General features: G+C 46.7%; 4 protein-coding genes across 5 annotated transcripts in view; all 4 read right to left on the minus strand.

Annotated features, from left to right (window-relative positions):
* Positions 1-20,279: 20,279 nt before the first annotated feature.
* LOC142587043 (uncharacterized) lies at positions 20,280-41,986 on the minus strand. Of its 2 annotated transcripts, none has more exons than XM_075697926.1 (6): positions 41,943-41,986; positions 41,258-41,327; positions 35,577-35,709; positions 31,839-31,984; positions 30,506-30,635; positions 20,280-21,472 (listed from the first exon to the last, which is right to left on the minus strand). In XM_075697926.1, exons 1-6 carry the CDS (start codon positions 41,976-41,978, stop codon positions 21,208-21,210), a joined length of 780 nt encoding a protein of 259 aa, XP_075554041.1. In that variant the 5' UTR covers positions 41,979-41,986; the 3' UTR covers positions 20,280-21,207. The 2 variants fall into 2 exon arrangements, with proteins under 2 accessions (XP_075554041.1, XP_075554042.1); XM_075697927.1 differs by lacking the exon at positions 41,943-41,986 and adding an exon at positions 41,656-41,847.
* Positions 41,987-49,286: 7,300 nt separating this feature from the next.
* LOC142587794 (uncharacterized) lies at positions 49,287-76,348 on the minus strand. The gene is made up of 5 exons (XM_075699063.1): positions 76,210-76,348; positions 69,773-69,902; positions 64,630-64,775; positions 52,730-52,862; positions 49,287-51,272 (listed from the first exon to the last, which is right to left on the minus strand). The coding sequence occupies exons 1-5, from the start codon at positions 76,268-76,270 to the stop codon at positions 51,008-51,010; spliced, it is 735 nt and encodes a 244-aa protein (XP_075555178.1). The 5' UTR covers positions 76,271-76,348; the 3' UTR covers positions 49,287-51,007.
* Positions 76,349-95,807: 19,459 nt separating this feature from the next.
* On the minus strand, positions 95,808-131,109 carry LOC142587795 (uncharacterized). The gene is made up of 5 exons (XM_075699064.1): positions 130,948-131,109; positions 117,926-118,058; positions 109,746-109,891; positions 101,274-101,406; positions 95,808-96,253 (listed from the first exon to the last, which is right to left on the minus strand). Exons 1-5 carry the CDS (start codon positions 130,997-130,999, stop codon positions 95,992-95,994), a joined length of 726 nt encoding a protein of 241 aa, XP_075555179.1. The 5' UTR covers positions 131,000-131,109; the 3' UTR covers positions 95,808-95,991.
* A 4,830-nt stretch (positions 131,110-135,939) lies between these two features.
* LOC142587044 (uncharacterized) overlaps positions 135,940-144,179 on the minus strand; it is a 16,351-nt gene continuing 8,111 nt past the window's right edge. The window contains exons 3-5 of the mRNA XM_075697928.1: positions 142,482-142,627; positions 141,122-141,254; positions 135,940-137,617 (exon numbers count right to left, since the gene is read on the minus strand). Of these exons, the coding sequence (XP_075554043.1) occupies positions 137,359-137,617; positions 141,122-141,254; positions 142,482-142,627 (538 nt within the window). The 3' untranslated portion in view covers positions 135,940-137,358. The remainder of the gene's footprint in view (positions 137,618-141,121; positions 141,255-142,481; positions 142,628-144,179) is intronic.

Consider the following 144,179-nt stretch of genomic DNA (forward strand, 5'->3'; position numbering starts at 1 on the left):
GGTTGGACTCTTGGCAAGCAGCATTTGAAACGCATCGTCCTCAATTCCCTTCAGAATATGGCTGATTTTCTCACCCATCGTCATGGTTAGCTTAACACGGCTGCATAGATTCAATACACCCTCAAAAAAACTTGGAAAAGTCTCGCCTGGCTGCCATGCTCGCTGACGTAGGCGCTGTTCGGCGCGTACCTTGCGGACAGCGGAGCTGCCAAACACTTCTGTTAAATGTACCAACTCGAGAAGTCAGATTCGTGATTCTTGAACCACAGGTTCGCAACGTCGGCAAGGTAAAATATGACGTTAAGTTTCGCCTGGTCGCCCCACTCATTGTGAGTGCTTACTCGTTCATAGGATGACAGCCAGTCTTCGTTGTCATGTTCACTTGTCCCGCTGGAAATGTGGCCGGGTCGCGCTGACGGAGAACGCCGGCGCAAGTGACAGGGACATCCATGGTGGCAGTCGCTGCGTTGGTCGCGTCAGTCATGCTGTTTGTGGGCAACGTACGAGTGCGGAGCTCCAGGGGGACTTGACGGATTCCGGCAACCTCCACCAAATGTAACGAGGTTTCGTTGCAAAAGAGATAATCAGTCCACAGCAGCAGCAGCAGCAGCAGCAGCGAAAAGCACGAGCTCTATCGCGATCGCAGCACGGGTCGTCGTCGTCTTCGAGCTATTACCGAAAATACGAGGCGCGTCTGCTTCATTACAGTATATTCAAATTACAATCTAACGCTGTCAGGTATGTAGGTCGCGTGTAAGTTGCACTTTACGAATTTTCTGAGGCATTTTACACCGAGAAATTCACTTAGCTCGGTGACGCCTATGCGTCATGCTTAGGGTCTGCGTGTATGCGCGGTTCGGGATAATTTTTCTCATACGGACATCACCGTCTACGCCGGTGCCGTCGCCGAATTTTCTGCGACACCGCCCCTTAATCCTATCGCGTTAAAAAAAATCGTTTGCGACAGACGCCATCTTTCTACTCCTGGAGCTGGGTAACCCGAAGAGGCGGACATTATTTTCACGCAAAGTCGAAATGCGTGATGACTACTTTATTACAACATCCCTAATTTGTGCGTAACTAAATAATATGGGGCAGGCGTTGCATTTTTCCGATGTGTAGCCCGTGAGTTTGCAAGGCTTATTTGCTTGGAACGAATTCTCAGGACATAGTATCGAAATATTCGTTCCTAATATCGGCAAGGAAATACATTCCAGTTCCAGTTATTGCTGTGCTTCGATGGATAGAAAAGGCCTATTGTTAACAGAGCAGGCGGAACAACAGTGAATTTTTATCACAATTTTGCCGGCGCCTAATTCAAAACTGGCGCTAGTTCCAATGTTCTCTAGAAGTGGATCTGCCTTGACAACTGACTGGCTTTATTTCAGAAATTACAATATGTTCCCTGAAGTTATTGTTTAAGAAATTGATTAGGAAAACTTTCTTTTTATTTGTAGATTACGCTTTCTGCTTTCTTGCGCAATTAATGCTCACCTCTTCGAGTAAACCGGCGCAATTAGAATATTTGTGCTGCAGCAGGAATCCTAGCGAAGTCCATTGAAAGAAAATTGCGTCACTTCTAGAACACACAGCTCGTAGATTGTCGCCATATTTCTAGCAGAACGCTTTGCCTTCTTTGACTTACGAGTGGCCTTGCAGTCACTGAAATCACCAATCACAGAGGAGCAGCTCGACAGCGATATCAGACGCCTCCGTGCTCAAGCCTGCGAGTTTCGTCAAGGTGTCGCGTTGCGGTATTTACATTTCCATGGTATTATATATAGTAAGATGATAAGTGTGATAAAGTCGTCTTCGTCCGGTGACCTGCGCTTATCTTTGTTCGCAGTACGCAGTGTTTGAGGTAGGGCTCGGGCTTGGGAACACAGCAGACCTCTGCCGACCGTAAGAATTGTCAAAGCCCGATGAAACATGGGAATTGAATAACAACCAATCGGACCGAGTTGAGCTTCTTCCAATAGGTCTGAATAAAAATAGCGAGGGTTTTCTTTTCGACAAGGTCCCTTGTATTAGTGTAAATGCATGACTTGGAAACGAACTGAACCAGTTGTAATGGGATTTAGCTGGGCGCACAGCGTTGGAAAGCAAACTAACGGCATTGTGCGCAGGTCGAACGTTCCAAAGCTATAACTAGCGCTGTTAGCACTTGCTTCTAAATTTATTGCGAGCAAATAAACTCACAACTCACGCATTGAATGAGAGAACAGCATCTTCTGCATGCACCACTAAACTAAGGCATACTATGAAAACTCTATGTCGCCTCGTAGCATAACATATGTCACGATCAACTTGAGACATTCCGAGGTAGTTGCCATTCCTGCTACCGTACCTGCACATGAAAGTACTTTTGCGAGAATATTCCTGCGGCTTACAGAATTATTAAGACTGATGCTGAGGTAGAAAACTACAAACGAACAAAACCATATGAAACTGAAGCGCACATCACTATAATTTATTAAAGCGCCTGCCTAAATAAAGTGTACACTGTGAATTGAAACGCCAGAAAGATATTTAAAATAAATAAAAAACAACACAATAGTCTACTAGCTGGGGAGAAAGAAGGCATCCTGAGTGAAGTGTTTGGAACAAACCAGCACAGTGTTAGTCACCTTTTGCCTATGCGGAAGTTTTCTTATTTAAGTCGCTCTCCCATACTCGCCATCTGCTTCTTTCGGGAATAGATTAAATCGTACATCGCTGTCTTTTCAACGCGCTGACCCGCGGAATGATACATAACAACAGGCTTTCGACATTCTTCCTTTTTTAATTTTCGGGCTCTTGCGTGGCGGCATCACAACGATTTGCAAACTACGAGGCATTCAGCGCATGCCGCGATAAGAGACCCCCTTTCGCTTCAACTCTGAACCTGGATCGGCTGTTTGTCGGCGCGGCCGCTAGGCGGTGAGCTCTTGTCGGAAATATCTTTAGTGTGTGCGCGTGCGCGCGCGTGGTTGTTCGTGTGTGTGTTTGAACATGTAATCTGTGAGATGGACTATTGCTCTAGGCCGCCAATCCGTATCGTCATCGCTGAGAACCCTACTTCTCTAGTTTTCTCTTTATTCCGGCGCAGGGTAGTAGCAGGTTCATCATCATCATCAGCCTAGTTACGCCCACTGCAGGGCAAAGGCCTCTCCCATACTTCTCCAACTACCCCGGTCATGTACTAATTGTGGCCATGTTGTCCCTGCAAACGTCTTAATGTCATCCGCCCACCTAACTTTCTGCCGCCCCCTGCTACGCATCCCTTCCCTTGGAATCCAGTCCGTAACCCTTAGTGACCATCGGTTATCTTCCCTCCTCATTACATGTCCGGCCCATGCCCATTTCTTTTTCTTGATTTCAACTAAGATGTCGTTTACCCGCGTTTGTTGCCTCACCCAATCTGCTCTTTTCTTATCCCTTAATGTCACACCCATCATTCTTCTTTCCATAGTTCGTTGCGTCGTCCTCAATTTCAGCAGAACCCTTTTCGTAAGTCTCCAGGTTTCTGCCCCATATGTGAGTACTGGTAACACACAGCTGTTATACACTTTCCTTTTGAGGGATAGTGGCATCCTGCTGTTCATGATTTGAGAATGCCTGCCAAACGCACCCCAGCCCATTCTTATTCTTCTGGTTATTTCAGTCTCATGATCCGGATCCGTGGTCACTACCTGCCCTAAGTAGATGTAGTCCCTTACCCCTTCCAGTGCTTCGCTACCTATCGTAAACTGCTGTTCTCTTCCGAGCCTGTTAAACATTACTTTAGTTTTCTGCAGATTAATTTTCAGACCCACCCTTCTGCTTTGCCTCTCCAGGTCAGTGAGCATGCATTGCAATTGGTCTCCTGAGTTACTAAGCAAGGCAATATCATCAGCGAATCGCAAGTTGCTAAGGTATTCTCCATCAACTTTTATCCCCAATTCTTCCCACTCCAGGCCTCTGAATACCTCCTGTAAACATGCTGTGAATAGCATTGGAGATATCGTATCTCCCTGTCTGACGCCTTTCTTTATAGGGATTTTGTTGCTTTCTTTGCGGAGGACTACGGTGGCTGTGGAGCCGCTATAGATATCTTCCAGTATCTTTACATATGGCTCATCTACACCCTGATTCCGTAATGCCTCCATGACTGCTGAGGTTTCGACTGAATCAAACGCTTTCTCGTAATCAATGAAAGCTATATATAACGGTTGGTTATATTCTGCACATTTCTCTATCACTTGATTGATAGTGTGAATATGGTCTATTGTTGAGTAGCCTTTACGGAATCCTGCCTGGTCCTTTGGTTGACAGAAGTCTAAGGTGTTCCTGATTCTATTTGCGATTACCTTAGTAAATACTTTGTAGGCAACGGACAGTAAGCTGATCGGTCTATAATTTTTCAAGTCTTTGGCGTCCCCTTTCTTATGGATTAGGATTATGTTAGCGTTCTTCCAAGATTCCGGTACGCTCGAGGTTATGAGGCATTGCGTATACAGGGTGGCCAGTTTCTCTAGAACAATCTGACCACCATCCTTCAACAAATCTGCTGTTACCTGATCCTCCCCAGCTGCCTTCCCCCTTTGCATAGCTCCTAAGGCTTTCTTTACTTCTTCTGGCGTTACCTGTGGGATTTCGAATTCCTCTAGGCTATTCTCTCTTCCACTATCGTCGTGGGTGCCACTGGTGCTGTATAAATCTCTATAGAACTCCTCAGCCACTTGAACTATCTCATCCATATTAGTAACGATATTGCCGGCTTTGTCTCTTAACGCACACATCTGATTCTTGCCTATTCCTAGTTTCTTCTTCACTGTTTTTAGGCTTCCTCCGTTCCTGAGAGCCTGTTCAATTCTATCCATATTATAGTTCCTGATGTCCGCTGTCTTACGCTTGTTGATTAACTTACAAAGTTCTGCCAGTTCTATTCTAGCTGTAGGGTTAGAGGCTTTCATACATTGGCGTTTCTTGATCAGATCTTTCGTCTCCTGCGATAGCTTACTGGTTTCCTGTCTAACGGAGTTACCACCGACTTCTATTGCGCACTCCTTAATGGTTCCCATGAGATAGTCGTTCATTGCTTCAACACTAAGGTCCTCTTCCTGAGCTAAAGCCGAATACCTGTTCTGTAGCTTGATCCGGAATTCCTCTAGTTTCCCTCTTACCGCTAACTCATTGATTGGCTTCTTGTGTACCAGTTTCTTCCGTTCCCTCCTCAAGTCTAGGCTAATTCGAGTTCTTACCATCCTATGGTCACTGCAGCGTACCTTGCCGAGTACGTCTACATCTTGTATGATGCCAGGGTTCGCGCAGAGTATGAAGTCGATTTCATTTCTAGTCTCACCATTCGGGCTCCTCCACGTCCACTTTCGACTAACCCGCTTGCGGAAAAAGGTGTTCATTATCCGCATATTATTCTGTTCTGCAAACTCTACTAATAATTCTCCTCTGCTATTCCTAGAGCCTATGCCATATTCCCCCACTGACTTGTCTCCAGCCTGCTTCTTGCCTACCCTGGCATTGAAGTCGCCCATCAGTATAGTGTATTTTGTTTTGACTTTACCCATCGCCGATTCCATGTCTTCATAAAAGCTTTCGACTTCCTGATCATCATGACTGCATGTAGGGGCATAGACTTGTACCACCTTCAATTTGTACCTCTTATTAAGTTTCACAACAAGACCTGCCACCCTCTCGTTAATGCTATAGAATTCCTGTATGTTACCAGCTATTTCCTTATTAATCAGGAATCCGACTCCTAGTTCTCGTCTCTCCGCTAAGCCCCGGTAACACAGTACATGCCCGCTTTTTAGCACTGTATATGCTTCTTTTGTCCTCCTAACCTCACTGAGCCCTATTATATCCCATTTACTACCCTCTAATTCCTCCAATAACACTGCTAGACTCGCCTCACTAGATAGCGTTCTAACGTTAAACGTTGCCAGGTTCAGATTCCAATGGCGGCCTGTCCGGAGCCAGGTATTCTTAGCACCCTCTGCAGCGTTACAGATCTGACCGCCGCCGTGGTCAGTTGCTTCGCGGCTGCTGGGGACTGAGGGCCGGGGTTTGATTGTTGTATTCATATAGGAGGTTGTGGCCAAGTACTGCACCAGGGTGGCCAATCCTGCTCTGGTGAGAGAGAGCGTTACCGGTTCTGGTCACCGGGATCAGGCCGCACTCCAGGCCTGTTTGTGCAATTTTCTCAACACACGGTTTTTTTTTTGTATTTCCCGGTGGAGAATTGCGCGGCACCGGGATTCGAATCACGGTCCTCTTGCACTGGAGACGGATACTCTACCGTCCCCGCAGGAGTTAAATTAAAAATTGAATTATGGTGTTTTGCGTGACAAAACCACTTTCTGATTATGCACGCCGTAGTGGAGGACTCCGAAAATTTCGACCACCTGGGGTTCTTTAACGTGCACCTAATTCTAAGTACACGGGTGTTTTCGCATTTCGCCCCCATCGAAATGCGGCCGCCGTGGCCGGGGTCCGATCCCGCGACCTCGTGCTCAGCAGTCTAACACCATGACCACTGAGCAACCACGGCGGGTCCCGCAGGAGTTGTACGCCTCATTTAACCTACAGTGGTGCCCTATTTGATCAGTCAAGGTGGACCAATCTGAGCTCGGTTATACCGCATGGATGGCACTCGGCTAGAGAACCTGGTATTTATGACCTGCACATGTGTGGCCACACATAATTGATGATATATAATTTTTTTTTTAGGAGGGCTTCCGTACAGTGAAAAAAGGAAGGAAAATACATTAAAAGAAAAAAAAAGGGAAAAAAAAAGGAACATAACATGTGATTTGAACTCGTGATCCTTCAATGTTGCCCGGAAAGGTAGCTCAGTCGGTTGGTTCGTCAAGCCAAAGGTTACTTTCAAGCGCCAAAGCTCCTGCTCCGAGCCTCATACTTATGTGGAAAGGGACTGATGTTGTGGTTGGAAGGCATAATTTCTTGGAAAAATGGCCGCTAGAGGAGCAGCGTGAACTCGAGCGGCTTTATAGACTAGGAAAACTGCCTTAAAATATTTAGACTTGGGGGGAAGCTTCGTTAACAAACTATAACACGGCAATCAGCACTCGTATACGACGAGAGAAATTATTGAGACGTGGGAAATTCCCTTGAAATAAATCTGGTTTGCGAGACAAATGCTTGTATGTATTGAATCTCTTAAAAGATGAGGGGGGAAATATGCGCTCACCGAGAGGGCATCTTCAGCACGAGACCACCGCGAGGCACCTTACTGAGATGTAGAGAGCTTCGCGGCCGGAACGAAATCTCCCCTCTCCGCCGGCCCAGGGTGGAAAACGCGCTTTCCGATCGCTCAAGGTTGCGCGGATATTGTATAGCTCTAGCGTCTAGGAAAAAGCTTAAACAGGTGCGGGGGCGGCACGCATAGCGTGGGAAGCTAGCCGCCGGAATAGCTATCTCAAGTACTGCTGCTGGCGAGGGCGAAATACCTTCGTGTAAGTATAATAACCCTAATAGGACTTCTTTCAAAGAAAAAAAGTAGCAGGTTAGAGAACCCAAATTAAGGCCGAGCTCGCCGCCATATTATAAACATACCTCTATCTGTATTCATGTGGTCAAGGAGTAAATCAATCAATCAATCAATCAATCAATCAATCAATCAATCAATCAATCAATCAATCAATCAATCAATCAATCAATCAGGTAGGCACTCAGTCCCAACCAATAAGAGGATTTTGGTGGTTAACAATACAAACTTACGAGAGAAATAGGTGGCCAGAGAAAAAAGCTGCACCTACGCAGCATGCCTAAGCTTTAGCCACCCCCAAGTAGCGATAACACAATGGCTTGTTTTACAGTTGAGGTTCTGAATGCCTTAGTAGTTACAGAAGGGTACAATCTATATGGCAACATACAATTCTACATAGAATATAGTCAAAATACAAACAGATGACTCAGCATGGCTGTCGACGGTAATGCGCTTGGTTTCTCGAATTGATACAGGCACCGTCGAAACGAGTTATGTACGAGCCGTGTACAGGAACGGGACTCCTCTTTCACGCTTTTCTAAGAACACTCGGCGACATCTAGCGGGGCCAGCGCGAAGCCTGCGTGTGGCCTCCGAAATTCAAGGCGTGCCGGTGCGTGCCAACGCTCAGGAAACTGTCATGCGGCAGCCGGGCGCCACTCTCGCGCTTCTTTCTGGACACGCTGCGTCATCTATTTGCGCTGCCGAGAAGTCCGATCGTGGCCTTCGAGATGAGGAGCATGACACGCGGGTGTCAGATTCGGAACGCTGTGAATTGTTCCCTCGTTCGCCGCACAGCCAGTGGCACGTACTTAGTGACTTCAGTTAGTGAGAGGTTAATTGAAGAGCGTTACGTACCCAGTGCATTCATGGCGTAGCTCGCTAAAGCGCTGACGTGAAAGACGTTCATTGGGAAGGGATCCAACTAAGTGGATTTGTGGCGAAGCCTGCTAATGCGTCGGGTCCTTGAGAAGCCCTTGTGGCATGGGCTTGATTCCGCCCAGTATCGGATCAATTTAAAATATATCTTTCTTCTCATTGTGGAGCGGCGCATTTCCACTGACATTTCACTCTCTCTCTATCTAGCTATCCAAGTTGGCGTCAAAACCTTCATTGAAGAGCGGCATACACCTGCTGGCACATACTCAGAGATTGGCGTCGGCATCAAAGAGTTTCATTGAAGAGCGGTGCATACCCAGTCCCGCATCTACAGTAACCCGTGTAGGCGTTGAAGAGCTTCGTTGAAAGGCAGCACATACGTACGCATTGTCACAATACTTAGCGACCGAAGTTGTTTGGATGATTGGTTTCTAACAATGCTCGCCTAGCATAGCGGCCCAATGCGCTACACACTCGACCATGGAATAACCAGTGACCCAAGTAGTTGAGGAAAACGGTTAGATACATAGACAGATACATAGGCTGTTAGTCCCTTAAAGTGAGTGAAGTACCTTAAGAATTCGAACGGCATTAATAACCTTTTGTATAATGCCACAATTTCAGTGTTTTTCCTGTTGAACTTAGACATTGCGGTTGCCAGTGTGTGTGTGCTAGTCTGTTAATGCGGCTAAGATTCTTTGCGAACTTCACCCGCAGTGGTGGCACAGTGTCTTTGAGCGCTGCTAAGCTCGAGGGCTCGGTTTCAAGTCCAGGCCGCGGCGACTGCATTTAGGTTGGGGCGAATTGCAAAAACGCTTGTGTAACGTACACTGGGTGCACGTTAAAGAGCCCCAGGTGGTCAAAATTAAACAAGAGTCCTCCACTACGGCGTGCTTCAGAATCACATTGGCGTTTTCGGCACGTAAAACCCGACAATATAATTTCAATTTCTTTGGGAACTTCACCCACTTTGCGGTATCTCGGTACCTAATCCATTTCATGCGAACTTGAGTTATTGTGTATGTGGCACTCCGCATGTGCCGCTCTTCAGCGAAGAGAAAAAAAGGACCCTTAAAATTTCCTCCGGCTCTGGGCGGAATCGAACTTGCGTAGCACGAGTCCCTCAAGCTAGATGGCGCTGCATGTCTGGAGAGAAGCGTGAGAGAGGATCCCGGTTACAAGACGCGCCTCATTTGTGACGTCTCTCTGCGGTGGGAATACGTCATTCACATACGTCATAGTCGTTCTGAGATGAGTATTGACGGGATTTTCCCCCTAATGACTGCGCGCAAAAAAAAAAGAAGAGAGCAGTATGGCAGTTGGCACCCGTAAGAAAAAAAGTAATTAGTTTTAACGCGACAGCGTTAAGGAGCTCGTGTCGCAGAAAAGCCGGTGTCGTCGGCGTCGGTGTCGGCGGCGTTGGCCATGAGCGATAAATCCCAGAAGGCACTTCATAAATAAAAAAAAACATCTTGCAAGGTGGGCTGGCGGGAATCGAACCAGGGTCTCCGGAGTGTGAGACGGAACCACTAAGCCACGAATTATTTTTTTTATTACCGGCTTGGCAAAAGAAAATACAATGTGAATATTACATGGCCATAAAAAACAACTAGTCAATGCCGGATCAGTGGGGTGTGATAAGAACGATGTAGGCTAGTCACTTTGTCCAAAGCACTTAGCCAATCAGGAGGATCACTCTGTGCACAGAAAAATTCGCGTATATATAACACACTTTCAATGAAGTATTCATGTGCTGGGGCCTGAACAATGCGCTCATGTCTAATAACCCTACGCGTTCGCCGTACACTCTGCATGCACAGAAGCGTTAACAGATCGACAGGCACTCCCTCTGGTTCCGCGCATGGCAGGAAGCATATCCCGAAAGCACTTAAGGGCAATTCCTTTTGGAAGCTACGTTTTAGAATATCCCACAAAAACATTGCGTCATGGCTGTCCAAAAAGATATGCTCAATCGTCTCCGGTTTTTTGCAAATAAAGCAATTCACAGACCAAGGTACAAAAATGCCTTTACTTTGCAGCCACGGTTTCACTAGGAGAGTGCCTGTATGTAGTTGAAAAAAGAAAGATTTTACAGAAGCTCTTACCGGCATTCGTTTAACTCTCTTAAGAACATCTCGTTCTGAACCTAAAACAAGTACTCTACGATACAACGGTACAGGCAAGAATACATTAACAAGATCTTTATACAACTTCTTACTGGTAACAGCGGCCAGATATTCGCTAGAAAATCTTGCTTTTAGTATTCGGAAAGACGCGACCACTTCACGCAAAAAAGCACTTAAAGGCATTGGCCCCGTATACATGGACGATACTACATAATCAGGCAATGAATCGCGCAGTCTAGCTTGAATCATTGTTCTCAGAAAAGCATCCTTTTGATCGCGCAAGAAAGACACCTGCTTACAATCTGTTTGAGGAACAAATGTGATCACCCCAGCCCACCATTCAACACTCTATGGAACAGATTACTACGACTTGTACGTTCCCATGTTGAGGCCCAAATAAACATCGCAAATACTCCATGCAGCTTTTGCACAGACATCCTCGTCAGACATAACGCTTGCATCACATAAAAGATTTTAGCGACTAAAAACAAATTACACACAGTGGCTCTTGCAAACATTGAAAATTTATGCCCTCCCCATTTGCCGGTCTGGGTTTTCATTCGCACTACTTCATTGTCCCAATATTCTTTGCTATCTCGATAATGTTTGCGGGGGACACCTAGGTAGGTGCCTGGAGTTACCGCCCATTGCATGCTACAAAAAGTCTCAGGCTTGTATTGCCAATTCACATGCCAAAAACCAAGACACTTGTTACAGTTAATAGCACTTCTACTAGCAGTACAAAATTTTACAGCCTCTTGTACAACTGCTTTAACACTGTCATGGTCCGTACAAAACACTGCTACATCATCAGCATATGCTAAAACTCGAACTTCAGTTTTATGAAAAGCGTAACCCCGGATGTTTGGGCTCTTCAGCAGCCGCAAACAAAAGGGCTCGAGGTAGAGAGCGAAAAGCAGGGGTGTTTAAAGGGCAGCCTTGTCTCACAGACGACTGCACAGGAATACCATCACTTAACTGCCTATTAATTATCAGCTTCGCTATACAACCATTGTACATCATTTTAACACCTTCTGTAATAGCGGTTCCAACATTGATATGGGTTTTGTCTCGCTTTGAACGAACGAACTCGTGGCTGAGTTCTCGATCCTAGACTCAGCCACGAGTTCGTACAACGCGGGACAAAATCACCTCTAGTGAATGCAGTGTTGCCTTAGAAACGTGCCGTAGAAAGTTATACTGCGGTGTATATCGGTAATTATGACCATGTAACTTACAGAAGTCGCAGTTTCACGAGTAGCGAAGTACGTTTCCGCTACATTTCTTCTGCGCTCTGCGCACACGCAGGGCCATCTTGCGACAAACACAGAAGACCCCCTCCTCGCAATGTACGGCGCTGCCCCGACACCTGGCGCGCCACTCGCCTCATGATCGCGTCCGCCTTCATGGCGCGTCGCGGCCCGGCTCTCCGTGCCGATCGTGACGTTTGGCTGGCGTAGATCGTTTGAGTATAGGCGGTGCCAACGGGGTGCGATAACTCCATCGCGTTTCACTCTCAAAGGCGAAGCTTAAGCGTCCTCCAATTTTTTTAAGACTTGCTAAATCTGAAAATAGTTCCACTCTAGCTAATATATCGTTCCACACTTCTTGCCCGGTCCTTGGTGTAGCATTCCAGGCCATGAGCCAAGCTGACACCTTCGGCTTACCGTTAAAGCCAGGATGTCTGTCGCTTTACCTTCTTATTGACCTGACGTTTTGCTTATGTAAGGTCTGTATGCTCTCGACAAACAAATAACGTTAAACGGTAGGTTTAGGTAACGGGCTCCTACCTAAATGCATAGAAACGGAGAAATAATTTTGCTCGGCATCTGCAACACCCAATTTGATAAGGTTTGTTGCATTTAGAGGAAAAGGTTAAAATCTACTAAATGTAGGGAGGAAACAATTTAAGGCCTCTAAATGAATGAAAATAGCAAATTAATAAAATACGATAAATGAAGGTATAAACTTTAACTCAACAAAGAATAAGCTATCACAAATTTGTAAACTGTACCTAAAACATCTAAAGCGGACAAAATTGACCTATTTTACACCGTTCTTTTACTACACCACCAATTTCTGAGAAGGACTTCTGCAAAACTCTTGTGGACATTGTAACAATTTGATGTAAGCCGCGAACTCATACATCACGTTTGTATCCTTGAGATATTTTAACGGGTGTAGTTTGCAGGACTGCGATATATATATTTTTCCTATAGCAGTTATACGTACACTGAAGATTAGCTTTAGCCGCCACCGCCGCCATTGCCGTGAGCTTCCTCATATATTTAGGCATATACATGGAATATGTTCATGCATGCCTTATATACAATGTAGACACTGTACTATTCAAATGCATGGACGTTACTGAACTAATTGAATTTCTCAAAGTGATATGCGTCTGCAAATTCGTAAAGTACGATTTACACACTGCCTACTGACATGATAGCATCGGCCTGTAATTTGAATATACGAGAAAACAGAATTCCGTTACGCGGAAACTAAAACACAAACCTTCTTTGCAGCTGCCCTTTGATGTTTGGCGCGGCTGCGCACTATACCTCTGGGAACGACCCACGCAAGAGGCCGCGTTTCTCCACGAAAACTCGCCTTCATGCATACCATTCGCCGCCAGCGTTTCCCGGTAAGTACGGTTACACAAAAACTAATTATGGGGTTTTACGTACCAAGACAACGATATGGTTATGAGGCACGCCGTAGTGGGGGACTCCGGATTAATTTTGTGCACCTGGGGTTCATTAACGTAGACCTAAATTTATGCACACGGACGTTTTGGCATTTCACTCCCATCTAAACGCGACAGCCGTTGCCGGGATTCGATCCCGCGACCTCGTGCTTAGCGACGCAACACCAAAGCCACTAAGCAACCACGGCGGGCGGCGGTTACGTAAGATGAAGTTGCCTAGAAACGTGAGGAGCAGTCAGGGATCTTTGAATGCTATCGCGTTCCACTCTTAAAGGCGAAGCTTAAGCGTCCTCCAGTTTTCGTGTATGTGGCGGGAGCGATATGGACGTGGACTTGCTGAAGCCAGTGGTTCTTCGCATCGTACCTAATTCTCTAATACAAAAAAAAACATCAGTCCGGGCTGGTTCTGCGGGTCCGCTTCGCCCAAATAAAATTCCATTCATCTGGCATCAAACTAGGAGTGACTTATATCCAGACAACCACTCAAGGACGCGACATGATTGCCAGACCGACTTCATTCGCTCGATGTTCCGGCAACGAGAGCGTCTACCATCTTCACAATCGAACAGTACGTATGGCGATATTTGTTCCGCATTGAGAAGTTGCTGCCACTCGAAAATAAAAAGAATACTCAAGAAACGAGAAATATAATTATTCGTTGGTGAACTAGAACGCGGAGTGTGTTCCTAAAAGCGTTGCTAGTTTTAAATTGTAGTGCGGAGCGTATGGGTCACCGGCGTGGCAAAGAAAGCGTAAGTCACGGTGTTTCCGTGTGGAGGTACCAATCAAAACCAGGTAAAAACTATCCAGGAGCAGAACCCTGCGTATTGAGCAACTGTATTCATATAGCGTAAGTCTTTCTTTATCTAAACCACGGTGTTAAAACTGTCCTGCAAGATTGAGGCTGCGGTAAAGGATAAACTTGAACATCAACTCACCAGAGCCCCCGTAAAACATAGAGGCGTCCATCTTGTATATTCTTTTCCCTCAGTAGCGCTTCGACGCTTCATGTCAGATGGCGCTCATTACATTTATATGTGTCTCGAATATTAGTCGCACTAGTGTGAAGCGTGTGACTTCTTCGCTTTTTCATGTCTCCACATAGAGTCGAGAGTCCCTAGCGACTCTATGTGGAGACATCGTGACTGAAATGTCTAAAACGGGAACTGAAACCGAAGTTGAGATGGTTAATAATGACCGCATAGCTTTAGACAAACAAGAACTGCGGTTTCTCTTGGAGAACAGCAAAATCTGCATCTCACAAGCGCTGAAACACGCATAAGTGAAGCTCCAGCACCGCTTCTGGAAACCGCGGAAACCCCCTGCTCAGAAGCTCACTCCGCAAGCGGACCTCATCGCTTACGTATCTAAAGAAAAGGCTGTGTCTTCTGTGTCCGATCCTCTCATGAGGTGAACTATTTAAAGCGGTGCAATAACATGCACCTACTCAAGGTACGAAGAAAAGCAATGAGATTCCGGTTCCTATTTTTGCACACAAATAAATAAAGAAACAATACGTGAAGCCTCACTATTTTTGTCACTCTTAACAAGCAAATATACCCAACGCCATCACGATACTGCCTTAGCACCTTATATTGCGCGAACTGATACACATTATGGCAATATATAATGGTGCAGCTTCGCTTAAAGCTTTACATGAAGAGACAAACTATTCTAATAGAATGCAGGTGCAAGTCTGCGTTTCGTACTATGACCGTGAGCGTGCTTCTCCGGCGACCTCAGCAGCGCGACCCCACAGTCACTAAGCTACAGCGGCGGGTAAGGCTGAACTTGTTACTCAACGAAGTTCAGTGTTTGACGGAAGCCCGTCTGGTCGGGATGAAACATGGTTAAAAGGTAAACAAAAACCCGGGGCACCAAACCAGAAACTACGGCAATCACTCGTCAATGGTAAGGACAAATTACCAAAAGAGAAATTCCCACGTGTCGTGTACGTTGTCCCATGCGCGGATTGCGACTACGCGTACATTGGTGAAACTGGTGACTTTGAAAGGCGTCTTAAACAGCACACTTATGACGTCAAAAAAGAAAATGTGAAATCCAGTGCTTTGGCTGAGCGTGCCACTTCAAGCGGCCACGCAATCGACTGGGGGAAGGCACGTGTCCTTGCCAGGGAAAAAGGGCTATCTCGACGCCTTTATCTTGAGTCGCTCATGATTCAGACTACGCCACACACTCTGAACAGGAGCGATGGCAATCTGCCGTCAGTGTATGCGCGCTGCCTGCGTCACGTGTTCAAGGCTATTTAAGCGGGTTGCTCGAGCACCTTTATTTTACCTGTGAACAAGGCTCCCGTGTGGGAGCCGAGACGTCTTCTTTTCTTTTAAATCTTTATTTGGTCGGCGAAGTGCCCCGGGTTTTTGTTTACCTTTTAACCTTGTTACTCAACGTGCAAGCTGACGCTGCGTCCCACTTTCGCATAACTCCTGCATCGGCGTGTATACCGGTTATAAAAAAAGAAATGGCGCTGTGACACTACTTCAAGAAAGAGGAGACTTGACACTCGTGTGCCCCCTATCGTTATCTACTCAATTTGCAGCACATTTACTTTGAGCGCTGCCGCTGAACCATGCTGCTTCAGCGTTCACCGCAGGTTATCACGGTGAAGGTAAGTACTCAAAACTGGCCCGCAGCTCGGTCCACGCCTTCAAGTGCCTGCGGTCGGTACCTTCACGGGCCGCTTGTCCCCTCCTTTCATAGTTTATCCACGATGCGTAGTAAGAAGCAATTTACAGAGTGCCAAGACACGGACTCAGCAACGCCCGAGTCAATGATTGCGCTTAAGCAGCACCAGTGCAATGTACCCATTCACTTGGTCTAGAAACAACACTAACACAATCGAACGAATGTTTACGTAATGCTGAAGGCTGTTCTTCGTTTGAACGCCGCTATTCTGAGTAACTGTCGTCGCTTAAGTTCCCCTGAGAGCGAGCACAAAATTCTCCAGTCGGTCATATGCTTGAGTCAAGAACAACTCCTTCGAAGATGCCCATTTCAACAACAGTGCATGCAGGAAGAATTGTGACGGCAGTGGATCTTTGTGCGACCACTTCTGAGTGAATCGAGGCATACGGCTTGTGTATGAGGAACGAAGGCGCTCGGAGGCGAGCGTCGGGGGTACTTGTACCGCACTGACTTAAATCTCGGAAGCCGAGGAGTTGGTTGATACACATCTGTCTACACTCTCCGCTTGATCCGTGACACATCTGTCCATTTCCCTATGCTTTTGATGTTTATTTCAGTCACAAAATTGGTTTCATACTTTTCGTGCTGCATTAAATACGACCTTGGAAAGCCATGTTGTGCTCTACGAAATTAATATTACAATGCACCTCTTGCCTCTTTATTTGTTCCTTTCTCATAGGCAATGCACTGCAGTGATGGAGCATCACAGCTGTGCATTTATTGGTGTGCACGAGAGTGTCGAGCGGTATTCGGCAGTGAAGCACTTATGTTTGCCTAATCGGAATTCATCCCGAACCGAAACTTGTTTCGCCATTTCGAGCGGAACGATTGAACAGTTACGAACCGGTTCGGCCAGCGTCTCAGAATGCTTCGAATCATCATCATCATCATCATCATCATCATCATCATCATCATCATCAACAACAACAACAACAACAACAACGCCAACGACAACAACGACAATGACAACGACGACGACGACAACCATAACGACAACGCTCCGTGGTTTTTCCGGTATCCTGTTCGACACGGTTCGAAGCAAAACAAACAATTTGTTCCGAATGGGCATGCCTGGTGATTCTGATCGTTTCGCAGGAAATGGCCTTTTAGAGCGATGGCTGTTATGGGCTCCCTCCACTGGTAGTTTTGATGAGCGCCTGCATTGTCGCTGGAATCCCAAAATTGTGTACGAGAAAATAGCAAAGAACAAAAATGATCATTGTGCCGTGAGGATTGAAACTTACAACCAACGGAGTGGCAGGCCAGAGTTCTACCTCTGAACAACTTTATCTATCATATATGGAACTTATTGGAACGAGTCTGACATCGCATGATTACGCGTGCAAAATGCAGTTCATCCTACTTGTACGCACTGACCCAAAAAAGCACAATTTGTATAAGAAGCAAGAGATAAAAGAAAATGGGAATATTCGCCCCTTAAAGAGGGCCAAAGAGGCAACGAGACAATCGAGGGTACCAGTCGGGTTCAAAGACTGTGCGGTCATTACGTCCTTTAAGTGATCGATGATTCCCCTAAACTGCATGGATGAAGAAACGGTTGGCTCAGCTTTGCGTCCCAAAATCAGTGTCTTCCATAAAATGTGCAGTCCAATCAGGAAAAAAAAACAACATATCACAGGGCGCGTCATGAATCCTCGTCTGGCGCAACGAAATATCAATGTTACAGCAGTGGAGAGCACTAATTCTGGAGCGCACGATGGCGCCAGCACGCGCACGCGCCATGATTAGCAAGCACCCACTCAACGTATGCGTACTGGATAGAGCTGGCGTACGCGCCTTCTTCGTGTTCTGGCACATCGTCCTTACGAATTGAGGAGGCAGCCCAATGTTAACCTTTCTTTTCTGTATGTAATGAGCATGATTTGGTTTGTTTAGGTGCTTGTCGATGTGGGGCGCAACTCAATACGGCGTATCAGCCATGAATCGGGCCGCTCTGGGTAAAAACGGACGAAAACTTTAAGGGCATTTTGTAAATTAAGAATGAGATAATAAATGAATCATATCTGTTAATATAAATATTAGGGAATATTATAGAATAGGTGATATTAATATTTTTGTTTTCACGGCGAGGAGGAAAACTGATACAATTAACACGGTAGTATTATTGCTTCGCTTACAAAATTAACTATACTATCACATAATTTCTATTGTATCCTATAGTGACGGTGCCCCAAGGGATAATATAACAGGGAACGTAATATGCAGTCCAAGTAGACGAAGGCGACGTTCCAGAAATCGTCTCTTTTGCATGGTGAACCTACGACATTGTATAAAGAAATGTTCCAAAGCTTCCAGCTCATTGCATTATTAACATTGAAGGTAAGGAGTCAAACCAGGCCTGGAGGAATAACAATTTAGCATTGGTATTCGGCGACGCATTATCGCAAGCGAGGCATTCAGATTTTCAAGTTACACAATCTGCTGAGCCAAGAGAATCTAAGAAGCTGAAAATTAGTGTTTTTATGCGGATGATCTGGCATATTCTTCATAAAAATTACCCTGCCTTTAAGAGATGCCAACGCTAGTGCGCCTGCTGAGATGTTTAAGGCTTGTCTTATGTGCCCTTGTACCCACGCTACACAGACGAGGCGTTAACGTTGGCGGATAGATGATTAAAAGTCTCATGGAACAGTAGCTGAATAGGTCACTGACAGAGTCTAATAAACAGACACGCAGTCGGTCATGATTCCAGTTGAAGAAATAGAAGTGGGAAGTTTTCGTGAAGGTAGAGCGATAGCCAGTAACGCTAAAGGGAAAATGAGACATCCACCCAATTGTAGCAATTGCTACAAAGGAAACTAATACGGCTCCCTCTGAAGAAAAGCCTCGCAGTTGAAGAAAAATTGATCCTTGTCCGGGACGAATTGTAGCAATTCCCACTATTGGGGGGCTGGATGTCTCATTTTCCTTTTATTTACTTCCCTGCACCTCGCGGGTTTTCGCAGAACTATTACGTCAAGCCATTAGATAGCTTTAGCACTGCGTACGTAGGGTACGCAACGGCGTTGCGTACGTAAGATCGCTGCGTTCTGCAAAGTGCGCATGTGCGGAACGCACCACGAACGGTACGGGATGCGTACGCGGCCGCTGCGTACGCACGCATTAAATTCTTGCGTGCGTACGTGGGGAGCCGTGCACGCTGCTCTCGTGGTTCTCGTTTGTTCGGGAGAGCGCGAGACAAAGGAGTTTCGCAAAATGGCGGCGTCGAAGGCGACCAGCGGAAGGCTGCACGTTTTAATGGCTATACGATTTGGCTTCGCTGCGTGAAGTGAACGCGCGGAAGCCATTCCTGGATTCTGCACGGTGGGAATGCACAACAAAGGATACTAACTTTGTTTTTGAAAAGTGTTCAGCGTGCGCTGTTTACGCGAAGGGCTCAAGCTCCTGTTGGCGCAGTTCGTCGCAAATGACCGGGGCAGCCTCAGAAAGATAGTACTCAGTTTTTATTCTCGTTATGATTCGTATATTGCATCCGTATAAATGTAGAGTCTTTTAAAGGCCTAAATACAGTTCCACGTAGCGTGAACGCGTGCAAAAGTTACATCACGTTGGCGAGACCAACATCGTCTATAGTTCGACCGATGGTTCGACGCAATGGCGGACGCGGCGGCCAACGCGCTCCGACGCGCCCGGCGTCTACTAACGCGTTTACGTGCGTAGGCATTTCCCAGTACTAAAAGCTCTGACGTGACACGCGCTACTACGCTCCGCAAAGCGCTTGCGTGCTGCGTACGTATCGTCACAGCGCAGTACTGAAACTGTCCATTAACTCTGCCTAAAATATTGGTGTAATGTCGCGCAGTCAAAGGGGGGGGGGGGGGAAAGCAACTTTATTAGGGATGAAAAAAATGCTTACTCCTGCCATCTCTCATTGACAAAAGCATGTGCGGTTTTTAGTGTACTACAGGGAAGCTGTTTATGAGTAGGCGTCCGTGGATTTTCTTCTGCGCCAACAAAACCAATCATCATCAGCAATGCCTCGTACCCTCTAAGCAACCAAAGAATGCAATGGCTCATCCATTAAGTACAGGATGGCGAAGAGTTTGGAGTGGGGACGGTGTTTCGGCTACCTTCAACTCTTCGCCCCCTCGTTCTTTTATGTTACTTTTAAATACAGTTTTGCTTCTCTCCTCTCTCTCCCTGTCATCGTTGTTTTCCCCTTTCCCCTTCCCCCGGTGTAGGGTAGACAACCGGACGTTATGCAGGTTAACCTCCCTGCCTTCTGCTTTTCTCTTTCCTTCCTTTAAATACAGGGTGGCGAAGAGTTTACAGTGAACACGGAAATGCATATGCAAATTACAACACATAGTACAACATATGTATCACTCGCACAAATAACTGAAGATGCTGCACAGAATTTTAATGATTTAATGACTGATTTGCAAGCAGTACAGTAGGTATCATTTATGGATACTGAATATTTTGCTAGCAAACAATAGAACAAAAGAGAGAACGTAGCTGTTTTTTACTCCAACTGGCTCTTTTTTTATATGTATTTTGTGTTGTTTGAACACTGCATGCCAAACTTTGATACGTACTAGTTGCATAAGTTATAAAAGTTGCATGAAGTAGGCTGAAGAGCTCTATTTTTTCTACCAATCTTGCAAGACCTTGAAGCAAAAAATGTGATCCAATACACTCAACTTTTAAAAAAAATGTTAGCCACATCCGCGCGTGTATTGCAATACATTTGCCCAGAGTGCAAGCGTGAAAAATGTTATATGGGAAATATGAATTGTTCATAGAATACTGATTACTGAAAATGCTGGTGAATGATTCCCACCGAATGCGTAATGTCCGTTCTTCAACCAATAAATTCTAACTTAAGTGCTTGAAGTAGCGCTTCATGCTTCAAAAAACACCACGAACAGCTGAGATATAAAATGACATGAGCTGCCGCGCAGAACAGATTACAGCTCCAGCTTTTCTTTTTTCCTTCTCAGTGACAAAAGGTCGGGTAAGGCATCGACGGGGGCGTTTCTACAGTCCAACTGTTTACACCGTTCAGCGCCGGTTGAAACCGAAAGTGCTACTGCTACCATCTCTTGTTTCACGAATAGGGTTCCAGCCAAAAACAGTGACATGGGCATCCGGGAAGAAGACACATGACACACGGCTTCTGGTGGTAATGCCCAGTCTGTTGATTTTTCCTACGATGTGCATCCAACCAGCAGAGACTAACACTTTTCATCTACGTACTCCCAGTCAAACAAGCAATAACAAGGCAAGAATGGACTGATGGGTAGAATACGTATGGTATGAATCACACACGGCTACGCTTCTTAGTTCTTTTTTTTCTTGTTTCTGAACGAGTTGGATATCTCGATGGCCAGCTCGATGAGGTTGGTCTTCTTCGGTCCAGTGCTGGGCGGCAGTTTGGGCAGCGTGTGGCAGTCGGCTGAACCCCGGGTGTAGGGTCCGCACACGAGACTCAGCACTTGCCCGAAGATGCGTTCCATCACGTTTGCCACGTACTCCTTGGCCGGAGAGTTAGGATCGCAGTCGTCTAGGGCCCGCTCTACGCATTCCAAAGAGTTATGGTATGCGCTGAAAAAGAAAGGAAGAAACTTGAGTGAAACTCTGCTGTGTCCCAACAAAGATAGAAAAATAGTGCAGAAGTCGTCTCGCAATGACTGTGCCACGAATCTATGCGGTTCTTGTTTGAATTGCGCTGAAGTAGACAATTAAAAAACAACATAAAAGTCGAGGCTGTGTGTGGGAACGCACAGCAAACGGGAAATATATCCCCACAAAGACAATTAAGTACAAGACGAACGAAATGAACTAGGCGCTTATGAGAAGCTTGAAAGATCACTATAACTAGCATTAAGAAGTGTCGCAGGGTCATGGCATACACGGTGGAGACATAATGAAATGTCGCCAGCGAGGTTGGGCGCTGGAGCTCTGAGCAGGCAGCTGCCGGGAACAGCGGTGTGTCGCGTCGGGCTGGATGAAGTCAGGCCACGGCCGGATGCCCTTCCGGCTTTCGCCAACCGTAGGCTATCGGAAGGAGCATACATGAGGTGTGTTTGCCCGGGTGGGAGCCTGCAGCGACCTTTGGCCACGAACTCGGCACGCCTCTACTCCCGTGCCCTGGACACCGTCTTGCAGGAGACACTTCCCCCCACCACACGCGACGGCATATTCCCCTATCGGAGAATATGCCGTCGCGTGGCGACAGCTTCAAATTAAATAATTTCCCTGCCTCTTTTATCGTCACCTCTTCCACCCCACGCAATATGCCTCATTCTGTCTCTACTGTGGAGCAAAGACCACCGTATATCATTGCACCTGAGAGTGCTCACACCCTCCGGGTTACTCCCCTATTCCTTCACCTTCCTGCTGGGAGACTGCTGACCAGCTTAGACCCGCAAGAGCAGCGATGGCTGATCCGGCGGGCACGCAGAGTGGCGTGAGCAAATGGGACCCTGAACTAAGGGCCCCATTCTATCTATCCTATCCATTCTATCTATCCATCCTATCTCATTACAAATGTTTTCTCTCTATGTCTCGCCACGCCTGCCACGCTCACCGTCTTCCTCCAAACTCGGACTCTGTTCCACCGAAGAGGCTGCTCATTGACTTAGCTTCTCCTAAAGCCTATTAATGTTCATGTTGTCACGGTTCACACGCAGCAGGAACTGGGAAAACAGGGCGAGACCCTTTACACTGGCAAACTGAAAGCGTGTAGACAGGCACCTCGGGACGATGCACTCTCTCGAGGGAGGCAAATGCCGCATACAATATGTGGCACGTAGAGAAAAACGAAGATCTCGCGCATTGCAGAAGAGAAGACGAGGTCCCTGCGCGATCGTTTTCCAGTTTGCCTGCAATTAAAGTGTCCTCCCCTGTTTTCCCAGTTCCAGCTGCTTGTGAGTCGTGACAATATTATCGTGGAGCGGGGTATTTTGCTGAGGCGGTTGAGGACATCGTATGCTTCTTTATGCAGATGGCCGTTCGCGTAGGTTCGACATGTTGATTGACAACCTGTGGGAATATGCACTTCCTCATCCTGTCTCGATGCCGAGGCGGTGAGGGCAATGGCGGCCCCTTCTGTTGCGATGACGTGCGTACAAACGAAGGCGCTTGCTAGTTCCTCGTGTCGGTGACGCTGGTTACCATGCCCTCCCCATTCAGGTATTTGGTCGCATGTGTCCAGCGAGCAGTGGAGAGAGTTCCGCATCCTCTTTCTATTGCTTTGGCTCGCACTTTTACTCCTGCCCAACTCATATAACGGGTGCATGTTGCGCCTGGTAGGGGCCACCGTTATTGACGGAAAGCTTTAGAAGTTCATGGGTCGAAAAGTCTGATGTTCGGCACAATGCATCAATATTTTTAGGGAGTCGAGCCCTCGATCTTTGGTGGTAGTCGAACCGACGACCTGTGGTTTTATTTAAGGCGAATATAATTAAGACCAATGACCTCGGATGGATGTTGAACCCTCGAGCTTTGGTGGGGTTGGAACCGACGGCTCTTGGTGTTAGGGCGAATCAGGCCGTCGATTTCTTTATCAGAAAGCTTGAAGCCGAGGCGAAGAAGAAGGGGTAGCGAGACCTGTGATATTAATTAGGACAAAATTGTTTAAGGCACAGCTAATTAAGATAAAGTTAATTAAGGCACTAGAACCCTCGACCTTTGGTGGGAGTCGAACCCACTTGAAGATATGGGCGAACCTCGGTCATATATCTCCCAGTTGGATTACAATGGACAACATGAAGGTTCAGAGTCGAACCCACTATCTTTGGCGTTAATTAAGGCGAAGTTAATCAAGATACAGTTAACTGAGGTAGCGTAAATTAAGGTACTCGAACCCACGGCCTTTGATGGGAGAAAACAAGTACTAGGAAGTAAGAACGCATTCGAATGAGAATGTAATGCAATGTAATGTAATGTATGTCTCCCGAGCGCGCAGGCTTTCGCAGGCGGAGATGGTGGTCGTTTTCTCAAATTTGAACTCGTCCTTAGCGCAATTTTCATGAGTGTTTTGTCTCGTTGTCGTCGTTTTGCTAGATTTGAGCTTCGGTTCCACACTGCGCACACTCTTCACTTGCGTGAGGTTGTGATCAAACAGCAGTCTATCAGGCACCTTGCATCTGTGGCCGCACTCACGGTCGAGGAATTCTCTTGAGCTGTCCATCGGTACCTTCCCTGGGAGGAATCTCTTTGCGTCGACCTTTCTGCTCGTCCTCCTACTCTCGAAGTTGGGGTTTTGCTTGCCTCTGCTGGCGCTTGACATGGGTTGCCTTGTCTTGAGAATGGTGAATGGCTTGCCTCCACCGGCGCTTGGCTTGCACTTCCCGTTCTCGATCCTCGGCGGTAGCGCCTTCCCTCCCCTGGCGTTTTGGTTGCGGATCTCGCGCTCGAAGCTGGGGATTTGCACGACGTCGGCGCTGCCGCTCGCGCCGAGCAGAATCCATGGGGCGAAAGGGCGCGCGTTGGCGAAACACCTGCTCCTATACCCCTCTCCTCCTCCCTCCTATGGCATATCCCCCATAGCGGCTTTATGCCATTAGATCGCCCGTGAGTGATAAAATCTTGCGCTATCTCCACACAAGTCAGGATCTGCGAGACAGCCTACTTTTGGAGCTCCAACTTCTACAGGCCCGGGCATCTGCGAGAACCTGCGGCAGATCACGATTTCGCACTACGGCATCACTGTGGCTGCGCCTCGCTCACACCCTACGCTGCCGGTGCTTCGTGGTACATCTCACCCGGATTGCGTGAACCCTACACTACCAACGATGACATCATCTGCGTAGTTTGTCTGGGCTTTACCATTGAACCTTAATTTCAATCATGCTTCGCACTAGGAGGGGGGGGGCTGTAACGGCGTGACTATCGACTCCAAAACAGGCAAAGAAGAAGATGAGCTCACGAGCAGGTAGCGTGACAAAGGAGCACGCTAGCGCGCGCGACCTGAGTGGTAGCGGTAGCTGCCGCTCACGGGATCTCGTGGCACCGTGACTGACCCGCCTAAATGATGATGACAAAATGTATTTATTAAAGGATAGCGCGAAGGCCTATAATGGGGAATAGGAAGAGGAGGGGGGAGGCGTATTCAGAGCCGTCCTAGGAGCTGCGCGTCCTTGGCGAAAGCCAAGAGCGAGTCCAGAATGGCCCTGTCAGAATCCATCGATCCAGTTGCCGGTCTAATCCACTCCTCGTAGGACGACACTCGCACCGCCCTCAGGTGGTGGTCCCGCTGTTGAGCGTGTCGCTGGCACTCCCAAAACAGATGGGCTGCGGATGGCCGCGTAGCCATGTCGCAGTCAGGGCACCTGTGTGGCGTATGGAGCGCTTCTTGGTCCGCGGAGGCTGTGGGATGGCCGGGTTCCTGCAATGGAAGGGAGTTGGGAGACGGAGATGGAGGGCGTCTTTCCCGGCGTGGCCGGTACTGTCGCCACCGTTCCAGCACATCCGGTGTGAGGACGAAGCCGGAACGGAGCCTATGCAACAGCACCTGCCCCGACCTGGGAAGACCCGCTGGAAGTGGGTCTGGGTCTGAGGGCACACTCGCACGGAGTTCCCTCTTGCGTCGGTTGGCTGCTGCTCTCAGAGCTCTGTCAGGGTCATACGGGGCTCCATTTTTCGTGTTGCCTGTGCTGGTTGTGAGGGCTTCTGAAGGATCCCGGGAGACGACGCGGTTGGAAAGAAGGGCGCGCGCCGCCTCGTGGGCTCTCTCATTTCCCTCGATGCCCTGGTGACCAGGGATCCAATGAAGTGTTGCAGTGACCCCGTGGGCTTCCGCGCGCTTGAAGGCCTGCTTGACGAGGAGTACTTCCGACGGTGATGTGTGGCGCGACTTGCAGGCATGCAGCGCATACTGAGAGTCGGTGTATATATCGATGTGTTTGCTTGCGTGGTGCTTGAAACTCTATCTAATGCCCAGACTATTGCGCGGAGTTCAAGTTCCGTTGGGTCGTCAGCATCAGCAGTTGTAAATGTAGAATGTGTCTCACAAGAACCCACTACGTGGTAGGCGACTGCTCCCTCGTTGGTGCGTGGGTCGAAAGCTGCGTCAGTGTACACTTGTTCATGGCTTGGCGGTGCGTCTGCCAATGTCTGCACATGACGCGCAGCGAATGCTGCCCGGCGGTGCGCATGTTGGGTACCTATGTTTCGGGGCGTTGGTGTAGTGTCGACGACAGCAATGTCATCCCACGGTGAGATGTCGGATGGCAGTTGTGGCAATGTTGATATATCCTTTCCCATGTAGGCCAGTAGAGTCCTGCCTTGTCTGGTGTGCTTCAGGCGTTCCTCGTGTCCTGCCTTCGATGCTTCGATGGTTGCACGGAGGGTAGGCAACTTCGCATAGCGATGTAGCTCCTCGACACGTGTGTGTTTCGGGAGCCCTGTGATAACACGGAGAGCTGATCTGTGGAGTACCTCTAGCTGTGTCCAGTGCCGAGCAAGCAGGTCATAACAGCGCGCTCCGTATATCGCTCGGGATGTCAGCAAAGCACTAACAAGCTTTCGGCATACGTCGGTACCAGCAGCGCCCATGCGGAAACAGATTCGTTGTATGAGGTGCAGAGTGTTGTGCCATGTCCGACGAAGGTCTGCGAGCCACGCATCCGCTGTGCCTGTGCGGTCAATAGGTATCCCGAGAACGCGCACTGATTTTTCTGCTCGCTGCAGCGTTTTGCCTGCGAGAGTGAGCGTGAGCGCTGCTTCGTCCTGCGTTGAACCTCGGATCACCACATAGGCTGTCTTCTCTGGAGATGGCCGCATGCCAGTTTGTGGCAGGTAGTCGTCAATAACGTCAAGTGCCGCCTGCAGGGTCTCCTGCTGCTCATCAATTGGTCGTGATGCGGTCCATAACGTGATGTCATCTGCGTAAATTGTGAAGCCCAGTTCGGAAATAGCCTCCAGTCGCTCAGCCAGGCCTATCATAGTCAAATTAAAGAGGAGGGGTGATAGTATGGAGCCTTGTGGGACTCCCACTATGTTTGGGTAAACGTTCCCGACGTCTCCGTCGACCCGTATGGAAAAAGTGCAATCTTGAAGGAAGGAACGCACAAAGTTGAGGGGGCGGCCCGTGATTCCGTGCCTCTCAGCTGCCTCGATGATTGCCTCATGCGTCACAGTGTCAAAAGCTTTACGGAGGTCCACCGCCACCGTTATAAACAATTCTTGCTGAATTGTAGGTAAGTTTTTACACGTAACATATTGTTATCGCCTACGCTAGCCGCCTCCTCACAGCAGCGGAGAACAACTATTCGATTACAGATCGTGAATGTATGGCTCTCGTCTGGGTGGTTTCCAAATTCAGCCCGTACTTGTGTGGCACGCACTTCTCTGTAATCATGGACCACTATGCACTTTGCGGGCTTTCCTCACTCAAGGATCCTACCGGCCGGCTTGGTCGCTGGGCTCTGCGGCTGCAAGAATCTTCCTATGCATTAGTGTACAAATCGGGCCGATTGCATCAAGACGCAGACTGTTTATCACGCTATCCAGTGGATGAACCACCCGCCGACCCTGACACCGATGCCGACGCTTGCGTTTTCTCCGTTTCTCAGCTGCTACACCTTGCGGACGGGCAACGCCGTGATGCCACTTTGCGCACCATCATTGATGGCTTGGAATCTTCGTTTTCTGATTCGTACATTCACCTGTTTGTTCTCCGGGATGGTGTATCATACCGCCACAATGTACGCCCCGACGGTCCTGTTCTACTTCTCGTCATTCCTAAGCACCTCTGGTCAGCTGTTTTCCAAGAACTTCACGATTTACCAACGGCAGGTCACCTTGGCGTCTCCCGCACCTACGACCGGATTCGCCCACACTTCGTTTGGCCAGGCCCTGCCCGCTCCGTCCGGAAATATGTGAGAAAGGCCAGCGCCGAAAAACACCATCGACGCTCCCTGGCGGGTGCCTTCAACCACTCGACATTCCTTCGGAGGCGTTCTTTCGCGTTGGCTTGGACTTACTTGGCCCTTTCCCTCTATCCACGTCTGGCAACAAGTGGGTCGCTGTGACGACAGATTGCGATACGCGCTACGCCATGGCCAGAGTTCTTCCAACGAGCTGCGCCACACATGTCACCAATTTTCTTTTACGCGACGTGATTCTGCAGCATGGCGCTCCACGCCAACTGCTCACTGACCGTGGTCGGACATTTCTTTGTAAAGCCATCGCCGACATCCTGCAGTCCTACTCAACCAAGCACAAATTGACAACGTCTGATCATCCACAGACTAATGGTCTCACGGAGCCTCTGAATTGTACCATAACAGACATGCTTGCAAAGTATGTCTCGTCCGACGATACTGATTGGGACCTTGCCCTACCCTATGTCACTTTTGCATATAATTCTTTGCGTCACGACACTGCCGGTTATTCCCCGTTCTTTCTGTTGTTCGGCCGAGAACCTGCATTGCCGCTGGACGCCTCCCTTCCATCCGCCGCAGCAGAGACCAGCGAGTATGCACTTGATGCCATCACCAGGGCAGCCCAAGCCCGCGAAATTGCCCGCGCTCGCCTCCTGACCTCGCAAAGAAGCAACGGCGTTTGTACGATCGCCAACGCAGAGATGTCCTCTTTTTTCCTAGAGCTCTGGTACTCCTGTGGTCCCCGACTCGTCACGTTGGCCTGTCAGAAAAACTGTCTCGGTACACAGGCCCGTATCGAGTGCTGCGTGCCGTAACTCCAGTTACGCACGAAATCACTCCAGTGCCTCATCTGCCCAGAATTCCACTGACGTTGTGCATGTCGGAAGCCTCAAACCATATTGCTATCCTGTTATCACCGATATTTAGACTCACCGGGACGGACGGTGCATCTGCCACCGGGGATAATGATACATGCATATTGCGTGTTTCTTGTGGACGATGCACGCGGGCGCCCCGCCGAAGACGACGAACGCTCTCTGCCTCTCGAGCTGTCGGCAGAACTGGCCAGCGCTGGATTATCCTTTGTAAATATACTTTGTAAATAGTCTTCTGTCCTTAATCCTTCGTTCGCGTAACGATATTGTAACGCTTCAGTAGACCGAAAGCATCAAAGCGGGGTGAACTGTGGGCGATAATACGTATTGTTCCCTGTACGTTGTCGTCACCGGGTGCTGCAATTTTCGAAGAGTTGTTCTGCCGCTTTTAGTGAGGTTGATGCGTGTGATTTGATCATATCGGTGTGCTTCATTTTGCTCGTCTAAGGCGTTGTGGATGACCAGGGATAGAAGTTTCGTTGTGTCCGTGCCTGGAGGAAGGCCGAGGGCTTGTTTGCACGATTTCCGTAAACTTACGTTTATTTGGGCGTTTTCTGCTGATGCTAGGTTGAGGTAAAGTTTTTCTGGCGTAACCCTACTGACCGTTATGGCCCTGAGTCAAGCGTAGTAGGTCTTCTTCCTTCGTGCTATGTCTGCGACTGGGGACTCTGCTCATCATGCGAACTACACTGTAGGTACTTTGTCTTTGTACGTTTATAGTGTGGTTATTGCGACCATTATCCTGCATGTGAAATTGAAAGCCTGTGTATGGAACTACGACCACACTCTCTGACCAAAAGGACCCATATGTTACCTACCATAGTCATATGCGGATATGTCGCATTAAATGGGAACATCTGGGTTCTCACATATGAACCCACGTGATAATATAGTATTGTGGATACAGCGTACATGGGGCAAATGGGTTTTGGCAATAGAAGAAGTGTTTCCCGAAGAGGCAATGACAAGGAATGGATCTGCTACGCATTAATCAACGACGGGCCTTCGTCCGGCTTCGGCCTTTTCTAACTGAACCGCTCGATAGCAGTGATATCGTTACGGCGCAAATATGGACCATGGTGTATGAATTAGGAGCAAGGATTAACGGAGAATGTCTCAGCAACGTTCTGCTTACTGGTGACGTTGCCCTTTTGGGGAACGATGCAGACAACTCATAAGGAGAGTTTGAAGACCTTAACCGACTAAAGTCTAAGGATAGGTTTGAACATGAGTATGGTTTGAAAATCTCTCAGGTCTCTTCGCAGACGTTGAGGGGCCCTAAGAATACGATCGATGCCGAGGAGAAGTATTAAATGCTTGGGTTTTCGACTAGGGGCTAAACTTCGCGCATTGGTGCTTTGGCCATTCGTATCCAACCGAAGAAACTGCTGAAGCTGCGGCTTCCTTTCCTTAATACGTCGTCAACTTAACCGGCCTCTTCAGACTTCATTTGGAAGTGTTTTTTCTTTTTCTTATAGCTCCTCTCGTTGCGGAAACGGCTGAAATTTAGCGCTGCTTCTTTCTTGCGCCGTTGTTAACACTGTTGGCTGTTCTGAACTTCTATACGAGGTGTATTCTGTGACCCGTGCCCACAGCAGAAACTGCGGGCCGTTCTGTCGTGAGTTTTGTTTTTTCATCAGTCGACTTCTCGCGCAAGTTCGCGAAAGTGCTTTATTATCACAACACTTCTACATTAGCTCATGTTATCTCGAATTATTGTCGCATCATTAAATATTCTACGCTTTCTGAAGAATCCGGCGATAAAACGGTCGCCAACATTTCGAGGCATGCGTAACGAACAAACCATTCCCTCGTCCCTCAACTGCTCGAGCACAGGTTTGCGAATCCCAGGACAAGAGAAGCTGACCTACCAGCAGGCGTAGTGAATGGTCCTTCCAGCTGGTGCATCGATGCTCTCGCCCATGCCGTCGCGAAGCACGCCGAAGCATTTGTTCAACCCAGTTCCCGCGGCGTTCATGCACGCGATGCTGCTCTTGTACACTGCGAATGCAGAAGAGAGAGAGAGAGAGAGAGAGATCATTAGAGTGTCGATTGCCTTCCTCGGGACACGTTCAGGCGTGCGCAGCCAGTCGCAACACCCCCTCCCCCTCCCCCACACATATCCTAACCCCTCATCCCTGCTAGGCTCAAAGGTCACGTGACTCGCAGAAAAAAAAATTGCATATCCACTGCACAAACTGATGGATAACTGTGTGCGTGTTAGACCTCCCGCGTGGTCTCTCCACACTGCGAGGCGGTGCTGCCAGCGCTGCACTGACACCGGCGGCAACGAGTCTTCACTCGCCGCGGTAGCGCATGTGGCTCTGGCGTTGCGCTGTTGAGTTCGAGGGCTAGATTCAGGTGGCGGCTAAAGGCGAAAACGCGCGTGTGCTTAGGTTTTAGATGCGCACTATGCAAATCCAGTTGGTCGTGGTTTTGTCTTCTAAAACTCTAGAAGTGATCTTTAAAGTTCAGCGGGTGGTAACCAACGACAAAGAGCAACAGCTTTACGGGCATCCGCGAACCCACGTCTCTCTCAGTGAACTACAGAATCACGTTCCCGCGCATCCTACGAAAAGTATACTTGTACCCCGGTTCAATATGGTGTTCACGGCGTGCTTATTCGAATAATTTTTTTCGTTATGCTGTCGTGAGTTACCGGCAAAGCACGTGCGAATATGTGGAACAGACGACGACGTCGTTCGGCGAAACGGAGACGTGTGGCGAGAAGCAAGTGAAGCGCGAGAAAAAAAAATTGAGTCACTTTAGCATACGCTAAAGAGGGTAAAAGCGAAAGCAGGCGTGCTTCAGTTTCCTCATCTGTACCAGTGTCGCTAGCGAGCGCCGACTACTGTGAATGGTCGTAGGACTAAATCATGCTTCTGAGATTACTTTCACGAGTGCTTCATCACGAAATCGAAGAACGCCGAATGCCGACCATATATAAGCCAGCTGAAATGTGCGTACATGGTGCTATATTATCGCCAATTTGCGGTGCAAAGTAGATGAAATTGCAATATGAAGCGGGACATTGCCACTTTGGGAAACTTCAACGCCATGACCAGAAGAGAAGCCGGCTACCAGCTCCATTCCTTCGTGACTCCCCTGGAACCGCCGCTCCACCGGTAAGAAAAGCGATGCGGCGGCTTTCGCATGAAGGAGGCACTGTCTGCAGCCACTGCACGTATATACAGTCGGACTCACTGTCGTGTCGTTCGGTGCCTTCGGTGCAGGCAGCCTCGAAGTCGTCGCCCGCTGCCTCCATGGCAACCAGCGCCACCGCGCGCGGTACATTGTCCAGGCAACTCTCAGAGAAGTCGATCGTGCAGGCGATCTGCTTGGCGAACAACCTGGAACCGGGACAGAGATTGCGGCGATTTAGTGAATTATGTAACCGGACTAGCTCGCGCAAACGCGCCGGGAGAGCCCACGATACTTTTGACAACGTAAGTTATCGGTCCTGCAGCCAGAAAGGCAGCCTCGACCAAGTGCGAGAACAATCATGAGAACCATAGAAGAACCACTGGGTAAGACGCGCACACAATCACTTGCGCAGGCTGATCATTGTTTGTACAAATGCCACGGGGAAGCAATAAACTTCTCACTTCAACTTCATGCTGAGTCCGGATTCATAAAACGCTCTTACACTAGACTTGTTCTTAAGAAGAAGTTCCAGTCAATCCTGATGCAGGGCATATTATTAGCGAAGGCAACCAGCCATCACAAAAAAAAGCACTTACGAACAAAACGATTTGTAAATTTGGCCCTTAGTTCCTGCTGCGCTTGCGTGGCCATCGCAGCACCATGCGTCAGGGGACATAAAACCCGTTCTCTATTGACGCAGCGTGGTAACAGGCTCCTATTGATTTATTGCCCTTGCTGCAAATAGACATATTGGAAACTATATTTTTTAGCCTATTCTACACAATTATTCAATTGTTAATGTTGAAAAAATATGATGACATCGGGCAGTATTACAGCATTCAGGCAATTAAAGAAGAAGTGTTGAGAAACGTGCGACAACAGCCAACTGAATATGTAGCGTGCTTTTATTCATCGTTAGGAGTAGATTTTAAAATCGTCTCTGGCATGTAACGCTATTCTACTTGCGAAACTGGAGTACGCTCAAAGGTGGACATAAATTCCCAAAGATATCGGAATTCGTGATCGATTAGTTACTATAGCTTAGCTAACTCACTTATACAATAACTATTTACAGCAGAGTGCAATTTACAATGGTCTACCCTGTGAGCTTGCACGTTCGCGGGACGAAGTGTGTGCAGGACACGAATTTCAAGACAGGAGTTTCCAAAGCGTCCGTCAAGATGCACTACTGTTTCTGACACTTTTGAGCTTTAACCGCGGCTTTAATACCTTTTTTGTCGAAATACGTTTTTATTAAAAATAGTGGAAAAACCGTGAATTTTTTCCGTTGTTTAGAGATGGCTTATCTCATAACTGGCGCTAAAATTATCACAAGTTCTGAGTAAAATTTTGTTAATTAGTCGAGTGAGTATTTTTGATTAACTGTGCAAGTAATATCCGTCTCTTCGAGTCATCCGACCCATTGAGTAGATGATGCTTTTTATGCCGCAGAAGACGATTCGGTGGGAAGGACGCGAGGCCGGTTTGAGCAGCCATCTTGCATATGCAGCGTTGCCCCAGTTTACCTTTTAAATACACCTACTCTTCAGTTTTTCTGTCCAGTGGTATTTTTGCCTGTTTCAACTAAGCGTTGAATGCACAAATCACCTCCGAAATTTAGATTGCTGTTATGCCACTGTAAAGCATACACAGTGTCGACAAGGTCGCGGTTCATGCAAATTGCATCTTGCGAAGCTTCGAAATACCAAGGACTATTTCAATCAGTACGTTGAACACACTTCGATCATGGCCCGTGTTTGGAGTTGTTGGGCGTTCCTCGGGCTAGCGCACGTGCGTGTGTTTGGCTCGGGCATTTTCTTTCTCTTTCGATTATTTGTGCCACACAACAAATATTTGAGAGTAGCCGAGCAACCATCTAGCTATGCTGACGTCTCCAGCTGGAATAAAAATAGTCTTTCTCTCGCTTAATTGGTTTGCCTCATAATACATCGGAAATAACCCCAAGTTGCTTTTGGTGCTAGTTTACAGCTGCAGTTAGCAATGGTCGGATAATATGGCTGCATAATATTGTCCCGTTTGGGAAGACCGGAAAACCGGCTTGTGAATAACAGTCACGCTTTCTGCTATATTTCTTGTTGAATGGGTCCTAACAGGCACAGCAACCTTTCATGAATTCATTGCATGGAGCTATGGCACGCCGGTGTATGCAAGAACCACTGCGTGAGTTAGTTCTGTTGTCATCGATATCATTCGCGCCCATTTCTTCTTTCCGCAATAGCGGTGAATAACTTCAGAACTCAGAAGTTCAAGTTGGCCTCTTGTGTTGCAAATATATAGAAGTCCCACAGTTCAAGTTGGCCTCTTGTTGTTGCAAATATTTTGTTGACGTTACGTAATTCGCTTGGATGAATGAACACCTACAAATGCAGGAGAGTAGCGACTTGGAATGGTTGGTGACGAATTTAGGAAAACAGAAACATGAAAGCTCAAGAACCCCGTGCACAGGTATGCCGTAAGGAAGCACAGAAGCAGCACTACGAGTTTGTTTGATTTATTCAGTGGTTTTTAGGTATTTTGATCCCTGCAATAAGTCTATGTTGTTTTGAGTCAGCGCTTTGTGTGTGTCCTCTTAAATGTCCTGCGTTTTCGCACTGTTATATTTTCTTTTCGGAAACAATGCTAATTGAAGCTTCGTACGCTAAACATCTCAGCACTCGGCACTGGCAGATAGTTTTTCTCATGCGGCTTGCGGTTGTAAATGAAACGTCGCCAGTCCTAGTTGGAATGGTCCCCAATTTTGAGAACAGACATGGTCTCTGTTCCCCTTCTGTTGTACAGGCGCCAGCTTCACCAGCGTCTGTAGGTCCTTACAGGCTAGACAGCGGCCCTCTTTGTGAATGTGGAGTTCCAGGGCCCTGGCCTTGACAGACGCCTACACCTCAGGCTTTAGAAGTCCCACAGTTCGCTATTCAGTAGGGCATTGACAAATTTCGCTAGGATAATTTGCGATTTAATTCGGTTAGAAACGACGTTGTCACGGCGCCAGCCAATCGGAAGGGGGAAAAATAGACTGATAATGATGATGATAAAACAGCGCATGGGAATACACTTGACGTAGAATAGCAATAAAAACAATTCGACGCGTGGCATTGAGTTGTACACCGAATTTAATTAACCATTTCATGAAAGCTTCGCAAAGATTCCACCATGGAAGTTGGATCTGCATTATTTTCTTTTTCTCTCTCGCTATCTCCATCCTTAAAGCTACGAGTGCCAGCGAAAGGTTCCCGCTCTTAGGCGACCGTATTGTGCTGCCTCTGGCTCGGGGTGGCATTTACAAAGGCCTGCTCGTTCCACATTGGAATTGGGTTACGTCCATGTGCGACTCTTGTGGAACCACAGAAACGATTGAACATATCCTATGTATCTGTCTCCAATACGACGTCGAGCGTAAAGCTCTCAGGACAGCAGCGAACCAACTGGACTCTAGACCACGTTCGGTAATGAAGATCCTTGAATCATGGCCGTACGCGTCGATGGTACAGAAAGTCACGAAAGCGCTGTTAAAATACCTCAACCCGACAGGTCTTGGCAAGCGTGTGTAGGCTCAGTGCGAACCTTCAAACGTGCGCGAAACTGTACTCTCTCCCTCTCCTTTCTCTCTTCATCCTCGTACCCCTTCCCCCAGCGCAGAGTTGCAAACCGGACAACCTCCCTGCCTTTCCTGTCTTCTATTTCTCTCTCTCTAGCTGGGTGTCTGTTCCGTCCAATTCATTTTGGTTCTTTATTCTTTTGCACTACTTGCATCATGTCGAACGGGACGAAACCTCGACTCACTCGCAGTTTGCCTGGAACTGGTCCTCCTGGGGCTCCGGCAGGTACGTGGTGTTGCTGTACACGAGGTAGTCTTCACCGCAGGCATGCAGTTGAGATATCTTGCAGCCGGGCTTGAGCTGCGCCCGACACACGCCTGCAGTACACAGTGCGTGAAGGGAGAAAAACGGCATCCGTTACATTTTAGTTACGTGCAGCAGACATCCAACGCTATAGACACGTGGTTATTACGTCGCCTCGTACGAAAGTATGCATTCAACGAGGGGAGGGAAAGAGATAAGTAGAAGGCATGAAGGTTAACCAGAATAACGTCCGGTTGGCTACCCTACACCGGGGAATGGGAAAGGGGGAAACAAAGATAACAGGAACGTCTACAAAATAAACTTGCACATAAGCCGGTATACAAGTTGACATGTTTTTTGAAAGTAGGACTGTTATAGTTTTGTGAATAACTAATTTCCAGGAGGAGGAACTTTATTATTGCAGAAACCGTAGCGCGGTTTATTCCTGGGTGGTTCCCTCTGACAGGGCTCCACTGGCGATCGCGGCTCGCCGGGCCTGGTCGAGGGTCTCCAGTCGGCTCCCCAGGTCCAGTTTGGAGAGTCTCGCCTCCCAAGACCACGTAGTGAGTGTGTGTGTTGTGACTCGTGGCGAAATTGCGTCGCCCGGATGGTCGGTGCATTCGTGTGTTATGTGCGCCAGTGTCGCTGTGTGTTTGCTACACCAGAGACATGTCCGGGACGTATAACTGTCTGGGGAGATTGCGTGTAGACGAGACAAGTGTGGGTATGTGTTAGTTTGCAGGCGGCGCCAGTCCCTTGCCTGGAGTTTATTGGGAGCTTTGAGTGGGTGAGCGTATTGTGTTCTTCCGAGACGTTGGTCCTGTAGTATTTGTTGACTTGTCGTTAATAACTCGTGGGTCGCTCGTCGGTCTGTCGGGGGCTGAAGAACGGTGTGGTCTGCCGCTCGGCTAGTGAGACCTCGAGCTGCGCAGTCCGCCTCTTCGTTTCCCCGCAGGCCTTCGTGCCGGGGCACCAGACGATACCGTGGGTCCATTCTAGTGAGCGACCCAGGATTTGAATGGCTTGTATAGGGAGTGTTCAATTCATGTATAAACGACACGCCGCTTGTGAGTCCGTAAGGACGCGGGCGGACCTTCCCTCGCTCTCGGCGTCGCGAAGTTCGAGAGCGATCGCTGCTGCTTCTGCTGCTGAGCTGCATGTGATGCGGATGGAGGCAGAGGCTACCAGATTCCCCTTATTGACAACGGCGAGTGTGTATTTGGGCCCGCATCGTGGCGACGAGGGATACGGGCTAGCGTCCGTGTAGTATGTATCTGGGTCTCTGAAGCAGCGTTTGTGCAACATGCGGGCACGCGCTGCTCTTCTCTCTTGGTTGCGGGTGGGGTGCATGTTCTTGGGGATATGGTCTACTACAATGTTCTCTCTAATGTGGTTAGTCAAGAGTTGTGTTTCTTCTTTGCAGTACTGAGGTGTCAGCTGGTACCCTAGCCGTTGAAGATGGTGTTTTCCCTGTTGAGTCTTGTTGAGGCGCTCCCTCTGCGCCATGAGCGCGGCACTTGCTAGCTCCTCAAAGGTGGTGTATACGCCTAGTTCTAGTAATTTCTTTGTGCTTGTGCTTGACGGTAGCTGTAAGGCCGTTTTGTACGCCGTTCTTATAAGAGTGTCCATGCGCTCTATCTCGCTTTTGCGCTTGACTTGATACGAGAGTGCGTACGTGACACGGCTGATGACGAGGGCTTGTACCAGTCTTAAGGTTTCATCTCTGTGAAACCATCTTTGCTGCGCGCTACTCTGGCGACCTTTGGCCTGTCCAATGGCGGACAGGCCGCCATTGGAATCTGAACCTGGCAACGTTTAACGTTAGAACGCTATCTAGTGAGGCGAGTCTAGCAGTGTTATTGGAGGAATTAGAGGGTAGTAAATGGGATATAATAGGGCTCAGTGAGGTTAGGAGGACAAAAGAAGCATATACAGTGCTAAAAAGCGGGCATGTACTGTGTTACCGGGGCTTAGCGGAGAGACGAGAACTAGGAGTCGGATTCCTGATTAATAAGGAAATAGCTGGTAACATACAGGAATTCTATAGCATTAACGAGAGGGTGGCAGGTCTTGTTGTGAAACTTAATAAGAGGTACAAATTGAAGGTGGTACAAGTCTATGCCCCTACATGCAGTCATGATGACCAGGAAGTCGAAAGCTTTTATGAAGACGTGGAATCGGCGATGGGTAAAGTCAAAACAAAATACACTATACTGATGGGCGACTTCAATGCCAGGGTAGGCAAGAAGCAGGCTGGAGACAAGTCAGTGGGGGAATATGGCATAGGCTCTAGGAATAGCAGAGGAGAATTATTAGTAGAGTTTGCAGAACAGAATAATATGCGGATAATGAACACCTTTTTCCGCAAGCGGGTTAGTCGAAAGTGGACGTGGAGGAGCCCGAATGGTGAGACTAGAAATGAAATCGACTTCATACTCTGCGCGAACCCTGGCATCATACAAGATGTAGACGTACTCGGCAAGGTACGCTGCAGTGACCATAGGATGGTAAGAACTCGAATTAGCCTAGACTTGAGGAGGGAACGGAAGAAACTGGTACACAAGAAGCCAATCAATGAGTTAGCGGTAAGAGGGAAACTAGAGGAATTCCGGATCAAGCTACAGAACAGGTATTCGGCTTTAACTCAGGAAGAGGACCTTAGTGTTGAAGCAATGAACGACTATCTCATGGGAACCATTAAGGAGTGCGCAATAGAAGTCGGTGGTAACTCCGTTAGACAGGAAACCAGTAAGCTATCGCAGGAGACGAAAGATCTGATCAAGAAACGCCAATGTATGAAAGCCTCTAACCCTACAGCTAGAATAGAACTGGCAGAACTTTGTAAGTTAATCAACAAGCGTAAGACAGCGGACATCAGGAACTATAATATGGATAGAATTGAACAGGCTCTCAGGAACGGAGGCAGCCTAAAAACAGTGAAGAAGAAACTAGGAATAGGCAAAAATCAGATGTGTGCGTTAAGAGACAAAGCCGGCAATATCGTTACTAATATGGATGAGATAGTTCAAGTGGCTGAGGAGTTCTATAGAGATTTATACAGTACCAGTGGCACCCACGACGATAGTGGAAGAGAGAATAGCCTAGAGGAATTCGAAATCCCACAGGTAACGCCAGAAGAAGTAAAGAAAGCCTTAGGAGCTATGCAAAGGGGGAAGGCAGCTGGGGAGGATCAGGTAACAGCAGATTTGTTGAAGGATGGTGGTCAGATTGTTCTAGAGAAACTGGCCACCCTGTATACGCAATGCCTCATAACCTCGAGCGTACCGGAATCTTGGAAGAACGCTAACATAATCCTAATCCATAAGAAAGGGGACGCCAAAGACTTGAAAAATTATAGACCGATCAGCTTACTGTCCGTTGCCTACAAAGTATTTACTAAGGTAATCGCAAATAGAATCAGGAACACCTTAGACTTCTGTCAACCAAAGGACCAGGCAGGATTCCGTAAAGGCTACTCAACAATAGACCATATTCACACTATCAATCAAGTGATAGAGAAATGTGCAGAATATAACCAACCGTTATATATAGCTTTCATTGATTACGAGAAAGCGTTTGATTCAGTCGAAACCTCAGCAGTCATGGAGGCATTACGGAATCAGGGTGTAGATGAGCCATATGTAAAGATACTGGAAGATATCTATAGCGGCTCCACTGCCACCGTAGTCCTCCACAAAGAAAGCAACAAAATCCCTATAAAGAAAGGCGTCAGACAGGGAGATACGATATCTCCAATGCTATTCACAGCATGTTTACAGGAGGTATTCAGAGGCCTGGAGTGGGAAGAATTGGGGATAAAAGTTGATGGAGAATACCTTAGCAACTTGCGATTCGCTGATGATATTGCCTTGCTTAGTAACTCAGGAGACCAATTGCAATGCGTGCTCACTGACCTGGAGAGGCAAAGCAGAAGGGTGGGTCTGAAAATTAATCTGCAGAAAACTAAAGTAATGTTTAACAGGCTCGGAAGAGAACAGCAGTTTACGATAGGTAGCGAAGCACTGGAAGGGGTAAGGGACTACATCTACTTAGGGCAGGTAGTGACCACGGATCCGGATCATGAGACTGAAATAATCAGAAGAATAAGAATGGGCTGGGGTGCGTTTGGCAGGCATTCTCAAATCATGAACAGCAGGTTGCCACTATCCCTCAAAAGGAAAGTGTATAACAGCTGTGTGTTACCAGTACTCACATATGGGGCAGAAACCTGGAGACTTACGAAAAGGGTTCTGCTGAAATTGAGGACGACGCAACGAGCTATGGAAAGAAGAATGATGGGTGTGACGTTAAGGGATAAGAAAAGAGCAGATTGGGTGAGGCAACAAACGCGGGTAAACGACATCTTAGTTGAAATCAAGAAAAAGAAATGGGCATGGGCCGGCCATGTAATGAGGAGGGAAGATAACCGATGGTCACTAAGGGTTACGGACTGGATTCCAAGGGAAGGGATGCGTAGCAGGGGGCGGCAGAAAGTTAGGTGGGCAGATGACATTAAGACGTTTGCAGGGACAACATGGCCACAATTAGTACATGGCCGGGGTAGTTGGAGAAGTATGGGAGAGGCCTTTGCCCTGCAGTGGGCGTAACGAGGCTGATGATGACTCTGGCGATGAGTGATGCAATGAGTGATGAGCTGGGCACTTGCTGCTATCTTTGCAAGTGGTTTCGCGTGTAAGAAAGTTTGCTGCTTTTGAGGAGGGGGGGCACACACATAAAAATGCTCATTAAAATTTTCGTTTACACGAATTAGCGCTAAAAGAAAGCCATGCGAGTTACTCAGAGAAAAAAAAAAGCTTCGCGGTAGGAAAAAAGGAAAGAAACAATTGTTCGATTATCTAACTCAGCACCAATGCGTTTACGGGGCAGCCACTCTATCAATCGAGGTAGCCGAGAGATATAACAGATTATTCAAAGCGATTTATTCGCTTTGAAAGTGAATAGTTGAAGAGCTCGAAGCACGGGACCTTTGAATAAGCATACAATTGAATGTCGGAGTGTAACTCAGTCATTCATTTTTATACGAGTCATATTTTCTTTTCTTTCTTCTCTACTTTCTGCTTCTTCTCCCTTAAAATATTTCGTGATTCTCTCTTTCTCTTTCGGTAGGAGCAGGCTCGTACCATCGTTTCTTTTTGTCGATCGGCGAATCGGAAGGAACCACACCGAGATCCATGATCAAAAGCTACAAATTACGGACTATAGTACAGCTAGTTCTGTTTCACTTGAAAACTGAATGCGTGTTTTCCTGTTCATCTTCTGTATGGGAAGTTGCCAACATGACTCTTGTCGGCATTCAGATAGGAGCAAAGAGTAAGAATGCCAGTGTGCTCATGCTGCTGCGCATATCAAAGAACAAGATCGTCTAAGAATTAATCCAGACTACATCAACCTAGGGCTCCTCTTCAACAAAGATGCAAGTATGGCACGTATACACTGAGCCCTGTGCTTTGCTGAATCAAAATAATTTTTTTGAACTGGGAAAGGTAATTCTATATAAGCGACTTCAAATACTCGAACGCTGTGCGTCCTTTCATAAGCAAACTGTGACGGTCAATCAATAATACATCTAAAACAAAGAAAAAAAGAACTGTATGCGCTTACCCAGAAAACAAGCAGCGAAGACGTAGACTACACCACGTTCCCACATTGTCGCTTGACCACTTGCGTGCATCTGAAAACGGCGGTCGTATGTTATGGCGGCACAGAAAGCGTCGTTACCACAGTATGGTTCCAACAACGTCGACCTTGAACGCGGCGCTCTGTCAAAACCCTCTGCCAGAGGCGGAGAACTCGTTTGCTTCGTGTCTTCTGAAAGCGTAGGCAAGAAACCGTCTGCCGTCTTTAAAGAAAACACGGTGTGCGCTGCAGTACGTTACCTCACGGCGACCCCACCTGTTCGATCACATTACTTACTATCCTCCTCTCCTGTTTCGTCATTTTCTGTTTGCTAGCTCCTGCACATGCGCACACTCAAAGCTCAATCCCAGTCACGTACTCACCGATCCCGTGATTCACCTCGCCGACCGGGGCGAAATGGCGACGAACGACAGGAGCTGACAAAGAAATACGGTGGAAAGGAGAAATTTCTTGTACTCGGGTTGCGTACGCTCGCCAGACTATTGGAATAAAGCGCGCTACACTATAGATGTTCTAACGGCGTAGTCGCTGGCTGTACGCTACACCAAGTGTGGCTTAATTTTCACCTCTTGCCAGTCCCGAATAAAGCGAATGACGTGAGTGAATGTAAAAAAAAAATATAACAATGATGCGAAGAGGACCAACCAACCATTGCATTGCGCCGCGACGACGGCAGCAGCCGCATTTGGCGGAGCGCACGCAATCGTTCGTTGTTATTATTGTGAATACTACGCTCGAGTGCTCACCGGGCGGTACGGGTGCAACGCTGGGCGGAGAGGAAAAAACGAGAGAGGGTGCGACATGACGGCAAGATGACGTTTGTGACGTCACCGTGGAGATTGATGACTGGATTAAGATAAGAGCGAAAAGAAGAAGAAGAAAAAAATTTCCCGACCGGCCTTGTTTCTCCAGTACGGCGTTTCGTGTTGGACAGTGACTCGCGGCCAGCTCAGAACACGATGCTGTCGAAGCTATGAGGCAAGCGAACACTGTATACGCGTGTGTGCTCCGCCACTCGGCTTAGTTACGTGCAGCACGTTGTAAGCTGCAGTTGTGAATGAGCCATTTGGGTGAGAGCGAAGGGAGTCGTGCCAACTCTGAGTTGTTACACGCTGCCTCTGGATGGTATGCTCGATCAGTCGCTCTCGGTAAAGTCACTTTCGGATACATCGGTCACATCGGATAAGGCTGATGAGTTAATGTCACGGCTATCCACCACATTTGTTTCTACGTCGTGCGGTCATGTTCTGTAATATATCGACGCACAGGATGTCAGTTGCTCCAATGAGCCGCATCGCGCTGTACCTTAGTTCACAGAAAAGTGAAAGGGTTCATTAGAGTGACTGATTTAGAAGGCCGTTCATGATCCCTATCACAATCTTTCGCGCCATTTTGATCGGACACTTTAGATAGCGATGTCTCTTGAAGGCGGTACAAGTGTGTCGAAAGAGTCGTCGACCGGTGGCCCTGACGCATACAGCGCCGGTACGCTTCGTTAAGCTGCCGACTAGCCCGACAATAAGTCATGTTTGTGAAGCTTCCTTCGGTACTATGATGCAGGTAATTAAGCATGCAACGCACGCGCTTTGCAAGTGGAGATGAATGGTGCTGTCAGTGATCCTTTCCAGCAAAATGGAGACTCGTTCATCGTCCCGCACAGCTGCTGCGATGAGTTATAGAACGGTGACGTGCCGTATGCGTGCCTGTCCACACGACTTTTCCTTCAACTTAAACATTCCTGTAAACTCGAGTATTTCGTGCTATACCAGAGCCCGCTTAAGTGAAAAATTTTAGTACCGGGTAGATTTAACCTTAGATGAAAAAAAAAGAAAACATGCGGATCCCGCGCGCTGTGGGTATCGGTTAAGCGAAGCTCTTATTGGTGTTTGCGAAAAGCGTTGTACTTGCCAGCGGCCCTCTGAAATTACAGAGCTCACAAACAATAAACCACGGCTACGAAACGACGACGACGACTGCAGGACAACGACGCAATTACGATGATGTAAGGGCTTCAACTTTATCAAGGCAATGGAATGAAGACAATGGCACAACGACACTGCAGTCACTACAACAACATGACAACGATGGAATGAGCACGAATGGATGACGACAACTGAAGGACGACAACGGCATGAGGATGATAGCAAGACGACACTGGAATCCCCAGGACAAAATGACGGTTATGGAATGACCACGGCGGCATAACTGCTACTGTATGACGACTACTGCAAGACGACATTGAAATCAACATCCATCGTCCGCAATCGATATTGGGGATAGTGGAAAAATTACCACGGCATGACGACGATTCTATGACGACGCTGGAGTGAAGACAGCCCTATAAGAATGACGGCGTGAAGAGGACGGCGTGGCGACAATGTGATGGCGATGCTTCAGTGGTAACGACGATATGACGATGACGGCGTGACCTGGCAGCTCTATGATGGCGACAGCTTGCCGACAGCGCCATGACGGCTACTGTGTGACGACGAGGACGTGAAGACGGTGGCATGCCGGTAAATAATGACGACCTATGCAATGACGACAACGAAGTGGCAACAATGAGTATGACGACAATAAGATCGTGACACTGAAATTAGCAGGACAGAGTGACGATGATGAAACGACCACGACGGTACGATGACTATGACGATGACGCAGTGACGAGGGTGAAATGACGACGGTGGATTGGCGAAGCTGGTGTGACGATGATGGCTCGAAGAGGGTGGCGTGATGTCGGCGTTATGGCAACGCAGTGATGAGGGCAAAGTGAGAACGACGGAAGGACGACGGTGACATGACAACAAAGGAATGATCACAGTGACACGAATGAGATGACATGGGGATGGGGTTGCGTTGAGGTGGTAGCTTAGTTCGACACTTACGTGTATCACCTACCGCCCCGCGCCACCTCAATTTGCACTATATCCGGTGCTTGTTCGCATTATATCCGGTACCAGCCAATTGTGTAAGAGAACCATCAGCAAGGACCCGTAAAAAGAGAAGGGGGGGGGGAGAGGCAAAGAAAGCTTCTCTTTAAAAAATCCGGGAACACCTAAGCACTTCTTTTGAGTTGTGAATGCGAAAGCATTATTGGCCATTGACCGACGCTGAGCTGTCCTTCGAGTTGCACCCTGGTAGTAATGCACCGTAGCGGTACGTCCTGCCCGAGCTAGCAAGCAGCAGCAGCCTGTGTGCCAACGCGGACGCCACCGACGTCCTGCGCGCAAGTGACCGATGAAGCAGCAGCGGCCACCAAGACCGCCAGGCGCGCGCTGCAGCTAAGCACTAGGACGCTTAGGAGTACTTCTGACCGGGCAAGTTGGTGCGACATACTTCAAGCTTAAACAGCGCTAAAAGACGGCAATAACAGCCTGGAACCTATGCACAGCGCTGTTGGTGTGTGTACGTGTCCCTTGTTGTCGCCTTCATTTCGCGCTGTTTAAACTTGACGCAAATTGCTGCTTCGTGCGAGCAGCCCTTGGCGTCTGCATAATGAAAGGATGTGTGCGTGTCTATACGTTACGCTATTTCCATTCCCTTTTATGATGTTTGCGCTGCATAGCGCATATATATCGAAGCCGCAATGACCTTAGTTCCGTTTTGTGATGGCCGTTTCTTGGCGACAAGGTCGTTGGAAATAGCGCGAATGCTTACGCGCGATGCGTGGATGTGCGCATGACTGAGCGCTCGTTTACCCCATTGTCGTTCCTCGTTGGCGCCACGCACTGAGGCTCTCTATATGGGCAGTCAAACGCACACTCGAACGCACTCAAACTATAGGCACTCAAACGCACACCAAGCAACCGTGAACGGCAGTAGTGCACGGCGCCCGTTATTCGTCGGAATGTAGAAGGACGAACCGAACGCTGTCTTTTCTCAGATGTTGTCATTTTCAAATGTTTTTCCCCCTTTTTTTGATTATTTAATAGTTTGCGTCCGTCACTCATTGGAAATGTATAACGCTTTCGGCTGTCCATTTCCTTTGATCTCGGAAGGCTGATTATCTGTTTTTCATAAGCGGTTACTGAATTGTGACGGAGACGTCCCGAGAACCAAGTGAGAGTAGGAAAAGTAGGGACGTCGACCGTCGTCGCGCCCGGTTGGCAAAATATATTTGTCCTGTCGACCTCTTTAGCTTGAACCTTAACCAAAGTGTGACTGAAAGGATCACTATGTGTCAGCTGCAGTAGGTTGGAGAGTAGTTTCTCATTCGTATTCATCATTAGCTTAAACGTGATGCCTTTTTGAAGGGCAACTAAAGGAAAAAATAAAGTCGAACAAGATTGAAAGATTAGACGGCTGTAATGACGAATTCGGAATGAGTAGAGATATTTTTTGTAACCGAGAAAATCATGAAAATGAAAAATCGGAGTGGCGCCACCTATTCGGGGCTGTGCTGCCTCTGATATGACGCTGGTATTTGCTGATTCACAGCGAGTGGTAGAGAGGAAGGTCACGTGGCGATTCCGCCAACTAGTACTTTTTGGCGCGGGCAATTGGTATTGACGAGCTGCAGCCAGGATGGCGATTTGTTGCGCAAGAAAGACATACTTTTACACAGAAAACTACGAGAGACCTCCACACGAATAATCTAGCATTCTACTTCCGCCTAATACTTTCTTTTAGTGTCCCTCTAAATCTACTCAATGATTTAGGACTTTCAGTTGATGTGCTAGAAATCAGCCTCCTCGAAAACTCAGCGAAACCTTTTCAGCGCATGAAAGCAGTACTGCTGCAGTAAGTGCGGTTGTTGAGAAGAAAATGATTACTATTACTTTGAGAGTTTCGGAGATGTTACTGTAAGCAGTTGTAGCAGCAAGGTCAGTTTTGATGTTCGCTAGGGTGCAGTGGGCATACAACTATTGCGGCAAGACAATATGATTCTAAGAAACAATGTTCGTAGATAGCTGATACGAGTAACGGCTGGTGTTTGTTTATATATTGCGCAGTCACTAAGATTCTAGTGCAGTCCAAGATGAAGGGAAAATGAGGCCCGTTCTAGCTGGGCATTTTAGATGTGGCTGGATTTGTGCTTCACATTAGGCCATTCTTTGAAGGGGCGCGTTGGACCTGCTGACTTTTCATGAATAATGTGTCAGCATGAAGCAGTGTTTTCTACCAGCTAGATCACGAATGTGGAGCACCTTCGGTGATCTAGTTGATGGTCCCGGATGTTACCTTGCTTGCTGCGTGTGGCTCGCGAGGCCGCCGCCATCTTTTCTGGAGCCTCTGCCAAGGCGTGCTTCTGGGGCAGTCTTATGGTAGGCCGGGGTTCGGCTTTGCGGTTGAAGGCACCGCTGTTGCACAAGAGCTTTTACAGTATGCTGGGGTTTTCGTCGTGGTGGTGGCTGCAGGCCAGTTTAGCCACGCAATGAACTATGGTGTCAGCTGGATACAAGGAGGGAGACGCGTAACTGTTTTAACAGCTACCATCGATGCTTGTGGATACACTTGGCTGTTGTAAGGCCGCATATGGAATACCATTATGCTCTCAGGAGGCGTTTACCTTTCAAAGACTGCGCGGGAACCACCAAAGAAATGATCCACGTCAGTCATGTTGTTTCACGAGAACGGGCACATTGCGTTCGATATAGCCCACCTGGCGTTTAGGCAGGCCTAGTACTTAGCATAGTAGCGATGCTTTACCTCGCTGAAACCGTTTATTTAAGGCTCACATGGTAGAAGTCACCGCGATTGATAGCTGGCATGGGTTTCCGACTTGGTCTGATTGCTCTTTCAGTCGTTCGTCAAAACACTGAACAGCATTAATTTCACATTTTTACGAAGAAATCGGCATCCTTTTCAAGCACTAGATATTGCACTGAATAATCACACGATGTTACTATAACCTGCCTCTATCATTTTTAATTATTAGTGCTTGTATATTACGTATCATACTTCTTTTTTGTATTCTGCGCGTGCATTATTTTATAATTACTTATTTGTTTATATGCTCATCGCAGTCTACACGATGGCTATTTGGGTGTGTTTGTGATTTTATTTACAAACTCGTTGTGCAACTTACATTTGACTTTTATATTGTTATGTTCATAGGACTGTGTGTTGGATTTCTGACGGTATGACGTCAGAATTACATATTTATATTACCTATTTTTATATTATTTCCGCTATGAGAAAAGGAGTAGCCGTTACCATTATAAGGTGACTACGTCTCTTTCTTTTATTTTCATTTCAGTAAAAAAATGTCGATATCTCATGCTGAGCACTCTCATGCACCTGGAAGATGAAAGCCTCAAACAAAGTGCTAAATTAAAACAAGACTTATTCAAACAAGACAATATTCAAACAAGCCTAAATATTCAAAGAATAAGAGGAGTAAGTCGCTCGCAACCTATTAATGCTGAGGGTATAAGTTAGCTCATGGTATGTTCACAATATGTGAGTACCTGGCCACAATTTCGCCTCCTTTTTTTGTACCTTGACTGTTACGGAAGGTTGAGAGCATTCTAGACGGTAATTTTTTGCGCAGAAATTTCCGGAATGTCATTCTTAACTTTCAAATGAAATGATTCCGGCCGTACTGAATGTTTTTCGCGTACCTAACGCTCCATGAAGGATACAGGGCAAGACAACCTCAAGAGTGGTCAGGTCATCGGCTGGAATGCTAAAGCAGTTAACTAGAGAGAGAGAGAGAGAGAGAGAGAGAGAGAGAGATGTTTAATGCTAGGAAACAATGAGAGGTCGGCCGGAGATGTGTGTATCTATGCTGTTACTTCACTACTGGCATAAAAGCAAATTGGGAGAGTCCACGAAAGGGAGAGCAGATATTGTGACCTGTCCATACTGATGTGCGCTATGTACTAAGTACACTGGTTATCTACAATAGAACATTATGCGCATACTGAGCACCCTAATAAGATTTGGCTGATGCATACGTATAAACCTGTAAAAATATTTATAAACAATACCATACAGGTGAGCTGCCACACGATTGCCAATCATGCTTGCATCTGTCGACCTGCATTTTGTCGATTGTTCCACTACCCGACGATACAGATCAAAATTTGGGATTGGAAGAAGGGGCCGTTATTGCGGTCTCCGCCTTTATGCGGACGCACGTCACAAGCAAACGAACCAGTCAAAATATTTTGCTTTCCTCGCTTAGATCCGAAAACTAGCCGTTTTCGCCTACCAGAATTTCCAAGTTAATCAGAAGTTGATTTAGAACAACTGAACGCGTACATTTTAGAAACTAACAGCCTCTTCGATAACGCATTTAAAGAGCGCTATTCTCAGGACAAGATTCGTCACCGATATACTACTATATGCAGTGTCCATTCATTATCTGCGTATTGTTTTCTATGTTCGGTAACATTAGTGTCCTTAATGAGGACGAGAAATTCTTTCGACGCACCTAAATACAAAAAATAAAAGAACGCGCATCCACTTTCCTAGGCTCTTCGTTTTGTGCTTCCACGTTTGTGTCCTTTCTTGGTGAGTCGACGCGATGACACCTGCTACGGTTCCCCACTGCGTGGTCCAATGGCGAACGTCATCTCTTCCGCGGGGCCACACTGCACTGGCGGCAATGGCCAACGCCAAGCTTTTACACTTGGCTCGGGCTTCACTCCCACCAAACCGTAGCCTTTTTCTTTGCTCTGTGGATTTTTCTGAGCAGTCCAGGAATTATGTGGAGCCAGGGATGGACAACCTCAACCTATATATATGTAGCTAATATAACTGTAGATATCGGTAGAAGACACACATGGAGTAGCGGTTAGTTGGCTATAAATGCTTGAAGTTTCAAAAGCTTCCGTTTGTTTCCCCCGCTTTACCACGCCATTGTTTATGTTACCTGAGAATCGTTAGAGATCCTTGGAAACAGACGCACGTGTTCAACGCATTCCCTAGCTAATGAAAGATCTCGGCAGAAAAAAAGAAATCATGCAAGGTGCCTACCTAAGGCAGCACTCGACAACTGTGAGGCGCCTTAGTGGCAGCTAAGTAAAATAATTGAGGCACCTACATATAAATTGGTGGTAAGTTTATTCGGAAATATCTGTACAATCTTCCTTGTAGGAACGACAAATTTTACGCTCAATGATTTGTGTCTGGGTAATGGTGATTGATGATGAGTTGGAAGTAGCATGTAGGATGGTGCTGAAACGCTCACAATAGCACATGCCAAGACAGATGGCCCGTATTCATTTGCAGGCGAGTGAATGGCACGGCCATAAACAAGCTTCGTAATTGTGACATCCAAATAGCCTAGAAAAAAAAACGACGAAGACGAGTTGAGTGCCACAAAGTGTAGTGTCTGGACTCAGCAGCTCTGCGTGGGTCCCTTTGTCGTGACTGTTATTAATGCCTTCTATAAATAGCTTTTGCTTAGCCATGAGGTGGGATTTGCCGGGCTCCGCTGGGGAAGCAACCCTGAAGAACATCGTCTGCTTCATCATCATATTATGGGATCGCCGGCAGCATGGCTGCGCTGTTGTGTCGCCATCATGGCCAGCTGGGCCTGGCTCATGCGTCCGGGCCACGCGCTGCCAGCCTGGAACTGGAGCCTGAGTGGCGGCGACTAGGAAGCACTTAAGCTGGCCTGGGGGGCTTCGGGCAGTAAAGGTTGTCTCTGTAATGGCCCTTGTACCTTGTGTCGTCTCCGAGAGCTTCGGCTGACCACTGGTCTCTGAAGCTACGACCCGGAGCCCACGAAATATACAATTTTATATAACCACGTTGTTTTCTGCCGTCCTCGGCTGCGCTTCTCTTCAATTGGCACCCATTGTGTCCCACTTATGACCGATAATCTGCCCTGCGAATCACATGACTAGCTGCCGAACTCCATTTGGAGAACTCCTGTTCACTCTCTAATCAACCAGCAATGTCTTTCTGTCTCTTAACGTCACAGCTATCATTTCCCATTCCCTAGCCTAAAAGAGTAAACGAAAAGAAAGCAACCAGAATTCTCTTCACACGTTGAAGTAGCTTATATGTTCTCTTATACCCACCTATCGTTTCCTAACTCTCCGATACAGTTGTGTCGTTGTTGCTGTCGCCTTCAACGTTCTTAATGCCAGAAAAGGTGCCTACCTCGTCTTCATTCCAATATAAGAACACTGTGTCTTACTTTTATGGAGATGACTTGGAGGTTGGGGCGGCAATATCATGGCGTCATGGCTGCGAATTTTCAGGTGGTTTGTTTCTTAGAAGCGTAGCTCCAGCAGTGACTTTGCTGGCAGAGAGGCAGAGAGAAAATATTTGATACTATCTGGAGAGGCTAGCCTAGCACAGGCTTATCAGGCCTGAGATAGTGAGGGATAAACGAAAGGGAGTATGGTAAAAAGAAAACGCACGCAGGCGTAAAGAGACTCATTTCAGCTAGATATAAGAAAAGATAAGCACTTTTATCTATTTATGGAATATTACACATTTTTAAAGCTTTTTTTTTGTGAATGTTCTGGTACATCTTCAGTGACCTTCTAGATTCGTGTGCTGAAGTTTGTATGTGCTCGTGCTCTTTGCGACGTCATTCGCTTTGCCATGGGAGTAGTATAGCCGGTGATACCTAAAGGCGCCAATCTCTTCTTTGAAACTATATAAAGAAATAAATATAATAAGCATTGAACAGGACGGAGGGAAAGGTTTTCACGAGGTGGTGCTTTTCCGTACTCTAGATAATACTTTGCAATGCTGCTAGAAATGTCTTTCTGTGTCTCATTCTTTCTATAAGCGTTTGAAGACCGATGTCTACGGCTTCTTCCGGAGCGACGTGGCGATTTGGATGGCGAGCTCGACGAGGCTCGGCGTCCTGGGCGCGTTAGCCGCCAGAGGGGGCAGGGGTGGCTGCTCTCGGCAGCTGGCTGACCCGCGGGAGTAGGGTCCGCACACGAGCTCCAGAACCTGGCCGAACACCCTCTCCATGACGCTGGTGATGTACTCGCGAGCCGGGGAGTCGGGCTCGTCGCAGTCTGGCAGTGCCGCCTCGACGCAGTCCACCGTGCTGTGGTACGAACTGCGATGGGTCGGAGATGGACAGAGTTGTTACAGATAGTTTCAGCGTGTGCGGTATTCCGGTGCACGCAATGACTTTCTCGTAATAAGGGGGTTACCGGACCCCGGTAGCGACCTCTCGTGACGCTTCGTCAAGCGCAATTCCTCAGAAGCATGCCTTCGTGTTCCATCAACCACACAAACACAGTACTATACTTGCGGTACGGAGACCCTTGCAGTACGTAATGTGGGGCTCCCTACTGCAAATATAGTTATGTGTTTGTGTGGTTGAGCTCTGCACCCACAGGTGGCGCCACCAAACCGGCCACTCACCTTTACGCGTTGAGTAACCCGTTAAAGCGCAAACGGCAAGAGGGTTTCGGACAAGCTACAAATCTCTAGTGAAGGCAAGAAACTTGCACATTCCGTCGGAAGCGATGTCACTTTGATGACGCGTTTTAGCGGGCAAGAACAGCGACAAGTTAGAGATATTTAAGAGCGTCGTAAGCGATAGACGCTGCACTTGCCGGATGCGGTTCGTTAAATATTTGGTAGACTACACCCGCCATTTGCTTTGAATTTGGAGGGAAACACCGCGAAAATGTTGAAAGCACACAGGCCCTATAGGGACGAGTTTTTGTTATGTGCAGTGGGGCGCCACGGCGGATCACGCGGCGTACTGCAACAGAGCAGTATTCCATATCATTATGCTTTGTGCTTAATCGTGCAGTTTTGTTTAGCGGTATGACGTAGGTTTCACTTTGTGAAGCCATTTCGTGATCTGAATCAAAACGAGCAGACCAACAAAATTTTTGGGGCAGTCGCACTACGCGATGGAGAACCGAAATCATGGCTAGTCGGTACATGATTTACAGCTCAAGTTATTAAAGAAAAAGAAGCATATCACAGCATATATACCATGTGAATTTCAGGTATATGTCGCCACTGCTAAATATTTGTGATTTGAGATTACAGAAATAAGGTTACCACTATGCGCTATATGGTACGTACCGGAATACGCGCGCAGTCTACTTCATCTGAACTTGCAGGTTATTGGAATTAGAAAGAATGCCATGTAGCGAAGACTGTAATGCTTTCAGCTCCCTCATATACTCGACCCATGCTACGTGTGCGAACCTTAACGAGACGTACTAAGGCTTCTTGTGCATCTCAGGCAATAAGTTAACGCCATTTTAGTCTCTCTTAATGTCGCCTCAGTGAGACACTTTCTGTATGCTGCACGTTGTGGTGGGTCCTGTGCCTATCGCGTACCCGCGACTTGGACTGTGCATATTATTTCTTTTATCATCATACCATCTGCAGTAGCTGGCTAGGCATGCCGCCAGGCGGAGTTCCCCAAGAGTCACTAAAGATCCCGTATCTCTCTTTCTCTCTCTCTCTCTCTGCGGGCTACTCCTGATGGCATTGGAATGTCGGTAGGCACTGTCCCTGCGTCGGCGGCAAGACCGATTGACTCACCAGCAGGAGTAGTAGACGATTTCCTCGCGTGGCGCATTGGACACGGCTGTCTGCAGGCCCTCGTACAGCTTCTTCATGCAGATGTTAAGCTTGGCGCCGACGGAGTTCATGCACTTGATGCTGGCCTTGTACACTGCGCCGAGGAAGAAGCAAGTGTTAGGTGGATATTGCTTTCCTTTCTCTTTTCGTTGCCTTTGACCGCCGGTGGTTCGTTGACGCACGTTCCCCGTAGTTCTTATTAGACTTTTGCTCGCCCAAAGACAGGACGTCGATTGAAGAAGGGACACACAACATGCGCGCAAGGGTCTAATAAGAACCATATACAACCAACTCGGCCAAAACGTAACGCTTTTGTTCCCCATAGCCCCACTGCGCAGTTCTGAGACGATCAACCACACAATTAAAATTTCGTTCGTTTTTTTTGACTGATTCATTTATGTATTTATTACGGTATTGGAAATAATGGCAACAAATACGTCACCGGCTTATCAATAACGCTTAATTTTTGTGTCAGTGTAAAGATGATGTGAATAGAAAGGAAAGGTAAAGTGAAGCGAATCGTTGCGACTATTAAGCAGTTCACTACCGAGAGTCAGAAAGTCATTTTTGTGATAAAAAGAAAATGGCGCAAGAAAAAGTTCAGTATTTTACTTTCGCAACAGTGTGGCATAGAAACCTAATGAAGCAGCATAGTCTACAAAGAGAGCCACCTTGAGCACAGTGACTCACTTATTTAGATGTACTTGGAAGTGTGGGGAACTATTATGTCACCGGTATTTCTATAATCTAGATATTATTGAAAAACTAAATTTATTATATTAGGCGGGAAGAACGCATTGCGGAAATAAAGTAATTTTTTTTTGCAAACCGATGTGAACAATCAGCTGAATAAAGAAAAAAAAAGATCCTTTAGGAAAACAAAACTTGCCGTAGCAGTTTCTCCCAGTCTTGCAAAATTACGATTGCTAAACTTTTAATATGCATCGTCCTAGTCATTACCTAAAAGTTTGCCAATTGTGACAGGGCGAGACTTCAGGGACTGATAAATAGATGTACAAAACGCGACTGGATGCATACAGTATCTGGTCGACCTGAAGGCAAGATGTAAACTAGGTTATATCTGGCCCGAAACAATTCTGCACGATACACATTAAAAAAGTGCACCCTTGAGCATGTCTTTTTGTCTGTCTCTCACAACCTTACGCCCTTGGAAAAGGGTATTTGATTGCAATAACATATCCATATTAAAGTGTAATTTTCTGGAATTGCAACCCATAGGAAAGAAATGAAAAAAGGAAATGGCAACCCCAACAGGTGTTTTGCCAGAACGCACACTACGTTTTATTTTTGCAGCGATATTCTTTATTCAATCTCTACCGTATGCCGAAGGAATCCCCAACTGCTTTCCGAAAAATTTGTCAAAAGAAATCGCCGTCCGAGCACTCCGTAGCGATGGTTAGCCAGCGAATTTGAAACCTGTGTTCGCGGCGTTTATCACTAGGTTAATCCCGGCGGTTCATGCCGACGGCTCGTTAAACGACGGCTTGGTAGGCTGCCGGATCATCGGTGCGCAGTTGCTGCATGCACTCGGCTGCACGAGCCGGTTCTTGTGCCCGTGCTGCAGCATTGGCACGCCGTAGACGGGGCCGTTCCCGGCACTTCTCGCGGCATTGTTGGTCGAAAGCTGCCTGCGCCTCAGGAGTGCGGATGACATGTGGCCTACCCATTTTGAAGCCGGAGAGAAACTGCTGCGCGCACGCTAGGCAGTGTTGCCAGGTCCGACGAGGTGGCGTAGCCTAAAGCTAGAGAAATTGTAGCCCAAATGTAGCCAAGCACAAAAAATAGCAAAAAACTGTAGCCAAATATAGCCATTTATATTTGTCCTTTTATGTGCATATGCATTTTTGCATTCGACTACGGCAATCTTTTTTTGCACAAGCCGTCGTAACAAAATGTCCATGACGCCGTGACGGTCGACCCTTGACATCAACAACAGCTACATGATGCTTGCTCACAGAACACTTTTTGGTTGGCCCCAGAAGCTCTCAAGTTCCAGCGAATTGCTGCAGAAGGCGAAAAAAAAATTGACCACGCAAAAAAAACAAAAAAAAAAACAACTACCTCCACTCCACAGGGCTCGCCCGTCGTAATCTGGCCCGTTGTTAGCTGGCCCGTCGTGAGCGCACAATCCTCTGCTAGAGGCCTCGCAGGAAGTACAAATTTAACCACCAATAAGCTTTCGCTCAAGCCTATCACAGTTTTCTTATTATATGAAAGATAGTACTCAATTATTATCTTTAGTTATATGCAATAATATTAACAACTAACTCTGTTTTTAAGCTATCGTAACAGCAATATATTGTTCAGGATCCTGCGCTTAGGGTAGACTAGGGTAGTCGCACGCGCTCCCGCAGCTTATTTTCGAACCATGGTGGAAGCTAGTTTCCCTTTTCTGAGTTTGCGTCGCATTCATTGATCGTACATCACGGCACTGTTAAGTCTGGTCAGGAAGCGGTAATTTGGCTCAAATTTTTCGCAGCATCCATACGTGCAAGAGCATTTCCAATCAGGGTGTCTACCAAGTTGACATTTTCGAATCCCCTGAGTTTTCCAGGGTTTCTCTGAGCGACACAGAACTTTATTTTATGTCAAGACAGGCTGGGACACCGCGTCACCCGATGCTGTCACTCTCGAGTAAGCTTTTTGAAATATCGAGTCGAACATTTTCAAATACGAACAAAACGAGATGCATACAGAAGAAAATATTTTCCAAAATGAGCTATTTCTATCAAGTGATAGCAAGATCATTGGTATTGGGCCCGAACTTTACCAGAAGGGAGATTTTCTCAGTAGTTGGAAAGTCATCTTCAACTGTTCTCACAAACTTTTAGCCCTCGCACAATGCCTTCGTTCTGTGTTTCATTGCTTTCAAGAGTTTATTTTGGGTTAGATGAGGGTCACCTGCATCTTTGCGGCCAACGCATTGCTTCTTGAGCTCAAGCTCCTTCAAAGAAGCGGCACAGTTCCTTTCCCGGTCATTCCTCAGTGCGACGGTGATTTCTGTTCTTGTCTTCGTTCTGCCACGCGTTCGCCCCATGGACCATTTGAGACATCCTCTCGGTCAGTTTACAGTCAACGTCCGAGTTTTCGTACTACCTTGGGGCCGCGAAAACGTCCCCAAAATTAAATCAGGCTGTCCGAAAAAATGAATGCGCCTTTTGCTGCCCTTAAGGGCCGAAATCCTCACAGGCACGTCAGAAAAAGCTTTGAAAGCCTGCCAGTACACTTATTAGGCATATCGGTGCTCGTACTGTGACAGGAGACGGCGGGTGCACGCGTGTATAATTATGGAATACGTTCTGTGTTCCGTGACAACTGCCCCTTCCTACGCTTGTTAAGCTTCACCGCAATACTTTACGTACGCTTCACTGCGGAACATTACTGTGCTCAGGCAAAGCTAGTTTTCGGGAACCGGCATTATGCAACGCGTCATGCTTTCTAAGCTTCGAAGCCAATCACGAGAATTAGAGAGGCGGAGTCGGTGCCATTAGGGACAGCGGCGAATTATTTCAATGCAAAACACGGCACCGAACGGCAAGAGCCTTAATAGCGGACGTCGAAGCAGCTAAGCCTAGGGTTGCCGCAGTAGTGGCTACAGCTGCCAGCGGATCTGCGTCCGGGAGCGCTGGTTCGAGGCGGCGAGATAATCAAAACGGCGGCGTTGGCTTTGAAGTCAGGAAAATAGGACATCGAACGGTTCTTGCGTCTTAAATTACACACGTTCTTATACATTGATTCTATGCGGCACGTGGTGGTGCCGCGGAGCCGTCCGCATTATCGCGCATTTCACAAAAATTGGGCGCCCGGAAAATTGACCTTTGGCTGTACACTGGCAACTCCTCCAGCCGACCACATGGCGTCCAAGACAATTCGTTACGGTTCTTCTCTTTTACTCGAGCCAGCAGTAGGGCAACTTTCGTTTACTTTCAATATGACAGGAAATTTTCCCTGATTGAAGCACAAAGTCCCAGAGTTTTCTCCGAGTTTTTCCGCACTACTCAAAGTCCCTGAGAATTTCCGGTTTTCCCGGTTTTTCCCGGTTGTTAGACACCCTGCTAATTTCCGGTTTTCCCGGTTTTCCCGGTTTTTCCCGGTTGTTAGACACCCTGCTAATGCTAATGTTCGTCTCGCCGCTCAATTTTTGTGATCGGTCTTAGACCAGGCAGCGTTCGACCTGGCTGCAGCAGCGTTTGGCACAGGCAAGCGCAAAGGAGTGCAAAAATTTGAAGGACGCCTAAGCTTTATAGAGACTTCAAAGATCCCAGACTGTTTATGACGCTTCCCGCCAACCGCAGACTTCTTGCGCAGGCGCGGAGGCGCGCGACGGTGTCGTTGCAAGGAACCGAGAGGGCCGTGCCGCTCGGGACAGGGGCTTGTGTCTCAGTTTCCGCGCAATAGAATGATGTTTTCTGGTATATTCAAATTAAACTCCGACGCTATCATCTCTGTAGGTTGTGTTTATATCGTACATTGCAATTTTTCTGATGTATTTTACTTTGAGCTGACTGAATTAGTTCAGTAACACGCCACCATCGTTTTCCGCCATCTTCTTCGACTGTCTCCTCCGCGAGGGCGCGCCAGAAAGCGGTCGAAGGTGAGAGCTACGATGAGGACGAGTGGAGCGGAGTTGCGAGTGAGTGTGCGAAAGAAGCTGATTTGCTTTCCCGCCCGCCTTATGAACGGCGCTAATTACCTACGCCCTAGAAACAGTTGCGCCCTTTTGGGGTGTATATTTTCCTGACAAAAATAATCGTCATCGGTGTTTTGCCTTTTCTTTCTTAAAAACGCTGCGCTCGCTACTCTCCTGTCGAGAATGCTCTGGCACGTCGTTGGGGACTTCAAAGTACCGGGCTCGCAGCAATAAAGAAAGCAAATGCGGGCAAGACCGATGACGATTGTTGTTGAAGAAATATACAGCACAGAGGGTGCAACTGTTTTAAGAGTTTAGGGTGCCTCGACATCACTTCTCCGTGGCAGGCGGCACTGAAATCCAGGGACCCCACTGCCACCGAAGCGACCGAGTTAAACGGCCGATTGTATGTGCATCTAAGATCAAAACCACCGGCTCAGACAAAGGAGCAGAGAAGCAAGGTGGGGGGGCGGGGGGGGGGGGGCATTCCGCGCACGCACACATGCACAGCTACGCTGCCGGTTCAACCAGCTAAAACACAGCCTTCGAGATTTTTTTCTGCTAGGTGAGAGCCACCTCTGGAGCGTGGTTTAGCGCGCCATTTATAGCCCAAACAAAGCCAAGTCGCAGATTTTCAGTAGCCCAAATATAGCCACATAGCCAACTCGCCCAAGTCGACGCCAAAAAATTGTTTTTCTGTAGCCCACTTTGGCTATATATAGCCAAACCTGGCAACACTGGCGCTCGTCTAACGGCGTATAGCAACGATGTAATTGAAGCAGCCAATCGCGTGCCTCTCTCTGTCTCTCTCTTCGCGCATGCGCATGGGGTTGCACCGGAGGAGTTTTCGGCGTACAGGCGACTGACGGAGAGACGAATCGGCTAGCGATATGCAGCTTCGCTGTGCGAAAAAGCCACACCCCCAGATGAATTGTAACTGCTGTACTGCAGATTGCTAGCCACAACAAGGGTAACCTCATAGGCATTCCACCGACGCTACTGCACACAATAAAAAAAAACGCGGTGAAACCAATGTAACGCTGACTGTCTATGGTAATTCGTCTAGCATTAAATCGCTATATAGTGTCACAACCTAGTGCCAACTTCGAAACGAGTTAGTATTAGGCGTGCACTGCTGCGGGATTCCTCTTTCGTGCTTCCCTAAGTGCACTTCCCTAAGGGACAGGCCGCCATTGGAATATGAACCTGGCAACGTTTAACGCTAGAACGTTATCTAGTGAGGCGAGCCTAGCAGTGCTATTGGAGGAATTAGAGGGCAGTAAATGGGATATAATAGGGCTCAGTGAAGTTAGGAGGCCGAAAGAAGCATATACAGTGCTAAATAGCGGGCACGTCCTGTGCTACCGGGGCTTAGCGGATAGAAGAGAACTAGGAGTCGGATTCCTGATTAATAAGAATATAGCTGGTAACATACAGGAATTCTATAGCATTAACGAGAGGGTGGCAGGTCTTGTTGTGAAACTTAATAAGAGGTACAAAATGAAGATTGTACAGGTCTACGCCCCTACATCCAGTCATGATGACCAGGAAGTCGAAAGCTTCTATGAAGACGTGGAATCGGCGGTGGGGAGAGTGAAAACTAAATACACTATACTAATGGGCGACTTTAATGCCAAGGTAGGCAAGAAGCAGGCTGGAGACAAGGCAGTGGGGGAATATGGCATAGGCACTAGGAATAGCAGGGGAGAGTTATTAGTAGAGTTTGCGGAACAGAATAATATGAGGATAATGAATACCTTCTTCCGCAAGCGGGATAGCCGAAAGTGGACGTGGAGGAGCCCGAACGGCGAGACTAGAAATGAAATAGACTTCATACTCTGCGCTAACCCTGGCATCATACAAGATGTGGACGTGCTCGGCAAGGTGCGCTGCAGTGACCACAGGATGGTAAGAACTCGAATTAGCCTAGACCTGAGGAGGAAACGGAAGAAACTGGTACATAAGAAGCCGATCAATGAGTTAGCGGTAAGAGGGAAAATAGAGGAATTCCAGATCAAGCTACAGAACAGGTATTCAGCTTTAACTCAGGAAGAGGACCTTAGTGTTGAAGCAATGAACGACGATCTTATGGGCATCATTAAGGAGTGTGCAATAGAAGTCGGTGGTAACTCCGTTAGGCAGGATACCAGCAAACTATCGCAGGAGACGAAAGATCTGATCAAGAAACGCCAATGTATGAAAGCATCTAACCCTACAGCTAGAATAGAACTGGCAGAACTTTCGAAGTTAATCAACAAGCGTAAGACAGCTGACATAAGGAAGTATAATATGGATAGAATTGAACATGCTCTCAGGAGCGGAGGAAGCCTAAAAACAGTGAAGGAGAAACTAGGAATTGGCAAGAATCAGATGTATGTGTTAAGAGACAAAGCCGGCAATATCATTACTAATATGGAAGAGATAGTTCAAGTGGCTGAGGAGTTCTATAGAGATTTATACAGTACCAGTGGCACCCACGACGATAATGGAAGAGAAAATAGTCTAGAGGAATTCGAAATCCCGAAGGTAACGCCGGAAGAAGTAAAGAAAGCCTTAGGAGATATGCAAAGGGGGAAGGCAGCTGGGGAGGATCAGGTAACAGCAGATTTGTTGAAGGATGGTGGACAGATTGTTCTAGAGAAACTGGCCACCCTGTATACGCAATGCCTCATGACCTCGAGCGTACCGGAATCTTGGAAGAACGCTAACATAATCCTAATTTATAAGAAAGGGGACGCCAAAGACTTCAAAAATTATAGACCGATCAGCTTACTGTCCGTTGCCTACAAAGTATTTGCTAAGGTAATTGCAAATAGAATCAGGAACACCTTAGACTTTTGTCTACCAAAGGACCAGGCAGGATTCCGTAAAGGCTACTCAACAATAGACCATATTCACACTATCAATCAAGTGATAGAGAAATGTGCAGAATATAACCAACCCTTATATATAGCTTTCATTGATTACGAGAAAGCCTTTGATTCAGTAGAAACCTCAGCAGTCTTTACGGAATCAGGATGTAGATGAGCCATATGTAAAAATACTGGAAGATATCTATAGCGGCTCCACAGCCGCCGTAGTCCTCCATAAAGCAAGCAACAAAATCTCAATAAAGAAAGGCGTCAGGCAGGGCGATACGATATCTCCAATGCTATTCACAGCGTGTTTACAGGAGGTATTCAGAGACCTGGATTGGGAAGAATTGGGGATAAAAGTTAATGGAGAATACCTTAGTAACTTGCGATTCACTGATGATATTGCCTTGCTTAGTAACTCAGGGGACCAATTGCAATGCATGCTCATTGACCTGGAGAGGCAAAGCAGAAGAGTGGGTCTAAAAATTAATATGCAGAAAACTAAAGTAATGCTTAACAGTCTCGGGAGAGAACAGCAATTTACAATAGGCAGCGAGGCACTGGAAGTCGTAAGGGGGGTAGGGCAGGTAGTGACGGCGGATCCGGATCATGAGATGGAAATAATCAGAAGAATAAGAATGGGCTGGAGTGCGTTTGGCAGGCATTCCCAAATCATGAACAGCAGGTTGCCGTTATCCCTCAAGAGAAAAGTATATAATAGCTGTGTCTTACCCGTACTCACCTACGGGGCAGAAACCTGGAGGCTTACGAAAAGGGTTCTACTCAAATTGAGGACGACACAACGAGCTGTGGAAAGAAGAATGATAGGTGTAACGTTAAGGGATAAGAAAAGAGCAGATTGGGTGAGGGAACAAACGCGAGTTAATGACATCTTAGTTGAAATCAAGAAAAAGAAATGGGCATGGGCAGGACATGTAATGAGGAGGGAAGATAACCGATGGTCATTAAGGGTTACGGACTGGATCCCAAGGGAAGGGAAGCGTAGCAGGGGGCGGCAGAAAGTTAGGTGGGCGGATGAGATTAAGAAGTTTGCAGGGACGGCATGGCCACAATTAGTACATGACCGGGGTTGTTGGAGAAGTATGGGAGAGGCCTTTGCCCTGCAGTGGGCGTAACCAGGCTGATGATGATGAAGTGCACTTGGCGTCATCTAGCACCCCCGCCACGAAGCCTGCGCGGTGCCTCCAAAATGCATGCGGAGCAGAGGCGTGCGAACGCTGAGAAACGCGCCGTGCGTCAACCGTATTCTGCCATGGCCTGGTGGAGATGCAATGACGGTTGTCCCATTGTAGTCATTTCAGCTTCATGATCTTAATATCATCGTGCCGTTGTCGTTGGGATTTCTACCCACATTCAGTGGCCCAAGTCCTCTAACAGCTTGGATCACAAAGGCATGTGCTCGTGGTGATAACCGTCGTGGTCGGTGTTCATCGTTATTTCAGCTTTGTCACCTGACTCTCGTCATGCCGTCGTCGTCATACAGTTGTGATGTATGCTTTGTCACAGCACCAACATGATAACACGGTGGTCGTTCAATTGCCGTCACGTCAGCTTTGTGATCTGACTCTTGTAATGCTGTCGTAATCGTGACTTCCACTCGGACCCTGTGATCTATGTTGACTATTTGCTTAGGCCACCACGTATGCTTTCATGGTCGTGAGGCCGTCGTATTCGTTGCGTTGTCATCATTCCGTATTTGTTAACCGACTTTCGTCATGTCATTGTTACACAGTCGTCTTCATGGCGTCGTAGTCACACTGTCGTATTATCGCTGTCATCACTTCAGTAGCGTCACCCATTGTCGTCACACCGCCTTCATGGTTCCATCCTCGTCAATCTTTATTGCTCATTCTGTTGTAATCATACTGTCTTCATTAAATCGTGATTATGCCGCCCTTGTCATGGAGTCATCGTCAGACAGTTCATAATGACTTTGTGTTCGAAAGGACGAGGCATCTGTCGACGGCAGCTGACGGTTTCAGAAAGACCTAATGTGGCCACAAGGGTCATCTTGTGCCGCATTTAGTTGAGGTTAGTTGCAAGAATGCCATGCAGCTGCGCAATCACAAGAAAAAGATTCGTTCATAAACTGCCAATGACGATTGTAAATGTAGGCGAATAGCGAACCTTCTTGAACGCTATTTACAGTATTATGCAAATGATGCGCTTGAAGGTGTAATTTTGTAGCTGTGGGAGGATACGATTTGGGCCGGTTGTTTCATTGCATAATTGCCTATCGAACGGAGTCGTAACCAGCACAACTGTATCGGCAGTATAGGCGGCTATACATATAAGATGATTCCTCATATGCATGTCGTCTCCAGGGGCGGAGATCCAGCACAGAAGGTGACTGTAAGCATCCTCTCCCGCAGCCGCCACAAGGGGAGTGGGCAGCGGGAGAAAACGAGAGCTGTTGTGCTGGCTGTGAAAGTCCAACCTACAACCAGCCACCAACCACCAAGAAAACGGGTGAATGAGCGAAAGGAAGCTATTCGCATTCATAACCTATTTTATATGTCACTTACTGAGAATAATTGTTGCCTATCAATCGGGCCAGATACCTTTGATTATCTATAATCTATGCGGACTTCGAGTTAGCGAACACAGCTGTATCCGGTCTACTTTGTCTTTTTCTGGGGCTAACAATGTCGAGACGTAATGGACGTGATGTCGTATTTCTTTGGCTACGTTGCACCGATAGTAAACATAAACTTTTCTGAACATGTGATCCAGCAAAGTCTTTGCTTGGGCTAGTTGGTAAAGCATCTTCGAGGATCTATCTAGATCGTGCGATCGAGAAATTCAATAGACAGTGTTCTCCATTTATACGAAGCGCTTATCTTCTAGCTGTTTCAATTGATGATGTAATACGACGACAAGCTTTGCGCACTCGCTCATGATTCGGTAACTCTGTTATGAAAAACTGAGCGATTTATGCACGTAGCATATCCTAGGAGTATTTACTAACGTTGATCTTTGTTTCTGCAATGCGCTAGGTCACCTACGCTTACATTAACTAAATTACCATTTACTTTCCACACGTTACCAAGAACCCAACAAGTGATGCGATAGTCAGCGCAATAACTTGCTCAACTTACGCTACTAACTGCTTTGGCATCCCCCGAGGAAGCTAGAAGGCAACGACTACTTTCACTGTTTCTACTGTACTTAGCGGCCGCAGTTTCTGCGGTAACATAGCGCAGTTCAACAATCAAATAGTCTGAATATTATAGCGGTTAGCACTCTTTGGGAATTTCATCCAGTTTGCACTATGTCTGTCCGTTGGCCTATTTGTCCGCGCCCAAAATTTTTTACCCAAACTAGGGTCACTGGGTGGTTCATGGTTTATTGGTTGGAGTATCTATTGGCCCCGCGGCGCTGCTGTGCTGAAGGAACCGGGTTCTAAACCATTCGCCCGACCAAGTCGTGTTGCAGGGTGCGTGAGGCTGAATATGTGCCGTTTTGCAGTGACCCTTTTTCGTGCCAACTTTGGATACTGGGTAAGCGCCGCTGGGTATGCGCCACTCCCCAATGACATGTCCCTCAAAGTTTTCCAGGTGCTGGGCGGACTTTAAACAACATTATACATATCGAGACAATCTTGTCTAAACCTATATTGTTCAAACATAAGGCATGCGCGGACTTCACAACTGCACCGCTGGGCGGCGCTGCGTGACCAGAGGGAAGCACGAGAGCGGAGCGCGGCTGCAGGAAACGCCTCATGCATGACATGTTTCGGCCGTGGCATTACTGGTGTACTACGTTGCATCAATCCCAATTGCAATAACGTCGACAGCCATCCTGAGATAGTTTATGCCGGAAATTTTATTTCCTTGCATTTAAACTTTAATTGAAAGCGGCGTGCGGGACCGTGAACCGAACCCCCGACCTCGTGCTCAGAGGCAGCATTCTAAAGACACTGAGCCAGCGCGACGTGTAATCAACGTTGTTAATAATGTATTATGCGTAGATTCTTTTGTGGTTCTTTGAAGAAATCACCGAAAAGAAGACACATTAGAATAAACAACAGGAAAAGTATCACTGAGTAATTACATATGCCTTACACTGCCTTCAGAAAATAAACTTAGTTGCAGCTGTCCTGTCATCTAGTCATATGGGACGTCTTCTTTTGATCCATCCTTTTCGAAGTTAATGCGTTATGGTTGACCAGAGGGCCATCGAACTGCCATGAGTGTCGCTCTCGCCGGGTAGACACTCATCCGGTGTAATGTACCTCAATAATCATCTAGCGACGGCCGAGTGCTTTTTTCGTCACCCCCCACAGAATCCTCGACCTCTGCCCCAAAATGTGGTTGCAAGCTTCAATCACTCACGGTCGTTGCGTTCGTTGCCCTCAGTGCAGGCAGCCTCGAAGTCCTCTTCAGCGGCCTTCAGCGCCAGCGTGCTCACGACGCGGGCGAGGTTCTCGAGGCATCTTTCACCGAATTTCTGAGAGCACTCGATTTGCTTCAGGTACAGCCTGCGAGAATCAAAGGCACATAGGTCGCTGCATGAAACCAAGTGTTCAGTGGTGTTGGCGCTCAAGAAGTTCATGTCATAGAACTTGTCTTAAAAGCTAGAAGCGGAAGTTTCAGCTCGAAGGTACCAACTAACATACACGGCAACGGAGACATCGCTTCTCTCGGCAACCACTGCACTTATCTGACGAGGCTTACTGTACTTAATAAAAGGAAGTTTAAATCCAGTAACTTTCTTTAGGAAATTGATTTTTCAATTTATGCCATCAATGTTATTAGAAAAAAATCTGAAAACTGCACACATTAAAGAAGCTTAAGTACAAAGTTTACAACTGCCAAACTGTGGTATAATAAAAAAGTATCACAATTCTGTAAGCTTCACTTATCGAGGCATCGAAAGACAAAAATATCGACGCGTTGCACGCCTCATGCAAATATACAGCTAACTTGAAACTAAGACTTTCGCAACACCCTTGCAACCGTCATAATAATTTCACGTAAACTGTAAATTATGGGCCAAATTAGTCGGTTTGAGACACCCTAACATATGCAGTTTACCAAACAGCGATGTCCCTTTCTGGTACTTCTGTGTATATGTGAAGCTTTCTGCTTCTCTACAGTTCTTGTCTTCTCACTTCTCACTTGTCAGTACTTTCTCACTCATATGCAAAAATTTTTGCTTTACTTGGTACAGCAGTGGGCTTTTAAAAACTTTTATGCGTTTTATGTGCATTCGAATAGAAATAGAATGAAGCTGACTCCAAGCTAAAGCTTCCTTTTAACATGAAAACCAGGTCATGCTTTAAATATTCCAGTCAATCTGTTAAACATTCCAATCTGTCGTGGTGTTGGCCTTCAGCCCCTGTGTCTAATTGAATCTGTTATGCCGACACTTTGAGGTATTACAAATCGAATGGGTAGACATCGAGTGCAGTTACGTGGGCATATTGAAAGCACGGCCAAGCTTATCTTCCTCAGCAGTCACGGTTAATCAATGCAGATTGAGATTAGTTTTCGCGATCGCAAGCAACCATTGCAACCGTTGAAGTCGTTTAGATTAAGCCAAACATTGCTCTTTGGATTAAACGAGCTCAGTTAGTTTGGGTAAATTAGTTATGTAAATGATGCAACGGTTCAACTGTCACGTGAATAAATAAGCAATAATTCTTATGCGTCAAAAAAGGCGGCATATTTATTTCGCCGTCTGTCATTTGGAAGCATTTTTTGTTGTCAATAAATGACAAAGGAATGTTGCCTCCAGCAGATGGTGCCGGCTGCCCGGTTTTGTTTGAGTAACATATAAATACGTCACACAATACCACAATATTTATAAGAGGACATTATAAAATACCAGATTACAAGTGTAACTAACACTACAGATATAGGGCAGATACAGAAACTGCCATTTCTAGAAAGAAAATTCATAATGTAGGCGTCGCAAATGCTACAAATGAATTAAAAATATAGAATCACTACATATGTAGATTGGACGCAGAATAATATTACCACTAGGCATACACCGCACGTACTTCTGATCCTAGTAATTCTGCTCTACATGAATGCGCTCTAAAATATCAATCAAGCAGCCAGCGCGCGTTTTTCATGAGTCCTTCATGGTCCATGCGGCTTATATAGGCTCATTGGCCTTCGATCAGGCCTCATAAATTTAGGGAACAGTCAATTTCATTGTTCGAAGTATGTGTGGTATTCTAAAGGTATATGTTGCAGATCTTCATCTGAGCTGTCACTTTGAAAGTGATAGTTTTCAGCGAATTGTTAGTAACGGGTATCAAGAAACTCTCCATGACAATGTGACAATGTGACAGCTACCAAGCTAGGAGCAGCATTTTTTGGGGGCATCCGACGGCAAAAAGAAAGGTATTCTAGAAGGTAACTTCAGCAATTAGCGTCTAGGAATGGAGAAGACCGAACGAGTGGAAAATGACACATCGCCATCGTCTTGTCATCATCCTTAGAATAAATTTCACGCCATTGTGAATGAGTAAGATGCTGATTATGTGACACTGGTTGACAGAAAGAAGTGTTCGTAATGAATGGAGTAGACATCGGGTGAGAAATGCGCTGACAGAAGGTGACAGGTGCGAAAAATTATACTGATCGAAGGCCCGGCCACACATTCCCAACTGAAAAGCTATGCAGCTCGCACACACTATGAAAATCAAGGTGATGCCAAACATGTTCTAGGTAGCTGACTGTCAAGCAAGATTTGGATTTCGCGGAAAGTGCTTCCAGATGCTGCAAAATATTTGTGTAGGGCGAGCAAGTGTTAGTCTGACCGGAGCAGGCGTGTGATGATCTCAGCACGCTGATGACGATGTAATGACGACTAATTAATTGCATTCAGGCAATAAAACGTTAACATCTGGGCCGATCCCGAAAATAGTGAGGTGGATTAACTTGGCTCCTCCCGAAAGCGGTGTAATTCAATATAGGAACTCGAAGTGCTAGCTGCCACATAGAAATGTTGGAAATTGCTGGTATGCTTTCGCACGAGTGATGGCAGTTGGTGGTATGAGACGTAAAACACACCGCCAACCATGTCAAGGGGCTAGCTTGCACGCGGGCGGTTGTTTTCTCGTACCATGCGCGCTATTTCACGTGGATTCGCACCATGGTCAGGTAGATTTGTGCTTCACGTGGATGACAAATCATTCCCGTTCAGTGAAACATTTATACGTTGCGCACTTTCTCCTCCGAACCAATTTGCCATATTTGGTGTTCCTGTGCTTCGAACTGACGATCACTCAGGCCTCATCCTGCAATTGGAGAGCTTTCTGATTTGCTCACATGGTGGTGTGACCTGCGCGGAAAGGTATTTGTCCTGGGTTCGACGTCCAAAACAGAACAAATCTTTCATCAACTGGAAAGTTTCTTTTGTGAAATATCCATATTGACTTTTTTGTAGCAATGTGCTGCGAGAAAACTGTATAACAAGAGAATTATGTGAAAGTCTGAGACACCGAGGTCTGTACAAGGAAGTGCTTAATGAAGGAACCAAACTCGGTTATTCCCTTTTGATATTCGGCCTTTTCAGGGGGAAGTGTTGAACAAGGTATGGTTTTCGATACAAGCATATACGTCGCTAAACATCGAGGAGTTGGGCAAGTTGATAATCGTTGGAATTAAACATGCTGTGCGCAGACGGTACACCATAAAGAGAATGACGGACAAGAAAAGCGCTGAGTCGTGCATCTTCATCCTTGTGGTGATCTTCCTAAGCACATGTTCAGTTCTGTATATGCATGACGACGTCCAAAATACTGCGCCACCATTTGTTGTCTCGACTAAAAATTTGTGGGTTTGTTACGAAAGACCGAAACGAGCATCAGTTGCCTCCATATTCTTGAATTTTAATGATGCACGTCTTTTTTCTTGGAACATGTATCGTGTTAAAGTTATCGGAGCATGTGAATCAGTTGGTACGCCTCAGACACAGCTAGCAATTTCCGCACTTGAAAACATGCGCCGTGCGGCTTTTGGAATGTCCCTTAAGCTTTGGAAGGTGGGAAATTTCATGGCTAGAAGTTTGCTTCGCGACTGAGCGATCGGGACACTTTGACAGGTTGTTGTCGTAGAATTGCGCACGATGTAAACATCAGTTCTCGTGCTCCTGCCCGCCCGGTTTAGCTAACTGCTACCGTAGTAAAGTAATGACAATGAGATTGAAGAGGTCCACTTGCGCAAGAAGCCGCCCAAGAACTCTTGTAATATTGGTATAGAAATTCTGTTGGGCGTTTTTGTTGACTTCGTGGTGCGTTCAATATAGTTTCTGTTTAAATGCTATTTAACGTAATGTATCGCAAAGAAAGCGACGCAGAAGAGGCGCGAAGAAAGCCGACCGGCACGAAAGAGCAGCCACTCAATGGTCTACGATGGGTCGCTGACTTTCAAGAGCAAAAGTAGGCATGAGCGAGGGTTGGAAGGTTCAAAGGTAGGCTCCCGGTCAAATGTGCACTTTAAACACTTCGTGTCTGAAGTCTTCAATTTGTTTAAACTGGCGATTGTTTTGGCTGTTTGCTGCCTGAAAATCACGGCATTTGTCATGATGTGAAATCATATTTATCTAGCTCGAGTCTTACATTTAAGCGGTGGCAGCATACGTTAAGCTCAGATACATCGTATTCCACATGCACTGGACCTCTCTGTTCTCGCAAGGTTGTCGTGACACTAAACCCTTTTGCCGAAGTCACAGACAGAAAGGACGACTTCAATGACGCTATAGATATCGCACGTCGTTCGGCGTGTTTGCAGCACACCTATCTTGTAAAGGAAAGTCACCCTTTGAGTGTCAGCAGAACCTAGTCCTGAGGGGCTTTTATGGAAGGTGTCCAATTCCGCCACAATGTCAATTTCCTCATTTTGTCAACTCTCGTTGGCTCAGCCGATAACTGCGCCCTCTTTTACTGGCTCAAAACACCAACATGGCGGAATTCAACTGCATGGCGCAATTTTACAATGCCCATGACAGAAACACGCAACGCAAATGTCTATCCCTACATGATGTAATCAAGACTTGGGACTCTTTACAGCACGTCTTTCCATATTTATCAGTGAAAGTCTCTTTTGTCCGTTCTCTAAGTAGGTACTACCCTGCACATACTTTCTTGTATTTTCCTTCAGCGCCAGCATAGTCACGACGCGGTGAGGTTCTCGAGGCATTTTTTGCCGAATTCCTGAGAACACGGGTGCCACGTGGGACGCGTGCCCTTCGCAATATCGGTTAATCTGCGCTCATGGAGGAGGAGCCAGCAGTCAAACGTTAACAAACAACCGCCACAAGTAGACGAGAAGACCTTCAGAATTGAAATTTCGCAGGAACCGAGCAAACATTGCACAGATAGCGGTGAGCGCCGTAAAAGGGGAGTTGTAACGTTTTGAAGTCCATAATACGACACAACGTATCACACTAGTTTGACGCCAGGTGTTTTGACCCGGTTCTACATGCCGTAGCTTTGCGCGCGGTGCTCCCCTAACTCACTCGCAGTTTTCCTTGAACTCCACTCCACCCTCCGGTAGTCTTGTGTCGTTGCTGTATACCACATAGTCGGACCCGCAGTCGCGCAGTGTCTGCATCTTGCAACCACTCTTCAGTTGGGCGCTGCATTGTCCTGTCATTGAGAAAAAGAAAACAGGTCAGGTCATGCATCCTAAGCTGCAGGTAATCACCATCATCATTATTATTATCATCATGAAGGCTCAGGTGTTCATGGCTCGGTTTTCTGTTCCTACTGCCATATTCTACATTATTTGCCATACTTTTACTTCAGTCATTGCGATCTATATTTGATGTGAATTGGCTGCAGGACATAATAGATGGAACACCTGGACCGCAACTACTAACTAGTGACTTCAACGCGCATTACCCCGCTTGGGGTGGTAAGCGGTATTCAGTCCGCGGTCGACGCCTTTTTGGTATAGCTCATCGAAATAACCTGACAATTCTTAACGATGGGCAGCCAACCTTCCACACGAAAGACCGAGCCAGTGCACTCGACGTCATCTCGACGTCAGCGCACTCGGTCTGCTCGCACCTCATGCCCAAGGCGACTCCTTTCGCCGACATCGAAAGTCACGGCAGCGACCACGTACCAACCCACTTCTCTTTGGGCTGTCCGACGCGGTACATACAACGAAGGGCGGTTCATTGCACTAACTGACAGGTATACAACGCTACAATCGAGGATTCAGACCTATGTGAATTGGCGAACGAGGAGTTTGTTGGTGCGCTAAATCGCGCAAAAAAACCAGCGCTAAAAATCTGAAACCACCTCCAGTTCATCCAACGGCCGACATTGAGTATGAGAGGCTCCGTGAAATGCACCGTAGATACGAGAGACGCGTTCGTAGTGCATCGTCTGTAGATGACATTGGGAACGCTAGGCGAATCCAAAGTCATAACCAAGGTTACCCGAACAGGCTGTACAGGAGGCAATGGCGGGCCTTCTGTTCCAAACTTAATCCCAGAAAACCGCTGTGAAGAATATGGAGCATTGCGCGTGGCCTGAAAACCCCAGAGATTTAACAGCACCCTTTCACTTCAGCTGCACTATCCCGTAACAGCAACAAGTCGGACGTGGCGCAGAATTTTCCCTTTAGGATCACTGCTGCAGTGACGCTTGCAATCTTGTACTGAGCAGCTCAGGAGTTTTCAGCGGCAGTAAGTGCTATTGCAGCAGACGAACCTTTCTCGATCATGGAGCTGCTTGGCTCAATGATGTTGGTGAACAGGACGACGTCTCCTGGCCCTGACTGCGTCAGCTACGCCGTTATCTCATTTAGGGGACAAGGCAAATACCATGTTACCATCTTGAATGCCGGCTGGGAGAGTTACCGCCTGTAATCTTGCTGGAAGCGAGCTCGTGCTATTCCTGTCATCAAGCCTGGCAAGCCTCCAACAGACAAATCTCATATCGCTCGACAGCTCTTCTCAGTTGCGTCGGAAAGCTTATGGAGAAAATGGTACGCAGGTGTCGGGGTTAAGAAAGAGCCGCAGCAGTATAGACAGCGTCATTAGCCTTGCTAACTGCGTAAAACTCAACAAAACCGCACGCAACATCACTATCGGCACATTCTTCGACATTAAGGGAGTGTTCGATAACGTTACTCACCAGGCTATCTTATACGCTCTGAAGTACGTTGGAGTTGGTGGTCGTATGCACCGCTGTATCTGAGACTATCTTACTGATCAGTCACTCTACATGTTCACAAAAGAAGATGACAAAGCTCCGCACACAGCGCATCGAGGAGTTCCCCAGAGATGTGTTTAAGTTCGACATTATTTAACGTCTGTCTTATTGAACTGAAAAAGTTCAATCCCAGATCGGGTGAAATCGCTTTATATGGAGATGACATCTGTATATGGAGCTCTGATCGCAACAGACGTGTCCTACGAGTGAGGTTTCAGAAAGCTATCATTTCTTTTGAAAAATTTCTATTCGCACAATGCGACACACTAATGACGTGGGCACCGCATGTTCGAATATCATAAAAAAAAATTGGGCCATACGTGAGCACCTTCCGTATGCTATCAAGCAACACTGGAGGCTGCTCCGTGAATTCTCTGTTACGCATGTATATCTTTGTGGAGGTCTCCTGCGATAGAACGTCCAATGCTACAAGGCATTTCCAAATCCAACATAAAAACACTCACTGGTATGCAAGCAGATGCCTCGAGGGTGCCTACGGCCTACGGAAAAATGCCTACGGAAAAACACGCCAATTTTATGAACCCTTGCAGAAAGCAGACGCCTATCGGTTCCAGTGGTTCTGGAGCTGGAGTTTCTTCGAGCCCATATGCGTTTCAGTGCGAGAGTGCCGGGTCATCCGCTTGCTTGAGACAGTGGTCCTGTGGTGCAGAGCTTGCTCCCGGCCAATTATCAATGCCCTTTTATGCCGACGGAGCCAACGTGGAAATTTACTTCGTGGTCAATTGTCACTTTCGTGCCTGGGTTCAAGAGCAAGAAAAATATTCTCGGTCCAACGCCGACATATTTTGCTCCAGAGCTTATTAACGCCAGCTACAGGGCTCACCGTCATGTTTGCATTGATGGCTCCTTTGCGTCTGCATCATCTGCCATTGGTGTGGTGATTCCGTCTGCGAGTGTTACCGTCTGTGCCTCTCACAGTCACTGCACTTGATCTTTTCTTTTCCCTCTCGTTACTGGGCACCTTTTACTAGTTTATTTTTTCATTTTGCTTTTTAGTTTCTTTTTAGTCAAACGAATGTTTATTAACAATAATGAATGAATGAGTAAATCAATCAATCAATCAATCAATCAATCAATCAATCAATCAATCAATCAATCAATCAATCAATCAATCAATCAATCAATCAATCGCTTATTTAGTGCCCAGGAGCAGCTGGAAGCATTTGTAGTGGTGCATTTTAAGGTAATATACAAATCTCAATGTACAGAAACGACGAATCTAGTGTACAAAACTATGTGAGGTACAGAATAAAAGTGAAGAGGTGGGCCTAAAAGTGAATTAATCATAAATGATTATTTACACTTGCACAGAACACAGGGATTTATTCTCGACGCGTTCAATGAGGTCAGTACCATCGACGAGCATAGAACTACAGAAGCACAGCCTATTAGCGAAAGGCGAGCATTAGAATGCAATTTCAGAAAGACAACAAGAGAGGGCAAGTCATGCTACATTCGATAAAAATGCCCAGAGTGCGAAGTGCACGTTGTTTCACACACCTTGCGTGCGCAGAAAAGCACCGCATTTTGTCGAGGTCCATACGAAGATCTTTCGTTTCATCGGCCGTGGGCAATTGAGCCTGACGAAGAGTGTACGAAAATTGCACGGGGAGTTTCTCGCGTAAATCTTAACACCATGATTTTGGAAGCATTCAAGATTAGCATATTCTTTGCGTACTAGTTTGCGAACGAAAAAAAAAAAGAAATGTCGTTTTTGGGGGCCAATGCAGTCAAGAAACGATGTCGGCAGTCTTTAATCCCCAGCTCTATATAAAGAATTAGGAGTGTTGAATTGCTGACGAACTGTCATTGACGAACAATAAGAGGCGAAGACGGATAAGAACGGATCCTTGAGGAAGACCGGTAGTGACCTCTTACCGGAGGTCAACTCTTATCGGTCCTTATTAACCTTATCGCATTTGATCTGACCCTTGTCAGCCCTTATCGGTGCTTAAATATTGCCCTGGTCAGAACTGTTCAGAATATTATAAGTCCTTATAACTCTTCAGCAGATTATAATCCGCAGCTAAAAACTATCAGTCGTGATGAGACGCACATAACCCCTCACCAGTTCTTATCAACTCACTGACTACTTATCTGAGTAGGATGCACAACCAAGATATTTGTTTGGTTTCTGTCGGTGAAAAAACGCCCCAACAGAAGGGGCATCCCGCGACCACTGAAACGCATGGGGGATGTGGGATCATTGGCGATGAATATTCCCAAAGTCGGAATTTTTCTAGTGTCTACAATGCTCCAAGTCGCTTCTACAGATAGTGCTAGAGAATGCTTCTATTCCACCATCCCCAGATCTTTTAACAAAGCCTTTATAGAAGGTGTTCTACTTTGACATTTTTTATACCACAGGTACCACACATTAATATGGTTCAGACATGTTCACCTTCTGCAAGCGTGGGTGTTGAGCCCAGTGGGAAGGACAGTCGAACTCTGAGTCTGTGGTCCTAGGTTCGAAACTCACCACCACCAGCCTCTCTCCTTTCGAATTTACCTAGTTTCACAAAATAAATTTATAGTTATTTGTCTTACGTGGCAGACGGATGGACAGACGAATTTTCTAGTTGGGTAGGCATAGAAATGCTTACGCATTTAACAGACGTAACTTCTCGAAATTGCTCATGTGCATGATTAGCTTATCGGTTTTTTTTTTTGCGCACGAGGCCAAATTTGTAGAAAGAAACTCACTGCCTTTGCGGAGTACTGCGTTTATTTGCGTAACCAGGTGCATGTGCCGCACAATGAGCAATTGTCACCTAGAAGAACGATTTCTGGTATAGCTAAGACCGCAAAAACTGATGATTAGCATACGGATGAACATTACTGCGGTCGACAGAGCCCGCTCTCGTCCCAACGTTAACTGAGCAAAGGAAAGTAACAACGGGGAGCGGTGGTTCCGGCATTCCAACCCGGCTGGCTCCAGCGCGGGGCAATAAGAGATGACAACGGTGTCGCATGATCACGTGACACTCTGAAATGAATATTTATAGCGCATGCCAGCACACGCGCGCACACTCGCACTACACGCACGCACGCAAACAAACGACTGTGCAAAGTCTCCCTCACAGCACCCCGCTCCCGGATAATGTTTACGTAATGTATGAAAGTTTGCGAGGAGGCTTTTTTGCTCTTATATAGTCCGACGCGTCCCAGGCGCGATATACGAAATGGTCAATCGAACCGCATTTTTTTGTTACGTTAACAATACTGGAGGTACGTTAAATGAGAAATACCATAGAGCGAGCATCAAGTGTGGCTTCTGCAAGAGTAGCGCGTCAGAATATCGGTCATTTCAGTAGGAAATGAATGAGTTCCGTAAACAGCAATGTTGTATATACAGCAATGCTGCTTCGCTGTGGCTAGCCGATGCATGTAACCTTAGCAACATGTCCAAGTTATGCAGCCGGCTGAGAGAGAGAGAGAGAGAGAGAGAGAGAGGACCGGAAAGGCAGGGACGTTAACCAGACGCACTTCCGGTTTGTTACCCGGCACTGGGGGAAGGTGCTACCGGCAGAGGCTACAAAAAATGTGTACATAGCCAGTGAGGTACGCGAGGGAGAGGGCTGGTTTTGGGATCGCGACCGCCGACTTGAGAGAATAGGTAATTAGTTATGGCGTATAATACCTAATGCGCTTCCTAAATTAGTGTAGATAGGTTCAGGCCTCGATTTAGGGCTTCCCGAGTGGTGTGCACTTGTCTCGGCTTTGCTTTATGTTACGTGGTAGCAAGTTGAGGAGGACGAAAAGAAAGGCACGCGGGGTGGCGCTGATCGCGCCACTTCGTTTCCTTTTGGACATTCGTTTTGACCGCTGGGGTATAGTACCACTGTTACAATGCTATCACTCGGCGCAAAACACGCCTTCACGTGTCGGAACTTTTCCGAATGCTGTCGCCGATTCTACGGCAAAAGAATCTTGTACATTGTGGAAGTGCCTGAGCACCACCGATTACGCAGAAATGTGCGACGAGTCATGTTTAAATAGCCGACGCACTTTAAACGTACATCGCATTTCAGCGACCAATAACTCTGCTCACCGATATCCTTGTGCATTTGAGAGTGCCTTGCTTTTTCCGGGAACAAGTTGGCTCGATAAAGAGTTAAATACATGACTCACAGTATTGGTACTGTGCGCCCTGCTTCAATGTCATCACAACGTGACATTCTTATCTATTGGCATGTTGCGAACGTGAAGTTTTCTCCACCCCTCATCTCCATATATATTGTTTAATTAGCTAGGTTTAATGCTGAAGCCAGCACCGAGCTATGCATGTGGAGAAAATAGCTTACTTATCATATTATTCTTTTGGTAAAAACCACTTCTTATGAGCTTAACACACACATGAAAGTGTAACGTTGCAGGGCATCGGTAGTCGTGTCGATGGCGCATCCCGGAATTTATTCTAATTTGCGGTAATCAAAACGCACTTTACGAGTGCTTTTCGTCGTCTGCGACAGCGCAGTGGTCTTCAATAAATTAATGTTAATTTTCACGCAAATTGTCAGCAAGAACATGCCTAAACCATCTTAGCTTCACATGCACCCCACTTCACATCCGGGATGTTTAATGTAATTTCTTCCGAGTTACCTTCGAAAAGCACCGAAGGAAGTGTGCATTACTATACACAAGATGTGGCACGAGCATGCGTACGCTGCCATTCAACGGCTGCGAGATGGTGACGCCGCAAACTCACCCAGCAGTAAGCCAAGAAGAACAAGAAGAAGGCTGGAGTGGAGTGGCCCGATCGGAGACATATTTTTCACCGGCTGTTGGCGCGCACTTCGTTCGACCGTCGAAGGAGCGATTTGACACACCGCCCACCGATGCGACTCCTTTTAGCTTGACGCTTCTCGCCGGACAAAACTCACCTCCTCACTCTCGCCTTCGGTCTCCTCGCGGGCGAGATCATGCCGGCCCGCGATCCTCGTTTGCTATATCAAGATGCACGCATGTTACGCGAACACGCTCACCTTGAACGATTCTGTCCCCGACGTCTAAAACTCACCTCCTTCCGTCGGTCGGGGTTCGGTCACTGTAACTGCGTGCAGCGATACGCAGCTTTCCACGTTTTTTTCTTTTCTCGTTTCGTCCTCGTAATTCTGCAGCCTTCTCGTAGGGCGTGTTACAACCGCAAACACAAATGACGGAATTTCGCGTAACTTGCAATTAAAGAAGCCTTCGTGACCCAAGACAGCATCTGCCGGCTTGTGTCCTTTCGTTCGGTATCAAGGAGAAACAGGAGGAGACGGAGGAAAAGGCATTAGTCGGAACGGAAGTTCGTTGTCACCCGAAGGGCAAACGATGCAAGTGGCCTATGCACGTGCCCGTGTCGTACGCTTTTTATTTCTCCACGTAACGATCGTGCAAAAAATGAATGTGTGCCCGTTATCTTCGCCAGCGCTCGCCCACAAACACCATTCCCGCAATTTAAACTTTGCATGGACAGACGGGGTGGACACAACAGCCTGAGCTTTTGCCCCTTGTCGTCTGCATGGAACTCTTTCCTGTCGTCTGTTGCGCCTGCATCCTTTTATTTGAATGTGCATGGGTGGGGTGGAGGGGTCTAGCAAAACAGCAACAAAAGCAAACAAAAAATAATTATAGAAGCGGTGTGTCCTGTGTGTGTGAAGTGATCTTTAAAGAGAAATGGAAGAGATAAGTGCAGTGCCGTAAGTGTCTCTCACAGGAGGACACCTCAACAGCACTGCACGGGGATGGGGTATGGGGAGAAAAAGATGAAGGAGATAGAGACCGGAAGTAAAAAGGAGAGAGAGACCGGAATAGTAAAAAAACACGTTGCTCGGCGATACTGTATGCTTTCAATGTCACTTCTCGCGTTGCGTAAGAACGCAGACACATTACGAAAGTGATATTCCTAGGAACCGACAGCTTGTCAGTGGCAGACGGTGCGGAGCATGGACGAGGTCTCGACCTCCTGTCTTTCTCGTTGTGTGCGCAAAACCTAACTCCATTTAGCTTCAGCTACAAAAGGAAATCACGAACCGTTTGGGCAAGGGAAAGAGGAGGGCTTGAGTAAAAAAAAAAGCTGTCTGAGAACGCCACAGGGCCTGTTGACTTTTGATGACAACGCTCGCTTGAAGGAACGAAGCGGAGAATCAATCTGGACTGTTAGATAAATCATTCAGAAACCTATGAACATTTTCTTTGTGCCAAGAGATCAATTATGTGGAGAGAAAGTAGCAACTGAAAGGACGCAAGAAATCTTCCATCATTCGAAAGAGCGCTAGGAACGGAGAGTTAGTAGGAGTCTGGCACTGAACCGGAAATATGATAAGTCATGCACTGTCAGCCACTACCGTTTGCTATAAGGCATAGGTCACACAAAGGGGACGCGCAGTGTCACAAATAGCAGAAAAACATTTGCGCATAGCGTGTGGCACTGGTGCAAAAACCATTGGGCATGCTCCTTTAGAATGGCAAAGTATCTGGCCATCCGGCGGTAGTTGGGGAAATCGTTAGGCTGCCCAAGGATCGGGGTTTTCAGGACAGTAGGATAAACCTCACGGAATATTAGGTACAGACTACAGTGAAAGAGTAAGCAGGTACAGCGGATTAGACATGCACTGAAGGGAACTTTATATTTTTGATATTGTAACTCAGCGCACCAACACACCTTAAGAATAAGATATCACAGAAAAGCAATAAAGGGCTATGACCCTGTTTGAAATTTGGTGCTATACCACTCAAAATTAATGACTAATAATAATAATCATTCTCATTACCACTATCAGCAGTATCATCAGTGTTATCTTCGTGGGCGTCACCACCAACCAAAGGTGAAAAGCCTAAGTTTTACTCCCGGAAAGTCCAATAAGCGCCGCCCAATTGCGTTGTCCCGCGCTGAAATGCAACGTAATTAAATTTACCGCGAACAGGGCCGCAATTTACAAAATGCGAACAATGCATGTCACGCCACGAAACCTACTGTGGCATTTTAACGGTGGCCGTGTCAACTCTGTCTTATTACGTCTACGCTATTATCTGGTTTACAAAAGATACGTTTACATTGAAAATATGACCTTGGACACCCCAAACCACTAGCTATTGGACTGAATCGATGTGTGCTTCCTCCCTAATAAGGAAATTTAACTAACGCCGTCGCAACTGGTGCTTCAGAAGAGCGCAACGAAGCAGATCGGCAGAAAGAAAACCGTCTTCGCTTTTCTTTTGTTCTTTTGCCTGCCGTCTGCACGAACGATATCCTGCTACAAATTTACCTCGCTCCACAGACTGTCAATATTGTTGCTTCAATGCCAGACGGGCTTGGCACATCTATTTTGCTTGGCCGCGTGAGGACACGTGTACGCTAATTCACCGGTCATCAAAGCTGCCGGTGCGCCCAAACAGGTTCTGCTGTCTGCGCGGGTTTAGCCGCCTGCGGTCATCAACAGACCCACGGCGCATGCCTCCGTCCGATGCAAGCCCGTTGCAGGGAGAAGGAAAGACGTTCGCGACTTTGCAGAAGAGCTATTTGGTTACCCCACTTCCGCTGTTTGTTTTTTTGGCCTCATCGTCTTTTCGCCACCGCTCGCGAATGAGCGGGGACAAGGTCGAGGTAAGAAACGAAATAATAATGAACGAATGACCGTCAGACCCGCTGGCGTTAGCGTCGCGTATATGGAAAGATCTCGGCACGTAGCGCCGCCTCGCCCGTCGACAGTTGCCCTTGGAAGCTCTGCGCGTAAATTCAAGGCCCCGGAGGACGCTTTCGCGACTGCTCGCGGCACTCGGTGCAGTTTCGAGGTGCGGAAGGCGGCTGGACGGCCTGAGCTGCCGAGAGCGAGCACGTCCTTCCCCAATGGGTTGGTATTTCAGAATCAGATACCTCAACCGTCTTGGCGGATGAAATTCGCGCATGTCTCTGTGCACTGCCGAACAAAGTGGTGATAACGATGCTGCCGTATTTTTTTTTTTTGCGTGAATGGCGCAATCTGGGGGGGGGGGGGGGAGAGTCACGGTCGAGCTCACGTCGTCGGAACCTGTCGAATTCTCGCTCATCGATAGAGGAACAATTAGAAAAGATCGATAGAGGGAAAGGAAAAAAATAAATATTGCAGGACTCTTAAACGTTTGAGAGTGAACAAGAATGTAATGCCTGTAGCCGAAGGCGATTATATTTCCTTCCATTTCATTTATTTTACTGTGGATGAATAACTAAATTCGCTACGGCAGTTAAGAGTTAGTTAACTCTTGCTATGGCAATTAAGACCCCTAGTCCGCCACTGGGTATTGTGTGAGATTCACTTTCGGGGGGGGGGGGGGGGAGGGGTAATCAAAAAGTGGAAATAGGTAATGTTTTCATGTACGCGTGCTATCGTGAGCAATACGAGCGGTAACACGTGAACGCATGGCAAATAGCCTCGAAACCGAGTTAGCGCGATATGTGGATGACGCTGTCGAAAACATAGAGGAGAGGTGGGTCTTCCTCCGCTAACTGTTCGCGCTCCCACCTCGCTAGCCTTGCTACGAAACGCTAGAGCCCAGTTCCTCTTTGTGGAACCACATTGACGCGCGTACGCTAAGTTGCAATGGCCAACAGATAATAATCTTGTCCCCATGTCATGGTCTCTTCGAAAAAGTGCATTGCGTAAGTAGCTTTGCTTCCGTGAAAAGTGTTTATTACATTTGTCCCTTGAAGGCTTATCCCACAAACGGTTTGACGGTACATTTGTGCTTTCTCGCCAAGTTCGCAACATTCTGCAGACTTTCTTCCAAACGCGTATGTACCATTTGAACCTCTTTTCGAAAACGCAGACTCAGTGGGGATCGTTTAAATGATCCATGGGCCACAACGGAAATAAACCGAACTTTGGTCTGGTTGATGCGAGTGTCTTTCCGCTTTTTTTCCATTTATTTCCTCCTCCTCTATTATTCCCAACACACACACGCACACACACACACACACACACACACACACACACACACACACACACACACGCGCACACGCACACGCACGCACACACACGCACGCACACACGCGCGCGCGCACGCACGCACGCGCACACACACACACACACACACACACACACACACACACACACACACACACACACACACACACACACACACACACACACACGCACGCGCACGCACACGCACACGCACACGCACACGCACACACACACACACACACACACATGGATGTGCGAATTCACACTCACAGGTATATACCGCATAAATTTTTCCGAACTGGCTACCAAGGTTGAGAATACAAATCGTTTGAACAAGGCAGTGCAAGAAGCGCGGCGGCATGAACGCCACGGCTTCAGTGCTTGTGGAACTGACTTTCGTACGCCTGTTTGACTCGGGTTGCATTATTATCTAGTATAAACCAGTATAACGAAACTAAGTACCGTTATGCTGCAGCGGTACTTTGTTCAGGTTCTTGATCACTTCGCCCTTCACAATCTCAACGGTTACTTAACAAAACGCTGTGGTAGAATTGTTGGATTACTAACTCACATTACACGACTCGCTTGTATTACGATTTTAAGAGAACCGAAATTAGGAAAAATTGGCGCTGGTTCGTGATTACAGAGTATAGAGAAGACTCAAACCTCGAGTGGGGTCAGTGATTCCAACCATTCACTTTACGCAGTGTTCGTTTATATGCGCAAAGCTCACGTTCGGGTCTCCATTGTTGTAAAACATGAGAGCTTATTGCAACGAACCAGTCCCCGCTAAGATGACGCTTAAGCCCAAGGCTCCTCTTTAATGGAATGTTGTATTGGTACGCGTTTAACGAAAGTGTTTTGTCCCATCACCTTGACACACCCGACAATATGTCTTTTTTTTTCTTTTTTGTCAGCGTACACTTGTGCATACGCTCCGTATTAAGCCACTAGATACTCTAAATTGACATTTGCGGCTGTATGCTGGAATCTCTCGGAATTTCTGCTGTTTCCACAGACAACTTTGTTTCCTGGCCGAGTGTGCTGCGTAATGACAATTATCGTCATCATCGTAATCTTTTTTGTTTACTGCTACAGTGGAAGGAAGGTCTCTTCGAGTGTACTCCAGTTAGGCAGTCGACGCTATCTTGCGTGACCGAACTCTGTGCCGAACCTGCAGATATCCTGATCTCATTAGAGCACCTAATTTTGGGTCATCCTCTACTGAGTGTGTCGTGCTCCAGCTCCAGTTCATTCTCTTATGGTCTCAAATGCATAACACATTGTATAAATGACCTAAACCATGCCTGACTGCGCAAACGAATTTCTCGGGCAAGCTGCGTGAGGCCCAAAACAATTTGCGTACGTTGCTTCGAGCCTATAGGAGGCAAGATCACGTGGAGTAGTGTTAGCTTATCTCTTGCTATCACTTCCTTGTTATTGGCGTGCTACACGCATCTTTGAAGCTGCTTCATTCAAGGTCAGCCATTTTTGTTGGAAAGACTTAACAGGGAAGTCCCCATCGGAGATTTCGCGTTTGCTTGTTCTTACGGACTTCCTCAACACACCTTAAGTGTTGTTTTACATTAACCCAGAATCTTGACACCACTGAAGCGACAGACAGAGAGAGTGGAGCCACCCTCGCCATCGAAAAGAGATTTCGCAGTTGGAGCACGATCCCCATCGTGTTGTCTTCCCGGTCGGGTGTGGCGTTTCTTTTCTCCTAGCGTGTGCCACAATTATAATGACAGGAAGTTATCATCTACCGAACGGGCGTACTTGACATTGGCAGTGACGGTGACACTGGGTCCTTGTTCCCGCCTTTTGTACGAGAAACGCGCAGTTGTTAGCTACCTCAGCGTTGCCAGGTAGTCTCTACGCCGTGTTTATTTACGTTCTATTGTCCCGGAAAAGCGCCCAACCGGGGATGCCAGAGAAATTGTGTCAAGTGACGTTCCGCACCGACCATAGATGCGAACTTTTTTCCTGCCCCGCCAGGGGAGCGTAGGACTCTGAGTCGCCGATGTTATCGCGAATCATTAATCAGCCACGTGTTCTTTACTTGAAGCCCGTTGACTAACATAAAATGACTGGGCTTTTTCCTCAGTGATGCCGTTGTGAGCGTATGGCCGTCGTTAACTAAAGCAAAAAAAAAAGGACGAGAGAAAGAGAATGACATGTGTCCATCGCGCAAAGATGGAATGGCGAATCATTTATTTACTTAGTGAAACACATTCAGCAGCTCTTTTAGGTCTTTTCTATCTTGGACAGAGAAAACAAGCAGAGAAGGGAGCGTGCTGGGCCGGATGCGAAGGACCGGCGGGAGGGGGGCTGCCCTGATTCCGACAACTGTGTCACCCTAGGCGGACACGTGGGGAATAATCCGTAACGAAATGAGCGTCATTGGCACGCGGTGACCCTGAGCGGGTTCCGTCTCAAGGACTGAATGAGCTCAGTGCTCTCTACCTTCGAGGATCTGACGTCAATCGGCCAAATTATTATTTTCATGATATCACGATAATAAAGTGCGGTGTTTCAAATAAAGGAAGTCCGATAACAGCGGGTTTTTGCTCGTAGAAAGTTGACACACTTCTTCTAGTGGTGCTTTCCGGAAGCTAAGATTTTCGACAGAATTACGAGTCTTGTTGCGGTAATAATGACGTTTACAATGTATTCAACCAACGTTATGGTAACATCCTACGTTTAGAGGCCAACTTGGTTCCTTCCTCATCGTTTTTAAGTCTTTAAATGAAGGTCGTAAAGAAATGTCAGTGGCTTAGCTCGTCTATGCCAGGATATACGTAGCGAAAGCTTAAGCATAGCACGGTTAGCCTTGGTTAATCATGATTGCAAGCTGTTCGTCCGTTTCCTGGGCGATTCGTTACCTCTTCATTTCCTTCCGATCTCGATTCCGGGCCTCCTCCTGCTTATCAGAATTATCGCCGTCCATACTGCCGCCTCAACTGTGGAGGTGGCGCACGCGAGCTCTCCTTTGCAATCCTCCGATATGTTATCAGGCATGCGACGCAGCTGGCGAAGCGGGCGGACGCGAGCGCAACGACGAGGAACGCGGTGTGACGTCATGTGCCTCCTCGGAGCACGGCGACGGCCAAATTGCAAGTTCGCGGCCAGTAAAGCTTTCGCTTTAATAATAAAGGAAAGAGGAAGTGAGAGGCTTGTCAGCTTCCGTCAGACGCTGTCTCATCTTGATGATCAGTTGTAGCAAAAGTGTTTTTCATCCGCCGTTTAACCTCTCGAGGACGAAGTCGAGCTGGCCTGACAGTCAGCTGCTGACTGGAATGGCCTTCCGGGCGACATCGCTGCCATGCCTTGTCCATTCGCCTTCATTGAAAGCGTCACCAATCACCTTTCACCATAGATTAACACATGATTTCTGCTTTTTTTGTGTGTAACCCACCCCTTATGTCACGGGGTCTTTAAGGAAGAAAAATTAAGTGAAATGAAACCGCTGGAGATAAGAAGTCCCACTTTTGAATGAAGACGTTGTTCCCTTCATTGAAACATATTGCAAAGGACATTCCAAATAAAATCGAAAGCCTCCTGATAAGGCTGTGTGATCAAGCTTTCGCTTGTGGAACGTAAAGAAGTCTCCATGACGCATTCATATTACTTATCATTCACCGCAACTGGATGATCGCCATGCGCGTAATAATGCACTTCCCATACCAGAAAAATTTGTTGATGATGTGGCGTGTATTTTCGCGACGTTTACGTTGCACTCCACGAGCCTCATTTCGGGTAAACTTGTTTGATAGTTCATTTCCCGTGGTGAATAAGAGTGTATTGGTGGCTGGTACTAGTCACAAGACCGCGTATCCGCTTTCAGGTCACAGTGGATGTACATTCAGATAAAAGGTCAATACAAAAACACTTGTAACAACATTTTGGTGCACATTTGGTCGGATTAGTTCATGTTTATCGCAGAGAAGCGACGGAGGCGACGATGCGCCAGGCAGAAGTTATAAAATGATTTGCTAGCCACAGTATTATTGCTGCTAAGTTGTGTATAGGTTACAGGCACCCTCGCAATATATTTACTCAGTTTGTAGAATGCTTTCGTATCTCTGAAGAACGTAACTAGGACAAGCCTGACGGCATTACTCAGCGTTATTCGATGAAGTCGCATAGAGGAGGTGGCTTTTAGAACACAGGAACGAATTATATAGGCTATGGAGAGAGGTAGGAATCGCATCATCATCATCATCATCAGCAGCCTAGTTACGCCCACTGCAGGGCAAAGGCCTCTCCCATACTTCTCCAACTACCCCGGTCATGTACTAATTGTCGCATGAAATCCTAAATCAAATAATGAAAATCTTTAATGGCTTACTTAATCGGTTATTGGAGTTTGTAGATTTATGTGCGCATGCGAGCTACAAAAAAATCGGCACAGTTATTTTTGTATCTCAATCTTAAAGAAAAACAAACCACGTAATTTCAATTTGTATTCATCTTTATTATCCCGTCGGTGACGCTTTACATGAGGGTATATATAGCCAAGTACATTAAACTCACTCCGACGCAACCGTAAGGCGAGCTGAGGTTAAGGTATTCATTTGTATGTGTGTTTGGCCCTCTGGTATTGCTGCGCGGAAAGCTGACTTTTTTGTCCCGATGCACACGCGGGCGCCATAGTTGGGAAATTGTAGCTGAATTTGTCTTTCCCTCCTTTGCTGCTGGGCAAAAGAAGTGCTGATTTGGGCAGTGACGCTAGCCTAATTTTGCTTACGTGGCATCAAGTGATTCAATTCGATTAAAAAAATTAATGACGATAAAAGCGTTAACCGAGTAATTGGAAAGTTAATCAATCAATCACAACCATCCCTAGACAAAATGATATTTTTCTCTCCAGTGAATAGGAGATCGATTGATTTGACTGAACTGTTATTAAGGTGTGGTTTACTGTGAAAACCCGTACAAAAATGACTGTTGATTAACCATTGATATATTGTTGGGGAATTGTTGAAACAACGGACTTCAACAAATTTTCAAGAGCAATTGACTTCACTCAACCCTCGCACAAAAGTGTTACCGTTGAGTGTTTTCAATAAACAATTTATTGGGTAATTTGGGTTGATTTTTCTAGTTGTTTTTTGTTGTGTAGCAGTTGAGTCCAGTACACAATTAAGACTCGCACTCGCAATGAAGACATTCCAAAAATGTATTGCGAAGCGTTCCAACCTCATTCCCGTCACTTTGCGGCAGGTAGGTTCTTCTTTCGCCTCGCTTCCATTAAAAGAAAATAATGTGTGACCGATGGGGTGGAATCGAACGTCGGCCGTCGAGCCCGGTGCTCTAACCATTAGGCCACGAGCGCGCGCATACTCCTCTCATACGAAAGCCAGTAAGCTTTGAAATGCTTGGCGCGTGCGCCGCGTGCCACTTCCTCGTGCTGTCGCTACAGCTGGCGCTTTGAAGCGCCTGTTTCCGGGACCGCCCCACTTTCGTAGCCGTTTTCGCTATGTAAAAACTGCAACGTTAGACTAGATTCATGTCCGCCCAAGTTCATAACGATTTATTTCTTCGCCGGTAACATACACTAGATGACAAGCCTCCCTTGTGTTTCAAGGGCTCTAAGGAGGCAGTAGTGCTCTGGCATTTTTCATAATCTGATATATTTCACCTATCATATCATTCTTTTTATATGCATCTAAATGTTCATAGTACTAGTCATACGTCATCGCCATAATTTTATTACAGATTTTACGCATTTTAGAGCGTATATTTTAAGGCCCCTTTACAGCCACGACACACCAATTTCATAGTAATAATAGTTACACTGCACACCCACTACCACAGACATGGCGCTCTTTGGCCATTCCTGGCCCTTGCGCCATGAAACCCCATACATCATCAAGATGACATAGCCATTGGTACGATCCAAAATGAGCACGTTTCTGGGAGCAGAAGAATGCGAAATTCACTTGCAAACACGGTGACTACGCGCATGTGGAGTTCCCCAAAAATAGACACGGCGGCAGCGCGGCCGGCGATAAGAATGGCGCGGACGCGCGACGACGCTACCTTCGAGCATCGGACGCGCTGTGGGAACCGCAGAATGCAAGCGCGCACATGCTACAAACACACACGTGTGAGGCCTCCGAATTTCCTGCGACGTACCCTCTATCCGTAAAGCAAATATAGTTTTTTTATCCAATGTCTGTGGTACTAGAGGTCAAAGAACGAACGCGCTTTGAGATCGCAGCGCGCAGCGCAATAACGATTGACTTCAAAGAGCTTCGGATTCAGCAACAGCCGCAACGGCATCACAGCTAATCGCTGTATCTGCGGCTGCTTCCGACTCTCGCCTTGCAAGAAGCACGCGATTTATTTGAGCCTCGCCGAAATGTCGTCCTCTCATCTCGCAAGCCTGCAGGTCTCGTACGTTCAGTTAAACAGAAGAACACCAAAGGGAAATGAAAGAAATACAGTTAACGGACTCTTATCATACCTTACTTGTCACTTCGTCATCTGCGAAGGCGCTGCAAACTATTTTAAAAATATTATTTTTGTAGAATAGCAAAATTAGTAGTAATGTTTATTTTTAGATGGCGCTACAAACGTCAAGGTAACGTTCGGGTGTGTGTGTATGTGCGCGCGCGCGCGCGCACGCGGTTGCTACAGTTGTGGCTTCGTTTTGCGCACACTTTTGCAACAGTAGACATGGTTACCGCTAGTTTCGTAGTCGCATTTTTTGGTCGTAGTACTTATTGTTTACGCTACAAATTAGGTTGTTCTGAAAAATTTATGAAGGTTAGTGGATGAAAAATTATTGCTGATTATTTAGCGGTTTTTCAGTGCCGTTATTTTATGTTCGCAAGGTTTTTATATCTCAATACGATAGTGAAGCTGTGAACGGCTTCCGACCTCATTTACTTGGTTGCGGTGTCTCGCATCGCTCTTGGCGTATCTTTAGGTCATTCCTTCTGCTGGACTTCTACCCAAAGATTCGATATCTGCTTGGTATCGGCTATGCACTGTCGCGTGGTCTTTTGTTCTGCGAGAGAGCAGGGAATATTTTTCCCCGCTGTGAAACATCCCTGTGCGTGTTTTAGCTAACATTTACCGTAGCAACCCATTCCTTTTCTCGACGGCACCCGTAAGGAGTCACAAATTTTTACTTGCCAGTGTAGTGTGTACTTCTATTTCGTGCGTAGTTATATGCAGTGTGTGGCAAATTCTTAATCCGCGTAATCTCATTTTCTGTCCGCATTCCCTTCTCACAGGTTACGCATGCAGCAAATTGTGCTAAAGTGTTCTACGTCAAGAGCACCTTGCCGTCGTGCAAGAGACACCCGTTGATATGTGGCTGATTCTCTAGCAAGCTCGCATCTCTGTTGCCGCTCTCCACCAAGCGGGATTTTCAACTATTTTTTGTGCCGCTCGGTGGTGTACTGGCTGCCGCATGGACGCTGTGAAGACTTACTTTCGATTTGCTCTGGCGTTTAGTAGTAAAGGATGGGCTACCTTTTGAGGGGAGGCATTTACTTTTGTTTGTGAGAATGTTTACCAGCCTAACCAAGTGATACGCGCGTACTGTAAACAGCAGCACGAACAGAGGCGGACGACGGACGACGAAATAGGTAGGAGCACACACGAGCGCAAGCTCAACTAAAAGTCTACTTTTGATGACAGAGGTATTAAAGACACTTTTCAACTTGGCAAATGTAAGAAGCCATGCATGCGTGGCAGAAACAGCCACCTGCGACAAGAAAGAAATATGAAAAAGCCATGTCATGTAGAATAAACGTGCGTGAAAAACGAGAACTATCGGACAAATCTTTCGAAAAAGCAAAAGATTTGTCCGATAAGTGATGCTACCCAACGAGAAATACTCTCTTAAGAACTGCAACTTTTTCCCACTAAGGGCAACAGATAACTTGGTTATGCATTTGTTTCGTTTGTGATCAATAAATATTGCTTCTGGAACTCCTCTGGTGTTGCGGTGTAGAGCAGAAAGAACGGTTGTTTCATCACAGAGACCAGAACACAAAAGGCCTTATGGAAGCATTATTTATTGATCACGAAGAAAAATTCAAAAGCAAGCTTTCTGTGACCCTTAGTGGGAAAGATTTGCTGCAGTACTTCTCGTTAATATCACTTACAGCACAAACCTTTCAGTTTTCATGTGTCTGTTAGTGTTTGATGCACATGTTTATTCTACAGGACGTGTTTCGGTCCTTTTTTGTTGTGCCGGGCTGTTTCTTCTGCGCATCCATGGCTTTTTTCTTCGTGAAGTTGGCCAGTGTGTTTAAAATCTTTGTCTTCACTAATAAACTTCTAGTTGAGTCAGCGTTCGTGTGTATTCCTGCCTTAATTCATCCTTCTCGTCTCTGTCTGGGTGGTTGTGAAATATAAATGTACACCAAATTGGCGAAGTGTCCATAGAATTGATACATGAAGTTATTTGCGCTGTTTATTTCAGGAAGAACGCTATAGGGTCTTATCTTTTTGTTTTAACACTGATGTACATTTTATAGTTTAACTTCAAGGAGTGCCTTGAGGAAGCCAATAAGGGCGATGGTAAATTTGTGTGTACGATTTATGAATTTCATCCATTCAAGGCATGACATGTACCATGCCTGTTTGTAGGTATGCAAGCATTCGTAGTTTTTAAACATACTAAGCTCTACTTTTCGGTTCTCATGACGCTGCTTTATACTGTGCTGCATTCTCCAGGCGCAGGAATCTTTTTTATGCGGTAAGTGCATGTGTTCTTTTTGTATACATTGGAGAAAAAAGTTGTCGTGAGCTTAAATATGCATGTATATCACTTGCAATTTTTTTCAATACGGGTGCCGTATCTTCCTCTCTCTTTGTTAATGTTTTGTCCCAATTGTTACGCAACTTTATGTATTTTAAGCAATAAAATTCTGGTAGCATTTTAATAACATTTTACCTGCGCAATTGAGGTCATTGTTGTTTCGTGTACGCATTTATTTGCGTTTTTCACTGTCTCACCAATCTGGCTGTCCAGTCATTGGAACCTTTTCTCATCCTTTATGACTATTTCTGGGGTACTTGATACTGCAAGTGCAGGTGATCATTTATTTGGCTGTTTGAAATTGTGTTAGCCGTGTGTTACTATCAATTTTCTGTGCTAAATCATTATTCTTTCTCGTATCGCTCAATGTATTAGCCTTGCCTTGTCTCTTTACTGACTGAGGTACCACTTAGTTGCTGGGTATCGTAAAAAGCCCCCAAAAGTGCTCTCATTAGGTTTGTGCAAGTCCGGAAAAATTAACTGAAAATGAGATCACTGAATTCATAAAATGCCATCAGCAAATTCTTCTGTACCCCAAATTAACATAAGTAAATGGTGTACTGTTTGTTATTCACTTGTGCCAGGGAGATAAGCAGCATTCAGTAGAGAAAAGCTTTACAAGTTTATTTCTGAAGAAAGCAAACCTGGGCTCTTCAGAAACATGATTCAGGTGTTCAGCATGCCCGAAAACTTTCTAAATGATGTCTCGTCAATTAATAGCTAATTTGACGGATGTTATTTTATAAAATAATTGGGCAACATGAAAATATATGCATCTCGAAGGCAAAAAGCTCAGGCAATTCTACTTTTGTACTTCATTAAATTTTAATCGCGGTGAAAGACGTGTGCTAAAGCTCGCACATATTTACGTGAAGTCAATTGTTTCAAGTCTTATTTTGCCTTCTCACAGTCAGCCGTAGCTCTTCCTGTGATGTGTTAGTGTGCGAAACATTTTAATGTAACATATTCAGATGTCTTGTGTATTCACACGCAAGCAGCTTCAAGTGTTCATGTGTTCAAAGTTGGTTGTTACAAGGGTATGCTTAATCCCTACCTTCTGAGTCGCTTTGCCTTCTAGTCATAAACTTAAGTCGAAAGTGAAGACCACAATGATCCTTTTGATTGAATTCATATGCACAGGTTTTTTCAGATGTATTTGCACTGCTAGAGTGCTGTAGGTGCTAGCCTGTCTCCAGGTTCGATGTAGTTGTGCCTTATGTACTGTAATAATGTTTCATGTGCACGCATCTTTAGTGTAAATAAATGTACTTCAAATTGATCAGTCTCTCCTTTGCTTTTGTTTGTGTGGGAAAGTTATGAGCAGGCACCGGAGCATGCTAGTGTGAACAGCAAAGCAATTTCAATATATGAATAAAAATCCACTAGCCCAACGAAACATCAATCATATTTCAATGACGACTTCTGAAATATCACTGTCATCTCAACTGGGCCACAATGTACTTTTCACTCCTGTGGCAATAATAACTCAACAGGTCCACAAAACTACCACAACGTCAGTTCAACGCAGAATCAATGGTAATCCAACCACCATTCAACAAAACGAACACAACGGGCCGTCTAAGCACAATGGGCTTTCAATGGTACCTTAACAATGATTCAACATTGAGATATTCAATGGTGTTTCAATTACATTTCACTGACCAATATTCAAGAGCCCTCAATACTCAACCCGACAATTCTCCAACAAACTCCATAATTCCTCAATAAAAAACTCAACATTGACTAACGATATTTGAATGCCTTTTCAATAATTTTTTTTGTTCGGGAAGGCCGCAATATTTACTTAATTTTTCATTTGAGTGGTAAGTTTTCTGCAATAGAAAGCTAGCTACTGCTTGATACTTCGAAAATTTAACACAGCTTTTTGGTAAGCAGAAAATTAGGTAATGTTGTTACGGCTATAACTCTGTTCAACCGCTATTTTCGTTTTGCGAATAATAACGAGTGTGAAAGAGTGATTTAAACAACTCTTATGCACATACCGGAAGAGAATGCGGAGATTAATTAAAATAAGCAGTTTTTATGGCGCAGTCTCAATGGACATTCGGATTCACCGAAAGCTAGAAGCACTATGATTAAAGTATTAGCTTTCAATTACCTTCACCACTATATATAGAAAGCTTCGCGCACGCGATAACAGTGGCCAGCCTGTGTCCCAGAGAAACTTCCGGTCACGTGCCTTGTCATTATACTATACCGGAACAGGAAGCGTGTTCTTAAGTTGTTTTTTTATGTGTGGAAAGTCTTTACCTTTTCACGCACAAGAAATTCGCATATTGCCTCAAGGCTAGTACAAAAGGTGCTTGTATAAGTAACGGCCAAGTTGTAAAATTGTGATTATGTGCATAAGAAAAATTTTAAATATCAGCAGGCTTCTGTTTTAACGCACTTTTGTTACTCATGTTGTTTGCCTGCTAAATTTAGCCCGTTATGTCGCCGGGCAGTACCGGAAGCCGTCCAGGGCCTATGTTTGTAAACACCGTAAGGGTGTATATACTATGACATGTTGACAAAGACGCCGCTTCGTTTCCTACATATTTCAATGAGTTCTGTGGACCGTTTCAATGAGTTCTGTAGCAAGTTAAAATGAACGGAAATGCAAAGTTGACAGAACCAAATAATTCGCTACAAACTAAGTACGTAATGTGCAATTATTTTTTTGGCGCTGCGAAAAAATCCACGCGAAACCTGCACGGTTGCACGACTTACTCGCGAAGGTGCCACCATTCTGCGCCTCGTTAGAAGTAACTCCGCTTACATCCAGGCTTGGTTGTTCAAGAGTGGGCGATCTCTTTCTTTGAGACAACGCAGAGAGCAGGTGTTACGCAATATTCGCACGTTGTGCTCAAATATACAGCACGCGAACACACGTAATACTTCATCCCACCGAAATAAAATAGCGTATACTACTACTTGCATCCGACAAGCTGTTCATGGGAAACATCGCTCAAGTACAGATCGAGAACAGTCTCTTTGTGTTAGAAGCAAAAAAAGAAAGCCCGGAGAAACACGCTTCTGGCATCATTGGATTGCGGAAGGCTGCTCCGCGCTGGGCGGCAATATTTCATGGCACCAACGGACAAATGCCGTGAGGGTTTCTCTCGCATCTGTCCGGATCTTCTCAAGGCCGCTAATTGGTCAATTGCACACGCACACGGAGAGGACACGGGGGACGTTGTACAATACTTGCAGCCCTCGAGCTGTCCTCTCCGGATGCTTGGTTTTGAGAAATGAAGACGGAACAAGACAAGGGGAACGTCACTCACAGCTCCCGTCACGCGACACGTTGGGCCTTTGTGAACGGAAATTTCGCTGCGAGATGGAATTACAAATGCAGCCGATGACTGCCGATTGTGTTTGCGTCGGCCACCGCTTTCACAACGTTGCCCCCCTAGCACTGCCCCCCGAGGCACGCAAAGCTGTCACGTGAGTCACGAGGCGAATCAAAACATGTTTTCTCTTTTGATTGGGCGTTCTTCCAGAGAAGTCGTTGCGTGACTCTTCCACGCAAGAATAAACAAAAGAAACGACGCCAACTTTTGTAGGCCCCGCTCGCAAACATCTTAAAATTGTTTAAAACATCTCTGTACATAGTACAGTAATCGTTAACTTAGCTACTGGATTGAGTCAGCATCTGTCGTCCGGACTGAGTGACCGCATGATATCCACAGTGGACTTTCTCTTGTTTTAATCTTTCCGTCCCCTTCACCATTTCGCCAGTGTAGGGTAACCAACCGGGCTCTGCCCTGGTTAACCTCCCTACCTTTCATTTATCATTTGCTCTCTCTCTCTCTCTCTCTCTCTATATATATATATATATATATATATATATATATATATATATAGAGAGAGAGAGAGAGGAATAGGAGAGAGGAAAGGCCGGGAGGTTAACCAGACGCGTGTCCGGTTTGCTACCCTGCATGGCGGGAGGAGGGGGTATAGGCATGAAAAGGGAGAGAAAGAGAGAGGTGATAGAGAGAGAACAGTTTTGCGCATTTTTAAAGGTTTGCACGAGTCTACACGCGGTCGCCAAGACCTGTCGACTTGAGGTACTGCAACGACGCTTTCGAGGCTTTCTGTGCCATCGACGCGTGCGACCACGGTCCAGGGATCTTCATTTCGGAAAATGGTTTAGAGTCCAGCCGGTTCAGCGTTGTTCGGAGAATTTCAAGCTCGACGTCTTTGCTGGGGACAGAGACATAGGGTGTCTACCACCGTTTCTATAACTCCACAAGAGTCGCACATGGGCGTATCTACCATTCCAATGCGGAACGAGCCGGCCTTTGTAAATGCCACTCCGAGCCAGAGGCGGCACAATACTGTCGCCTCAGACCAAGAAACGTTTAATGGCACTTGTACCATTAGGGATAGATAGAGAGAGAGAGAAAGAAAGGCAGAGGAAAGACAGGGAGGTTCACCAGAGATTATCTCCGGTTGGCTACCCTCTACTGGGGGAGGGGCAAATTGATGCTATATGTGAGAAAGAAAAGGAAAGAAAGAAAGCTTAGTCGTTATGTCTATGAGCTGCTTTTCGTTTAGTGGAATGCGAAAACGCATGCGCACCTTGAAATTGGTGCACGCGCAAATAATCCCAGGGGGTCATAATTTATGCTGAGCCCCCCACTACCGCATGCCTCACATCAGATCATGGTTCTGCTGGTAAAACTCCAGAATCTAGTTTTTTTACTTACTCAGCTTTCACCCGTCTTCATCTCTGCCTGCAATACAAAATTGCTATGTTTATCAGTTGATATGAATCCGGGGTAGTATGTTGTAACAATTCAATAAATTTTCGGCCACACTTTTTCTCGATCGGAAACTCCGTCCAGCGGACGATTCCGCCGATAATGAAGGCCATGCGTATAGCATGCGAGAACGACAGAGGGCCAGAATAATTGAAAATTAAATAAGTCGTTAAACGTATGTATTATGACGAACTTTAAGCACCTGCTTCTTCTCATAAGAACTGCTGTCTGGTCAAACAGTGACGTCTATTGTTTCATTAAACGATATGGACGAAGAAATGTAATACCGTTAGAAAATTTGAGTGAGAACAAACCAATGGTGAACTCAAAATTTGCTGTGGAAGTTGTAACGAAAACGTAAGTCAGTATTAGAGAATTGCCCCACTTTAATCGGGGTTGAAACTCTAAGTTGTCTCCTTAGCCGCTTGCCACGAAAGCAGATATGTACAATGTGTATTTTCTTAGAGATTAAATAAATATTCAATCAGACTTCACCAAGAATGCTGCCATCCGTTTCAGGCCTACCTCTATATTTTTTCGTATAAATTTTCTTGTCAACGTTCTTATATTTTCATTGTTTTCTACGATACCGCAGCCAACATACCAAGAAGCTAAGCCGACACCCCGGTGGTGTGATTGCCGGCATGAATCGCGAGGCTACACCCACTTGCCGCCAAGAACTAACACCCTCCTCCTCCTCCTCCTCCTCCTCATGGCTTCCTGATCTGCGTACTTGCTCCATCTATTTGTGCCAAAGAGTCTCTGAGTTGACTTTCAGATTTAGTGTGGTATTAGTATAATTATGTGACTGCACTTACGGTGACTTGGAATTTACTTTGTGTTTTAATGCTTCTGAAAGATTTCTTTTTAATATCTCTATGTTAAAAGGAGTAGTCGGCGCCAATTGAAGACGACATCTCCTAAACACCATATAATAAACAAAAGGTCTTATAATGTCGAAAAATACCCTCGTTGCATTCTACCGGTACTAAAATGTATGGGGCGATTGGAGATGAACTTGGAGGTTAACGCAGAAGCTTGACAAGAAGTACAGGGCCGCACAAAGAACGGTGGAACGAAAAATGATAAGCATAGCGTTAGGGACGGGATGACAGTGGTGTGTGGTGCGTGATGATAAGGGGTGTTGCCGATTTTCTAGTTGTGGTTCAGAGGAACAAGTGGAGTTAGGCAGAACATGTAATGCGTCGGACACATAACGGCCGGTCTGTTAGTCACCGAATGGGTGTCAAGGGAAAGTAAACGCGGTCTAGAAAGGTACATAACTAGGCGGTTTGATTAAATTAGGAAATCTACAGGCATAATATTGAACCAGCTGTCGCAACCCAGGGGTAATTGTAGTTCACGGCGGGAGGCCTTCGTCCTGCTCTGGTCATAAATAGGCTGCTGCTGGTGGCGGTGGGGGTGGTGGTGCTGGTAATGGTGCTGCTGCTGCTGCTGCTGCTGCTGCTGCTGCTGCTGATGATGATGATGATAAGGAGGAGGAGGAGGAGGACGCTATAAAAACTTTTCTTTGTTGATCGTGTAATGGCTGCATTGGTTCTCGTGTCCGCAGATGCTTTCTGTAACTTCGTCAATTTTACCTTTATTGGCCACAGCGACGTTCCTCATTTTCGAATCTTTCCATATGCTCACCTTCTCGCTCTCGCCTTCATGTTCACGTCCGCGGTCATTGCCGTAGCCGGCAGGTTCTGTCCGCGTAGCCGTGCATTCTTTCGCGCTGCAAAAAATGAGGCGAATGGCTTCCTAGCACTGTCCACAAAGAAGCGCCAATTAGCTGACTAACTATTGGAATAATTCTTGGCAGACATTTTCATTCAATACCGGGTGTTTATTGCTGTAGTTGTTTTACATGACCGAATGGCCAGAAGCCAAGCTTCGTGCGAAATGCACGAAATGAAATCAAAGTGACCGTGTCCCGTAGTTGGTCCTCTTACGACCGTCAACAGCTGCATGTAAGAGCCCTTCCACACTTAGATGCTCATACAAAGGGACTAGTGCTTGTTGAAGACGGAGCCAGCGTGCTCTATGGACAGCTCGATGAGGCCTTTCTTGCCAAAGTCCTTCGAATCTGTGGGCGGTGCCAGTTGTGGGAGACTGTGGCAGGCGTCCGAATCACGAGAGTACTGGCCACAAATCAGGCTGAGCGGCTCGCCGAACACTTTGTCCATGATGCCCCTCATGAACTCTTGGGCCGGAGTGCCGGTGCAGTCCTGGAGGGCGTTGTCGAAGCAGTCCTGGTTTGCATGGTAGGCACTGCGTGTGGAAAAGCAAAAGGTTTGGTTTCGACATTGCACGCTTATTTATTCTTTAGATATATGGGGGGTATTTTCCCGTACGAATAGCTCAATGTTTCCGTACGTTAGTGATTATTTATTGTTGTATCTTCACCAGTGCTTATCAGTTGCTTGCATTTTCTTCGGGTGAACACTCACGTCACGTTGTATCAAGTGTCTCGCCGCGCCGACTACATTGCTCGCCAATTCAAGCGTGCCGATGCTAAGTACTGTCCACTGCGTGTATGTTTGTATGCGTCTGTGTTTGTTTGATAATTTTCTCGGGCGCGATTTCTATCGATTCGTTCTACAAAAAGATGTTTAAGAAAATTACGCGTCAGGAATTGGAAGCGTATTCAATGCCAACAAATTATTCAATCAATGAATCAATCATCCAGCATTGAAAGTCTATCCGCCTTTCAACTATATTTTTCGAGAACGTTCTAAATACGTACGAGTCCTCTGCGGTCTTATTGTGCTTCCCCCGTAAGAATAGTTCCTAAACTCTTGCTCCCGTCGGGGTCACGTGAATCGTCCCGGATAAAGCAACGCTAATACCCCGCTGACGTGTGAAGTATAAGTCCACACGTCAGACCACGCATAGAAAGGCACAAAAGGGGCGAGTACAAGTACTGAGCGCTGTCCATTTTTGTTCAGTACATTTGCAATTCCGGCGAATGAGCCTTCCTTGTAACTTACTATATTTCTTCCTGTCGGTTTCGCATCATCTAAGATGGCTCTATCTTTACGCGTTTTTATTTTGTTTCGTTTACGCTGTGGTGATATCCATCGATGTTTTTCGAACGCGTTTCTAAAGGCCTTAAGAGGGCACTAAGGAGAAGTACTAAATTAGCTTAGACTGATTACATATTCTTTTAGACTTTACTTTCGTTGCCATTTTGTGATCCTAAATTTATTCTTGGAAGGGAAATGAAGTTCGCAGTTGCTGTTTGTCAGCTATCCGAAACAAAACCCCCAGTGCCAGCAAGTCAATGTGACGTCACGGTTACTTATTTTATTTTATTTCATGCTGCAGATCATGTTGCAGATCCAAGCAGATCAAATATAGAAATTGATAACATAGGTTTTAAGGTAGTATGTAAAGGCAACTAAAAAAAAACACGCAGCATCACAATGCATTGTAAGTTATTGTGTCGGCGAATCCCTCTCTCTAATGTTACGCGGGAAAACGGAAAATTTCAATGTGTCAATGCAAGCTAAGTAAAGGGTTAGTGAACCGGCTTGATGGTGACGCGTGCGGCATGTAGTTAGAAATGATACATAGAATACAGTATCAAGTGTTAATTAGTTATTTATTAGCAAGGAAAGAAATTCTCGACGCGCATTTTTTCTTGTTTCAAGGGGTTGCATACTGTTGTTTTTCGTTAGCTCAATCGGAGAATCTAACGGTGACAACTTTGAACAAATAAACCTTAGGGCTTTCCTTTGAATTCTTTCAAGTTTTTTAAACATTGGTTATATTATATGGATCCCACACCACGCATGCATACTTATAATTCACTAATCAAGCCTAGTCTTGATTAGTGAATTATAAGCTAGTAGTTAAACCTGTGCTTTTGAAAGTTTATTCCGTAAAAGATATAGTTTGCGAAAGGCGGATGAGCAGATATTTTGAACATGCTAACAGTTATTGTTACACCCTAGGCATTTACAACTGGAGACTTCGTGTAAGGAGGATTGTCCAAGGTGACACCTGTGATCGAAAATAACTTTTTACGCGATACTCGAAATAAGTTTGTTTTGTATGTGTTTAGTACCATACGCCCTTCCGGGCACCATGCTAGGATGTTACTGAGTTATCTAGGTCATTCTGGTGATTAGAACATGTAATGTCCCGGTACCACACGCAGTCATCCGCAAACAAAAAAATCTCTACGCCTGCAGCAACTGTGTCAACAATGTCGTTTATATAAACAAGAAATAATAAAGGGCCTAGTGCACTCCCTTGAGACACACCAGAAGTGAGTGCAAGAGTATTATAGTTTCTCGTATGTGGACAGTTTGGGCTGCATAAAAGGTACGAAGCTTGCCATGCTCTTGTTGTTTATATAAACGACATTGCTGACACAGTTGTTCCAGGTGTAGAGATTTTTTTTGTCTTTACACCATCTAGGATGCAACGCTGTCGATCTTTATTGATAAAAACTTACGACGTCAGAGTTGCGGAGTGTCAACTCCGGAGTTGGAATGATTCCTGAATTCTTGCACATATTGAAGCTCCCGTAGAAGAATGGGAATGGACTGGTGGCACCATTCGGACAGGATAAGTGGGAATGGAAAGGAAACACGAGATTCCGGAAGGGAGTTGGAATGGAATGGGGGACGTAGTCCTGAAGCACTAATAGGGATTTTAAGGGAGACCTCAAAACTAGTAAATTTGCCATTTCGACTAAACGAGACCTCGCCATTTAGTGCATTGCTAAACTATTGATAGATACCGGTTCTTTCAGTAACCACCTATGGTGACTATATTTCCATGATAGTTATAAACATTGTATTGTCCACATTGTACACCTCTGAAGGCTTGGAAACCTTTCCTGACTTACGAGGTTCGCTCAATTAAAGAAATTAACTTTTAGTTCTCAAGAATGATTTCATTTAACAAGAACATAGTTACGCTACGAGGCCAAAAACGACTTCGCGAATGATTGCATACCCTGCGCTAGTCCGCGGTGATTTGAAACATGTGCGATATTCTTTTCGTGCACTGTTGAGTATTCAGATGGCGCGATAATAGGAGGTCAGAAAGATGTGCTGGAAAAATGGCTCCTGGTAATATGCCAGTAGCGGCGAAAAACATTTCCCGCAGAATTTGGTTTAGCTTTATTTTAATCACGAAATCGACAGAATAACCTCGCTAAATGCGTGGCATGCACAACAATCGAATAATAATTGGTACTTCTTACTTCAATAAAAAATTGTTTCAGAAGAATGAACAATTTTCGGAAATGGCACACCAGTGAAAGCTTAATTAGTACCACCTTTTTTTACTCGAATAAGCATAGTTTGAGAAGAATAAAAGATTTATCAGAAATGGTGGGTTTCATTCAGAATGTAAGCATTCTTTGTGGCGCACCGTGCGATGATGCACTTGTGAAGCGCTCAATACGCATGCTCCTAACACATAACGCATGCTCGCCTATGTTAGTGTCACGATTGACTGCAAAAAAAAAATCCAAATTAGGCAGTACAATGGCTGCTCTAGGCAGTTTATTGTAGTGCCTAGAATGCACTGACTAGTGCGCGGAGCGCGAGCGCTGCGGTGACACATGGAGTGATGATGCCTGCTGCTGGTTGAGGCAAGGTGCTGTACTCCAGCGCACCGTCCCGCCACGACGGGCTCTTGCTCAAAGCGTGGCGTCGGTTCTGCTGTGTGTGTGCTTTTATTTCGTCTGTGTGTCCCGTCAAAACGTTGCGCCATCTAACTTCTAATCGGTTCTCGCTTCCTCACATACGTACATGCGATTATTCAATAAGAATGTCAAACTACGTCGTCGTTGCACCAGCGAACGAGGGTACGTTTTGTTGCCGTGGTAGCATGGGCAGCCTCCAGACGGCTTTGCCCGTAAAAACCTCGCCAACCACCCTGCCAACCGTGTGGCCTCCAGGCAACATGGCGGAGCCACCGTCTCCCGCTGAAGACTCCCAGTGGTCGGTCAACTAGTCAGCCTATTCTAGGGACTACTTCAATAGGACATGGTTAATTTAGTAGAACAACTGCCATACGTTATTCCCTTTATTGTCATTTTATGGCGTACCGGCTTGAGTAAGCCGGCTGTATAGTCATTCTCTCTCCTCATTTTCTCTTTCTTTCTCCTTCTCGCCGCGCAGTAAGCAAACCAAAGGCCCCTCTGGTTGAGCGGCCTATTGTTCTCGTGTACACCTCCCGTTCCTTACACCTCAGTGCATCTCAGCTCTGTAGTGCTGCCCATCGCGTTTATGGGTACATCCTGTGTTGAGATCCCCTTTTGTCAAGGTGTCGAATATTCTCCCCAGCGGGGGAGGTGGTCATCTATGCTTTTGAAAATAACTTCTTTGGTTGTGCATAGGCGCTCCGTGTATTTTCGTTTCTTCTGCTGTTTCATCTTTCTTTTTCGAGTTATTTGTCAAAATGATACTTCTACCGTGCAATCTAACTTAGGACGGTTCTCAACTAATCCGTTACGTTGTAGCCATTTATTGCAGCAATATTTCTTAATCGTTTCTGCTTGCTTTCTGTCTGATGACGTAAAATATCTTCGGCTATTTAGACGTGTAATAACGTCATACTTGCTATTTTTGCGTACAAGATACTGTCACAAAATTCCGAATTTTGTTCTTGTCGTTGTTCACTAACACCGTGACTTGGAGGCAACTGCCTCGTATAGCTGTGCCCGAAAATTGTGCTGCATATCTGAATGGTACGATGGAGTCTGAAGGGCCCGAAACGTCGTCAGGCAAAGCTGTATGCCATAATTTCAGTAAATCCTCGGCACATAGCGTATATACTTCAAGGTACACATGGTAAATCATCGCACGTGTAATGCGGAAGATGTGTGTTCATCTCCAACCGGTGGCAAGTTATCTCTTCATCCACTTTCACTTCCTTCTTCCTTGTTACGTCTACATTTTAATTAAGCACCACAGGTAAGTTCCCCTGTATTTTCCCGAGGTCGCATCCTCCGTTAGTTTCGCATAGTTGTGACTAAGAAGCAGTGGATCACCTGCAACGCTTCTTCGCAATGGGATGTATGCAGGCCAACACAGCCGTCTATTCCTCTAGGCTTTACACGCGCTGACACTGCTGATATTGACCGTTTTTCACAGTGCCCGTAGACTATGCCTGCACTGAACAAAACTGCTGAAGCCGCCTGCACGTAAAAAAAGTGGATTCGTGTGTTCCGTCAATGAACGAACACTGCGACACCGGTCAGCTGTTTTGCGTAGGTCCCCAATTCTCTTTGTTGCGATGAATCTCGGTGGCTACGGATCATGCTCACCAGCAGGCGTAGCCAGTGACCTTGTCCCGAGGCGCAGCCAATACCCCGATCTCCATGTCGTCGCGCATCTTAGCTTGGCACTGGTTGAGACCTTTGCCTGCTTTGTTCATGCACTTGATGCTCTTGCGGTAATCTGCGATGAAAACGGGAAAGGTAACGATTAAGTGTTTGTCGGGAAATGTCACATTCATTACATTCAGGTTACACGCGCATTTACGTGATCCTTCCTTTGAAACCCCGGGGCCAATAGTAGGAAAGAGAAAATCAGAAGGAAAGGAGGTTAACCAGAATAACGTCCGGTTGGCAACCTTACACCGGGGAAATGGGAAAGGGGAAAACAAAGATGACAGGGATAGAGAGGAGGGAAGGAAAGAAGGAAATAAGCGGTGCGTTCGCTGACGCGTGTGGAATAATACGAATTGCATTGATAGTCACAGACGTTCACACAAGCCCGTCGTCCTCAAGAAGCACAAAAGCGCCTTCACCGCCTTATGGTCTGACGAGTGATGGGGGGCCGTGTTCCAGCAGCACCTGCACAGAAAGCGGCCGATTGTCCAGTTTTTGGAGAGCGTTAGCAAGTTCTTGCCTTTCTGGAGCATATCGTCGACAGTGGCACAGCAGGTGGTCGATATATTCTTCGGTGCCGCAGACCTCGCATGCTGCACTGTGGGTCATTTCAATTAATGTAGAGTATGCCTTTGTGAAGGAAATTCCTAACCAAAGGCGATAGAGAAGCGTAGCTTCACGTCGAGGAAGTCCAAGTGGAGGTCGGAGTTGGAGTGAGGGGTTTAATCGATGCAGTCGTGTAAGTCTTAAGTTTGGCGAGTTCCACACAGTCAGTGGAAGACTGCATGCCAGGTGTTGAAGCTGCCTTGCGGCGTCTGTCCTCGAAAGTGGAATTAGAACGCTGTACTCTTCTTGATGCGCTGTGCGAGCAGCGCTATCGGCGGAATCATTGCCACTGATTCGACAATTGCCAGATGCCCACTGAAAAACAACCTGGTGACCTCTTTGTTGGACGTGATGCTGAATATTCACGATTTCGTATGTCAGCTGTTCATGACATCCGCGTCGGAGAACTGAGTGCGTGCACGGTAATGCCGGTTTTGAGTCAGAGAACACAGCCCATTTTCTAGGTCTTTCAGAATCAATGAATTCCAGTGCAGAACGCAGAACCGTTAGTTCTGCCGCCGTTCACCTCGTGACATGCGGTGTCTTGAACCGCGGTGTTATTCCTCGCGTTGATATAACCACCGTAACACCAGAACTGGACGACGTAGTCGATCCATCAGTATAAATGCTCACGTGGTTGCAGTAGTTTTCATGCAAACGAAGTAAGCTCAGGTGTTTTAGAGCAGGGGCTGGTAGATATGTCTTCTTCTGTACCGCTGGAGTCATTATATGTACTTGTGTACGGTCGAAACACCTCGGGGGAAACACTGGCTTGGCCGCAGGTGCGTACTCTGAAGTAAACGACGCATGATGGACAGAAGCGCTAAATGTTGATCAGGGCCTTTCAGCAGTGAGGCTCGCTAGTTGGTGGGAAGGGGTCCTAGCATAATGTCTAAGATGCATACGCGTTGTCCCAACGGTAATGTGCGTCGTGATTGGGTAATCCTGCGCAACGGCAATGGTTTCAGCCGTTGATGCACTGCGTGGTAAGCCAAGACATATCTTCAAGGCTTGGACTTGAATGCTGTGAGTCGTACGCAGGTTACTCTTGCAGATGTTGGATGTTGCAGGCAGGCTGTACCACAGGAATCCAACAAACAACGCGATGTACAGCTGTAACATAGCGTGTAAAGATGCTCCCCAACTTTTTCCGGCAAGGAACCTGAACGGGTGACAGATAGACAGAGATGACAGAGACGTGCGGAGTCGACAGGTCTCTGTAAATTACGACTCCCAAGAACCTGTGACTTCTGCTGTATGGTATAAGTTGTCCGTTAATTGATAAGCCGTAAGCAGACATTGGCTTCCTCTTGAATCCTACCATTGCGCACTTTCCGCATGAAATTTCAAGTCCTTGTTGACGAAGGTAGCAAGATGTCATTATGGCTGCCTTCTGAAACCAAGCGCGAAGCTGAAGTCGTGTTACACCTGTTGCCCAAATGCATTAGTCGTCTGCATAGATGGAAATTCGTACGGTGTTTGGTAGGTTGTCAACTAATCCAATGAGGGCCAGATTGAAAAGCGTCGGGTAAGCACTCCGCCTTGAGGCACTCTGTAAGTAGTTGCACACCCACGTATATATTTTAACACCAAGTCCGACGGCTTCTAACGTTCTAAGGATGGTTTCATGGCTGACATTATCATAAGCTCCTTTAACGTCTACACATAAAGCAGCAGATAGTCATTTACAGGTCTTTCGGTGTTGCACAAATGTTACGAAGTTAACAACGTTGTTGACGAAGGGCCCGCGCCTGGATCCGGCAATAGAATCTGGGTAGGTTTGACAGCAGTCTAAGTACCATTCCAGAGGTGTTAAAAGCATTATTTCTATTGTTTTTCCGACACAGCTAGCAAGTGCGATGGGACGGTATGAGGAAATGTACAAAGGCGACTTGCAAGCTTTGAAAAGTGGAATGAGGCGACTTGACTTCCGTTCTTGCGGATCCGTACCCGTCTGCCAGGAGTCGTTGTACAGGAACAAGAGTGCCTGCCGAGCTTGGTTTCCTAGGTTATACAGGACACGGTATGTAATGCCGTGAGGTCCTAGCGCTGAAGAACACTTGCACAAAACCAACGCAGCTTCTAGTTATTCCATAGAAAACGGGCATTCCATGCGGGCATCGCCTGAGAATTGTGGGTGGTCGAGCGTTCCCGTACCCATTCCATCGGAATTTGCTTCACCAGCAATCTTTCTGCAGAAAGATTCAGCGACGTCAAGACGTCTACATGGTAGATGGAGTGCCAGAGATTTAAACTCATGGCACTGACCAAAGATTCCGCGAAGGCCACTAACAGTCCTCCGTATAAGCGAGAAAGGTTTTCGCGAGTCCAACGATTCGCAAAAGAATACCCATTGTCGCGAAACCAGCTTGTTCATGTGACCTTTATTTTCTTTTGTGTTCGTCTAGCCAATTTCAAATCATTATTGGAGTTCGTGCCTCTATATGTTCATTCTGCACGACAGCGAATCGCTTGAAGTTTCTCGAGTCCAATGTTGAAATCGGTGTGGGCAGAACTCTTCGAAGGCGAATTGGTGGTTGTTTGACGGGCGCCCTGTAGGTTATAGGAGGCGACATCATGACAACAGCCTTGCATAATTATTTTGTATTTAGGCTAGTCGGTGCACTGGACGGTTGTGGAGGACTTGGAGCTAGTCAAACCTTCGATCTTCAAATAGGTTGGGATGTGGTCGCTACCCCGCGTTTCTAAATCCTAAAAGCAGTGCACTCTTCTCGAAAGCGAATGTGAAACGAAGGTAAGGTTCAAGCAGCTACTATACGCTGATCCACGCCGGTGAGTAGGGCTTCCATCATTTGACAGGCAAAATTCGCGTTCAGAGGCAAAGAACACCAACGTTCTTCCTCTAGAGTTCACTTTGGAGCTTTCCCATAGGTAATTGTGAGCATTAAAGTCGCCAGTGATCCCCCACGGCTGTGGAGTCAATGTCGAAATTCCCCGTAAGCACTCGCAATCTAGACGGCTTGTTGGAGATAAGTAGGCTCCAAGAATTGTGAACGTTAGTTTTTTCTTCTTCAGTGTTAAGTAAACGTATCGATTTACTTCGTCAGGAGGCACTGGGGGATGCACATAAGTGAAGTCACGGCGTATAAACACAACAACCTTGCTGCACTCTTTTTGGGTAGAGGACAGTCTTATGGGAGCTGACACGTTCGGCTCGCAAATCACGATAATGGGGAACTGGTGCGTAAAGACGAACTGTCAATAATCGGACATGCGTGACTTAAGCTATCTGGCGTTCCACTGAAAGCCAGATGCATTCTTGACCTCCTCTTGAAACGACGGCATCTCTCGGGCCGTGGTTTTACTGGAGCCGCAAGCACCGGACTCAAGGTGTCCAGCACCTGCAGTGAGCTCTGTGCCGACGGGATTTTCATGTTGCTCAGTAGAATGCGCATGACGTCCATAAGTGACTTAAACATCCCTATAACTTCATCATCATCATCATCAGCCTGGTTACGCCCACTGCAGGGCAAAGGCCTCTCCCATACTTCTCCAACAACCCCGATCGTGTACTAATTGTGGCCATGCCATGCCTGAAAACTTCTTAATCTCATCCGCCCACCTAACCTTCTGGCGCCCCCTGCTACGCTTCCCTTCCCTTGGGATCCAGTCCGTAACCCTTAATGATCATCGGTTATCTTCCCTCCTCATTACATGTCCTGCCCATGTCCATTTCTTTTTCTTGATTTCAACTAAGATGTCATTAACTCGCGTTTGTTCCCTCACCCAATCTGCTCTTTTCTTATCCCTTAACGTTAAACCTATCATTCTTCTTTCCATAGCTCGTTGGGTCGTCCTCAATTTGAGTAGAACCCTTTTCGTAAGCCTCCAGGTTTCTGCCCCGTAGGTAAGTACTGGTAAGACACAGCTATTATATACTTTTCTCTTGAGGGATAATGGCAACCTGCTGTTCATGATCTGAGAATGCCTGCCAAACGCACCCCAGCCCATTCTTATTCTTCTGATTATTTCCGTCTCATGATCCGGATCCGCCGTCACTACCTGCCCTAAGTAGATGTATTCCCTTACGACTTCCAGTGCCTCGCTGCCTATTGTAAATTGCTGTTCTCTTCCGAGACTGTTAAGCGTTACTTTAGTTTTCTGCAGATTAATTTTTAGACCCACTCTTCTGCTTTGCCTCTCCAGGTCAGTGAGCATGCATTGCAATTGGTCCCCTGAGTTACTAAGCAAGGCAATATCATCAGCGAATCGCAAGTTACTAAGGTATTCTCCGTTAACTCTTATCCCCAATTCTTCCCAATCCAGGTCTCTGAATACCTCCTGTAAACACGCTGTGAATAGCATTGGAGATGTCGTATCTCCCTGCCTGACGCCTTTCTTTATTGGGAATTTGTTGCTAGCTTTATGGAGGACTACGGTGGCTGTGGAACCGCTATAGATATCTTTCAGTATTTTTACATACGGCTCGTCTACACCCTGATTCCGTAATGCCTCTATGACTGCTGAGGTTTCGACAGAATCAAACGCTTTCTCGTAATCAATGAAAGCTATATATAAGGGTTGGTTATATTCCGCACATTTCTCTATCACCTGATTGATAGGCTTGGTGATAGACAGACTATGACTTGGTGATCCTCAGTCGTCGTCGCATCCGCGGTTCGTGAGGTCATTGAGGGCAGCGCAATTTGATGTGACTCCGAGGCAGGTTCTGCTCGTGAAAGTGTAGGCCATTCTTCAGGAGGTGCGAGTCTTGCCCCTTTCTTCGTTTTCACAGTGTCTTTCTTTGTGGAAGTCGGCGTTGATACGGTAGCCGCTTTGCCGGAAGATGGTGTATATCTTTCAGTAGATGTAACTCTTCGTGATGCTCTTCGGTGGCGATGTCGTCGTCGACTGAGAGTAGCGACAGCCTCTCTGTGTGTTGAATGGTCCCGTACCACACGTTTGAGTACTGCTCGCTCGTTCCTGACCCGCGGGCAATTATTGGATGAGGCCTCATGAGTACCATGGCAGTTAGGGCACTTTAACACAATTGCGCGCCAGGCATCTGCTGAATGAGATTCAGCGCACCGTGGGCACACGAGGTCATTCCTACAGGCACCTTTTACGTGTCCCATATTGCAGCATTTCTAGCATTGCAGGGGCTTTGGTACGCATGGGCGGACTGGATGGCGGGCATGGCCAACTTTGAAGTGTGAGGGAGGGCTGTCTCCCTCAAACCCAAGCTTCTGGCAACGTTTGCTGCCAAGTCTTGTGATGGTCGTGACAAGAGTGTCTTCTGTAGTTGGCTTTAGTAATATTGCTAAGTTGTCTGTTGGTATAGAAATACCGACATCATAAATGACGCCGACAGTGCTGTTGCAGCCTGTAAGAAATATGGATCGCCCTTTCACTTTGTCGATCTCCGTTACGTGCCGCAGGCTTTGCAGCGCACTGCGTTGTATAAGGTCTACTGCGAGGACATTCTTGCGTGCGTTTATTCTCACGTCTTTTATTTCGTTTGGTGCGATTTCCTCAAGAAACTCAGAAAGGACTTGCCTGTTTAGGAGTCCCAGGTTGGAGACAGGGTCCACAAGCAAAAAGAGCATAGTGTATGGCCAGCGCTGTGGCGTTGTCTTCACGGTGGAGACACTTGGCGACGATGACCTCCGTAGCAGTCTTCTTTTTGTAGTTCGGCTCCTGACAAGCGTGAAATCGTCGTCCGACGAGTCGACGCTGTCCGAGCACAACTCGGTTGCCTCGCTGTCCGTGTCGCTTGACGCGTTTCCACGTTTCCTGGGCGCGACCCGACGTGATGGCTGGGTGCCAGGAAGGTCCTCGAGGGCTTCTTCATTCATTGCGGCAACACGGGAGCGGCAGCTCCCAGATTTTGGAGAGAAAGCGAGACAAGGGTGCAAGCGTTCTATGAAATACACACTTCGTCATCGTTTTTCGTAATGAAGGGGCAGTGGTAAAAGCCAATAAAAAAAAGCCTTCAGGATGTCTTGAGGTATTACTAAATCTCTCGTAGGTTGTCACACAACAAGGAAACGAGAACACCTGATATAGGTGTTCACGTTTCATGCGGACACCCAGCGAAATATTTCTTACTGTCCTTAAGAGTTTACGTCCTTATTTTTCTCCACTCTTACATTGTTCGTTATTTTATTGTAAATTGTGTACTCGCCCTCTCTTTAGCTTACAGATTAGTCTGTGCGCATTATTGTATAGAATTCCACTGTTTACTCTGTTGCACTATATATTTTCTGTATAATACACTTTGAGCATTACATTGTGTGTGACAGGACGTGGGGCAATGCTTCGGTTCTTTTAAATATTATATAATTAGTCCGGTTCGAGTGACCTTATCTGTTCGTACAGCCTTTGTTTTAAATGCGAAGCATGTCTTGACAAAATATGCCACTTTGACACTCTCTAACTCTTTAGCCGCCTACGTCTTGCTGCTGTCATGGTCGTTTCCTTAACTTCGTACTTACCGAAATTGGCATAGAGTGACAAGAGTGTATGGCGAACATAAGTGAAAGTTCATGACAAGAATGTAATGACATGCGTGTCATCTAGGTGATGAAACAGCCGCCTACGTCTTGGTGCTCACATGATCGTTTCGTCAACTTGGTAGGCCCACTGCTTCGCATAACATCGATTCCCACAGGGCGCGGAATCTGCAGGCTTTTTTGTTTACCTTAGTCTAACAGATCTGCAATCTTGTTCTTTTTTCTTTTTATTGTGGCGTTAGCTATAAGGACACTCTAGGCGAGTTTCCGTCGTAGTCATTGTCGCCATGATATTCCGCATAAAGTCCAAGTGCGATAAAATCCTATCGCGCCCCGCGGAGTCGTATGCTGTAGGCGCGAGAGAAAGCGTGCGAGGGTGAGCCGAGGAGGATGGTGGCGTGATTCGCCCTGCCTCCCAACTCGACAAGTGTCGTGCGCGAAACAGGCGGGGTGTGGGGGGCGTTGGGGGGAGGAGAAGGGCACGTGACCACGCGCGTCTGTAATTCTAGCCCCGGTATTGCTGCGCACAGTGCGACTGAGCACGGCTACTCCGCCATCTTGGACGTAATCTGTGGCAGGGTAAAAAGCTTAGGTGAGGCTTCGTGCGCGCTGTGTTCTCGTGCGCCTAGTGTTGGAGCGTGATTTCAAGTTTCGAAGATGCATTGAACCTACAGGCAGTACGAAGCGTTCCGGCACCGCTGCCGCTGCTCTTCATCACGCCGCCGTTCTGACGAGTGTCCGTGGTCATCGAGTGAGATCTGTTCGTGTTTGGAAAATTGAGCGCGACACCCTGCTTGGCAATTTGAGTAGTAAGCGAATGCTTGCTGCAATTTATGCGGCCGATTGAACTACTAACCTGCTTCGTATAGCTCACTGCTGATTTGCCATATCATCCAGTGTATGGCCTCTCGGGGGAAACTGCTACTTTTTCAGCTTCCTTTCTTCGCCACTTTCCATTTCTATGTTTCTATCCTTTCGTTCCCGAAGTGCATAGGAATGCGTGGCGCCCCTTCTTGTGGCAGTTGTTAGCCTTGCTCCTTGCTTTAGTTAACTTTTTCAGGCCGCACGGACAGCTCTTCTTCTCTGACAAGATAACTGCAACAAAGTGATACAAATAGCACGAGCATCGAAGAAGCGGCAGTGGGACGAGTCCGAAAGTTTACGAAGACCGAATGTCACAGGCTGGTCCGGCACATACAAGGGCCCTCATGACTGCCTCCTCAGAAATACATCACTGGCTTGTTCGGGATATGTATTATTGCATTGACTTCAGCGCCAGCTCAAGCGCGAAAAAAAGAGAGAAGAAATAATAGTCACTGTAACTTACTCTCATTATGTTCGGTGCCTTCCGTGCAGATGGCCTCGTACTCCTCCTCCATGGACTGCAGGCCTATAATGATGGCCACTCGAGGAATGCCGTCCAAGCACTTCTTCGCGAATTCCAAGCTACAGGAGATCTGCATCTGAAGGAACCTGCAGGCCCAATGACGAAGTGCGCGCAGCGCGTGAGAAAGAAAACAAAGACTCGCAGTGAAGTCCCTTTGATACAGTTAGTCACGCTACGTATCACGGAGCTGGAACTCTGCGAAAGTTATGAGTGATAATTCCGAAGGGACGTACAATGGGACGAGACGCGAATAATTAAGGGAATCAAAAACGTGTACGAGTTACGCCGCATTTTGCACGGAGATAGCACCTTTTTTATTCTTTCATTTTCACAGGCCCACCGCGCTCTCTGCGCCCGAGTGTGAAACTCGGGTGGCCACTATGCATTTTTGCGTCGAATGCCTTCTACAGACTTAGCACGCGATTCGTACCACAGCACTGCGGTTACGATGTATTAATCTGAACCCTGACCAAGGCAGTCGGCGCTGTTGTGCAGTCTCCTCAACCGAGCCGTCTTCGAAGTCGCGGGGTGTATCACCACACAATTCGTGAAGAACTTTGGCGTGCTCGATTGTGTCGTGGGCATTTCTGAATTGTTGTTTATCCAATTACTTTGGAGAGTGTCGCGGATGGCGAGTCCGTTATCGCAGATAATGCCGAAAACGTCAGAACTCGCCTTTTAACTTTATTTGGCGATGCCAGTTCGCAGTAATGACGACTAAAGCCCTGCAGGCATCTACTTTGAAGGTTGCTTTACGTTTTTTTTTTCGGCATCATTTCGCGTTATAATCGCAATCTTTTTTTTTCTTATAGACCTGAAGCCCTCCCTCGTGGTATATTCGTGGTGCTGTTATTTAAGTGTACGTACGATATTGACACGTGTACTTGTTTATCTATATCGGGCGACCACGTTTCACCGCCTAACAGAGCAACACGCGCCTGCATGTATCGGAAGTTTATGGAATGTTATCGATGGTTCCATCCGCTGCCTGTCACCGAACCTTCTGTAATCTGATTGTATGTATGCACGTCACGAATAGTGCAGAACTTTGTGGAGGACACGTGGGTCCCAGCGATTACTCTGGAACATTCGACGATTGATGTATAAAAGCCGATGCGCTTGACCCACTGATCAGATTTTGACGAAAGCTGACTGTGTTTGCCGCTGTCGCCGTTCTTTAAGTGTAGCCTGTCTTTGTGGGCACAGGTTCGCGCGATAAAAGTTAGTTTCGTCTTCCACAGTATTGCTACTGTGTTCTTTGTACGTCACTACCACGCGACAATATATTCAAGGGCTCTAACCTGACGCATACGTATTTCCGTTGACCAATTACCGTGACACAGCACACATAAACAAAGACAGCTGCGCTTTTAGCGCCATCTCGTGACACACTTTTGAACCAAATCACGAGGTGTCTGGTAATTTTCTGTAGCCCGTTGACGAATCACTGCATTTTTTTTTCTGAATACGCCTAAGAATTATGCGCAGAACTGCCCGCATCGCGATCGTGATCAGCCTGTCTTACGTCACCCGCAGGACCGGGGCCTTTCCCATCGATCTCCGAATTTCCTTGTGCGCCGAATTCCCTTGAGTGCCGAGGACAGTGTCTTGGACTTACTAAGTTCCATCGAGCACCATAGTGTCAACAGGCTTTCGACACTCGCCATTTTAATAGGCGTTGCCAAAGCATACGACAGTGTGCTTCATACAGGCATCATCAGCGGACTCCAAGCCAGGGGTGTCTTAAGAAATGCACTTCGATTCGTGAATGAAGTTCGTAGAGATCGACGTGTCCAGGTTGAGATTGGAAACATAATTAGCGTAAAGCGATGAATTTCCCTCGGCATCCCACAAGGCAGTGTCCTATCTCCCTTGATTTTCAACGTTGCCATGGCCAGCCTTCCAGAGGCACTGAAGGTAGGCTGGACGGTAGTTAAATTGTCCATCTATGCAGATGACATCCGCATTTGAATGTCGGGGTACCAAATCAACCGTTTAGCCCAAATAGCCAGCGGGCAATATCTACCATCGAACTCCACTTATCGACGCTCGGCCTATCTTTATCAGCGCAAAAATCTGCCACCATGATTTTCCCGCGAGTGTGGTAGAAGTAAGCACGCCTGACGCTCTATATTAGATGCCATCCAATTCGTCGTGCGACTAGTGTTCGATTCCTGGGCGTCACCATTGAAAGCAAGCGTCTATGGCGATGCGCAGTTGAAAGTATGGTGCCTGCATCTGTGCAAAGAGTCAACGCACTTCGGTGCATGGCAGGTGTATGTTGCGGAAACAAGCCTATGTTTATGTTTAAACTGAACGCTGCACTTATAATAAGCTGAATCCTGTATCAGCTGTCGCTGATATCACCATCACAGAGTCAATTCGAGCGCTTGGAGGCATTGCATAGAAAGCGATTTCGCTTGGCGATGGTAGTTCCTCGTGCGGCTTCAAACAAAAAGGTTGATAATGAAGCAGAGTCTCTTCCACTCTGCCTTTTGGCATCTCAGACCTTGCTGGAGCAGCTATTAAGGCTAAGAACTAGAACTCGCTCCCACTTCGAGTCGGTGCTCAGCGCCTCCCAATTTTTACTATTGGAATGACCTAAACGGAGTCGTCTCGACCCTCCATGGTCTCCTTCGGGCGTTACCTGCAGCCTCAGTGTACCGTTCTTCCCGCAAAAACGCAGCGTTTCTGCTGCCGAATCAAAGTTTCTTGTGCTAGGTCACTTGAACAGAGCGTTTCAAACCTACCTACAAGCGTACACAGACGGATCGATGTGTGCCCAGAGCTGCGCAGTGACATTCTGCATACCCTCCCTTGATGTGTCATGGTCTGGCCGTCTGGATCGCGTAGTTTCGCCTACAACAGCAGAAAGTGCCGCAATTACCGCGGCCTTGCGAAAAACTGCGCTCCTATTCCCCATGTGACTTCGTGGTGCTGACGCACTCAAAGTAAGCGTTACAACGTTTACACCGTGGCCTGCCTCGAGAAAAGTTTACAAGGTAATCTCCGGCACTGAATGAAGTTCTACTGAGCAAGGGATTTAATGCAAAATTTCAATGGATTGCATCCCACGTAGGAACTGAAGCAGACGATAAAGCTGACGCTCTTGCGCGTCTAGCACTGACATCTGTCCCAAAAGTAAGAGCGAGTGAGTCAGAAAACTTTATTTCGAATCAGAATGATTCGCGTCCGGCGAGTTAGCGGGCTGGGACACCCGCCGAAGTTACGGTCAAGAGTTATTGTCTCCTGGCGGCTTCCTTGGCCCGCTGGACTTTCCAGAGCGCAGCCTGCCAACGTGCGCGGAGGTCTCACTCTCATTATCGTGTATTTATCCCTGGCATTCCCAAAGCACGTGTTCTAGCATGGCTCTGGCAGCACACACTTCGCACCTGTGCACCTGTGCACCTTCGCATCGGTTGTGCATATTTATGGATAAATACCGTGCATCAGTGTGGGACTATTGTATGATTTCGTTTGTAGTTGTCGCCACTGGACAGTTTGCGATCTATTGAGCTCTGGATGGGGTGATGGATAAGTACATCTTTGCATCTTGTGATGATTGGTGATGTCGTTGAACCTGTTCATTCTGTCTTTCCATTCCCATACCTCCGACGGTCCTGTCGAGTGGTTTGCGTTCGTCGCAGCTCTGAAAGTGAGTCCTCGAGCTACGTTGTTTGCCGCCGCGTTAGGGTTGTTCTCTCCCGTTGAGCCGGGGATGGGTGCTGGTATCTATAGGACTTGGACGCATCTGTCTTCCCTTGTTGTTTTGCCTTTTATGATTATGTTTCGGGCCGCAGGCGAGATCAGGCTATACGCGAAGTTGCGTAGTGCTGTTTGCGAATCGCTGATTATGAAGTTTGCGTTGGTTTGTGCTATGGCTAAGGCTATAGTCGCTTCTTCCGCTGTTTCTATGCGCATTGTGTTTATAGTCTAGCTTGTGCAGCATTGCCTATTGTAGTAAAACACTGCTGCGAAAAAGCTGCGTTTGTGTTTGTAACGTGCTGCGTCTACAAGTACCGCGTCCTTGTCTCTTCCGTAGCTCTTCGCTATGTTCTTTGCCCTGCTTCCTCTCCTGCCCTCGTGATGTGCGGGATGCATAATCTTGGGTAGTGGGGGCACCGTGAGCTTGGCCCTTATTTCCTTGGGAATGTAACGTTTGTCTTCGTGTTGTGTGTGGTAGCGGATGCCTAGTTTATCAAGAATGCGTCTGCGCGCTGTCATTTTAGAGAGGCTTTCGTATTGCGCTATACGTTGCGCTTCTATTAGCTCCTCTAGCGTGTTGTGCAGTCCCAGCCATTTGGCCATGATGTATAGAAATCAGTTTCAGATTCAGTCGTGTTTGTGTCGAAACGCAGCCTAAAAAATTGGAGGACGCTTAAGCTTCGCCTTCAAGAGTGGAACGCGACAGCGTTCCCGTCGACCCGCCAAGGGGTGTAAGACAATGGGCTACGGCGCAGCGACTACGCGCCCCGCATCGGACGCGGTGAGCGTCGAGCAACGCAGCGTTCGGCGCGACAACGAAATGTGCGCTTGAGCAAGGGATGTACGCCTGAGCCTTAGAAACAGCGCGTTTCTAAGGCAACACCGCGTTCACTAGAGGCGCTTTTGTACCGCTTTGAAGCATCGAACTCGTGGCTCAGTGGTAACGTCTCCGTCTCACACTCCGGAGACCCTGGTTCGATTCCCACCCAGCTCATCTTGGAAGTTGCTTTTCATTTATGAAGTGCGTGCCGTGATTTATCGCTCACGGCCAACGCCGCGGACGCCGACACCGACACCGACGACACCGGCTTTTCTGCGACACGAGCTCCTTAACGCTATCGCGTTAAAATTGGAGGACGCTTAAGCTTCGCCTTCAAGAGTGGAACGCGACAGCGTTCCCGTCGACCCGCCAAGGGGTGTAAGACAATGGGCTACGGCGCAGCAACTACGCGCCCCGCATCGGACGCGGTGAGCGTCGAGCAACGCAGCGTTCGGCGCGACAACGAAATGTGCGCCTGAGCAAGCGACGCACGCCTGAGCCTTAGAAACATCTCGTTTCTAAGGCAACACCGCGTTCACTAGAGGCGCTTTTGTACCGCTTTGAAGCATCGAACTCGAGGCTCAGCAATAAAGAAGAAAAAAAAAACTCGTGGCTCAGTGGCAACGTCTCCGTCTCTCACTGCGGAGACCCTGGTTCGATTCCCACCCAGCCCATCTTGCAAGTTGTTTTTTATTCATGAAGTGCCTGCTGGGATTTATCGCTCACGGCCAACGCCGCCGACACCGACACTGACGACACCGGCTTTTCTGCGACACGAGCTCCTTAACGCTGTCGCGTTAATAAGTGTTTTTTCTTCTTGCCCGGGAGCTTCGCCTAGGGTCTCCCTTGCTGTACGCGCGGTCTCACGCTGCCCCAACTGGGACCGGCTGGGCGCGCGCTCGGTGGCACGTCGGCACACGAAGCGGGCCGGGGCAGGCGCGGACCCGGTGCCCTGTGTGTGTGACGTGGAGTACTCGAACCCAGGGTGGTCGTACGGCACGCGCGAACAGAGCGTGCGCGCCGTGAGCGTAGTGTGAGGCCACGGGACGTATGTGGAAGCACGCTTGTCCCTGTTCTCGCGAATATCTTGAGCGGTTCCCTAAAGTGTAGTAAGTTTATATAGCGCTTGGAAAGTAGCACGGGCACTACCCCGTACGCTGATCGGGCGCTAGAAGTGTAGTTACTAAGCGCATGCTTACATGCGTCCTCCGCGCTTCGTCAAAAGTGTTTGAAATTATGTTGCGTTCACTGCTTTCTGTTAGGGCTAAGAACATTTTGATAGAAAAAGCACACGGCTTTGTGTCAGGGCGCTTCGTAACAATGAACTTGGTCACATATATGACCCACGCTTACGCCGTGGGACATAGTAGTTACCGATTAGATGCTGTTTACTGTGACCTAAATAAAAAATTTGATGTAGTTTGCCATGAACTCCTCATTACAAAGCTGACGCCAGTGGACATGCCGTCTTCCATCACTGTCTTGTTGTCTAATTACTTAAGCAATATCTCGTTCTTCGTTGGCATGGACAGAGCACTGTTAGCTATGAGGTCTCTAGAAGAGTGCCTCAAGGATCCATTCTCGGTGCTCTTGTCTTCCTACAAATTGTAAATGACATTTCATGACAAGGACTCTTCATTCTTTCTAAATGTCGACGACATGAAGCTATTTAAGACTGTAAATAGCGTTCACGACTGCACTGACCTTCAAAAAAGACATTTCTTTTTTTTTCTCTCTAGCTTGTGTAGGGTCAATACGCTACTCTTAAATGGAATTAAGTTATACCCGAAAAAACTCGTCATGTGTAATTTGCATACTCCCTGTGGGATGTGTTTCTCTACCCATGGTTGATGAAATGAAATATGTTGGTGCTATTTCGACAAAACGCTTGGCTTCTTTTCACACGCTAAATATGGGAAACAACATGCCCTTCGCGCTCTTGGTATTGTTTGTAGTATATGGCATGACTTCCACTTCCCTGTTGTCTTTCTGAAGATAGTATTCTACTGCGTGCCTTCCACTACTAGACTATGCCTCTGCAGTTTGGGAACGAACGTGCAAATCAAAATTATGACCTCACTGTACGCGTCCAAAATGCACTGATATCGATTGGAAAACACTGCTTTTGCCGTTCGGGCGATCACAGTCCAGCCCTCTTAAGCACACCTCAACTCACGCCTCTAAAATCAAGGCTTATTAGGTCAGCCCTTTTGTTACCCTTTAAGGTTGTTATGGCATCACACACTACCCAAAGCCGTAAATGTATATTAGGCAACATTTCAAATTTTCTGCCAGGCCTTGTTGCATTGAAAACTGTGCTATGGTTCTACTACAAAGAACATGTGATATGTATTCCGCCCGTATTGATATATTTCAGAGTTCATTTCCTGTGTTTTCTGTTCTAGGTAATCATGTTGTATGATTAACTCCCTTTTACGCCTGCCTCACCGTTTTTTGTTTCCCTATTTGTTTCTCTACCTCGAATTGTTTTGTCTACCACATATGCCTTCTTTGTACATTTTGTCTCTCTTTGACTGCAACCGTACTAAGGCTCCGTAGCTGTACTTGCACTATAATAAACATCTGATTGATTGATTGATTGATTGATTGAGTGATTTATTTATTTATTGAAAACATACAACTGAGAGAAAAAAATAAAGTCCGAAGACACCTAAGCACTTTTTATGAGTTGTGAATGTGAAAGCATTAATGGCCACTTGTACGCCGCTGAGTAGTCCTCAAGGTATGTACCCCTCATGGGCAAGCAAGCCCGTTGAGATGCTTGGTCAACGGCTGTTTAACCCTGAGGGTAAGACTCTCGGCTTCTGAGCGTGGGGTCATATGTTCAAAACTCACTATTGCCAACGTGTTTCCCATCGAGTATATTCTGCTTATATTTTGTACTATAATTTCTTGATAGCAATTACCGAGGCGAAATTAGAACGCAGACAAAACTTGCGCGGACAAGGAACGCGCGGATAACGCAGGCAAGGGTGACGTGGCGTATCGGCGATGCCCCCTCTCCTCACGCAACACCTGGTGCGCCAGTGGTGTTCCCTTTCGCCCGCTCAGCTCAGTCGAGGCGCGAACGTGACGTAGCGTCGCAGCCAATGAGAATTTAGGGGCCGTTTCGTTGCTACAGACGCCGGCGTTCTCGCTCAATGGGCTATTTCATGCTTTCGCATCAATAAAGTAAGGAGCTACCGGATAGTGCGCAATGCCTGTTTACTTTCCAGGAAGGAGGGGTCAGGAACGCGGAAAAGAAAGGTAGGAAGATGGAAGAAAAGCGCGAAGAACAAGATGACAGATCACAAAGGCTGAAGTAAAACAGTGACAAAAAGTGACCTACCGCGGTGGGATCAGATATAAAAAAACTGCATATTCAGCACTAGAATGATGTTTAAACATGGAAATAATATTAGCGGTCTCCTCATTTGCAAAAAAAGAGAAAGAACACTATACAAACGGAAAATCAAGGCGTATTATGTTAGAAAAGTAACAATGGCGTGATGAGCCTGGTCACGCCGAGACGCAGGACCACTGAAGCATGGCGCTTTTGAAAGTAAACGACCTTGACGCTTCCTGCGGCACTTACACGCAGTTCTCTTCAAACTCCTTTCCGTCTTCCGGTAGACTGGTGACGTTGTTGTACACGAGGAAGTCAGAGCCGCAAGCGTCTAACATTTCCTTCGTGCAGCCAGGCTTCAGCTCCAGCTCGTCGCAGAAGACTGAGATGGTGTTCCATTCGGTGCAACAGGAGAACAGAGAAATATTTTGCACATTTATTGAATGAAAAAGAGAGAAAGAAAAACAGATGTTATATTTTTAACTCCGATGTTAGAGAAAAAGTCACAGTTATGTGAAATGCACTTGTGAAAGATTTTAACGCCACCGAAAGCCCCAAAGCCTACAATTTTTTGGCATCATTGAATTTCACTTGCGGGCAATTTTCTGAACCTTCATTCGCAACATGTAGCAGCCAAGTTTAAAGGCGAGTGCAATGCTTTGTCTGCCCGCCATCGCGTTATCTACCACCGTTCAGTAGTCAGTTTCGCAAGTGAATGTCTCAAAATTTCTTTAACTTGGTTCGTTTCTACATACACATCCAACATTGAAGCAGACTGCTTGTCTCGTTGACATTTTTCTCGTTTTCTTTTAGGTTTAGAATATCCAATTTCCTTGTGCTAGCTTCAACGCTCGCCTCTTAAGCGAAACTCCGCGTTCTGCATTTTTTTTTCAGAAAGTATGCGTGACAATGAAGGAGTCCAGCTAAAGCTTACGCGTGACTGTGGTGTCGCTGTTTGTTTTGTGATTTGCGATGTGAGCACGTATGATTGGTTCTTCGGACTGGCTATTCGAATTCAAATGCTGCTTCTTTTCTCACAGCCTTGACTTCAGTGGAGTTGTCCATACCGCACTTCGGAATAGAGCCAGCTTCACGAAAATAGTTCACGGGTAGGGATCTTGGACACCCCGACAATTAGCATGGGAATTGCATCGCTTTCCGCTCAGCAAATACTATTGGTCATTTTCTGCGGAAAAGCGAAAGTGCAGAGTTGTCAGTGTACTTCTTCAGCTATCAACGTTCTTTTATTCATTACTTGTATAGCTGGCATCTTCTGGCGAGAACGAGTATTTCGGCTGGAAGAATGCAAGCTGTTGCCGCTTTATAGCGAAGTTGCAGAGTGCTTCGACTTTGTTGATGCACGACGTTAGCGCGCCTAACTATCATCCCTGCGTGAACGTGGTAGAGGAGGAGACACTTCGTTGGAAGAAGTGTGCAAATCGGATGCACTAATGAAACTGATATAGGCGAAGGTTTCAAGAGCCAACGAGGTAAAATGGCGTATAAAAAGCGACGAACCGTATTGCTGAATGTGAACGCGGCCCCAAGAAGATTCCAGTCACGAGCCTTATCTGTCTACTGCGCTGGAACCGAATGCGCATTTCTAAGTTCGCTCGAGGTGCAGAAAGTAATTTATAAGTTTTGAGAGAAAAGACACGAGCATCACGCGTCAAGACTAATACGTAACATTTTGAGTATCACATACGACCACCTTGACTTCCAGAGCTGTCGTTATTTTCAGAGGAACAGTGTTGACAATCTGCGGGCTTAGATTCTGGCGCACCCCTGCATGCTACTGGATATTGCTGCCAATGCCTTTCTTGTTTGCTACGTTTAGCTGGTTGCATTAGTGAGAAAAATCGGAAGTTTCCAGGGTCTATGTTTGTAGACAGCGAAAGTGTCTTAAAACGCGTTCAATCGCAAGACATAACATGTCTGACTTTGGAGAAACGCGCCTACTAGCCACAGTACGAAGGACATGCACAGGCAGTTTTGGCGACGAACGCGCGGCATAATTTCTTTTTTTGTCCGCTGGAAGGTGCACGCGGTCGCCTATTATAAAATTTTTCTACACAACACCTAACCGGCCAAGCGTCTTAAAGCGTTACCTTACACCAGGCGAATAGCGGATATTTACAAAAAATTCAGCAGATCCAACAAGTTGGAATCTATATATAGGCAGCGAAGCTTTGCGTGAGTGCTTAAAGAGTTGAAACACGAGTTTTATCGCGATGGCAATTACACAGACACGCCTGACGCATTTCTGCCGACGGCGCCGCCGTGAAATTCCGTATAAAGTCGAAGGGCGATAAAACCATCGCCGCGCGCCGTATGCTGTACGGTGCGAGTCAATAGAGAATTTTAGTGCGTCCGGTATTGCGGCAAGCGCAGGCGGTTTGCCGGAAGAACGGGGGCGTAAACGTGAGCGGTTTAAAGCCCCTGAATCTCCCAAAGTAGCGCCATTCGCTTCCCTCCTCCTCCGCTCGTCGCGGCCTCGACGGTGGCGCCGCAGGTGGTGGGCCTGCCGTAGCAGACGACGGCTAACACGCTACGGGAGGAAATTCGCAGAAAAGTTCGTTCGAGCCCTGAGGAGCAGTTTTTTCAATCGAGATCTTTCTTCGTCAGTCGGTAACTGGCCTTTAGAATTTCGTGTTGGAATTGCGGAAGAAATAGAGAAAAGGACCATTATTCAAGGCGTATTTAAGGCGTAAAGCGCGCGACGTTGAGAGTTCGTGTTGCTGAAACACGACGCAAGCTCGCGGTGTACTCAAACACGCGCGTAATTACCAAAGTTTCAGGTGTTCACAGCGTAAAAGTATGTGTACGTGGTTTCGTAGGTTCATTTACGCACCTGCAGGATACTTTTGCTCGGCCGGTGCGTGAGAGATTGCTGACCGCCCACAGCCGGAATGACTGTGTGCGGCTGTGTGAACAAGTACTGCTCTAGGAGGGCACATGTAATAGCTAACGGAGGCCTCTGAAGAGCACGTGACATTACAATAATGCAGGCGTCGCAGGGAGTGTTCACATGCAAAATTGGCTGTCCGCGATCTTATACCCCCTTGGCATGCACAGGCTACGGCGAGCCCCATCCAGCCCTGCTTCTAGCTTTGGTGTTCCCGTTGCCACTTTGGTGTCCTGGAGGTGCCGTCAGTAATACGAAAGAATGACAAGGTGTTGGCTGTCCGCGATCTTATACCCCCTTGGCATGCACAGGCTACGGCGAGCCCCATCCAGCCCTGCTTCTAGCTTTGGTGTTCCCGTTGCCGCTTTGGTGCCCTGGAGGCGCCGTCAATAATACGAAAGAATGGCAAAGTGTTACAACTAGTAAATAAAATTTATTGAAGAAATACAATCGCGCCGAGGCACCAACTTTTAAAGCAGCGCTAGCGCGCCCGCGCGAGTATTATGAAACGCCATCGAGGAATTTACCGGCCCACGTACGACTCTACGATCAAAGTGCACGTTAAACATCCCCAGGCGAGCTAGATAAAGTTATCCGGAGCCATCCACTACGACCTGCATCCTAGCTTTAGTCGCTTCGGAACGTTAAAAACGTTAATCACCACAAACCAAATCAATACATGCGGGCGTACATTCGAAGCTAAAAGACTGCATCGTAAGTCATACTGAGCCTTGCAAAAGCGTCGAGAATGTGCTAACTTCTGGTGGAGCTCAAAACACACCCTGAATAAAGTCGCTTTTATGTCACAGGCCAGCTACAGATGCGTGCATTTAACCGCAAGACGAAACTACATGAAGCAAAGAGAGCACATTCGAAAAAAAAAGTCAGACAACGCGCTAAAAACCACGCAGAGCATGAACACACACTTTTTCGAAACCGAAGGCGTGATCTACGCTCGAAATAAGAGGTTGTGAGTAGCCGTGGCCCTTACTTCACTAAGCCGTGCGTTCTTTGCCACTTCCTCGAAGTCAGCCCACCTGATCCTGCGAATCCACACTTCTTTTTGCGTTGCGCCCACCGGACGGCAAAGCAAAAAGCTTTTTGCCCTCGCTGTGTCTGTTGCGGCAACCGAAGGCGCAGCAGCATGGCATCGCAATTAAGTTCTCGGCCCTACACATTTTATTACGCTAACGCACTCCGTCAGTCCGCGTGCCGTACTTTCGTCGCGCAGGCCCAACAATGGAGGTCGGCGCGCGCTGGAAAGTAAAAAATATACAAAAGCGCGGCGCCTGCTCCGCGGTGGAAAGAAAAAATATACAAAAGCGCGGCGCCTGCTTCCACGTGACACAGATGGGCCAATGGGAGAGCGGAGGAGGCCGGGGCGACCGGAAGCGTGGAGGAGGACGCGCCAGGGTGAGCGGGGTGGCGGAAAGATCTAAGAATGGCGCTACTTTTGAAAAATTGAGGGGCTTTAGAGCGGTTTGCATGGTGCAGCCACCTGGTGGCGCAGTGGTCAAACAGACAGAAACAGCTAATATTGCATTAACCGAGCATATTCTTCTTCGCTCTGGTGTAAATTTTTAGCCAGCAACACGATAACGCCAGTGCCTAAAATTTGAGACTTTTAGCGTGTCCGGTATACCGGCAAGCGCGGCCGTTTTGCCGGTTTAGCGGGGGCGTAAACGTGAGCGGCCAGATTAGTGGCGCCAGCTGGTGGCGCAAAGCTCAACCACACAAACACAAAGCAAATTACTATATTCTGCTTAGCTGCTGGTGTCAATTTTCGACAGTGGCGTAATCGTGTTCACAATTACGCCGCTGCCAATAATTTGCACTAGCAGCGAAGCAGGATATAGTGAGTTACTGAAATTTTTGCCCTGTGTTTGTCTGGTTGAACTCTACGCTACCAGGCGGCTGCACCGCTCTGGCCGCTCACATTTACGCCCCCGCAAATCCGGTAATACGCCTAAACCGCTCCCGTTTACCGGAATAGCGGACAGGCTAAAAGTCTCTATTGCCAGCGCCGTGCCGCCTGCGTGTTACCGGAATACTGGACAAGCTAAACCTCTCTAATGCCAGTGAGGGTGAACCGGCGAACGCGGTTCACTTTCGCGTGCGCGACCACGGAATGCGGCCGGATGCGTGCTTTCTCCTGTCGCACGCGAGGCAAGGGGTCACTGGAGGGGACGGGGGTTCTTCGCACCCGCCGTTACAGTATTGGGGCGCTTAGTGGCGCGCGAGATCGTGAGATCGCGAATCGTGGGCGCCGTAGCAGACTCCACGTGGCCAAAGTGCGCGCTCATCTTCAAAGCGTTCTGCGATGCTTTCAGAGTACGCGTAGTGCCGGTAGCTACATAGGCGCTGTGCTATCGACGTTTCGTTCGCGTTGAAGGAAGAGATGCATGAAGGTTATTTTGCTTGCTGCCGCTGCGATTCGTCACTCCAGTATTCATACAGCGGGTTTCCGTGCTCAACGAGCGAGATGTGTTCGCGTTTACCTGTTGGCGGGTGACATCGTGCTGATTAAATTGGTTAAAACAGATTGGCGGGCTAGTTAGTTTCAATCTACGATAGAATGAGCAAGTGCGACTGGACGGGGACGCAGAGGGAAGCAGGCACACAGAGACAGCGCAGTCTCTGTGTGTCTATTTCTGCGTCCTCGTTGAGTCACGCTTTTACATTCTATCATTGTTAAATTAGGAAGCAAATGTGTACAAGTTTATACGGCCAACAAAACTACTATCCTTACTTCTTTCAGCTATCTACCAATTTGCTATCGCAATCGGTGCTTCGCCTTTGGGGCGGAGCTGCAAATTTTTTATTTATTTATAGTCCGCACAAAGTGACACGGAAGGCTTCATTTAGGCCTTGTAGAGAGGCTAATGAAATACCGCCTCCGCGGCCTGCGATGCGGCAAGGCGAGCTTTCTGGTTCTCCTTTTTGTTTTGTTTTCCCCCGCACGGCCGCCGCCGCCGCGGATAGATGAATGGATGGATCCCATGAGCGTCCCCTTTGAAACAGGCGGTTGGTTGCACCTCCAATCTCTTGTTCCTATTTTGCCGATTGTCCTACCTATATTTTTTGTAAAGTAGGCACATGAGAGCAGCGACGATGTTGTTGCTCAATATTCCCTTCTGCTTTCATATGCAATTCTTCACCTTATTCTTCGGACGGCTATGCGCGCCTACGCTTACGGTTGGACTAGCCGCTCCTGCATTGACGCTGTTTCCGTTATCATCACTGCTCCTGGTACGCTAGGTGACACCGAACGATTATGACTGCTCGAACGAGCTTTGCCCTGGCGTCACCTTCGCTTCACGGTCAAGCACTCGTCATCACTGCCACCGTAAGCACCTTGCCGTCGGGATTTAAAGGAGTTGCATCGGCTTTCTGTCTTCAGTGGGCGCGGGAGAGCAGCGACCACGTTGTTGCTCAAAATGACCTTCTGCTTGCATACGCAGGTTTGTGCAGCCCGTCTCTTTTTTCTAAACGTTCAAGCAACAGATGCCTCTTGCTCTTCTCGTGCCCAAGTGTTGTTTGCGATAACTTGAATGACTGTTACACTTCCTGATGCTAAGAACAAAACCCTGGTCTGCCTTAGCCTGTCCCTAGTGAATTGCACTAGGAACTGCTTGATGCCATTAGTGCCTCGTGGACTAAATATGACAAGCGTCATGCGCAAGCAACGGAATCTTTCGCGGAGTTCAAGGAAAACCGAGAGGCACTTACGCAAAAAGTCGCAGGTCATACAGAAACATTGGTAACTTTGGAATCTATAGAATCTATTGCAAATGCGTCGGCTCCAGCTTAAATTACCCGCCTTGTTCATGAAACAGTTAGAACTGAAGGTGCCGCACTCAGCTCAGGGCTTGACGAGTTGGAAGATCGGTCCCCAAGTGTAAATTTTTATTTTACGGAATATGTGACATTGCCAACGAGACGTGGGCACAGTGCAAAGACTGTGTTAAAGATCTGCTGTCGCGCAATCTAAGATTCAACATTACCGTTGGTATGATCGACAGAGCGCGCAGGCTGGGTTCCTTTGAGCAGCTAAAGACACGCCCAGTTATCGTCATGTTTTCTTCTTTTAAAACCAAAAATTTAGTTCGCTCAGAATGCTAAGCTGAAAACAGCTGGCATTTCTGTGGGCAAAGGCTTCTGCAGACCAACATGCTTGTCACACTCACAAAAAAAAAACTTAATAAGGAAAATCTAGCTGCCAACGCTTTTCACTGCGCTTTAACAAGCTTATCATCAACAAAAAATTCTATATTTACGGCGCAGCCACTGATACCGTTTGTGAAGTAGGGCAAAAAATTTAATCTTCCTCACCTCAGTAAGGAAGCCGTCATTGCGGTGAGGCCAGCTTATGTCACTCTGAAACTTTCCTTACTGAAGAGGCGTCAGTGAATGCTTCGTTGACGCTTCCCCTGTCTAAGGTAGCTCCGAAGCAACCTTCGTGCGTCCTTACTCAGCTCCTGGCCCTGAAGGAGCGCTTCACCTCACTGCTTTGTCACGTGACGGTTGCATGCGCATGCGCGCTGACGCCCGCTTGCGGTGAAGCGCAAGCGCGGTAATTCTTGCCAGGCATGATAGTTTCAGTAGCATGTTCGGCATGAGTGGCGTTCTTAGGCGTTGCTACGCGTTGCACGACGCTGGCGTGCCAGCGTTGCTGGAGCACATCAAATTTTCCGCTATAATCTGGTACTTTTCTACGTTTAGTAAACAAAACTAGAAGAATACGTGAACCCACCTCTATATTAGCACTGCAATTTAAAGATTAGCCGACGATACAACATTTTTTTTTTAAATAATGGTGTTCGCGTACTATCACAGCTATCACAGGCGACGAAAGATTTGATAAGAAACGTCAATGTATGAAAGCCTCTAACCCTACAGCTGGAATAGAACTGGCAGATCTTTCGAAGGTAATCAACAAGCATAAGACAGCTGCCATAAGGAAGTATAATATGGATAGAATTGAACATCCTCTCAGGAACGGAGGAAGCCTAAAAGCAGTGAAGAAGAAACCAGGAATTGGCAAGAATCAGACGTATGCGTTAAGAGACAAAGCTGGCAATATCATTACCAATATGGATGAGATAGTTCAAGTGGCTGAGGAGTTCTGTAGAGATTTATACAGTACCAGTGGCACCCACGACAATAATGGAAGAGGGAATAGTCTAGAGGAATTCGAAATCCCACAGGTAACGCCGGAAAGTAAAGAAAGCCTTGGGAGCTATGGAAAGGGGGAAGGCAGCCGGGGAGGATCAGGTAACAGCAGATTTGTTGAAGGATGGTGGGCAGATTGTTCTAGAGAAACTGGCCACCCTGTACACGCAATGCCTTATGACCTCGAGCGTACCGGAATCTTGGAAGAACGCTAACATAATCCTAATCCATAAGAAAGGGGACGCCAAAGACTTGAAAAATTATAGACCGATCAGCTTACTGTCAGTTGCCTCCAAAGTATTTACTAAGGTAACCGCAAATGGAATCAGGAACACCTTAAGAGAGAGAGAAGAGAAAATAATGCAAAGAAAGGCAGGGAGGTTAACCAGAGGTAGTTCCGGTTGGCTACCCTGCGCAGGGGGAAGGGTTAAGAGGGATAAAAAGAGAAACAGAGTGGAAGGGGGAGATAGAAAGAAAGGGAGACAAGCACGAACAAAGCGCGCACACTACAGAACGGTAGGGGGCGGCATTCTTAGAGTCTGTCGTGAAGCACTGTAGACCGCAAGAACGTTAATAGCGCGAATAAGGCCTTCAACGCGGATGTTCTTTCGGAGCATTGGCCTAAAGCTTTTAGTTCTGAAAGTGGACGATTGTCCAGCTGGTCCAGTACCCTGCACATCACTTGTCTCTCAGCACTGTATCGCGGGCAGACACAGATAATGTGTGCGAGCGTCTCGTCGATGTTACATGTGTCGCACGTGGGGCTGTTGGCCATTCCTATGAGGAAAGCATAGGCGTTTGTAAACGGAACGCCTAGCCACAGACGGTAAACCATCGTCTGTTCACGTCGTGGTAATCCAGGCGGGAGGTGCATCCGTATGTCCGGAGACAACGAACGCAACCGACACATGGTGAAAACATTTGAGTCCCACAGGGGCAAAGTGCACTCACGGGACATCAATCGCAGCCCAGCCGCAGCGTCTGTTCGCGAAAGCGGAATGAAGACTCGTTGGCCACTGTCATGTGCCGATCGGGCGGCTTCGTCGGCTTGGTCATTCCCGCTGATGTTACAATGTCCTGGAAGCCACTGAAAGATTATGTTGTGTCCCTTATCACAGCTTTGATGATATATGTGCCGAATTTCTGAGGCCAGTTGTTCATTGGGTCCGTGGCGCATTGGGCTTCGTATGCACTGAAGGGCTGCCTTGGAGTCACTGAAGACTGTCCATTGTTGCGGTGGTTTCTGCTTAATGAAATCAAGTGCAGCACGGAGCGCCGCGAGTTCTGCACCCGTCGATGTGGTCACACATGAAGTTCTTAACTTGATTTCCTCAGATTGTGCCGGGATGATGACTGCAGCAGCAGCGCTGTTGAGTTTAACTGAGCCATCTGTGTATACATGTTTCCGGAATCTGTGCACGTTGTGAATGTGCTCCAAAGTTGCAAAGGACCAGGGAGGATTTCGTTAAGGCTACACAATAATAGACCATATTCACACTATGAATCAAGTGATAGAGAAATTCGCGGAATATAACCAACCCTTACATATAGCTTTCATTGGTTAGGAGAAAGCCTTTGATTCAGTAGAAACCTCAGCAGTCTTTACGGAATCAGGATGTAGACGAGCCGTATGTAAAAATAATGAAAGATTTCTATAGCAGCTCCACAGCCACCGTAGTCGACCATAAAGACAACAACGAAATCCCAATAAAGAAGGGCGTCAGACAGGGAGATACGATCTCTCTAATGCTATTCACAGCGTGTTTACAGGAAGTATTCAGAGACCTGGATTGGGAAGAATTGGGGATAAGAGGTAATGGAGAATACCTTAGTAACTTGCGATTCGCTGATGATATTGCCTTGCATAGTAACTGAGGGGACTAACTGCAATGCATCCTCACTGACATGGACAGGCAAAGCTGAAGGGTGGGTCTAAAAATTAATCTGCAGAAAACTAATGTTTAATTGTCCTGGAAGAGAACAGCAGTTTATAATAGGTAGCGAGGCACTGGGAGTGGTAAGGGACTACATCTACTTAGGGCAAGTAGTGACCGAGGATCCGGATCATGAGACTGAAGAATAAGAACGGGCTGGGGTGCGTTTGGCAGCCATTTTCAGATCATGAACAGCAGGTTGCCATTATCTCTCAAGAGAAGAGTGTATAACAGCTGCGTCTTACCAGTAGTCCCGTACGGGGCAGAAACCTGGAGGCTTACGAAAAGGGTTGTACTTAAATTGAGGACGACGCAACGAGCTATGGAAAAAAGCCTGATGCGTGTAACGTTAAGGGATAAGAAGAGAGCATATTGGGTTAGGGAACAAGCGCGAGTTAATGACATCTTAGTTGAAACCAAGAAAAAGAAATGGGGGGGGGCAGGGCACGACATGTAATGAGGAGGGAGGGAAGGAGGGAAGAGAACCGGTGGTCATTAAGCGTTACAGAGTGGATTCTAAGAGAAGGGAAGCGTAGCGTAGGCGGCAGAAAGTTAGGTGGGCGGATGAGATTAAGAAGTTTGCAGGGACAACATGGCCACAATTAACACATGACTGGGGTAGTTGGAGAATTATGGGAGAGGCCTTTGCCCTGCAGTAGGCGTAGCCAGGCTGATGATGATAATGACTTGAGTCCTAGATCACGACGTCTACGCCTTCAAAAGAATGAGTAGTGCGCAGTTCTCGTAGGGCATGGAATACTGTTGTGTAGTAACACTTTAATCGACTGGTCATTTCTACATGACAAAGCGTTCATAGGAAATGGAGACTTCAAATGATGAGCAGCTGGCGAACAAAACAAGCCTCAAGCAGGTGCCATAGCCTTGAGAGAACGAGAGAGAAAGGCCAAAGAAAGACAGGCAGCTTAATGAAAGATTACCTCCGGCTGGCTACCCTGTACAGGGGGAGCGGCAAATCGACACACACACACACACACACACACACACACACACACACACACACACACACACACACACACACACACACACACACACACACACACACACACACACACACACACACACACACACACACACACACACACGCACACACACACACACACACACAGAGAGAGAGAGAGAGAGAGAGAGAGTGCAGGACTGTACTTGTGGGCACTGTCATGGTCTGCGAAGGCGTTCCTAGTGTCTGAGAACGAGACTTGTCAACATGCTGGCTACTATAGCTTTAATGGGCTTCCCTTTCTTAAGAATTGCTGTATATAAGTCATATATGTATCTGTATATCGCTGTTAGACTTTCAGGTCACTGACCATTTAATTTAGGTTTTGTCTATTAACGTTTAATATTGGCTGGATGAAACAAAAATAGAAAACTTACGGCGGAATTCATTTTATGGTGGCTGTCGATGGTGATGCGAATAGTACTCTAGCAATGTAGCGACGGATCACATTCCTGAACTCCCGTTTATTTAACATGTGTAAAGGTTTTTAGGAGAGTTTAATAAGTTTAATTAAGCTATGTATCACATACTCCGATATCGTCCAACTTATTTATGACATTCGCTTGCCAAGGCGGCCCGTGAGCGTGCGAGCATGACCAGGACGCAGTAACTATGAAATGACGAGAAAGGAATTATATCGATCGAACGACACAGGCGTAGAACCACGGCGGAATGGCGATAATGAGATGTCATCATTTAAAGGATGCCGATAATATAACGACGGCAACGTGACGACAACGGCATGCGGACATTGAGGCGACGAAGACGGTATGACGACAACGGGACGAAAAAGCGGGAATGACCATTTAAAGCAAGACAGCATGACGACCACGGTATGACAACGAATGCATGATATCAAGTGTGACAACGACGCAATGACGTTGATGGAATCACAACCTCGGTATAATCACGATTTCATGACCCACAGCACGATTTCGATAGAATGACGAACCGAGAATGGCGTCGATAGATGGACGGAAGTGGTGCGACAAGGACGGCGTGACCACAATGGGAGGACGATACTGAAGTGATGGCAATGGTGAAACGACAACGTGACGATGATGGCACGACGACTGCATGACGAGAGTCCAATGTCAAAGTTACAGTGATGACGAAGAAACGACTGCGGTGGCATCCCGATGACGGTATGACAACGAATGCTTGACGATGGCTGTATAACGATGATGAATTAGCAACGATGGCAGAGTAATGGCGTGAGGGCAGTGATATGGCGGCAAGTCTATGATGACAATGGCGTGTCGATGACTGTATCACAAAACATGTATGACGACGGTGGTCTGACGACGATGGCATCGCAAGATTCGGGCGACGAAGCTAGAGTCATGACGATGACAGGACCACGACGGCATTACGACGAAGGTCGAACAATGGACTCATGATAGCGGCTGCGTGACGATGACGGCATGACAAGGGTTACAATTCTTTTTCTTCAGCTCCATTTCTTTTAAGAAAGCTAGTGCTTGATTGATTTGTTTGAATGAGATGGAGGTGTTGAGAATGATTCCATTGCCTGCTCCTCCTCAAGCAATAAATTATTCACTTAATCGACTATGGCGATCTGAAATGGTGGGAAAGCGTTCTGTGTGCTTTTAACTTGTAGTTGACGAATATTGAAGTTTCGAACAAAATATGATCTATTCGGTATTTTCAAAAATCGAAACTAATGAAATATTTCTTCACTAATGATAAGTTGGCCTGACTGTTCTGCTTCTGATACACAGAATATTGCAGATTATCAAATGCAAAATAATGACAAATGTTTTGAAAGCAACGCAGAAAAAATAAGTAATGCAAGCTTTGTTTTCGGTTTAGCAGCGGGAGCCTAAATGACAAACTGTGATATTTCGCTAGTCAATACAAACAAGTTACCTAATTATACCGGAATAAGTGCTCCTGCTATAAGCATACGTGCTTGCGTTCTACTATTGTATATTTGATTCGATATTGAATACCTAATATTCGGATTCTTGTAAAAAAGCTTATATAGCTTATATTCTTATAAGCTATATATACATATTATATATAACTTATATTCACCTCGCCTAAAAGTTTATATTCACCTCGCCTCAACTCCTCACGCAAATGCTCGTAAGCAATCGACATCGAATGAACCACTTCTGTTCGTTATTTAGAGCGGTTAAATCTTTTTTCCAGACACACACGTTTTAACGCCTACAACAAATAGGAAATGGAGCAGGGTCGACAAAAGCCATTCACTCACCGCAAGAGAAAATCAAAGTGGTGAAGATCAGAAATTCTGCTGGGAAGTGCATCGTGTCTTGCTTCGGAAGTCTTGTTTATTCCCCAATGCAAACGCTCTGCTTGCTAAGCTCTCACGAGATGAGATGGGCAGCTACGACGCGTAAGCCAGCTCGCCAACTTGAGGAAATAATACATATTTTTTCCCCGTTCGTTATTGCAGAGTAGGTGTTGACCGACGCAGAGAAAACAGGCAAACAGAAATACAAAGCTCGCTTGTCTGCCACCGCTTTGGCAATCAGTTTCGCTATGGCGATTACCTTAGCTCTATTGCATCCTCGGCGGCGCATGATGGCTGTAAACTTTCCGCGTCGTAAGGTGTATTGTCCACAGTTCTCGCGCGCTGCGTTCAAGGCATTGACACAAGGAAGAAGCAGGCAACCGGCTTGCCCAACCAAGCCTTCTTTTACGAGTGCATGCAGAGGCGTCCTCGACTCGAGGCAGCGATGCTGCTAAACACTGCAAGATCTTTCAAGAGTCTTTCATTCAGGGTGTCTCGGCCATCATGTAGGAAGCTTTAAAAAAAGGCTATCCTACCTCAATGAGGCCTAGTGCCTCGCTGAAAACGTACAATTTCGACGTATATTATCTACAGCTCCCCTTTTAGACAATTTAGAAAAACAATTAAGAAAGTAGGTATCTACTTCGAATTATATGATCGGATTTGAGGAGGTAGAGATTTGGGGCAATTTCTGAACGTACACTTCAACGAAGTGGTCTTGTTCATGCTTTAGCCGAATTATGCGTCTTTATTTATAGCTTCATGCGTAATTGCTAGGGCACTGCAAAGGGTGTAAACTGTTCTACGCTGATAATGCGCGTGCCGTTCGTTACTGGAAAGTTCCAGGCTCGCAGCGTTCAAGAAAGGAAACGCATCAAGGCAGATGACGATTATTGTTGTGCGGCAGAAGGGGCACGCCAAAGGGTGTAAACTGTTCTTAGAGTGTGCGTACCTCATCCGCGTATGTAGCAGGAAAAGTTCGGCAAACACGTCAATGGGTGTTCGTATAAATGATGAGGACAATAAAATCGCCGTATAATACCCTGAAAGCTAGTGCAAGAAACAAAAGAAAGGTGCCGAAGTTGCAGCGCTGTTTCCCTGATGAGGACATGACTATGCAAGTAAGGATCACTGAGTAAGGAGCGAGAACTGCAGTGTACGCTATAGGGTCTTGCTCTGATGCTGCCACCAATGCTTCGTTCACACCGCCCAGGAATACGACATCTCAGATGAAGCTCTTGATGCCTGATCTTGGGAGGCAGTTAAAAATGTTATCGGTGAAATTGATAGCGAAGATTATGCTTGGGTTAATGAAGACATAGATATTACTGTTCCAGTGCACGTTACTGTTTTGGACCAGACGATATGAGTGGCAATTGAAAGTCTGCAGCGCTATACTGAACGCGAGGACTGCGCAGAAATATTGGGAACTCTTTTACGCACGAACACAATCTTGTGCAAAAGACGCTAAAATATTAGTGGATGGCAGTAAAGTCTGTTATTTTACCACAGTAATATCAAAACATTTGACCGCATTCTGAATAAAGTGAATCTTATTGATTTTTGTGTCCTTCGCATAAATGAAACTTCGCATAAAAGGAGCACACTTTCCTGCTCCTTCGAGTTTTGTTTAAGCGCAGGAGGAGCCGAAACAAACTTCATTTCGTAAAAAAAGTAAGAAAGGCTGTCAGGGGCATTGTAATGCGAAACTACTCCATTCAGATTTTATTGCAATCTATTGACGTCCGTTTTAGGTAACCACTGACGTAAGCAGCGGACCGTTACCGACGACGTTCTTTGAACAGACCAATCAAACGCTCTTCTTATTTATAAGAGGTCACCTTTGCTTGCTTTGAATGCAAATAGCATTGCCTACCTTGACAGGATTTTCTTACTGGCTGACAGGAGGCAAGGACCATACAGAAGTCGGGAGAATTTCGTAGGTGCTAGCTATAGCTTAGCAAAAGTAGCTGACCGGATGAAGAGGCCGATGCTGGCTTCTGCGATTGGTCCGCTTCCCCTTGCTTTGGTTGCGGTGGCTGGTCGAAAATTGGGGTGGCTTGCCACAGAAGGTTAAAACTGGCGCTAAAATGTGTTCTCAGGTACGTAGACTTGGCAGAAAGATTTATACGTGCCGGTGGCTCGTCAACGTCTTGCTGACACCAAAAATTTTATTATACGCAAATTAATTCATTCTTCCCGGCAGCTCCGTGTAGCTAGTGTCGGAACGATTGGTGTGCAGCCGTTTTCTATTCCTCTTGGAGCGGGGCAGACTTCCGCTATTGCGAATAAAAAAAATACATATTTGTGCGGCATACTAAGAAACTTTAATGCGTGGAGGTCACTTTGTCATGGCGAGCTATCGCTGTTTTGTGACGTCGCGTGACCAACAGGCGAAGCGGTCGCAGTCCGGCAAATTGTGTCTAATAGCGGAGGGCTAATGCCGACATAGGCGTAGAGTTGGAAATAAATATTTTTGTTTTGTTTGGCCTAACCACACATAACCATTGCGTGCACACCCTATCATATGAGCGAGTTTTCGCGTTTGCCTGACATCGCGCGGCCGACCTACCGATTTGGTGTGGCCCACAAAAGTTTAGAGCAACCTTGAAGGGCCAGTGGCAGAAATGGAACAGAAACATACTAGAATAGCTTTGCGTTATAGTGCCCCATGCTTCTTCCTGCTTGAGTCAATGGTGGGTGTCCATAGCCCAGGAACTGCTGCGGCCTGAGCAGTCTCCTGGACGTGGCCTGAGCAGTCTCCTGGACCCGCCATACCTGCCTGCGCTTGCCAGGCGAGTCCGAGCTTGGCAGTGCGACCTCCCAATCATCGGGTTCCAGTTTGGTAAGTGAAGTCTACTGTATATGGCGTCTTTGTTTAGTCGCACATAAACGGGGGTACTGACCAGAAAAGAAAAAAGAAACACACTTTTGCATATGATGCTAATACAAGCGATATGTCTCACATTACTGGCTGTTAGTACCGGTTAATCACCGACGTCACCTCCGCTCTGGACATACCACCGCTTCAGGGCACCACCCTATGCTGCTGTCTTGCTTGGCGTTTGAGTGACATTTTGTACTTAGTATGCCGCATGTCAGCCTTTATCGCCACGCGACGACTACTGAAGCACTCACTTAAACAGCTTCGCTCTGTAAAATATAAACTCGCATTTTTGGTGTTTGATCAATATTCCCCACCACTCAAGCTTTAGTCAAATCCTTGGCTTCACCTTTTGTTGCTAGGGGCATCACTAATAAGGAGAATGCTAACCAAAATTTCATAACTCTAAAACGTTCACCATGAAACTGTTTCTTCACGCCTAATTATCCAACACGAAAGTTTTACCTAAAGGTCTTCGGATGAACCTCACGTCAGTGAGCGCTGAAATAAAAGTTCAGTCGAGTGCATGTCTGGTTTTTCTGTTGGTGGGGCCAAGTTGTGAAGTTCGTCGATCTGAGTGACACGATGCAGTTAGGTTTGCTGAAGGAAACTTCTTTCTAAACCGCAGTAAACCGTCCGCTTTCCACAGTTCCCCCATGTTAAGTATTGCATCAGGATCATAGAGTGCCGACATTGTAGGTGTACAGTAAGTTCTTTTCTGCACTTACGCCCTCAGCCTTCGTGATAGTAATAATTTAGGCTCGCTCTTATCCTAATGACACTTTGTCGCAATGCCGGAACAATGAATTCGTTGTCCAGGCACGCCTGAAAGGAGCAATGGTTCTATCAAAATTACATGTCCGCTTTATTTCTGAAGTACTCTATGTACAAGATGTGTCGATGAGAAGAACATTTACGCTGAACAAAACTCAAAATTAAACTTAGAACACTTCAACAGCCCTTCAAGGCTTAGGATAATAAGAAAACCAGACAAAATATCAGCAAGAAAACAACAACATGAGAACTGAAGAAGAAAGAGAAAGATAAATTAAAACGAAAAACGAAAAAAAAACGACATGAAGGTGCGTGTGCAAGTTCTGATTATTGAAAAAGAACTTTGACATCCTTGTGAACGGTTCATGTTTACAACCTAAATACATGTTCATTAGCAGTCTGGGGATAAATGTAATATAATTTTATTAACGGTAGTTTGAGTCTCTTAGCGCCAGCCATTCGCATTGGCATTTGAAGCAAACTCGCGATAAGAGATTACGTCGAAGGCACAGCTTTTCTTTTAATCTGAGGCATTTCGTGTGCCGTCATAGGAAGCACACATTATGGCACAGGGGCTAACGAATCTATGTGGAACCTATGTTATTTGGCATAGCTCCCTTGGAAACAAGTTGCGGCTGTGTACTGGCACATACTTCACACTTATGAGTCCACACTTTGTTAACTTCCTTGTGCGGATGAGGTTTTGTGCAGACAAATATATGTACTAAACGTTGACGCAACAGGAAACGCGAGAAATACAAACTCCTGGTTGGCTCCCTTAAGGCAACTGCCCAATTCATACTGGTAAAGAAATCCATGCTACAACGTTTCGGCCATGACACAGACACAATTTCCAAACAAACTGGAAAATATAGCTACCTTTATATCAGACATCAGTGCAAGTTAGGGAGGAAAGTCCACTAAACAACGTGTCGTGATTAACATAACAGACACTTAGTTGGTGTCGGTATAGCTTCATTTTCAGGAACACAGCGCAGATATGAAGACAACGAAGAAAAAAAAAGGACCTCTCCAAAGAATGGGCCGTCGCATTCTTTCTTGTTGTAGTACTACCTGTTTGCGCTGCGTTCTTCAAGTATCCAGTTTTCTACTCTGCACGAGGGGTAAGCAAAACGACAACACAAAGAGGGAAAAAAAGGGAGATAGAACAATGCATACACACAAGAGAATGCCGGGGAAGAGAATGCCGGGGAAGAGAATGCCGGGGGGAATGCCGGGGGGAATGCCGGGGGGAATGCCGGGGGGAATGCCGGGGGGAATGCCGGGGAAGTATAAACGATCACTCAGGCTAGTGCACTTGGAAAAATTGCAGTAACTTGAAATTGTTGGTAGCACCAAAAGAACTAGCAAGGTAGCACCCCTAGGTACAGTTCCTACATAAATTTTGAACGTGTTTGCTAAAACCTGTTGAGTGATCACCGATGAGCGCTGTTGCGAGCATTCTAAGAGGAATGAAAAGTGGAACTCCAAATCGCTTCTGAAAGGTTAATTGCGGAAAATAACACCTAGGTTGGCGGTACCCGATGCGACTCTCCAAAAATAGAGATATAGCTTGCAGAAGTGCTTGAGTGCGCAGCATAAGTGGCTGTACGGTGCCAAGGAACGACACTATACTCGCCATCTTGATGAATCCTTGGAAAGTGGGATCGGTTTCTGCTGATAAGAAGGGGAAAACCGACGAGTGGTGGCCTTCATCATCAATTGTGCAACAGCACTTGAAGTCGAGTAGATGTGATGAAACGAAAGATAAAGTATAGTTAGACGCAGGTGGTGGTGTTCAAGACAAGTTCCCAGTACTTTAGCTGTTCACGATGGCGTGTTAGGGGATCATTTACTGGTTCACTTCTCTCTCTTTGGGGCTTCCCATGCGTATACATTTCGGAGCACTCACCAGGACATGAGGCGCACATTTTCACCCATGCTTTGCATTTATTTCCTATATATGTTTCAGAGAAATCCCGCTAGCCCCCTTCCTGCACCCAGCCCCTAAATAACGCTGCTTCATTATGACGCGTGTGATCTGTTTCCACGACTCTGAATCGAGTGGCGGAGCAATCCGTGCATTTACCACATTCCTGTGCTGTACGGGTTTTGGCTTGCAGCTGTGATTGGTTCATCTGCACAACGTCTGTATTTTATTCCCACCTTCTGTCCTCGTCACCAATTTTCGTTAGCGCCTTTTCCTCCTATTTCCTCTACCCCAGGCGCATATAAAAGCGGAGAGAAGTCTACATCACGCTGCCCTTTCTGCCTGTTCCGCAATAGATTTACCTTCCTCTGGTCTGTCTTCTTCGCGTGTATTTGTGTGAATGTTTCCTTTGGCGCTGCGGCGCTATTTTCACCTGTATGTCACGTTATGCTGGAGCCCCACACTTGTATGCAGTAAGCCATGCATATTTTGCTTCCCTGGTCAATTATTTCTTGTGAAAAGTAAGCAATGGGCATCACACAAAGACGCCAAAAAATCATCGCAATCGTCCTTTGAACAGACGCACGAAAGAAGGATTCTGGACAGCTCACTTTTTCCTTCGTCTACCGGTTTCGTTGGTCGACAAGGCTGCCGCGCAACCCCCAGTACACGCGCATTTTTTGTAAGTCGCGGAACATCTTGCCCAGTTAAGAATGAATGCGTTAGTGACACATGCTATACATCACTGTGAAACAACAACTAAAAAAAAGCGCATTCACAGAGTCTAGGGTCTCCGGCCTATCGTGGACCCGGCTTCAGCCAGGAGCTCGATGAGGCTGTCGACGGCAAAGTCCTTAGCACCCAGCTGTGGCAGTGGCTTCAGGTCTTTGCAGGCGTCGGAACCTTTCGTGTACGTCGAGCAGGCTGGTCGTAGTGGGGTGCCCACCACCCGTTCCATGACGGCAAGCAGGAACTCCATGGCGCCGACTCGATGGCAGGGCGCCAGGGTTTCGCCGATGCATTCTGTGACGTCGTGGTACGCACTGCGATCCGCGGGAAGGGAAAGAGAGCAAAGGAAAAATCAAAGAGGTGGTGAGAGTAAGAGACTTGTTAGATATATAATGAGAAGAGCTAGGTAATGAAGGTAAGGAGAACAAAAAGGCTTTAAGCAGAGGACACGTGGCTGGCACGATCGCGCGAGCGTAAAGTGTTCGAGGATAGAAAAGTGAAGAAGGAAAGAGAAAAGAAAAAAAAGTGAATTCTGCAGTTTTATGCGCCAAAAAAAGCATGATCTCATTATGAGACGTGCCGCAATGAAAGACCCCGGATATACTTTTCGCACCGGGGGTTCTTTAACGCGCCGCCAATATACGGTACGCGAGAGTTGCTGCGTTTAGTCCCCGTGGAAAGGTGGCCGTAGGGAATCGAGCCCGCGACCATGAGCTCAGCAACGCAACGCCACAGCCACTGGGCGATCGCCGTGGCTAAAAAAGAAAAAGGAGAGAGGACGCGAACAGAAAGTAGGCGCAACGCGCGGAGAAGTGAAGTGGCGCGCAACATAACGTCTACAGGCTGGATTTTTAGGCAGTAAAAAATGTGGGTTTCAGGCGCCTACAGCAGGCGCTTAAAGCTCATTCTAGGCACTATAGGGGCCGAAAGAAGCGTTTACATAAACTGCTCGCAATCAACCACCTGTTTGATGTATTGAGTGCTTACATATGAATGAATGCATGTATTGAAGTCCATTATCATAGTAAGAAAATTGACGTAGCATTCACTTGTGACATTTGAAAGGCAGCAACCGTAATGTGGAAGCCATCACTTCATAGGATTTTGCCGGGCAGACGTGAGACCACTTTTTTGTCAACCCGCGTACGGCAGTCAACACTCGTAGTATGCATGTGTCTTGACGCTATGAGCAGATACAGCGTATATGCAACAGCCAACCTTACTTCTTACACATTGACGCATCAAGTGGAGTAAGCACGAAAAAAGTCGCAGTTCCACCCGAAAGGCGAAGCATCGATTGCGATAGCAAATTAGTGGACAGCGATACGAAGTGAGGATATTAGTTTTATCAGCCGTATAAACTTGTAAACATAGGCATACTAACTATATTAACAAGCCTGGGGTCGCGCGCGCACAAGCAAACTCGCTGGATGACTTCGGAAACTGCCTGTCAAAGCGCCGATCTAGTGGAACCTTCGTGCTGCACCTCGCATCAACGCAAGCTAAGCCGCGAAAACACGGTGCGTGGCGGACTCTGTCCCCGTCGCAGATGGGTTTCAAGATACGTAGGCCCGGGCGGGCGGGCGCGGTCGCCCGGGCCGCCCGGGCCGCACGGAGTAGGATGTCCCCTCCCCCTTTCTGTCCTCCCCACGAATCCTTGCGTGCGGCGGAAGACGGCACGCTGCATCCCCGCTTTCCTCTCTGTCGTGGCCGAGATTGAGCCGCGATCGCCGGTTTCACCCTCGCACGCTTTCACTCGTACACGCAGCTTACGGCTCGCGGCGACGATTTTATGGCCCTTGGAATTTATACGGACCCTCACGGCGACGCCGACGACGATGGCGGCAATGCACCTCGAGTGTCCGTATAATTGATATCGCAATAAAGGTAATAAATTTGAAGAACTAGGTATTTTTTCCAGGCCAGGCAGGTGCTTAGGGCTTGATACCTTTGCGCTAGCAGAGTGCAGAAACATTTCAGTAGCTCAGAGTGGACCTTTATGAATAGCATTTCTAGATATTAGAAGAGCGTATTACAACGTAGACATCGAAACGTTTTTGGAATATTTACAAGTGCGAGGGCGCAGATGATGATTTGTGCGGAGCTGTTAAGGGAGATATACAAGGATAATCGAGTACAAATCGCACGGGAAGGCAGAAAACTCTTACATGTACTGGAAATTCACCGATGACTTGAGCACGGATGCACTCTGTCTCCATTGTTGTTCACGCTTTATGTTAGTGCCATAGAATTACGACCGCAAGGCGGGTAACGAGGTTTTCACTTGTCTTGCATTTGTAGTGTGCAAATGGTGCAGCAGCAGGTCCATGGGCGGATGTATTCGGATGACATAGTGCTACTAGGGGATAATGCAAGGAATTCACAGAGACTTGCGAATACTTGGGGCAATCTTTAATGATTTTTAATGAAGGTATTAGCAATGAAGTGGTATGATTTCAACACAACAGCAAGTCATACCCACACTCAAGCAATATTAATATAGCTCAGTCTATGCTTAAACAAAGCACGAACCAACTCAAACATCCCCCAAGATATTTTAAAAGCTAAGGGAAGCGAACTACATCTATTACGAAATATGGATCACTTCTCTAATGCTACAATAAATATGAGGTGGGGCGAAGAATCTGGAAATGAGCAATAGTGGCAGCGCTAGCATTGGCAAATTACATTCTTTACTGAAAATCAGAGGTCTTATCGGGAATGAAAGTTAACCAAAAATCGGTGGAACGATTGGCATTCAGGCACCTCGGTAAAACCAAAATTATGCAGGGCAGGGTAACATGGGTTGGGCCTCTTTTGAAGGTAGAAAAGCGCAAATCAGAAGTGGTTTTGTAGCAAGACTCAGGAAAATAGAGGAAAATAAATACAGCTTCATTGCCTTTTGAATTGCCATTACCTATTGAAATTAACAAGCTCTACTGCAAAAATACGTAGCTGGGCACACAAATTGGTTTAAGTGTAACCGGAGTATTTCTTAAGAAAAAAAGACTTGACCGGTAAATATTTCCGGAGCGTGGTAACTAAAACGCTTTCCGCAGGTACATGTTACCAAATTTTTTGAACATTCAAGATTAAGCGGAACATTTAGCTCGGTACCAACTCCTACTTCCCAATTCAAATATATGAAACGCTAGAATCGTTTTATGAGACAAATGCTTGACCAATTTCAAAGATTTGTTGTATTCGAGAGTAAAACGTAAATTCTAATAACTATAACAAACAGAACTCTGATTTGCGGTTTGGAGTTGCTTACAAGAACTGTAGCAAACTTGCACCGAGATTCAGCACCCGCTACAGCTATTGCAGTTGTGCAAACTGACTCTGTTAGGGCACCTAAAGCAGATAAGGGCTACAAACTAAAGTTGATTGGTGACTCGCCGTACTGCTGCTGCTGCCCCCGCGTTCAGCTGCCCAGCGATAGGTTGCAGGTTGAATTCGGGGCCGTGACGACAGGTGGTGAGGAAATGAAAAAAAAGTTCTTTTACCGAGCATTAGATGCGTAATAAAGTACGCAAGGGGAAAATAATTCAAGCGTAGCATGTCATTACATCGTCCCTGTGCATTAATCCCTGTGCTTCTTGGGACGTATAAGTGTATCAATCAATCAATCAATCAATCAATCAATCAATCAATCAATCAATCAATCAATCAATCAATCAATCAATCAATCAATCAATCAATCAATCAATCAATCAATCAATCAATCAATCAAGTTGCCAATCAAATAATTAATTACTGAGGTAATTGATCAATCAGATAATCATTCAAGTAATCGCCTTGCATGCATCATTGCTCACCAGCAGGTGTAGTGGAGTGCTTCCTTGGCGGGGGCCTTGAACACTGCCCGTTGCACAGCGCTTCTCAAATTGGTGAAGCAGGTGTGGAGCTTGTCACCGACATAGTTCATGCATTTGACGCCTCTCAGGTACTCTGTCATCGTGCAGTGAATAACATAGAGAAAAAGAGGGAGCATCAGGTAAGTGACTCGGTGATGGATTGTCTCAGCTGAAGCAGTGAGTCACATTTCTTTTACCCCCTGGTGTAGCCAAGGTAAAGAAGCTTCACATGGTGAATATTTATTTAACATCGTGCCCATTTCTGTTTGAATCGAGTATACATGAATGTACAAGACTTTTCTCTCTACAAACTCTGAGCGATAAGCATTCATCATTGCCTCAGTATCTGCAAGACGAATCGCCAAGAAACAAGGAACGCAGTAAAGCAGACAAACACCATGCATACGTGGCTGGCTTTAAACGTTTGCGATGTACTGGCTTCAATAAGAAAGCTAACTTTTCGCTTGCACTTTCGCAAAAAATGAAACAATATGGTCTTCGATCACAATACCTCTAGTTCATGGTCTAAATTCTAGGCTATGGCCCCATGCTTCGCATCATTTCAGTGCTTTCACATGCAGGCTCAGAAACAAAAAAACTTTCGATTCTGACAGCACGTAACTGTGTGGGTGTCGAGTCCTTATTATGTATGTTTTTTATGTTTTTGGCGATTGGGGTAGATGTGCTGGACATGGCACTTCGGTTTGCACTGCGGTCAGAGCGCAGTGACACCAGACTGAAATAGTAGCACGTGGCGACATATACGCATGTACATGACGCCTAAAACGTCGCCTGATAACCGCATCTGAACAAATAGCTTGTCACAAGGGTGGGTACCAGCAGTGTGGGCGATAGGGGGCTGGGGGGAGGGTGCTTACGATATTAGAACACCAACATACTCTTGAAACGTAATGCTCCAATGAAATACAAATGGATTACTAGAAGGAGTGACGCGCCAATGGAAATAAATGTCGGATGGCAAACATCCTCGAAAATAAGCCGCGGGCTGTGATAATTCCAATTAGTTTCCTTTCTGCACTCCCGGCAGGTCATGATGGGCGCATGTTAAAGAAGCAATAAAACAGAGCGAAAGAAGTCAATTACATTGTAGCAGCCCTGGCTACGCCACTGACTAGAAGAGTGTGCCCTCGGTATTCGAAAGCGGTAAACTACGCGCAAGAAAACTGGCTCCTAACGTCTCACAGCGTGACCCCCAAAAACGCCGCCTTTTCCTCCGTGCTTGGCGAGGCTTGCGGAAAGCAGAACGCTCAGGCTCAGAACAAGTATGCCTTCTCGGCTAAAAGAAATGCATTGCAGATACCTTGGTTTGGGTGCGAACCCGGGGTGCAAACAGCCTCCATGGTTTCTCCGAGTGCTGCTATAGTCGCGAGTGCCGCAGCCTGGCTGCGACCTCGCGTGCAGTCGTGGTGAAAGTGTAGAGCGCACGCTATCTGTCGTTTGTATTTCCTGAAAGTAGAAGTGGAGTTGCTTTTATTCGAGATACGCGGTGCGTGGATACACTTCCTGGCTAATAAGACTGACTCAATTGCATTCGATTTATGCTTTCTACCTGCTTGAGCTTTTCATTTTGAGACCCTACGCCACGAATCTGAAGGTGGTCGAGCTTATACTTCCACTTTGGATGAAGATGCTGCCTCATTAAATCAAATTCACAATGCACTCTTTCTTTTTATAGATTTCCAGTGTAATTACGACAGTGTAGTAAACAGAAGGACACCCCGTAGTCTAAGGACTCTGATTGGAGCTTTCTTTAGCACAGATACAGTGTGGCGGGCAAAGAAAACCAAACTGCACGCGCACATCAGTTTAATGTGAGCATTAAACTAGCAGACTCCTTTCCAAAAGCTTGCGCCATATTTGACAAGATCTGCCTTCTTAAAGAAATGCAGAAAGAAACTGAAGGTAAGAAGAAAAGTCACTCGCTTTAGTACGACGATTCCAACTGAATGAATCACTGAAAAAAAAAAGTCACACGCTCATTTCTGCGCATTGCTGCCGGCTGCACTAGGATACTTTGTATTTGTGGGTGGCATGGTGAAAGAGCTTGGGGAACAGTATGCGCACAAGACTTTTATTTACAAATTTTCTGAATTATGTTGCCTGCCGACAATAATTAACATTCGGCCTATGAGGGGCGCCCCAACGGTCAGCTCCGTCTTTTAGAAGATGTTTAGTGGCATTATAGAAGGTGCATAGCGAGAAAATGCAAGAAATTATTGGATCTTGGCCCTTCAACAGATAGCACGGATGCATGTTTAGTTTTGTGTACTTTTGCACTTGCTTTTGTGGACGAAAGAATAGAAGAAAAAAAACAGTTATTGCAGAAACAGCAACGTTATCACATAGAACTCAACACACCACAGTGCCATGGCGAAGAAACTCTCAAAGGAAGAGTGCGAACAAGATCACGCAACGCTGCAACATTACAAAACACCTTCATAGCGACAATGACAACAACAATAATAATCTCATAACATACAAAGGGACAGTGCCAATGAAGAATGCTGTTATCAACAGGACGTTTGCTTCTTTTACACGCTTACTAACACCTCACAATGCCGCTGTGTTCGAGAGCTTTCTTAAGGCCATTATCGCGCAAATGATTTCTTTAAACTGATTGGTCCGCCGCCTAATGTCATTAAAGATGATTTAAGTCAAGGTCTTGGTGTATCATGACGCGGGCATTCGAAGGCAATATGTGTGTTCGTCAACTAAGCCCCGATCACACTGCGAAATTTTATCGCGGCCAATTTTACACAGGAAATGTTTTGCGTAGGCGGAGCGAAGCCATCATCTATAAAGATTTCTATGTGAGCAGCACTAACGCCGGCACCCACGCTATTCATTCCGTTTCTTCATTCCGTTTCCACGGCTGCCTTTCAGCAACAAAAGTTCTCATTGAAGTGAGAGCTGGGTGTTACCATGTTTCACAAGGCTATTCCTTATAGCGTACGGGCATATTACGTGCACGTCGAACTCTTCAAATGGTGTACCTAGG

The sequence above is a fragment of the Dermacentor variabilis genome, chromosome 7 (genome assembly GCF_050947875.1).
Source record: "Dermacentor variabilis isolate Ectoservices chromosome 7, ASM5094787v1, whole genome shotgun sequence".
Lineage (NCBI taxonomy): Eukaryota > Metazoa > Arthropoda > Arachnida > Ixodida > Ixodidae > Dermacentor > Dermacentor variabilis.

Excerpts from the sequence above, each read along its gene's own strand:
- LOC142587043 (XM_075697926.1), bottom strand. The coding sequence starts at position 41,978 with ATGCGGCTGCTGCCGTCGTCGCGGCGCAATGCAATG. Across the intron at positions 41,328-41,942 it reads CGTCGCGGCGCAATGCAATG|ATGCACGCAAGTGGTCAAGC; the intron begins GTTGGTTGGTCC and ends CGCCGTTTTCAG. Across the intron at positions 30,636-31,838 it reads AGGCACCGAACGACACGACA|TGTACAAGAGCAGCATCGCG; the intron begins GTGAGTCCGACT and ends CTGCATTCGCAG.
- LOC142587794 (XM_075699063.1), bottom strand. The coding sequence starts at position 76,270 with ATGTCTCCGATCGGGCCACTCCACTCCAGCCTTCTTCTTGTTCTTCTT. Across the intron at positions 52,863-64,629 it reads GGGCAACGAACGCAACGACC|TGTACAAGGCCAGCATCAAG; the intron begins GTGAGTGATTGA and ends TCCTCGGCGCAG. Across the intron at positions 51,273-52,729 it reads ATCGTCTACTACTCCTGCTG|TTCGTACCACAGCACGGTGG; the intron begins GTGAGTCAATCG and ends GACCCATCGCAG.
- LOC142587795 (XM_075699064.1), bottom strand. The coding sequence starts at position 130,999 with ATGCACTTCCCAGCAGAATTTCTGATCTTCACCACTTTGATTTTCTCT. Across the intron at positions 118,059-130,947 it reads CACTTTGATTTTCTCTTGCG|TCTTCTGCGACGAGCTGGAG; the intron begins GTGAGTGAATGG and ends ACACCATCTCAG. Across the intron at positions 101,407-109,745 it reads AGGCACCGAACATAATGAGA|ATTACCGCAAGAGCATCAAG; the intron begins GTAAGTTACAGT and ends TTTTCATCGCAG.